This window comes from Leucopleurus acutus (assembly GCF_964270905.1).
Source record: "Leucopleurus acutus genome assembly, chromosome: 11".
Lineage (NCBI taxonomy): Eukaryota > Metazoa > Chordata > Mammalia > Artiodactyla > Delphinidae > Leucopleurus > Leucopleurus acutus.
Genome location: NC_139152.1, coordinates 78,011,900 through 78,156,078, shown reverse-complemented (window position 1 = coordinate 78,156,078; position 144,179 = coordinate 78,011,900). Strand labels below are relative to the sequence as shown.

The 144,179-nt window shown below is 43.1% G+C and overlaps 1 pseudogene across 1 annotated transcript; it reads right to left on the bottom strand.

Annotated features, from left to right (window-relative positions):
• Positions 1-78,006: 78,006 nt before the first annotated feature.
• On the bottom strand, positions 78,007-143,530 carry LOC309968278 (N-acetyl-D-glucosamine kinase-like; annotated as a pseudogene). Its single transcript has 2 exons — positions 143,470-143,530; positions 78,007-79,036 (listed from the first exon to the last, which is right to left on the bottom strand). The product of its transcript is annotated as an N-acetyl-D-glucosamine kinase-like (transcript).
• Positions 143,531-144,179: the final 649 nt, after the last annotated feature.

Genomic DNA, 144,179 nt, shown 5'->3' with positions numbered 1-144,179 from the left:
AGGGTTTAAATACAATAGAAAAGTATTTAACAAAAATAATTAGTTAATATTTGAGACTCAAGTATTATTTAATCATTTTTCCAGGCTTACCAAGAATATTTTTAAATGTTCACCATTTACCACATAAAGATGGGTTGGAGGAGAGTTAATTAACAGTGGGTTTTGTCTGCTGATTTGATGAATTTCAGCCATAGTGAGAATCACAGAATTGCAGGTTCTTAATTTTGGAAGGGACCTTAAAATTTGGGATACATCCTTTCACCCACCACAGGATCCTTAGATTGCTCTTGCTGGCAGATAACCCTCCTGTTCAGTAGCCTGGCGTGTCCAACGAAAGAGAGCTTATAACTTCTCAAGCCCAGGGGATCAATTCTTGGATGAGTTTGAGTACTGGAAAATAATTTCGTATATGGAGCATAACATTCCCCTGTAATTTTCACCCCTTGGCAACACAAAACAACTTAGTGCCACTCTTTATTGGCAATTCTTCAAATAGTTAAGTGGAGCTACCTTAAACAGGAGGCCCAGATACCTCCCGTCCCATCAACTATTTTGTATTTAATTTGGATTCCCGACCTATAGCCATTCTGGTCACTTTTTGCTAGATGTGCTTTAGATTGTCCGTATCTTTTGTGCCCACGTGAAACCTACACATCAGACATGGCCTGGCTGGTAGAGCTTAGTGAGCCTATCAGTTTCTTTGATGCAGACAGGGGCTGCCTTGTGGTGGTAGTTATTTAGCACCTGCATTGCACTATTGGCACATGTTAGGCTTGTGGTCAACCAAAACCCCAATTTTTTTTCCTCCTATGGATTTTAGGGAAGTCAGTTTTCCATTAGTCATTGCTGCTTTAAACATAAATTCATTGCTGCTTTAAACATAAATTCAGAACTTTACGGTTAATATTATTATTTAATGTTAACACAAATAACTGGCATCTGTTGGGAATTTACCATGTAGATCTTGTTGGGTTTTCTCCAGTATTCGTCTTTTGGAATTGCTTTGAATCTTGTTTCTTCCCTTTTTTATTTCTTTCCCAAGAAACTTCTGTCTGTCTGTTGAGAGAGAAGTTTGCATACCTAGTTCCCATCCATTGGATGTCCTCTCTACCGAGATATGTTTTGGTTTTGGCAGGTTCCTGATGATGCTAGCTCTGTAGGATGCAGCTCCAATGGTAGGGATTCAAGCTACCTGGACTTGTGCACACGTGTTCATGCACTCCTCCATGGCCCTTCCGGTCCTGGGGTAACACGGCTCATTGTTACACGTTTCTGCTCTTTTGTGGATTGAGTCAGGTTCTCCAGATCGTTGCCCCATATGACTTACATAGCGATGATTATGAAGCACTTAGGTCCATTTAGAAATAGTGACAAAGAGGGACTTAAAACAAAATAGAGGAAGAAAAAGATGGGCAGTTTTTTCATTTTAAAGTCTGTGCTTAACCAGCTTAGCCCTGAGTTTTGTTTCCCAGTCTGCTCCGTCTTGCTGCCCTCATGATTACTTTCAACTCATGACTGACCCTTCCATGCTGTGGATTGAGAGGGTTTCTCAACTGCTTCTCATCAGAAAGCGAGATGCTCTTTTAAAAAATGTTGTACTGGGGCTTCCCTGGTGGCGCAGTGGTTGAGAGTCCGCCTGCCGATGCAGGGGACACGGGTTCGTGCCCTGGTCCGGGAAGATCCCACATGCTGTGGAGCGGCTAGGCCCGTGAGCCATGGCCGCTGAGCCTGCGCGTCCGGAGCCTGTGCTCCACAGTGGGAGAGGCCACAACAGTGAGAGGCCCGCGTACCGCAAAAAAAAAAAAAGAAAAAGAAAAAAAAAAGTTGTACTTTATGTTTTCAGATGATATTTTCCTTCCTGAGCAAGGAATGGGGCTGTTTGCTGGAGAACCTGACTTGACTCATAGAAGAGCAGATTCAAAACAGGAGAAGATATTTGCAAATCATGTATCTGACAAGGAAACTGTATCCAGAATATATATGGAACTATTACAACTTCACAGTAAAGTCAACCCATTTTAAAACAGGCAAAAAGGCTTTCAGCAGCTGAGAAGCTGGGGAGATCCTGCTGGACCCGGAGCTCACTGTCCTCCCGGCACTTCGACCCCCACGCACACTGCAACCCGAAGCCCCTCAGTGAAATGGATTGATTTCCCCCCCTACCCCTGGAAAAAATAACAGGCAAAGGATTTGAATAGGCATTTCTTCAGAGAAGATATACAGATGGCCAATAAACACATGAAAAGATATTCAGCATCACTAGTCCTTAGGGAAGTGCAAATTGAACCATAATGAGAGACCATTTCACACCAACAAGAATGGCTAAAATTAAAAAGACAGACAACAACAAGTATTGATGAGGTTTGGGGAAATTTGAGCCTTCATATACTGCTAGTGGGATCGTAAAATGGTGCAGCCACTTTGGAAAACAGATTGGTGTGTCCTCAAAATGCTAAACGTAGAATGACCATATGGCCCAGCATTCCACTCCTAGACCGAAAAGAAATGTAAATGTATGTCCACACAAAAATATGCATGGGTTGTCTTCTTATTGTTGAGTTGTGAGGGTTTTTAAAAAATACAGTTCAGATCCAAGTACCTTGTCATATGTATGATTTGCAAATATTTCCTGCCATCTTGTCTTTTTACTCTGTTGATGATGGCTGTTTTTACTTTGATGCCCAAAGTTTTAAATTTTGATGAAGTCTAACTTGTTTGTTTTTTTCTCTTGTCACTTGTGCTTTTGGTTCTGTATGTTTGTGTGTTTTTAAAAATTTATTTATTTTATTTATTTATTTTTTGCTGCGTTGGGTCTTCGTTGTTGCACGCGTGCTTTCTCTAGTTGCGGCGAGCGGGGGCTACTTTTCGTTGATGTGCACGGGCTTCTCATTGCAGTGGCTTCTCTTGTTGCCGAGTGCAGGCTCTAGGCGCGTGGGCTTCAGGAGTTGTGGCTCGCGGGCTCTGGAGCGCAGGCTCAGTAGTTGTGGCACACAGGCTTAGTTGCTCCGCGGCACATGGAATCTTCCCGGACCAGGGCTTGAACCCGTGTCCCCTGCATTGGCAGGCGCATTCTTAATCACTGCGCCACCAGGGAAGCCCTGGTTCTGCATGTTTTTGAAGTACTAAAAATATTAGCTTATTTTATATTCTGGGCTGATTGGTTGCTGTAATATACAAGAGGAGCTAGCTGTGAGTAATTGAATAATTAATATACCTTGCAGAGAAGAGTAACAAGCTCACAGGACTCTGAGGTTCAGTGTATTGATGGTTTTCCTTGTTTACCTTTGTGTGTGTGTATCACCCCTTCACCCCAGCACTTAGAATGGTGTTGTGTGTGTACTAGATACTCAAAAAATACTTGTTGATTAAATCTAGAAAGGAAAATTTGTTTTTGCTAAAGACCTCAACTGTATTTTTTTGGGAGGGTCTTGAAGTTCAAATCTTAGCTCCACTTACTGTGTGGCATTTCCTAAGCCACTTAACCTCCTTGAACCTATTTCCACATCAGTAGGAGAAAGACAATAATGTGTATTTGGAGGATTGTTGTAAAAATCACGTATGAAACCCTTTGCACGTGTAGAGATTCCACAAATAGCAATTACTGTTTATATCAATTATTTGATCTATGTCTCAGTTTCTCCCTTTAGTAGGAGAAAATTCATGAGATCGTGCACTCGATCCTTCCCTGCTTCCTTTGATAAGTAAAAGAGTCTATTTCCCAGACCCTCAAAAGAACCTTCCTTGGTCCCTGACTATCTGTATTTTTGTGGAATTCATGTTGAAGGAACTTTGAGTATATCAGCTAGTTGCACTATCTAATAAGGTAGCCATAGGCCACACGTAGTTATCTAAGTTAAAATTAAAGTTGAACTTTCAGTTCCTCAGTTGTACGAGCCACATTTCAAGGGCTGAATAGCCATATGTGTCTACTGGCTACCACACTGAACAGTACTTATACAGAATATTTTCTTCATTGCAGAAAGTTCTGTTGGACAGTGCTGGAGCAAAATGGTGGGCAATTTTATGTGACTTTCTGTTCAACTGCAGAGCCTGTGAGATAAGGCTTTTCTATAGACTCATCCAAGTAGCCCCTTCCCCACACCTGTCCTACCCCACTTAGGGGATTCTCAGGCTCAAGGACCTTGAATGCTGTAGAATCTGGGAAACAAAGAGTTACCTAACCAAGGATGGTTCTATTCTTTGTTATTTCAGAAATTTCACATTCGTCTCTGTTGATGCTGTGCCTTTTTAGTAAGTTTGGTCATTAGGGAGGCCAGTAGGGGGCCCTTTTGGACAGTTATGGTTGGGTGAATATCATAGTGACCTGAGGAGGAGGGAAGATGCTTCCCCACATCCCTAATTTTCTGTGAGGTGTTGGGTGCTAGGAAAAAACTATATTGCAAACAGATATTCAAGATTCTGGAAATTTTTTTAAATAAATTTATTTTTGGCTGTGTTGGGTCTTCGTTACAGTGCACGGGCTTTCTCTAGTTGCCGCGAGCAGGGGCTACTCTTCGTCGTGGTGCACGGGCTTCTCATTGTCGTGGCTACTCTTGTTGCAGAGCAGAGGCTCTTGGCGCGCGGGCTTCAGTAGTTGTGGCACGCGGGCTAAGTAGTTGTGGCTCACAGGCTCTAGAGCGCAGGCTTAGTAGTTATGGCACATGGGCTTAGTTGCTCCGTGGCATGGGGGATCCTCCTGGACCAGGGCTTGAACCCATGTCCCCTGCATTGGCAGGCGGATTCTTAACCACTGCACCACCAGGGAAGCCGAAATTTTTTCCAGTTATAGAATTAAGATAATGTTCTAGAGATTGGAGTCTTTGGAGATAGTTTGACAAGGAAGCCCTGAACATTCCTCTCTGCTTGGGACTGATTTAAGCTGACCTCAGTGAATTTCTTCCTAAAGACTTTGGACATGTTCTGGTTAGATTGTAACGCACCTGCATTCTTCTCCTGGACTTAAAAAATAGGAGGAGAATTAAATTCTTTTTGTTGACAGGACTGCTCTTACATTATCTTTCCTGTTACTCTCAGCATCTTCTGAAATCATGCTTTCTGTGAGCCATTCCTAGAATTTATGGGCGCTTTCCTGGATGTGGGACACGCCTCAGATGTATCCTGAGGATAGTTTCTTTTTGACTTGATCCAAGGCATGAAAACATGCATTGAATGAGAGGCCATGGGAATGCGTAGGGTTAACATTCTTTCCCATCTGCTTTTAAATAAGTGTTGACTTTGCCAGGCCAAGCAAATGAGCCTGCAGTCATTCCTAAGTGGGAAGAAGTGGTTAATTTTAGACTGTTTCAGTATTCCCAAAACTGAAATTCTTGTACGTATATTTTGGGAAAAAGCATGTGTGTGGTTGGTTTCTTGTTGACTGAAAGAAAAACGCATAATGTAAATCTGTGAATTAAGTTTTATTTGAGGGCCTTACTGAGGACTGTAGCCTGGGAGACAGCCTTTCAGATAGCTCTGAGGAACAGCTCCAAAGAGGTAAGTGGGGAGTCAGAATATACATGAAATTTTTGCTGGAAAAAAACCCATGTAGTTCAACATAAAAATATTACTGCTAGTCACAAAGAACAGCATCTCAAGTTAAGTGCTTTTCTATTTATGACACAATTTGGGAATCTGGGGTCATTGGAATTTCTCCTTAGATATGTATCTTAAGATCTAGGGGCCAGTAAGTGGGATACACTTCCTGTTTTTCTCCATCCTGAATTCCCCTCAGGCACATTGTCAGTGGGCAACTGCAGTGGCTAATGGATTGATCCTCATAGAACTGGTATGGCAGGCAACATTTATTTCTTTACATTCTCAACCAGTGGAGGAAGCACAACTAAACAGGGTTCTTTCTTGGAAGGAGCTCAGGACCTTTTGATATGTTGGTGGGCACTGTGGCTTTCAGGAAGAGAATGTAGTACGTATTTCCCAAACTTGACCTTGGGACCCTTGTATGGCCCAGCACCTTGGGGACCAGCAGCCTGCAGGACACCCTTTGGGAATTTCTGGTTGAAGGACGGTGTTTGGAGAAACAGGGAAACGCCCACTGTGGGAGAGTGCAAATGGAGCAATTTTGTAAATACTTCTGCTTTCTGTTTCTCATTTGTGTCGCAGTTTTTGCTTCTCAGAGATTATTTTTAACCCAAACTGTAGTCATTTGAAGTCTCATACACTCACAGGCCCTTATCAGATGAAAGTGCCCCACACCTGCCGAATCAGGACCATTGTCTGGCCTGTAGAGAAGGTAAAAATTACTCTCTGAATTGTTTTTTAAAAGGAACCTTTCAGTGAGGCTGCTAACTCACTGCTTTTGGGCACACATCTAGGGTCTGCTAAATATCTATTTCTGCTTCAAGGTACAATCACTTTCTAAGAAACAAATAATTTATAGGCAAATTTTACATGATGAGAATCCATGAATGACTTTTAGGAGATACCTAAAGCTTTGAGGGCAAATTTTGTTGTCACGGGGATAGATTATATGTGCATCTTGCTTCTATTAATACTTTTCTGGGCAGATTAACTAAATGAACTTCTATTTAACTTGGGTAATAGTCTTAGCCAAGACAGTGCCTGATAATAATGACAACAATAATAGTAGCTAACATTTCTTAAGTGGTCACTGTCTGCCAGGTACTGTCCTAAGTATAATACTATACATGTGTTAACTCATTTAATACAAGAATTCAGTGAGGTAGCTGTTATTTTTGGCACTTTATAAATTGGAAAGTATAGGCATTCTATAATAGTGAAGGCCAGAATTAATTATTGGTTCTGTGTTCATACCAATAAATAACAAAGCATATTTTACAGTACATATTTTAAAAATGCGGAGCGGGCTTCCCTGGTGGCGCAGTTGTTGAGAATCTGCCTGCCAATGCAAGGGACACGGGTTCGAGCCCTGGTCTGGGAAGATCCCACATGCTGCGGAGCGACTAGGCCCGTGAGCCACAGCTACTGAGCCTGCGTGTCTGGAGCCTGTGCTCCGCAACAAGAGAGGCTGCGATAGTGAGAGGCCCGCGCACCGTGATGAAGAGTGGCCCCTACTCGCCGCAACTAGAGAAAGCCCTCGCACAGAAATGAAGACCCAACACAGCCAAAAACAATAAATAAAATAAATAAATTTATGGAAAAAAAACCAATTTGGAGCAAGTACTAATTTTCATAAAATTCTGTGTACTATGTAGTACACAACTGATTTTGCAATTAATTTTTTCTTCTTAAGGTATCTATCTTACATCTTATAACTTCTACTTTGGAATTTTTAGATGTCAGTTGATGCTGTAAAAATAGAATTTACTTATGTATTTATTCAACAGCTGGTTTCTGTGTTTGATGCTAGGAACACAAAGATGATTGAGGCACAGTCCCTGTCCTCATAGAGATGTCATCAAAGGGGGAAGAGGAATAATCACCCAAAGCTATCATTTCTGAAGCCATGACAGGGAAAGTGATTTCTTGCATTTTATTTTAAAAAGTCAAAGAGAAAAAGTCTCTAGGCTGCAGTGGGACAGGAAGCTGGGTAGAAACCATAGGTCTTAGTTTTTTTTTTTCTAGCTTTATTGAGATATTATTGACATATAACATATGTAAGTTTAAGGTGTACAATGTGATGATTTGCTATGTATATATGTTATACATATAGTGAAACGATTGCCAAAATAAGGTTAGTTAACACCTCCATCCCCTCTCATAATTACCCTTTTTTATGTGTGGTGATAACATTTAAGATTGACCCTCTTAACAACTTTCAGGTATGTAATACAGTACTGTTAATTATAGTCACCATGCTTTATCTTAGTTCCCCATCTTACAGCTAGAAATTTGTATCCTTTGACCAGCATCTCCCCAGTTTCCCAATCTCTCAGCCTCTGGCAGCCACCATTTTACTCTATTTCTACGAGTTTGGCTTTTTAAGATTCCACCTATAAATGAGAACATGCAGTATTTGTCTTTCCCTGTCTGACTTATTTCACTTAGCATAATGTCCTCGAGGTCCATCAAATGACTCTTGAGGTGTTCTGCAGCCCTGGCATGATTCCACCCAGAGCTGCCAGCCTCTGGTTGAAGCATGTTGCTGCTCCTGAATGCAGGCTTCTGACCGCTGGAGAGACGGGTCATCAGGGAGAGCAAACCGCGTGCTGTGAAAGAATACCAGAGGCCCCTCAATGATCTCCTGAAGCATCCTCTCCGGGGCAGGGTCAGGGGTACTTTTTGTAATACAGATGGAGAGACAAAAGCCGAGGCTGCAGCGGGGAGTTCTCCTGTGACAAGCAGTGAGAAAGGCTGGCAATACACTCGCCCCTGATGGGCTTCCTTTGACACAGGGTTTGGGGTATTCTGCATGGGAAACACTGGGCCAGGGCCCTGTTACCCATGTTAGGCCCTGGCCTCAAAGCCCATGCTTCCTTGGTTGAATCAGCCTTTAAAGGAAAACAAGTGGAAGGGGAAGGGGTAAGGAGGCAGCATCTCCCTTGGAAATTCTGCACAAAGAGCCATTTTATTTGTTTGTTTGTGTTTGTTTTTGTTTTTGTGGTACGCAGGCCTCTCACTGTTGTGGCCTCTCCCGTTGCGGAGCACAGGCTCCGGACGCGCAGGCTCAGCGGCCATGGCTTACGGGCCCAGCCGCTCCGCCGCATGTGGGATCTTCCCGGACCGGGGCACGAACCCGTGTCCCCTGCATCGGCAGGCGTACTCTCAACCACTGCGCCACCAGGGAAGCCCCAGAGAGCCATTTTAAGTTGGTAGGTAGGGCTCCGAGCTCTTGGAAGAGCCAAATCTTGCAGCCAACCCAGGCCCTTACTGTAGCCTGAAACATGCCTCTCCCACCCCACAAATCCAGCTTTCTGCTTTGTGTGCTGTGATAATTAATTATGCATTCATCTGTTGGGTTGTACTTTTCAAAGATAGGATACTCCTTAGATAAAATGAACCACTGAAAGGAATGTTGGGAGGTTCTTGTTTTTCAGTGTGTGTTGAGTGCCTCATATATGCCAGGCATTCTAAGTACTTTTCATGTCCTTAACTCATTTAAGTAGCACCACAGCCCTGTAGGTGTGTGTTACTATCCCCACTTAACAGACGGGGAAACTCAATCTCAGAGAGGTTGAATGACTTGTCCAAACCAAGACTCATATCGGGAAGTCTGGTTTTGGAAGGCAGTGGTTTTGTTTCTGCCTCAGACAGGAATCTAGTTAAATCATTCTGAGAAGATGGAGATCATTTTTTTAAAAAGTCATCTAGGTACACAGCTCTAATTAAACGAAGAAACAAAAAGCTCATCTTTACTAGTGTGGCTCTTATGTGATTATTTGTCTTTGGATATGACCCAGAGAATTGAGTCATTTTTGGCTCCTAGGTCTCTGGCCCGGGTGACTGGGTGATGGTGGTGAGGAGTGACCAGGGACTTAAGGAATTAACTTGCATGGTTTTTACCTCTAGGTCAGGAGTCTGACATGAATACAATGTGATATAATATAGTTCCAAATCAGAGGGGCCTGGAATGACTCAAGATAAGAATAGTAACCCCGTTCCTGCCTCTGCCCAAAACCCCCGAGCTTCAGTGACCCACCACCTTCTCCATCTATGATTACCTATCAGAATGTAAACTTAGGTTTTTGTCTGTAATGTTTATTCCTGTTTCCCCAGTACTTGGCACATTAAAGGTACTCAGTATTTGTTGAACAGATGACTAAATGAATGAATAAATCTCATATGGCTAACCATTTTAGCTTTCTCGGTAGCAACATGGGAGTTTATATCCTGTTATATATCCTGTGGCAACAGCAATGATGGAAAGACACAGACACACTAATTCTGGTTTAGAAGAAAGCTTTAGGAACTAACTGCATTATTACTCTGTCGACTGAAATGAAAATGCACAGCGTGAAAGCTGTGAGTTTCAGTTTTATTTGGGGACTTTCTGAGAACTATAGCCCGGGAGACAACCTCTCAGATAGCTCTCAGGAACCACTGGGAAGAGGTGGGGAGGTTAGTATGTGATTTTGGCGAAGGGGGTACATGCAACCAAGCACACATCCTGGTAGGAGCTTGCCGATAGGAGGAACAGACATCATAGTTTATGGTTTTAGTGCTTTTCCAAGTATGGGAAGATGAAAGAATCCAGGTTTATAAAAAGTTTCTCCTGAAAATATCTATTTGAAGGAGTGTTCTGCCAGTTTTCCCAGAGCACAGAGCGCCTCTTTCCTGATCTCCTCCCTGAACTCCTTTCAGGCTGTGTTAAAGGTCAGCTGCTGCAGTGACCTAATCCTTGTAGAGCTGGATGGCATTCTTTAGTTGGCAACTCTGATGGAAGACTTTAAAAAAAAAAAGAAATACCAAAATATTGATTAGGTTTTATGCTTGTTCTAAATCTTAGATAAGAATTATCTGCATCTGATAGGAAATGGATTGATTTGACTGTGGAATAAGGTAAAGAATATTAAATTTTATTTATTGCTACAGCTGTAGACCTTGCTAGAACCTCAGTTATGCCTCTCAGGACTTTTTTAGATGATTGTATGATTATAAGAAGAGCTAATATTTATTAGACTTTACCTGTGTTCCAGGGTTGGTTCTAAGTGCTTTATATGTATCCACATTTATTCCTCACAACAGCCTCATGAAGTAGGTACTATTATTATTCCCATTTTACAGATAAAGAAACTGAGGTATTGAACGATTGCCCAAAATTACACAGGCAGTATATGATAGATCCAAATTAAAACCTGGGTAGGTTAGCACAAATCTGTTTCTTTATTCTTGTACTCTAGTGTCTTTGATATTCAGAGTACTTTGAAAAATCTTGTTAAGCAAAGGAGAGCCTATTTCTTTGAGGAAAAAGAAAAAAAATATTTTCTGCCACTCTTCTCCTCTCATATTATTCCCTCTGTCTGAAATGCACCCCTCTATAGTCTGACTCTTCTAGAAAATATCTAAATATCTAGAAAATATTAAAAATTTTTTCAGGGACTTCCCTGGTGGTCCAGTGGGTAAGACTCTGTGCTCACAACGCAGGGGGCCCAGGTTCAATCCCTGGTCAGGGAACTACAATAGATTCCCACATGCCACAACTAAGAGTTCACATGCCGCAACTAAAGATCCCACATGCTGCAATGAAGATCCCGCATGCTGCAATGAAGATCCCGCGTGCCACAACTAAGACCCGGCACAACCAAATAAATAAATAAATATTTTAAAAGATTTTTTTTCAACTCAATCAGGATAAAGCTGGTGTGATTTGAGGTGATTTCAACCTTTTTTCTTATTTGATTTAATAATTTTTCCACAGTGACACCATATTTCTTATAAACTTTATTTTAAAATTAGCATTTCAAATTGAAAGAAAATTTACAAGCAGCCACATAGCACAGGGAGATCAGCTCAGTGCTTTGTGACCACCTAGAGAGGTGGGATAGGGAGAGTGGGAGGGAGATGCAAGAAGGAAGAGATATCGGGATATATGTATATGTATAGCTGATTCACTTTGTTTTAAAGCAGAAACTAACACGCCATTGTAAAGCAATTATACTCCAATAAAGATGTTAAAAAATACTAAAAAAAAAAAGAAAGAAAACTTACAATAATCTAGTTTGACTAATACCAACCTAGTTTCAGTAGTATACACTCTGCTCCTCTACATCTCTGTTCCTCCCCCTTTACGTTGTTATTGTCACAGATACCCCTTTATACGTTGTGTGGCCAATAACATAGATTTATCTTGTGTACTTGCCTTATAAGTAATATAGGAAAAAAGAGGAGTTATAAATCAAAAGTACAATAATGCTGGTTTTTATATTTACCTGTGTGGTTACCTTTACCAATGTTCTTTATTTCTTCTTATGGCTTGGAGTTTCTTTTCATTTTAGCCTTTTATCATTTCTCAGGGAAGCTCTTGCTGGTAATGAACTCTCTTTTCTTTTTTTTTTTTTTTGTGGTACGCGGGCCTCTCACTGTTGTGGCCTCTCCCGTTGCGGAGTGCAGGCTCAACGGCCATGGCTCACAGGCCTAGCTGCTCCGCGGCATGTGGGATCTTCCCGGACCGGGGCACGAACCCGTGTCCCCTGCATCGGCAGGTGGACTCTCAACCACTGTGCCACCAGGGAAGCCCAAGTAATGAACTCTTTTATCTTTCATTTATATAGACATAATTTCTCTTTCATTCTTGGAGGATAGTTTTGTCAGACGTAGAATTCTTGGTTGACTGCTTTTTCTTTCAGGACTTTAAATATTATTCCACTGTTTTCTGGCCTCCATGATTTCTGATGACAAATCAGCTGTTAATTTATTGACACTCCCTTGTACATGAAGAGTCACTTCTCTATGCTCTTAAATTTTTCTCTATTTCTTTGGGTTTTGACATTTTGCCTATAATGTGTTTCCATGTGGATCTCTTTGACTCTATCTTTCTTGGAGTTTGTTGTGCTTCTTGCATGTATATATTCAGACTTAGGAAACGTTTTGGCTGTTATTTCTTTAGATACACTTTCTGCTCCTTTCTCTTCTTCTGGGATTTCCACAGTGCATATGTTGGTTTGCCTGATGGTGTCCCATAGCTCCCGTAGGCTCTGTTCACTTTTCTTCCCTCTTCCTGCTGCTCAGATTTGATCATTTCAATTTTTCCAGTCTTCAAGTTTGCTGATTCTTTTTTCTGCTTGTTCAAATCTGCTGTTGAATCCCTCTAGTGAATTTTTCATCTCAGTCATTATACTTTTAACCTCCAGAATTGACTTCCTTTTTATAATTTTTATCTTTTTGTTGATATTCTCATTTTGTTCATACCACATTTTTCTTATTTCTTTTAATGATTTGTTCATAGTTTCTTTTAGTTCATTGAATAGATTTTTAAAAATATATAGTAGTATAACGTGGTAACTCTGGAAATCTCATTCTCCTGCTCCTCAGGGATTGCTGATTTTTTCGTTGGTGTTGTTGAGGGCTGATGCTCTCCATTTGTGACTTTTCCACACTATTTTTTTGCAAATATGCATTTCTTCTTGTGTCTGCTCACTGAATTATCTTGGAGGTCAGTCAGTGGCCTGACAAAGGTATCTTTAAATGTGTAGCTCCAAAAAGGAGGGATTGGGACTTCCTTGGTGGTCCAGTGGTTAACACTCTGTGCTTCCACCGCAGGGGGCATGGGTTTGATCCCCAGTCAGGGAAGTTCCACATGCCACATGGTGTGGCCAAAAAAAAAAAAAAAGAGGGATTTTTTTTTTTGTGTGTATGTGTCTCTTAAAATTTTCCAGTGGATGCCACCAGTAGAAGCTGCTGCCGCTGAGAGGGCTACAACCAAGGCAAGCATCTGTGTCAGTCCCTCAAGCACCACCAGGCCAACCAGAATGCATAACCCCAAATTTTAGAGGATGAGGTCCCCACTGCCCATCCTGGCACCAGCCTGCCATTCTAGCAATGTGAACTGCTCTCCCCACAGCTGTGACGGGCCTGAGGAATGGCTGGTAGCCGGTTTACCCACGGTGCTCACTTATGAAAGCTCAACAGCCTCTCTCTTCGTCAGGCACTCCCTGGGTTGTTGTAAGTGTCCAGTTAGGTTCCAGGCTTCCCACATAGTTGATTCTGATCACTTCTTCCACCTCAGTGTTGCTTGGGTGGAGGGAAGACCCCTAGAGCTTTCTGCTGTGCCATTTTGTATGACATCACTCCTGAAAGCCTTGTTTTAAATGGGGAAAACTTGGTCTTTGTAGCAGAAGGGGCATCTACAAGGAGAAGCACCAGACAGATGCTCCCTTGCTTCCATATCTGTTGGGTACCCAGTGGGGTCCCTGCCCTCAAGGAGCTCACTGGAGGGGACAAAAGGCAGGTAGAATGGAAAACTTACAATTCCACAGAAATGCTAAAAGTGCTGCGGTAGCAAGAGGGAGCAGATAGGGGGATATATGTATACGTACAGCTGATTCATTTTGTTATAAAGCAGAAACTAACACACCATTTTAAAGCAATTATACTCCAAAAAAGATGTTAAAAAAAAAAAAAGTGCTGCAGTAGAAGAAAGGACAAAATGCCCAGAGGACAGAGGAGGGAGGGCTTAGGGCTGTGGTAAAAATAAGGGAAAGCTTTTTTTTCCAGACATACCACAGCATTTTGTTAGCTGTAGGTCCAGACAAAGGGTAGTAAGTGCAGGCCCCCCACTCTCAGCTTCCTTTATTGCATGTCTTCTTTCTGCCCTCTGCTTCCTCACATCCTGTTCACGCCTGGACCTCACTCCTGTCACACTGTCTCCCTCACTGTCATTGAAAGTGCTCTTTTCTGCTTCAGTGTCAGCACTCAGAAGCCTTCCCTCACCAGCCTATTCAAAATGGCACATCTTCCTCTATCCTCTTACTTTGCTTTATTTTCCTTCATAGCTGGGGCGCTCTGTGGCATTATATTTATGAATGGGCAAGTGATATTCATTTATTCAACTGATGCTGATTGAATACTACCACGTGCCAGGCACTGCTCTAGGCTTGGGAGACAAGTGGACAAGACAAAGTCCCTGATTTCATGGGGTCTACGTTCTAGTGTGGAGAGGCACATGGAAACCAAATAAACAAGTAGGGTCATTTCTGGTAGTGGTAAGTGTACAAGGAGAATAAAGTAAGGCATTGAGATAGAGTGACGGTCGGCTGGGGGAGAACCACTTTCAAATGGGTGGTCAGGGAAGGCCTCTCTGTGAAGGTGATACTTGGACTGAGACTTCAATAATGAGAAAAAGCCAGCTCTTATGGGTTGAATTGTACACCCTAAAAAAATCATATATTGAAGTTCTACCCCCCAGTACCTCTGAATGTGACCTTATTTGGGAATAAGGTCATTGCAGCTCTAACTAGTTGAGGTGAGATCATAATGGAGTAGAGTGGACCTCTACTCCAACGTGACTGGTATCCTCATAAAAAGCGGAAATTTGAACACAGACAACACACAGGGAGAAGGCCTTTTGAAGGTGAAGGCAGAGATCTACAAGCCAAGGCATACCTGAGATTGCCAGCAAATTACCAGAAGCTAGGAGGGAAGGATGAGCAGATTCTCCTCTCTCAGACTTCAGAAAGAACCAACCTTGCTGACATCTTGATCTTGAACTTCTAGCCTTCAGAACTATGAGACAATATATTTCTGTTGTTTAAATCACCCAGTTTGTCATACTTTGTTACAACAGCCCTAGGAAACTAATGTACCAGCCTTGGAAAGTTATGGGTCTGGGAATATAGTGTTTCCAGCAGAGGAAACAGCAAGTGCAAAGGCCCTGAGGTAGGGACTATATTAACCAGCTTGCTCACTGTATTGTAAGTATTTGTTTCCTTATGTGCCCTGCTTCCTTAGACTGTGAGTTCCTTTAGAACAAAGGCAGTGTCTTATTTGTCATTATTCCCCTGTGACTAGCACAGTACCTGACACAGGATGGGTGCTCAGAAGATGCATGTCTAATCTATGAACATATATGTTCCTTTAGCTGTAAATCTACCTTATTGTTTAGGATGTAGCTTATATTTCTTCAGTTCATCCTGATGATGTTAAATGCCTAGTTAAATTTATTCCTTGGGATTCTTCTGCTGCAAGTTATAGGGACTAATAGCTTAAATAACAAGGTAGAAATTAATTGACTCATGTATACAGGACTTAGAAAAGCAGGAATTAGCACATGCTTCAGGTACAGGTAGATCCAGGGACTCATACATCCTATTCCATACCTCTTTCTATCTATTCATCTCTCATTTTGGCCCCCGTCCAACGTTGGCCCCTCTGCTCTAAGCACTTTTTTATGCCTCCGTATAGTGAGGTACAAGGGCCCTCACCACTTTGAAGTCATAACCTTGCAGCTCTCAGTCCAAGAGAGGATAAGGACAGTTTCTTCCTAGCTTCAATAGAATAAATCTCAGAGGTGGACTCTGCCTGGTTATTTTGGGTCACATGTGCCCACTTTTGTGGCTGAGGGTAAGGTAGGGGGCAGATTCAACCTGTCCAGAGTCACATAGAGTTGGGGGAGAGGAGCAATTCCCAAAAGAATAACAACACACACCCATCTCTCTGAAATCAGGAAACGTGCATCAGGGAGAGTGTACCATAGTGGTTATGAGCACAGGCTCTGGAACTGCACTGCCTGGGTTCAAACCCTGGCTCTGACACTTGCCAGTTGTTGGACCTTGGGCACGTTACTCTTTGTGCCTCAGTTTCCCCAGCTGTAAAGGGGAATAATGATGGTGCCCGCACAGAAGGTGTTCTGAGGATGAAGTGGGCAATCCACATAAAGCCCTTGGAACAATGTCTGGCACGTGGTAAGTGCAATCTGTGTAAATGTTACTTCTTGTTGTTATAAAGTACTGCATTGGTAAGCATAGAATAATTAGCTTTCTCCTGATTTATCTGTCCAATAACCCTATTTAAGAATGGAATAAAGCTGACACTGTCCTGAATGCGGAAGTCATCCTTTCAGATTCACCCTTTTTTCTAGATAGTGTCTTTTTCTTATCCTTCCTCTTTTCTTCCAGTTGGCTATCTCCCTCTGTGTTATTTTAGATCTGAACAGCTGGTTCATTTACCTATCAGCCAGTTCTTGACCCCTCAAGAATTTTGCCTTTAAAACCGACATTCACATATCTTGTTAGAACATTTAAGGTGGCCTGATTTGTTAGTCTTTACTAGAAAATGGATACATTGTCATTAGGCACAAACTGAAGAAGGGAATATTTTACTGCAGCAGGTAGGACTTGAGTTTGGGATATATAAGCCCTCCAAATTTTGAGACCCAAAGCCTTCAGATAAAGTCTAATAATAATAATAATAGTTAATATATATTGAGTGCTTCCTCTTTGCCAAGCACTGCGCTAAGTGTTTTATGTGGATTATCTCATTGATCCTTACAGAAATCTTACTAGGTGGCTAACTTATCCTTTCACAGATGAGCAAACCAAGGATCCGGGAAGTTAAATAAGTTGGCAAAATCCTTCTAGATAGTAGAGCAGTGGACCTGTGACTTAGACCCTTAGGCTCTTTCATGCTAGTGTCTGAGCTTTGACTTTTTTACTTGGTGACATCATTTGCCATTACAGAATCATGGTGGGTGAAAGACAGATTTCAAATTTGAAAAACCAAAGAAAAAAAGAAAGAAAGAAAAAAAAATCAGACAGTACAACCTGACAAAGATAAAAACAATAACATAGGCTGTTGATACGTAAAGACAGTTTCAAGAGTACCATAGGAATCCTGGCATGATTAGTTCCCCAACTTAAAAAAATATATATGTTAAAAATTAATTTATGTATAATTGAAACAATGTACTAATCCTAATTCAGATACTTTTTAAAAGTTAGTTTAAAGATTTCATATGTCCTCTTTGTTTTTCGGGACTGTGAAGTTTAAATGAGACGCCACAATATATGCTTCCCCTTAAATGCTAAAATGACCCAGATTTTTAGACGAGAGGAAAAGAAACTAGTGTCTGAGACAGTATTTCATCATTTTCTTCCCTCTCACAGAGAAATGGCTACTGTGTGTGCTCCGGTGTACCCAAATGTAGGGGGAGGAAAAAAACTTGTTTCCTCCACCCTCCTATGTTTTCCAGCTGGGCCCTGTAAATTAGACCGACAAAAGACAGATTAATAAGAGAAAAGCAAACAAAAGTGTATTAACATGTGCCTCATGCATACATGGGAGCACTCAGAGATGAGTAACTGAAGGGATTATATAGCATTTTAATAGGAGAACAGTAAATTTCTAGAGAAGTGACAAGACAAAGGAAAAGGACCTTGTGCTTCTAGGGTTGGCAACTTGTGGGAAGGTAAACGTATAAGGAGACTAACGGCAGATAAGGGCTAGTTTTAGCAAGGATAGTTATATAGAGTTCTCCGGTGCCTTCTTGGGCTGATAAGGGTCTAGAGTGCCTCAGTGATTAACTTCTGTCCTTCCTGGTAGGGAGGAGGGGGTGGGGACACCTTTACAAGTTTATGTCTTGCTCTTAGGCAAATAGGGGGAAGGCAGAGGATTTTTCTTGAATCTTCTTCTTCTCATTTGTCTTCAGCTCAAAATAATCCTGATGTTAAAGTAGCTTATTTTGGGGTGGCCTTTTGTGCTACTCTTCACAAGCTATGCATGGCGCATTAAAGATTAAATCATTTTTTTCCACAAAGAATGCCTACTATGTTCTAGGCAGTGTTCTAGGTGTTGGAGATATGTCAATAACTAACACAATAAACCTTCCTCCCTCCCTGGAGCTTAGATTCTGGTTGGGGAATATAGGCAGTAAAGAAATACATGAGTAAAATATAAAATACATCAGATGGTGACGTTTTTTGTTTTTGTTTTTTTTAAATTTTTATTTATTTATTTTTGGCTGCATTGGGTCTTCGTTGCTGTGCATGGGCTTTCTCTAGTAGCGGCGAGCGGGGGCTGCTCTTCGTTACGGTGCGCAGGCTTCTCATTGCGGTGGCTTCTCCCGCTACAGAGCGCGGGTTCTAAGGTGTGCGGGCTTCAGTAGTTGTGGCGGGCAGACTTAGTTGCTCCGCAGCATGTGGGATCTTCCCGGACCAGGGCTCAAACCTGTGTCTCCTGCATTGGCAGGGGGATTCTTAACCACTGCGCCACCAGGGAAGCCCAGATGGTGAAGTTTTATGGAGAGAAATAAAGCAGGGTAGAGGGGAAGAGAGTGCTTTGAGGAGCAGTTTGCAATTTAGAATGCTCAGGGTAAGTGATATTTGAGCAAATATGTAAGAAAGGTGAGGGAGTGAGCCTGTGGGTACCCAGGGAAGTGCTCCAAGTAGAGGGAATAGTAAGCGCCTAAACTGGGCTGGCTAGAGTGGCCGGGAGTCAAGACTAACTAGAGACGAAGGCAGAGAGATCATTGGAAATGAGTGATGATAAGAACCTGGAAGGACTCGTAAGTATTGTAAGGACTTTGCCTTTAACCCTCAGTAAAGTGGGAGTCAGAGAGACCCTGGCCTGAGCACCGAGATGGGTGTAGTGCCCATTTACTGCAGTGGGTCTTTGCTAAGGGCAGAGTTAGGTGGAAAATAAGAGCTCATCTGGGGGGCATGAAATGCCTATTAGACATCCTAGCAGAGATGTTAAGTAGGCAGCTGAATGTAAAAGTCTGGAGTTCCAGGATAGAGATACACTTTTGGGAGTCAGCAGCATGCAGATTGCATTTAAATCCATGAAACCGGGTGAGAGCACCCAGAGAATTAGTGTAGACAGAGAGGTCTGGGACTAAACCCTGAGGCACCGCATGAGTTGGGGAGGCGAGGATGAAGCAGCAAAGCAGACTTGGAAGGAGCCTCACAATGAGGTAGAGGAAAATCTAGAAGAGAGGAGTATCTTGGAAGTCAAGTGAAGAAAAGGTTTCAAAGAGGAGTGTGTTGACTCTGTCAAATGCCACTGATCGCTCAGTCAGTCAGGATGACCAGAAATGGACCTCTGGCTTTAGTAATGGCCACTGGAGGTCATGAGTGCAATCGCATTGGAAGCTGACTGCTGGTTAATGCCATCCGTCAGGACTTTTCTCTGCAAAGTGGACTCAATTGTACACTCTGCAGCTTAGATTTGACTTTTTTCTACTTTACCGAAAATGATTTCTCTACACCCGTGCTCAAAGATGTGCAGTTTTAGAACTGAAGGATATTCTAGTCCAGCCGCCTCGTCTCATGTCTGTGGAGAGCAAGACTTGGACAGGTTAAGTGATGCTAGCAGGTTTGCTCATGGTAGAACCAGGACAAACCTGGGCTTCGAAGCGCCCAGGTTTTGTCTGCCGCACCTGGCCTGCTCTGCCAAAGGTGCTGAAAGTCATAGAAGGTCAAATCTAGTGCATGGAGAGAGTGGCTCCTTCCTTGACCCCCAAATTCTTACCTTTCTCTCTCTGATAAGCCAGGTGAGCATAGTGCTTCAGGACGCCTGGGAGTTCTTCAAAAACTGAAGAATCCCAGTTCTTCCACTCACTAGCTGTGTGACTTTGGGCAAGTTAATTCTCAGTGAGTCTCAGTTTCTTCATCTGCAAAATGTGGATAGTAATAACACCCTATTGAGTTGTGAGAATTAAAATGTTGCTTGCCTATAAAGTGCTTTGCACAGTGCCTGCCAGGACCTAATGAGTCTTCCATACATGGTGGTTCTTAAGATTATTAGGATATTGGAATTTTAGTTTCCAGGGCATTGCTCTTGTTAAAACCATCTCTAAAAAGATATTTAATTGATGGCATTGCCTGGGGTTTATTTATGAAACAGATCGAGTAGAGTTATACCCACAAATGTGTTTGAATTTTCTTAAAGAAGTTACCAGATGTCTTTTTTTCCCCCCCATACTTGCTGCTACTGGGGGAAAAACTCCAACAAAACAACTTAAAACAACGTACTGCGCACTCAGGGCAAATACATAATTTGTTCCCCTTTCATCAGCACTGAAAAAGTAGAACTCTCCGTTTCCAGTTCCCCAGCTTGCCACCACTCATGCAGGAAGGTAGCAGCGAGCGGAGGCAGCTGGACGGGCCAGGGTTACTGAAGGGCTTTCTACCCAGGGGCTTAGTGTTGATAGGCCTTCAGGATGCTTAAGGGTTACTCTCACTATGTAGAACATCTTTGTGGTGTGCTGTTAGGAATAATGCAGATGTTTTCAAATGGATCTGCACCAACTAACTCTTCAAAATATACTCCAAAAATTAATCGACAGAGCCAATTAAGTGGTATTGTGAGGTTATAGATTTGCCTTCCTCAAATCAGCATCTGCTTAAAAAATTATTGACGAGCCTAAACCTTTAGCAATAGCAGCAAAGCATTTCTTAATTCCAAACCTTCCTTTCTGTCTTTCTTTTTTGTCAGTGAACTGTTTTCCTGCCGCAGCGTGTGTGTATGTGTGTGTGTGTGTGTGTGTATAGAGCAGAGCTTGAGATAGAAGAGGGCAGGGAGCATAAAGGAAAAGTGTGAGTTACAGAATATTTTTCAGAATTGTTGCAATTGTATTTCCTTAAGCACATACATGGACTTGAACTCACTCCGAAGTGTTCTGGCCTGTATTACTAGGATGAGACCTGATGTAGTGAATAGAAAAGACTAATGTGTTTAAATGGTAATTAATAGCATTATTTATTTACATTCATGCAATAAATACTGGAATTCCAATTATGTGCCAGACACACCAATAAATAATAATTTATGCTAAGCTCTTTTAATAAGCTTTAATATTATGAAAATGGTAAAAAAAAATTCCATGTTACAAAAGTACAGTAAAAAATGGGTTGCTTTTCCATGCCAGACCATCTCATCTGATTTTCTTGACTTTACTTCCTGAGAATTTCACTGCATATCTACTTATGTATGTAGCTTCTTATTCATCATCTTGTTATTTTTCAAATAAATGGGATACTTTTTTTATTTTATTTTTTTCGGTACGCGGGCCTCTCACTGCTGCGGCCTCTCCCGTTGCGGAGCACAGGCTCTGGACGCGCAGGCCCAGCGGCCATGGCCCACGGGCCCGGCCGCTCCGCGGCACGTGGGATCCTCCTGGACTGGGGCACGAACCCGCGTCCCCTGCATTGGCAGGCGGACTCCCAACCACTGCGCCACCAGGGAAGCCCTGGGATACTTTTAAAGAGGGTTCCACCTCTTGCTTTTTTCATTCAGCAATCGCTCTTGTTAGTATGTTAGCACCAACTGATCTACCCCAGTGGTTTTATTATAGTTGCATAGCATTCCACTGTATGGATGTACCATAATTTAATGTTCCAGTGTTCTAACTTATTTTAAATAGATACATTACTTCTTGCACTGCAGAGTTCTCTTTTAATGAGAATTATACAAAATAATGTCTCTGACTGCTACCCTAGTGCTGGGACATAAATGATTCACAATAAATATTTATAGAATGGATGAATAGATTTTGTTTATTCATGTCTTATGCATATTGTATTCCTTTATAGATAATGAAAAAATAAAATTCAACACTAAGAATTATCACATATTCCAAATGAATGGAGTCCATGTTCATGAGGTTTGTGTCCTGTTATATGCATCCCTAGCACGTAGTTTGCACAGTGACATACTCAGTAAAAGTGTCCGTGGTGATGACAACATGAAGAGTTCTGTTGTCCATCGATGCTAAGGGGGAAATGGTAGCTCTCTACAGATCAACAAACTCTGGGGCACATTTCATTCTGTCTGGCAGGTATTTTAGTTCGAATGAATCACAGAGGCCTTAAACTCAGAGAGTTCAAACTCTAGGAGTGTATGAACATTGGTCAGATTGTTCTCAGAGTTTTTCAAGCCTTTAGGGATCTGACTGAAAACCCAAGAGCTGTATTGGGGTAGGGAGCTTCCATTCCTGTGGCAGAGACCCTCTGTGTCCCACCTTGGTTCAGTAGACAGGTGGTCTGCTTCAAGGTCATTTGACAAAATAGGTGTTTTGGAAATTGATCAGTTGTGTCTTGTCGGCCAATCAGATATCACAGGTGCTTGGAGGGCTCATGGTGGGTAAGGTTCCCTGCTAGCTGCCATGGAGGTCAATGAGATGTATACAGTACAGGCCATGTCCTGAGGAAGCTCTCCAGTTGCTTGGGGAGACGTGACAACTACCCCCAGACAGCAAGCAATATGGTGTATTTTGGCAGAGGTCCTGGTGTCAGACGGCCTGGACTCACGTCTCAAGCTGGACAAGCTGTGTGACCTTCGCACGTTAGTTGATATCTTGTACCTCATTTTCCTCATCTGTAGAATGGAGGTAATAATAGTACTTACATCATTGTGAGAATAAATGCCTTAGTCCATGAAAGGTGTTTGAGCAGTGCCTGACACAGGAGTGCTTAGTAATTGTTAGTTGTTAGTTGTTGTAACCATAACCTACAGCGCTGCAAAATGGAAAAGGAGATGATAATAGCTACTGTTTTATAGAAACTCCCTACTGTTTTATAGTAACTCACCGGGCTTATAAATGCCAGCCTCTGTGCTAAGTGCTTCACATTCAGTATCTCATCCAATCCTTAAAATGCCTTAGGAAGTAAGATATTTTAAAGATGAGCAAACTGAGGCTCAGAGAGGTTAAGTAGCTGCCCAAGATCACATAGCTATTAAGTGATTTGAATCTGTATCTGACTCAAAAATCTATGCTCTTCTCTGTAAACCATCTTTCTAGGGAAGATAGAAGGAAGGAGTCTTCACTTTGTGACTAAAGAATAAGGCTCAGAGCACTTAAACAACTTGCGCAAGATCACAGGGGAATCCAGGTTTTCTTAGACCAAATCCCACAGTGTTTCTAGGCAGTTGTAGGGCTGACATGTGAAGGGGGACAAACTGGAATGTCTTCCTCCAGAGGAGAGGGTCAGGACCATTGCCTTCATATAGGCTGATTTGGGATAAAGGTCAAGGAAAATCTTTTGTATGAAGCTGTCTGATATGAAATGAGATAGAAGTGTATTTCTCTTGAATGTAAGGGAGTTTGGAGGTAGGCAGTCCAGAGTTAGTTATGACGGCTCCACGAGGCCATCAGCGACAGGAACTCAGGGCATGGGCCTCTGTGCCTCTACCCTGAATCCACACTGAGGCCAGACCAGGGCTGTGGCTTTGGGCTTCTGAAGATCTTTCACATGAAGCAGTTTTATCAAATGAACAGGAGCTGTTTATGCCTTTGGGAAAGCAGACTATGGAAGATTTTTTTTTTTTTTTTGCTGATTAGTCTTCTGTCCTCCAGTGTTTTCTTGATTTACTTTTCTTAGATGTCCTGCCATTTTACAGATTCAATGTTATACATCTTTTTAGTCTGTTTAGTACCTATCGGTTCTTTTTGTGTGCACACCGAAGATTGCCCAGTGTGTTCAAGTGCTGGTAAAGAAAAAAAAAAAAAAAAAAAGAATACTTTGCCAGCTAGTGACAATAAAAGTGACAACACATGAACCCTTGCTTAGGACAGGGAATTGAGTGAAGTCTAGATTTGCTTCATTATACTAGGAAGAAAATACCACTTATTAGAATGGTTCCTGTTGCGTTCTGTTATTTTCCTATTTTTTTAACCTTAATTTGCTCTTTCTTGGGGGAAAAGTCATACTTTTAAAATGAAGTCATTCATTCAATTGTTCTGAGAAATATAAGTGCAATCCTGCCTCCATATAATTTACCAAAAAGCAAGAACTACAAATATCAGTACAGTTGAGGATAGTGAACGCTGTGATGGAATAATTACAGGGGCTGTAGGCACGCATTGGGAAGGTACCTAACCCAGTATCTGGAGGGAGGGGAAGGCTTCCTGAGGAAGTAACATTCAGGGTGAGTCCTGAAGGTGACAGAAATTAGAAGAAGAAGATTTTTTCAGGCAAAGGAAGCAAACTACACAAAAACTGATGGACAAAGGGAATGCTTGTACATTTGAGGAACTCAGGGGCATTCTGCTTGGTTGAGAGCCTGGAGGCAGTGGGTGCAGACTGGTCAGTTCTGAGAAGCCTACAAAAAATCCTATAAACCACATAAAGTTTCCTTATGGTCTTGAGATGCCATTGTAGGATTAAAACTGGGGAGTGACATCTGAGATTTGAGTTGTAGAAGGGTCAACCCAGTGAGGAATGGAGAGTGTTTCAGCACGTGCAAATGCCCTGAGGTGGGAAGAGTTGGGTGTGAATGACGAACCTAAAAGATAGCCAGCTTGGTTGGAGTGCAGGGAATGATGGAGAAGGGCCCTGTCGAAGGCTTGAGTCTGCACTTTGAGTCTTGAAGTCATGTTAAAGATTTTTGACTTTAGTCTAAGAAAACCATTACTTGAGCTTCTATGTAGCAAAGGGACTGGGGGCAACAGTAGAACAAAGAAACCAGTTGGGAAGCCTTTGTAGTACAGGAAAGAGATAGGTGGTCATGCCTTGGACTAAGATGGTTGAGTGGAGGGCTTCTCTGGTGGCGCGGTAGTTGAGAGTCCGCCTGCCGATGCAGGGGACATGGGTTCGTGCCCCGGTCCGGGAAGATCCCACATGCCGTGGAGCGGCTGGGCCCGTGAGCCATGGCCGCTGAGCCTGCGCGTCCGGAGCCTGTGCTCTGCAACAGGAGAGGCCACAACAGTGAGAGGCCCACGTACCACAAAAAAATAATAATAATAAAAAAATAAAATAAGATGGTTGAGTGGAAAAAATGGAGAGGAGTGGCCCAATTTGTGTACAATTTAAAGAACTTTCTACAGGGCAAGAGAGAGGGATTAAAAGGTGATGAATTTCAGAGATAGTAACTCATGTGATTGTCCACAGAGTAGACTGGTCTGGGAGGCTAGTAGAGGATGGCCTCAGGATGGAGCTGTGTGGTTGCCCAAAGGTTAACAAATAATTCACTGGACACCTCCAGAGGAGTTCCTTAATGTAGGGCAGGAAGGAAGCCTGAGGTTTACAGTGTGATCATGCAGTGTGCTTGCTTCTTGAGCTAAATCTTCATCCTCCCCTTCTCTCCTCCTTGTACGGTTGATCCACTGGTCTTGGTTTTGACCTCTGGGTCCTAGTAGAGTAAGGGCAATCCCACGTGACAGATGCTCCAAGAAAGCTATCCTGTTGACTAGTTTTCCTCGAGGTACACATCCCCACTCCTTCAGCCGTTCCTCATGAGGCTTGTTGATGGAGCCCTTTGCCAACCTGGCAGTCACCTTCCTTCTGACATCTTCCATTTTGTGGTGGTGTCCTTCCTAAAATATGATGGATTGCAACTGGCTGTCACCTTGACAACACAGATAAAGGCTTTTGGAGAAGGAGACACAAACTATTTGTTTCACATTTATATTTACAGTTATAAAAGGTAACATATACTCATAGAAGAATATTGAAAAAAAACCCAGAAAAGTATGAGGAAGAGAAACATAAATCCCTGTAGTACAATCATCTAGAGATAATTAGCTTAAATTTTGGTTTAATTTCTTCTAATTTTTCTTCTCTGTATATTTATTATTTTTTTAATGGGTACCCATAGGCCTCTTGCTTTTATATTTAACTTTTTCATGTCTTGAAACCTCTCATTGGCATTATTTTATTTACTTATTTCCTGAGGTGATATATTGTTTCAAGTTTTCCACTTTTATAAATAAAATTCATTGCAGCACATAAGAATCTTGTTTGCATGTCTCATCTCCTTAGGATACTAGAATGGAATTACTGGGTGCAAATATTTTTCTGGGCTCTTGGTACATATGGCCAGATTGTCCTCTGGAAGGGATTTACCCATTCCTCTCTATAGCCCCTCAGCAGGGGTAGGTGGACTTGTCTATTTCAGTATGTCCTCACTCAGTCCAGAGGAGATGATAAATGGAGATACAAGTCCCAAATATGAGGAAGGCAGGTATAGATAGGATACCACTAATTCAAACAGCTAACATTTTTGAGTACCTACTTGTGTGCCAAGCACTTGCTAAGCATATCTCATATGTTTGTATCACATACTTCTCATGTAGACTCATACATCAGGTACTATTACAGATAAACAAATAGATACACAGAGTTAAATGACTTGCCCAAGGTCACACAGATAGTTTAAGAGTGAAGATAATTTTGGTACAAGTAACAGAGTACTTGACTAAAAGGCTTTAGTTTTAGGTTTTTTAAAAGTAAAGCTTTTTCTAAGTGTAACATACATACAGAAAAGTGCATACGCCTTCAATGGTATTACTTGATGAATTAGCGTAGTTACCACCTCTGTGACCAAAATCCAGATGAAGAAATGGAATATTATCAACCTAATCAGTATCCTTCACCTCCTCCTCATTTCTAACATTGTAGGTTATTCTTACCCATTTTTGAACCTTATATAAATGAAAGCATAGTATGTAAAACTCCTCCCTTTTTTTTTCTTCTTTCCCTCAACATTTTGATTGTGAGATTAATTTATTGTGTGTAGCAGTAATTTGTGCATTTTTATTGCTGGAAAGCATTCCTATTGTATGACTGTACCACAATTTATCATCTTACTCTTGTTGGACATTTGTGTTGTTTCCGAATAATGTGGATGTGAACATTTTTGTGTAGCAAAGGCACACGTGTTCCTCAGGGGATACTGTTCCGTAGTTCTCTATTTTTCCATGCCTAAAACATTAAAAAAAACACTCTTCCCTGGGCAGGGCAGCCCTTTAGGAGCTCCTTAGTAAAGGACTTATTAAAATGGTTTCACAGGACAGAGCTCAAGTAATTTACACCAGAAAAACCAAGGGTGGAGATGCCCCGGCTGCTGGTGAAGATGCAGAAACAGGTCCCACCAACTGTACATTTTATTAAATTAAAAAAAAAAAAGCAACGTATGTGTGTGTGAGAGCCAGAGATAAATATGGAGTGAGAAAGCACACATATACATACATACGCAGAAAGGAGCAAATGCTGGGGGTCTCAGTGGACCTGCTGAAGGAAAGGGCTTCAGATCCTCCAGTCAGAGAATGTGGTTGCAACCTCTCTGAGTTATGATTGCTCCACTGAATGGGACGTTAACTCTGCTGCTGGCAGCTCCAGGCAGAATGTTTTGGGAGGAGGAATGTTGCTCTAATTTAATTATGAATCTCAGGGAAGCAAATGTTGACCCTCTCCAACCTGCTGTGCTGGATGGAAGGATGCTTCTGGGTTGTCTCTCAGGTCTTCCAGGTGTACTGAAGAGGAACAGGGGAGGGATTCTGTGTATCCTTCCAGGGAGGTGCATCTCTACCCAAAAGGAGTGTGAACACCAGAGATTAGGGTCCAAAATCTGGTCAGTCCCCCAAGTTAATTGTATCTGAACTTGGAAGATTATGAGACTAGATGGGAAAGTTAGAACTAGAGCAATCCCGTGTCATGGTGCCATTTACACCTGCTTTCCTGGCACAGTTGTTAATAGCACCCCCCTTCTCACTCCCAGAAATGTCCTGATTTGTGCAGTAAATTATATGGTCAACCACTGAGAAACAATCTTTGAGGCTCTGCCGCTTACATGCACTGTGACCTTAGACAAGTTACTCCACCCCTCTGAGCTTCATACCTGCCACCCACGGATGTAGTAAAGCTTAAATGAGGCAGTAGATGCTGGGCCTTTAGCCTCACACTGGCTCAGAAAAAGGATTTGGATTTTAAGGCATCTCAAATGTTATCTTTGTTGTTGTTATCACGGTAGCTGGAATTTTCTTTAAGCAATGATAATTAAACTGTGAATGTCTGAGACAGCAGAGGCTGGGAAGCTGTGCCTTTTCTCCATCTTACCTCTTAAAGAATTTGCTTTTCTTCTTCCCAGGTTAGAGGAAATAATTAGCTGTTAGGGCTCTCCGTCAGGGTTATACTTCCAGATGCAGATGCTAACAGCTTTTGAAATGTGAACCATCAGGATTGACTTAAATGCCTCGGTCTTCACCTTGGGGGGCTGATTAAGAAATCCTTCGATAGGGCTTCCCTGGTGGCGCATTGGTTGGGAGTCCGCCTGCCGATGCAGGGGACATGGGTTCGTGCCCCGGTCTGGGAAGATCCCACATGCCGCGGAGCGGCTGGGCCCGTGAGCCATGGCCGCTGAGCCTGCGCGTCCGGAGCCTGTGCTCTGCAACGGGAGAGGCCACAACAGTGAGAGGCCCGTGTACTGCAAAAAAAAAAAAAAAAAAAAGAAATCCTTTGATAATATTCAGTATTTATAGGGTGACACACAAAATAGTTTATGCGTCTTGTCCTACTATAATTATTAATAGCATTTCCTTTCACTCTCAAGTGTGTCTCAGTTTGGACAACAAATTATATGGTTATCCTGAATATTTGGGAACTGTGTAAGCCTATCTTGAGGTTAGGAGCTTTAGACTAGAACCAGGGCAAATATCCATAAACAGGAGAATGTGTAAGTTAATTGTGTTATATTCCTACAACGGATTATTATTAATAGCAATGCAAATGAAGGAAGTATAGTTATGTGTATAAACATGGATAAAACTCAAAAAATAAATATTGAATGAAAAAGCAAGTTGCAGAAGAATACCTACTGTATAATATCATTTACATGAAGTTTAATAAAGCAAAATTAAGTGATTTATTGCTTAGGGATAGATAGATAGATAGATAGATGGTGAAACTATAAAGAAAAGCAAAGGAATGATTCATTCAAACTTCAGATTGGTGTTTGCCTGTGCTGGGTGGGAGCAGGTGGGGTGGGGGGAGGCAAGGAAGGGCTGGGAATCATAGAAGGACAAAAAGGGCTTCAAAGATCCTGATTTTTATTCTATTTCTTAAACTGTGGGATGGGTACGGGGGTGTTTCTTATTTTTTTTACTTTCAATGCAGTACCTGTTATGTACATTCTCTTGATTCCTTGGGATATATCCCCCCCACACACACAAAACAAATATACAAGAAAAACATATACACAGCATAAAATAAAAGTAAAACGAGATGTGTGCTATCAAATTTCATACTTTCTGTGTGTGTGGTTTTGGGTGATTGTTGATAGTTGAGTGACTTTAGGGAGACGGTAAGCTCTGGGCTGAGTGGACAGCGAGGCAGTTTGGTAGCACTTTGCATCTTTAAAACCCTGGTGGTACAATAAATGCTGGAGAGGGTGTGGAGAAAAGGGAACCCTCTTGCACTGCTGGTGGGAATGTAAATTGGTACAGCCACTATGGAGAACAGTATGGAGGTTCCTTAAAAAACTAAAAATAGAACTACCATATGACCCAGCAATCCCACTACTGGGCATATACCCTGAGAAAACCATAATTCAAAAAGAGTCATGTACCAAAATGTTTATTGCAGCTCTATTTACAATAGCCTGGAGATGGAAACAACCTAAGTGTCCATCATTGGATGAATGGATAAAGAAGATGTGGCACATATATACAATGGAATATTACTCAGCCATAAAAAGAAACGAAATTGAGTTATTTGTAATGAGGTGGATAGACCTAGAGTCTGTCATACAGAGTGAAGTAAGTCAGAAAGAGAAAGACAAATACCGTATGCTAACACATATATATGGAATTTAAGAAAAAAAAATGTCATGAAGAACCTAGGGGTGAGACAGGAATAAAGACACAGACCTACTAGAGAATGGACTTGAGGAAATGGGGAGGGGGAAGGGTAAGCTGTGACAAAGCGAGAGAGAGGCATGGACATATATACACTACCAAACGTAAAATAGATAGCTAGTGGGAAGCAGCCGCATAGCACAGGGAGATCAGCTTGGTGCTTTGTGACCGCGTGGAGGGGTGGGAGGGAGGGAGACGCAAGAGGGAAGAGATATGGGAACATATGTATATGTATAACTGATTCACTGTGTTATAAAGCAGAAACTAACACACCATTGTAAAGCAATTATGCTCCAATAAAGATGTTAAAAAAACAAAACAAAACAAAAAACCCTGGTGGTAACAGGACAAGCACTTTGGTTCTGTTTCTTTCTCCTACTGATGCCGCTGCCGCCACTCCTGCTAAAGCACTGGCGTTCATCGAGTGAGCAGTTTGTTAATCCCTTCACATATATTATGTCTTATAATTCTCAAAACGTGCTGGGAGATAGAGTCCGTTGTCATCTCCATTGTACAGTTAAGGACAGTGGCGCACAGAGGGTTAGGAAATCTACGCGGGCGGGAAGTGCCCGCCCTGGGAATCTGCCCTCCCTCCTCTGCTGCCTCCAGGGCCAGTTGCGGTGAAGGCTAAATCCACCCAACCTGGGACTGACGTGGAGGCACAGGCCTGACGTTTTCAGGTTTACGAAAGGCTTTTTCTCGCCCCTTTGTGTTTTTGAGGGTGACATCTTTGTCAGGCTCTGCTTGCCCCACGTCTCAGTGGCTCCATTAACAGGATGGAGGCTCTCCTGGTGATCCTGGGGAGAGCAAGTCGCCAGCCCCTGATACAGGATAATTAGGGAGTGGCTGTTTTCTGCAGAGCAGACACTGTACCTCAGGGGCTCTGGACCTGTCGGATTTGAACTAAGTTCTTACAAATGTGTGGCAAGGGGCTGACCTCAACAGTCCTGGGTGAAATTTGAATTCAGAGACCCAGTATGGTTATTGTAAGAAAAAATATGTAGAATGAAAGAAAAAAAGGAGGGGAGCACTCTAGACAGAGGGAATTAGGTCCCAGCAGGAGGGACTGTTGCAGTCAGAGGTTGCTCAGGGGATTAGAAAACAGCCTGATCCCCAGTTTTGAATCCTTGTTCTGCCCCTTACTACTGGCTGTGACCTTTGGCAGGTTATATTGCCTCACTGAGATCCAGTCTCCTCAGTTGTAGTTTAGAGGTGGTAGTACTGTGTCAGATTGTTTGTTGCTTGCCCCAAAGCCATCACTCTTTTCCTTCCTTGTTAACAAAAGCAGGCAGAGGTCACTTAAACTCAGGAAGGATGGGGCTTGCCCCTGGCTTTAGGGCCAGACAGGTGAGCTTCTGGTCTATGAAATGTAAGGGAAAGTCTTCTGGGAGAAGATTTTTTTCCCTGGGTAAAAGGGAGGTAGAGGAGGAGGACCTCTGCCCATGCTACTCTCTGCTTCCTGCTTTGAATGCAACTGTGCTAGGATGTGATGATTGGAACTGCTGCAGCCATTTTGTGACTGTGAGGCAGAAGACCAGGAAAGTCAGAGATGTCAACCCCAAGTCCTACCATTACTGAGCCCCCTAAGCATCTGTGGAACTGTTTATAGCCATATTTCTTGTTATGCAAGGAAAATAGGCCCCTATTTATGTAAGTTCCCGTTAGCCATGTTTTCTATTACTTGCAATCAAAAAGTGATTTTAAAAGCATTTATTCCTTATTGAGCTCTTATGAGAATTAGAGAGACTATATTTTTAACACGTCTGGAACAGAGTAGATACATAGTGGTAGTCACTGTCATCATTACCCCCACCATCACCATCACCCTCAGGGTATCTCCAGGGGCTGGTCAGATTACAGGGGTGGCAGAAGAGAAGAACTGTTGAAGGATTTTGTCAGTTCCCTTCCTCAGTATATACCCTGCCTCTTATAAAAGGTTGTACAAGGCATGGTGGAGTGCCTGATATTGAGGAAGGAGTGTTAGGAGTGGAAAGGAAAAGAGAAGTAGAAAAAAAAGTGGCATTAGAGGGAAGTCAGGTGATCAGACTAGGCTTATGGTTTGAATTTATTTCTCTCACATCTTATTTACCTGAAATGGGATTCAGTCATCCTGGGCCCCTGATCAGAATAGAATTTTTAAAAATAAATGCAAAGGTATTTATTTTTTATAGGCTTTTTAGCATTCATAGCTTAAAAACACTGTAAATGGTAACCCCCTGAAAATCTTTAATGGCTATTCCTTTCAACAGGTGCCCAGAGAACAGTGCTTTTTTACAAAGCAAACATTTCTGGTAAAGGATTATTATAATGAGGCAAATTCTCTATTTTCAGCTCCCAATTACCTTTCAATCCAGTTGCTGTCTGTAAACTACGCTTGAATTTAGTGTGATGGAAGTTGGAGAAACGAGTGCCTCTCCATCAAAGCGTGAAAGGCCAGTGATGTTTTGCATAATCATCGAGGGAACCGTTCCTCAGATTTTGCATCTGTCACTCTTGCCCTCCAGTGCCTTAGTTTGGGATTCTGCCCAAGCAAAGATCTAGTTACTGTTTTTAATCATTTTCAAACCCTGGTGTGGATTGTCTAGTCACCCACAGTTACTTTTTTTTTTCCTGGCACATTTTTGTTTTAAGCAGAGTCCCTGTGACGATTTCAAATTTGTCAAAATAATAAGAGAAAACCTGCTTGATACCACTGACAAAGAAGGCACTTTGAACATCCCTTGGGGGAAAGGTTGAAAGCCCCAGATTGTCTTACTCACTTATAGTCAAATGGAGAAACAGAGACTCTGATCCCCTTGAGAGGTGAAGAGGAAAAGTCTTTGATCTCCTGAAGATGTGCTGTGTCCAGGAGAGGGGAAGAGGTGGCATGAGAAGATGGGAAGCAATGGGTGAGGTGGGTGAATGAGGCTGCAGTGCTGCATCTGTGGGTCAAGCGGAAATAAGGAGAAGCAAAACTGGGGCTGTGTTAAAAGTATTTATCAAGTGATACAAAACAGGTACTAGTCCATAACTACTGGAGTAGTGCCCTAGGCACTGTGTGTGCCAGTGTGAGTTCACAGAGGAGATCTGGGTGCTGAAGAAGAGACCAGTTGGCAGGGGGACACAGAAGACACTTGAGGTACAAGAAAACGTGAAAAAGAACTGGCACAACCATACTGCAGTGTGCAAGCAGAACATCAACTCTGAACAAAACCCTTTGTGTTGCCCAAAATGATACTCTTAGAAAAGGGCAAACAGGGTCTATGCCTTGTCTAGGGCCTGGCACATAGTAGGTTCTTCATGAATATTTACTGAAAGAGTTAATAAGTGAATGTGCCACCAAATGATGTATTTTGCTTGGTTTGGGATTGTTTGTATTTTATATGGTTTTCAAAACGTGATACAATGGCATGGATAGAAAAGAAACAAAATCATCATTTGGTGGAGGGAAGAGAATTTTTCCTTTAAATAAAACCAGAGAGAGTGATTGAATCTCCTGGTATTTTTCCCTTTGTACTCTGTGTTGTAAAATAATTTGTACAGGATAAAAATCTATAGTCTTTACAAAGGCAGCTAGTTCAGTGTTATAAAGGGCATGCATTAGATGGTTTGAAATATCTGTGATGAAGAATTAGAATAGAATGTACTTGTTTTTTCTAATGAGAAAACATGAATAGAAAATGATAGCAATCACTTTCTAACCACAGGCCCTACATCAGGATGAAGCATGGTGTTTGTGTTTTTTGGGGTTTTTTTTGGGTGTTTGTGTTTTAAGACCAGATGTCTCCTTGGGGAGATCATGAAGGTGTCAGCTGGCACGGCGGAGTCAAGCAGAGTCTGTCATAAGAGCTTTGAGCAGTGGTTACTTCTGATGAGCTCACATAGGAGGAGCTAGACAATATGGTATTTTTGGTGGAATATAAAAGATTCCAGGGAGTCTGTTTATTTTACTTACCCTGCTCCTTCCTATAAAGAACTTGAAGTGACTCTCAACAGATGTGTAATAATGAAGCTAGTAAAGTGCATCTAGAAATTGAATATCAGAACCAAGGAAAAGAACGGAATGCTAAAATGCTAGCCGTAAGTGTTAAAATAGGCCATTTTACAATGGAGCCTCCTGGCAGCCATGGCAAAAGATGGAACATGATAAGGCACATAACTCACACTTCGGGAAAGAAGAGCACAAACAAGTGTCTCAGAGGAGGCAAACCTTTTCTAAAAGATTGCAGTTTTAACTGTTGTTGTTCTGGAGCTGATGATTTAATTTTGATCAGTTTGCTTCTTTCCCCTGTTTTTTTCTTTAACTGTTAGAGTTTCTCCTTTGCCTCATAGTCTCCACGTTGTCAGTGATCTATTCATTTTTAGTGTCATTAAGGGATACAGGGAAAGGAAAGGAGGTAAATTCAGAAGAGTTAGCTTTGTACCTTATTACAGTTCTGGTTAAAGTCATACATGATATGTCATTTTAGCTAGGTTGGTGCTATATGTTGATTTAAATTTCTTTTTTATTCTTCAAAACCACAGAGCAGAGAATTATTTATATTTTTAAAAACTTGACTTTACGTAAAGCTTATCTAGCTTTCTACTGAGCTGGGGGTTGGAGCCCCAAACCCAGTTGGTCAGTGTTACAAAGTTAAATTCATGGCCTCATTATGTACATTTAATGTATATCTAATTATAATCAATAAAAAAATTTCTGTTCGTTTCATAGGATAAAGTTTGTGGTTTTATTTTATTTATTTTTTAAAAATTTTATTTATTTATTTATTTTTTGGCTGTGTTGGGTCTTTGTTGCTGTGCGCATGCTTTCTCTAGTTGCGGCGAGCGGGGGCTACTCTTCATTGCGGTGCGCGGGCTTCTCATTGCTGTGGCTTCTCTTGTTGTGGAGCACGGGCTCTAGGTGTGCGGGCTTCAGCAGTTGTGGTGTGTGGGCTCAGTAGTTGTGGCTCACGGGCTCTAGAGCGCAGGCTCAGTAGTTGCGGTGCGCAGGCTTCTCATTGCAGTGGCTTCTCTTGTTGTGGAGCATGGGCTCTAGGTGTGCGGGCTTCAGCAGTTGTGGCGTGCGTGCTCAGTAGTTGTGGCTCACGGGCTCTAGAGCGCAGGTTCAGTAGTTGCAGTGCACAGGCTTAGTTGCTCCCCGGCATGTGGGATCTTCCTGGGCCAGGGATCGAACCTGTGTTCCCTGCATTGGCAGACGGATTCTTAACCACTGCGCCACCAGGGAAGTCCCTATGTGGTTTTATTTTTAATGGCTATATAATATAGTACTATGTTTTGTTTAGAATTCAATTCAGCTGTACAGTTATTTATTTTCTCTTACTGAATATTCTTCAACAAACATATTTGTGCATGTATTTTACTTCACTGTTGAAGACAATGCAGGAAATGGGTCTATTGGATCAAAAAATAGGACCATTTTTACCACTGCATTACTTTCTGAAGTATCAATGATCTTTCTTTCGTGTCCTCGTCCACAAAGGAGATGAAAAGAACTGTTGATGAACTAGTTATCTCCAAGCAGTTTATCAACAGCTTTTCATCTCCTTTGTGACTCACCTCTGAGTACTAGTTCTTCCACTGTTTTTGTAACTCTTTACAGCTGAGTTCTGCAAAATTCTCATAATTAGCACTTAGTGATGTCAGTGATACCCTCCTTTTAAAATACCCATTTATTATACTTTGAGTTTCTAGCGTATTGCGTGTTGTGGCAGAGACTGCTAGTTACACCTAATATTCATTCTCTTCTTATCAGAACTCACAGCTCTTAGTTGGGCACAGGCCATCCAGAATAAAGTCTACGTCTCCCAGCCTCCCATGCAACCAGAGGAGGCCAGGTGGCTAGTTCTGGATGATAGAATGTGAGTAGAAGCGTTGTTTGGTAGCTTGCAGGATGCTTTTGGAAACTGGTGTGTGCTCTTTGCCTTCTCTTTCTTGTTTATCCCTTCTCCCACCCTTGTCCCTGGACCACAGTTATGATGACTCGAGCTCTAGCCACCATGCTGAATCCTGAGAACAAGGCCAATACCCAAAGGGTGTACAAATGGTGACCTAGAAGATTTTTGAGTCTGTGAGGACTTTATGGACCGGAGCTAGCATGCTCGGCACTGTGCCGCCTGCCTCTGGACTTTTCCATACAAGACAAATGCATTTTTATTTTACTTAAATCATTGTTTCAGGTCTCTGTTACTCACAGCTGAATCTAACCCTAACTGATAACACGTGTTCATATAAAAGAGGCTACATTAACAATTTAAGTGTTTCAGACACTATCATTTATTAGACATGAATATTTCATGGTTAGGCTGAAAGTTGAGACCAAAGTAAAAGCAAACGGCAAGGATCAAATGATTTTCTCAATTCTTTTCTTACTCTACTCCTTTCTATTAAAAAAGTCATCTTGATGGTAATAGCTGTGTTTCTTGAGCTCTTCTTACGTACTTATTTCACTTAATTCCCTATGAGGAGGTATAGTTGCCAGGGGACGGGGAGAGTAGAGAGTCACTACTGATGGGTTTAAGATTTTGTTTTGGGATGAAAATGTCTAAAATTAGATCATGGTGATGGTTGCAGTATAATAACCATACTAAACCCCACTGAACTGTGTACTTTACATGGGTAAACTTTATGGTATATAAGTAATATCCCAATGAAGCTGTTAAAAAAAACCTTTAGCAGCAGTATCCCAGCATTCCAAACAAGATGAGGATGGCATATCATGAAAGCAGTCTTTTTTTTACCCTCCATAAAGTAGAATGCTGTACTCCTTTTGGAGAAGAAATTAGGGAATTTGCCATTGAAAATAAAGGAAACAAGAAAATTAAAATATTTTGTTTCCCAAGGTTGTAAGAAATAAAACAAATTTTGGCAATATTTATCCATTTCCTAAACTGTAGCATTTTGTCCTTTCACAAGTGAGGACAGAGTTCATAAAACTGAGCTTTGCATCAGAGGACTTTAACAAACCTGAAAGGTATTTTTGTTCTGTCTTTCCCTTGGTTCGTAAGTCTTTCTGTCTGAGATTTTGTACACCAGGCAATGCGCACCCGTATCGCTATATGTCTGTCCTATACTATAAGCACCAGAAACTTCCGACCTAAAGTTATTTCCTTTTTGCATATCATTCTCTTCTCCCTCAGTTGGTGTATGGTCTCTGCCGCTCTGCTGACCTTTGATAGGACCTGTAGTCCTTCTTTCCTCTAAGAAGCCAGTCTTAGGTACCAGTAGGTGTGTTTAAGGCTAATTAAGAGAGATTTACCTGTTAATCTTTTGAAAGCTTTGACCTGTTTAATTAATTTAAATTGGGGGTTGTCTGTGGGTTTTATTTATCCATGCCGTTCCTGGCTTTGGTTACCATGTGGTCAAACATTGACTGGGCTCTCCTTTAACTCTCCCGTGGTCTTTGTGGTCCCTCTCACACAGGGCCTTGTGCCTGGGTGCCTGGCTCATTTTCTTCATCAGACTGTAGGATCCTGGGAGGACCAAGGACAGCTTTCAACTTCTCATGGTGCCTTGCACTGTGTAGATGCTTATTGATCATTTGTTGAACAAATAATTCTGGGTAGACAGAACTTCAGGACATGAGCCACAGGAAAGCAGCTCCTACGTGGTAGTTTGTCTTGTTATTTCATGTCTGCTGAGAGGATGTTGCACAACTAGCTGAGAGAAGTGCATACTGCTTCTTACTGTCTGATTGATCATGACATCGGTTTACAAGCATGCTAACATGGCACTGAAGCACGTGAATTAAACCGCAAGAACGAAAATAATGTTTGGCTTTTCTTCCTGACAATCTGTGCATAAAATTGTCAGTCCGGAATCTACCAGCAGCACCTCCAGAATGTGAGCTCTGGATGTCTTTTTGCTTTTTCTTAGCAAGGTTAATCAAAGCCATCAACCTGTCAGGTGGCTTGACCCAGAGGAAGATAAACCTAATTCAGCACCAAGCACAGACTTTGAAAACAAATGTCGTGTTTTGCACTATAACTTGATTTGGCCGTGAAGAATCCTGTGTTTTTAAACTTTTTGTTAGAACTAGGTTATGGACTACCATAACAGAATAGAAGACAAAATTTCTATTTCAGCAAGATGAGTTTTAGAGATTAAAGACCTAAGGATGGAAGTGAGTGTAACAGACGTAAATGTCTGTTTTCTCAGTACCGGTGGCCAATGTCAGAAGGACAAGAAGCTGCAGGCCTGACCTCACTGAAGTTCAGCCTTCCCATTCATAGCTCTGGTGATCTGTGTCCTCTACTCCGGCCGCGTCCCACCTTTTCAAGGAGGATGAACCTTGTTCCAAAAGTCTGGAGACCTGAGTTGGAGACCTGGCCCTACCTTTGACTTTGGATGGGTCTTAGCCTAGGGCATCCTATCCCCTAGACAGCGCTTTGTATATTTGTGGGGGCAGTTTTAGTTGTCACAGTTATGGGTGTTACATTATTTATGAGTTTGATTTTATTTCAGGACAATAAAGGTGGCATTGTAAGTGGAGATAGAGACTTACCTATCTCTCAGAATTATTTCGAGGATCAAATGTGGGAATAACATGAATCTGACTCTCTGGGAGTATGTTTCCTCAACTGCAAAGTGGAGATAATGCCAGTTTAGCATAGCCCTTGTAAGGATTAAAAGTAGGGTCACATATGTCAAGCACTGGGTAAAGCAAAATGTAACAATAACATGTCCACCATCAATTACTTAGTTAACCCCGACTTCCTGCCATTAACTCTGCTGCCTGGCCAGCTGTCTTACTGTTGACTGGGTATAGTTGGTGATGTCCCATCTTTACACCCCAGACCTCCCTGTGCTCTCTCTCTGAGCCCTTGCTGAAAATTTCTTTCATCTTCTCTGCCTGTCCCAATCTGCTCTTTCCTAAAAAATTTCTCTCATCTAACCTGACACAGGGCCCAGCAGGAAGTGTCTTCTCCTTCTGTTAGTCTCCTTTTCAGTCATTTACTTCTTGGAACAGTTGGTTCTCCTTCCACGCACTTGTGTTTTACTGCTCCCTGGGAGGGAAGTCCCTTGGCCTTAGCACGGGACTGTGCACTGGAAGATACTCAGTGGTAGTTCATTGATTTTCCACACCCAAGAGACATGCTTGAGAACGAAGCAAACCTAAACCTTTGCTTCCTTGAAGATGTATAACCACCCAAGCAATAAAGCTACATAGTCAGAGACCTTTACAACAGGAAAAAGTCTTAGGGAATTACTCTTTATTGCATATAATAGGTGCTCTATATACTTTATATCCTTCGTTTCTCATAATAAGACTCAGAGATATTAAATAACTTGCCCAAGTTTACTCATCTAGAAGTAGCAGAAGGGCAGTTGGAACCTCTCTCTCTGTCTTCAAAAACCATGTTCCACCATTTTATTCTGCTTCTTAAGGGAAATGAACTTACATCATCACTAGAAAATAGCATTTGGGATAAGAAATCTGAAAGAGTCAATGTTAAGTTTTCTTAAGGCATGAAACAGCTGTCTTCTCCAGTGTAAAAGCAACTGAGGGTAGACACTGACCAATAAGTGTGAGAAGGCCACCATCTAAGTCCACCCGGTGTTTTGCTAGGATTCCAAAGAAGGGGAGAGGGGCTTCATCCTCACATGTCATGAAAAACACCAGGAACACCTATAGAACGCAGCAAGCAAGTGTGCATGACGTAGTGAAGCGTACAGCCTGAGACCAGACTGTGGCTTTGGATCCCAGCTCCACAGCTTTTCCACCTGGGGGCCCTTGGACAACTTCCTTATTTCACCTCCCTGTGCCTCACTTTCTGCATTTGTAGAATATGGCGATAGTGATAGAACCTACCCCTCAGGGTAGCTGTGAAAGGAAAGAGATAATTCATATCAGAACAGTACCGGCCACGTCACAAGTGCTCAGTAAGCGTTGGCTGTTGTTGTTGTTATTATACTTGAGGCTGAGGAAAGTATTGCACAGAGAACTTTAAAAATTCCTACTGCTCGGGAAGGGCCAGAGCTGCCGGCCTGGCGTCGGTCTTGGAAGCCTCCTGGGTGTGCGCTCACGGCTTACCACACTCCTGAGAGGGTGCATCTAAGGTGCCCCGTGCACATATATCTGGCAGCCCTTAGGGCCAGGCCTTCGCCTGTAACAACAATCACAATTTTCTTTGACTGAGAGACAGGCTTAAAGTGCTGGGCAGTTTTGTTATTAAAAGTAAATAGCAACACACTCTATTCTTCCTCCAAGAATCCAGAATAAATTGACTTCCCAGGCAGTTGTCACTCAGCGCCGGCCTTCCCTGAGCTCTCGGGAAGTCCCAGCTAAGCCCCAGGGAGGCATGAATCGTTTTATGAAGGGTTTTGTATTTGCTGATTGGATCCTTAATAAAGCCGGGCTTGCCTGCTTTTAGGAAAGTGCTTCAGTCATTAACGGGGTAAGGCTGCGTGGGCCTGAAGTTTCCTGTTTGCCTGGCAAGGTATTGAGGAGGTCTAGGGGTGTTTCCCTGATGAGACATGGGAAACGATAAAGGCCGGGGGCCTGGAAAGGGAATTTCAGCCTGTTTCTGCCCTTAGCGTTCTGCCAGCCTTGGGCAGGAGCTCATCGCCTTCCCCACTGGAAAATGGGAGCGAGGGACCAAGATGGCCAGCTGACCTGTTGTCGCTCAATCATGTAATGTGGGAAATGGCAATTATCCTTTCATCAGCTTTTTTTTTAATTGAAGTATATTTGATTTACAATGCTGTGCCAATCTCTGCTGTACAGCAAGGTGACTCAGTTATACACATATATACATTCTTTTTTATTAAAAAAATTTTTTTTTAATTTAATTAAAATTTTTTTTTTTTTGGCTGAGCCACACAGCTTGTGGGAATCTTAGTTCTCCGACCAGGGATTGAACCCGCAGTCTCAGCAGTGAAAGCGCAGAGTCCTAACCACTGGACTGCCAGGGAATTCCCTATACATTCTTTTTTTTTTTTTTTTAACATCTTTTTTGGAGTATAATTGCTTTACAATGGTGTGTTAGTTTCTGCTTTATAACAAAGTGAATCAGCTATACATATACATATGTTCCCATATCTCTTCCCTCTTGTGTCTCCCTCCCACCCTCCCTATCCCACCCCTCCAGGCGGTCACAAAGCACAGAGCTGATCTCCCTGTGCTATGCGGCTGCTTCCCACTAGCTATCTATTTTACGTTTGGTAGTGTATATATGTCCATGCCACTCTCTCACTTTGTCACAGCTTACCCTTCCCCCTCCCCATATATACATTCTTTTCTAAATATTCTTTTCCGTTATGGTTTATCCCTGGAGATTGGCTATAGTTCCCTGTGCTGTACCGTAGGACCTTGCTGTTTATCCATTCTAAATGTGATAGTTTGCATCTCACCAACCGCAAATTCCTAGTCCATCCCTCTCTCTCTCCCCGTCTTGGCAACCACAAGTCTGATCTCTGTGTCTGTGAGTCTGTTTCTGTTTTGTAGATAAGTTCATTTGTGCCATACTTTAGATTCCACGTATAAGTTATGTCATAATGGTCTTTGTCTTTCTCTCTCTGATTTACTTCACTAAGTATGATACTCTCTAGTTGCATCCATGTTGTCATCAGCTTTTTAAAATGTACTTGTAACACCTGTGTAATTGTTTTCTTTTCTATAAAGGCCTTAAAACTGTGCTGCTAGACATAGGCACGCAGCCCTGCTGGTCATGAGCTTATATTGGTCTGTGGCTTGTGACCTGAGGCTGAAGTAATAATAACCCCGTAGGGATGATTTCCCACCCTGCGCTCCAGAGAGGGTCCTCACCTACCCTTAAACCTGTCCCAGCGTCCCTTTCCCTAGAATTCCAGGAGGCCCATAGTGCCGCCTGGTGCCTAATTTCTGGGATGTGAAAAAGCTGCTGTTGAATAGAGCTGTTGCTGTGCAAAAACGCCATGGTTTCAGAAATATGGGAGTGAGGGAACCACGGGAATTCACTGTTCCAGCTCCTTCCCAGAACTTACCGCTTCCGGAAATGCTGCTGGTGTTCCGGGGACAGCAGCTCTTTGTGTTTCTCCTTCCAGCCAGGGTGGTGGGGCCGTCCCCTTGCCCTGGAGCAAAGTGATGGGAGGTCAGGGAGGCGGGGAGAGGGAGAGGAGGTGCCTGACTCACCATCTGTTCTCTGAACAGTGCTCTAGAGGATTTCTCATAAACCATACACCCAGATGCAGAAAATGAGCAAATGTTTATTTTTATTCCTAAAGGTCAACTTCATATCTTAGCCCCTGTCATGCATTAATAAGGTGACCTTCGTTGAATGCTTACATCTCTCATTAAACTCTCACTGCCCTGTCAGGAAATTACTAGTACTCCCCGTCTTTACAATAAGGAGATCAAATTTGAGAAAGATTAGCTTTCCCACCATGTCACAGCTGGTACGAGACACCACTCGAATTTGAACCCGGGTCCAGCTGAACATCATTCATTTAGCCACGATGCTAGGCTTTCTCTTGGCTTTGCAGCCTCTGTTTTTCTCTAACTCAGTGCAGACGCTGTCTGTAATATGTTAAGACCCTTTCATGGTCTGTATTTTACATTGGCAAGGTCATGTAAATTGATTTTTTTACATTCAGCTTTCTGTGCTAGGAGGTTCACTTCCATCCAGTTTCTTCATGCTCTGAAAAGGAGGAGCCTCTCTCTCCCTTTTGAGCAGAGCACAAAATGTTCACAAGTCTGCAACATGCCCAGGAGAGCCCTGAAGGAGACTCTTTGCGGGGGAGCAACGTACCCAGGGGACCCTGCTCTTCCTCCTCAGCCCTCCTGGTCTCCCTCCCTTTGATTCCTGCTGCCACTCTCCTCCCAATACGAGATCCTAATTCCCTTGTTTCTCTCCAGCCCAAATACCTTTCTTGGGGCACATCTAAGAAGTAAGTTAACATTTTCAAAAGCACTTTTGCTCAACGGCAGGGAAAACCAAAAGAAATTAATACCAGTAAAGAAGTATTTTTTTAACTGCATGTTTCTATTTCTAAAACTATGAATTTTACCATGCCCCTAACCCCTTCCCCTAAAATAATTACACTTCAGCACTTAATAGATGTGAGCAACCTCCTAGCCCTTTGCTGGCCTATAAGTGCCACCTTACCTTCCCAGCACCTGGGATCTGGTTTATTTGCCACCCCCCTTCTTTCTGAAATGCAAACCTTTTTCTCTGGATAGGGTCCTAGCAATCAATTCTGGTTTCCAGTCTGAGGTCTAATGGTGGTTTTAAAATATGTCCACCAATTCTGTGCTTATGGGCTGTGCTTAACAACTCACTTCTAATTAATAGAAAGTTGAGGAAGTGATGGTGTTAGACGTTGGAGACCAAGTCATAAAAGGCATGGTGGCTTCTATGTTGCTCTCCTTTAGATTACTAGTTCTAGGGGGAAGCCAACTCCCATGTCATGAGGATGTTGAATCCTGTGGAGAGGCTCACATAGCAAGAAAATGGAGGCTTCCTGCCAGCCGCCATCTTGGAAGTGGATCTTCCAGCCCCCGTCAGGCTTTCAGATGAACAGAGCCCCATTTGCCATCTCTACTGCAAATTCCTGAGAGATCTTGAGCCAGAACAGCCTAGCTAAGCTGCTCCTGAATTCTTGACCCACAGAAACTATAAGGTAGTAAATGTTTGTTGTTTTTTGCCACTAAGTTTTGAGAGTAACTTGTTACGTAGCAGCAGATAATCAACAGGTGTGCACCTAATTTTCAAGTGATATTTGGGGCCATGATTGTTATACATCTTTACTTCCGGTTTCTTCTTCTCATGTTTAGGTACTTACTAGCGGGGTAAATTATTTAAACTAAGCTTCAGTTTCCTCCTCTCTAAGATAGGGATAATAATAGATTCTACCTCAATGAGCTCTTACGGGGACTTGGTTCATAGTAGGGCACTCCATAAATGGGTAACTGCTAGTATTATTAATATATTCTCAACTAATATAGTTCTTGGTTCTTCTTGCTTTCTAACAGTCCATTCTTTTTCCTTATTGCCATAACTTCTCACTTCCTTGAGAAACCTGGTCAGGAACTTCCTGTAACATAGGCATGGGCCTCTTTTTGCTTTTTCCATGTTGTACTATGATAGATTGCTTATAGAGCTCCCCAACTGACAATCATGAGGGTAGGGAGGAACATACTATCTTTGTTTCCATGGTGCCTAATGCCAAATAAATGAATGGATAAGTTATACAGCTCCCTCTGCTATGTTTGCACATAACTTGTTATTGGCACTTGATGTCATTACAGTGATTAACTCTTATCTCCAGCCAAAGAGGGTACATATTAAAAAAAACAAAAGCAAGTTGGAGAGTATATTGTTCATTTTGCTTTCTGGGTAGACAGTAGTTCTTGCTTCCATATCTTTTTAACATACTGGGGTTATTTGAAGCAGGGAGAATGTTGCTGTGAGAACCTCTTCATAGTAGCCAAAATATGGTTGATTATTCGAGGCATTTAAAATTTGAAACTGCGATTCAGATCATTTACTGCAACACAAATTTTCAGATAGAGGGCATTAAACATTGTTCATTAATGAGGGAAGGCAGCATAGAACAGAGAAAGTGAATGGGGTTGTTTCTGACCTAGGTCCAAATCTGGTTTATTTGCCACCCCCAGAATTTATGAGCTATATAGCCCACTCACTATAACCAGGCTTCCATGAATCTTCTTATCCCATATTCCCTCTCTTTGGTGTCTGCTTATTCACTAGACATTTAACAGATATTTACTATATATCAAACAATGCTGGACACAGGCGCTACACCAACAAACAAGACTCTGGTCCCACCCCTTAGTGATTCCTGAGGAGTGACAAGTTGGGGTCTACACGTGGGGTGAATGGATACCAGGCAGCTCCTCATCATGGCATTATTGGGTTAAATTTCTCTTAGCACAATTTCTGGGTCACCTTCAGCCCCTGGTGCTTGTATTTTTCCAGTTGGTAGGTTTGGATGCCATGAAGCAGTCCATTACAGTGTTTACTTTCAGTTTTGCTTCGCTAAGGGAAATCTGGGACTTGTTATTCTGCTGTTAAAACATTAATTAGTTATACTTGAGACAGTAAACATGTAAGCCCAAATTAGTCATTTTAATACCTCTTCTGCTGAAGCCAAAAGGGAGGGAGAGCCAGATCTGCTGGGATGTGAACCTAATGCTTCATAATCAAAAGCAGAGGGATGCTCAGTGGAATTTAACCAGGGAGGAGGGACTGTCCCCGTGATAAATACACAAATCAGTCAGGAGCGTCCTGGAAACTGGAAAAAGACAACTTATTCACGTGGCTCAGTGTCTTTCTTGGTACTCCGTGACAGAATTCATCTATCTGATCTATCCAGTCCATCCATCCAATCCAATCCATCCATCCAGTCCATCCAGTCCACCTCCATCCATCCAATACAATTCATCCAGTCCATCCACCCATCCGTCCATCCACCAACAGTTGCCTGCTATGTATCAGAAGTAAACAGAAGTAAAAGACATAGTTCTCATTCTCAAGAAATCTGTGATCTAATAGAGTTAGAAAAGCAACAAGACTGTTTCAACATGGTATTATATATTTTTTAGAAAATATTAACACCCAGTATTAGCAAAGGAAAAAGGAGACAAATTAAACACTGACGCTGGGAGTATTAATTGATGCCGTTGTTCTGGAGAGCAATTTAGTAATACTTACAAATGCTCTAATTTGTATTTCTGTTTGTCAAGCAGTGTCACTTATAGGAATCCATCTATAGCATATAATAATGGAAATGTACATTGATGTGAAAGAATGTTTATTATTGGTTTTTTATGATAGCCAGAAAAAGGGAAACAAATGAAATGTGCAGAAATAGGGGATTAGTGACAACCTCGTCTGGACATTCAGTGAAATACAGTGCAGTCTTGAAACAGTATGTTTTGGAAGAGAATTTAATGCCACATTGTTAAATGAAAATAGTAGGTCACAAAATCATAATAGTATTCCAATTTTGTATACTAAATATATGCATTAAAAACTATGCTGGCAGTGGCTATCTGTGAATTATTTTATTCTACAGATTTTTGTTCTTTTGTGGATTCCAGAATTTTCTACGGTGAACATGAATCACCTTTGTAGTTATGAAAAACCGTTAACAACAGGCATAATAAAAGTGCAGCTTAGCTGAGGTGAGAACTCACGAATAGAGCTCAGCTGAAACAAAGCGTTTCTGTTTCCCATGCTTGCATGTGTACATTAATTCATTCAACATACACCCGTGTTCGCATGTGGGAATCGGGCAATAAGGTTAGAGAGTGAGGCAGTTGCCAGATCCTAAAGGCTGCTCAGGCCATGATAGGACTTGGACTTTATTCTAAATGAGATGGAAGCTGTTGGAGGATTTTGAACCGAGTTGTGGCATGCATGCTCTGATCACTTCAGCTGCTCACTGTCTACCATTGTCAGAGGTAGCTGTGGAGAGAGGGCTGCCCATTGAATATTTGGAGAGCTGGAGTCCTTGGCATTGCCAAATACTTGTCCGCTTAAGCCATGGCTCAGTACAGTCAACAAGGTGGCTGTGAGCCCCTGTGTGCCTGACAGCTTCCATTGGCGGCCCCAGATCTCCCTTCCCCATCTTGCTCTGAGGCCTGGGAGGTTGACTTCTGTGAACCAGTTACCAGGCTCCCTCATCCTCTGGTCTCCCGTTGGTTTCAGCCACTGCGGGGAGGCCAGCAAGAGTGGTCGGGAGAGAAGGGTCATATTGGAGTAAGTTTCCCCAACTTCCTCCCTCTTACATCACCCCTGGCTCCTGAGTCCCTTAACCACAGGTTTCAGCCCCAGTCAAGGAGCTTCTCTCCACGTTCCTCTCTCCTTCTGGGGCCGTCAACAGCCCCTCTATTTACCCGGTCAAGCCTGGGGTGGTGACAGTCCCTAAGGTCATGAGTTCTGGCCCAATACCCTACCCACACCTTTGTAAACAAGCCCTTTAGTAATCTCACTTAGATCATATGGTCTGAATTTGCCATCTATTTGTAGTGGGAACACTTGTCTGATAATCCACCTTCCTCCTGGTGGGACTGGGGATGTTCTGACTGAACAGGGGATCAGGGTCCACAGCCCAGAGTGGCCTTGCTGGTTAGAGGGACTTTCCCGAATAGGTACTGGTAACCATGGTTCCATGGTGGGGTCTGAGGAAGGCTGATGCACTTGAGGGCATGTTTGTAGTTGTTTTCTGGGTCCCTGCCTGCCTCAGGGACACCCCCAGACCTTGGGGAGGAGAGTTATTTATGTCCTTTTCCATCTACCCCCCCCCCACTCCCAACACACACTAAATTCAGAAGGACTTTAACTTTTACCTGTACTTTGTAACCAATGAACATGTCAGAAGGAGGCGGTAGGATGGTAGCACGGTGCTGCAGTTAAGGGCTTGGACTGCAGAGTCAGCTAGACCTGGGATCAAATCCTGCCTCTGCTACGTGCTGCTGGGCAACCTTTTTTTTTAATCTTTATTGGAGTATAATTGCTTTACATTGTTGTGTTGGTTTCTGCTGTTTAACAAAGTGAATCAGCTATACACATACATATATCCCCATATCCCCTCCCTCTTGCGTCTCCCTCCCACCCTCCCTATCCCACCTCTCTAGGTGGTCACAAAGCACCGAGCTGATCTCCCTGTGCTATGCGGCTGCTTCCCCCTAGCCATCTATTTTACATTTGGTAGTGTATATATATGTCCATGCTACTCTCTCACTTCGTCCCACTGCTGGGCAACCTTGAACAAGTTACTTCACCTCTCTAGTCTTTCTCTTTTGTGTGTTTGAAATTTTTATAATAAAAAGTTTGGGGCTTCCCTGGTGGCGCAGTGGTTGGGAGTCCGCCTGCCGATGCAGGGGACACGGGTTCGTGCCCCAGTCCGGGAAGATCCCACATGCCGCAGAACGGCTGTGCCCATGAGCCATGGCTGCTGAGCCTGCGCATCCGGAGACTGTGCTCCGCAACGGGAGAGGCCACAACAGTGAGAGGCCCGCGTAACGCAAAAAAAAAAAAAAAAAGTTTGCACTTCATGTACCAATAAGAGTTCGGTGGAAGATGAGGCCCCAGAAAATTTCTCGTAAGTCTTCTTACTACTTGAGAAGCAAACTAATGCATAATAAACCCTCCTGTTCACTATTCAACTGCTCACAGATGTTAAGCTTCCTTTCAGAGGCTGTTTTGAGATCATCTGTCAGCAAGGAGTGGAGAAGTGTTTTGCTATAAAAACAGCAAAGGGTGTTATATTTAAACTATACTCCACTTTGTACTTTCTAAAATAATGTTTTCTAAGGGAATAAGTTCACTGGGTGGCATAGTTTGTTTTTAGATTGGGTTGGAGACTTAAAAAAAAAACATGAGATTAGAGCCTCACCAAAACAGCGTCTTTTCAGGGAAGACAATGGTGTAGTGAGAGAAAGGGCACTGGGCTGAGAAGAGTGAGTGAGCTCACCTCCGTTTTATTTCAGCTTTCTCACTGACAAGCTGTGCGCCTTTGGGCAGGTCATTTAGCTTCTCAATTTCCATAGGTAAGTAATAAGAGAATTGGGCTAATTTCTCCGGTCCCTTCCAATTCCAAACATTTTCTTTTTAATGATAACTTTCTGACTAAGTATATTCGTGTTCATTAGAGAAAATCAGGAGTGTGTAGAAAAGGCAAAAACAGAAATAAAATTCATTGTAGTTCTACCACCCAAAAGATAACTCTTAATGTTTTTCAATGCCTGTATGTGTTATTAGTCTTAAAAATCAAATGCGTGTAACATATTTTGTTGAACAACTAATCCGTAGGTTGTGTCAACCACTGAAGTAGCATAAAGATGAATAAACGTGGTCTCTGCCCTGTAGGAGTTGATAGTTTCATGGGAACACTGTTCCCTACAGCTTTACATGTTGGGTGCTTCCCATGAGACAGAGAAGCCCTTTCATCTGTCACTTAAATCTGCTGAGTTTTCATGCCATTTGTGATATAATTTTACTCATATGTGAAGACTTTTTTCGTGAATGTTACTTCTTCTGATTATGTGCAGAAGCAGAGCTCTAATAGGCAGGCTAATGAGGAGAGGACAGACATTGTCCATGCTATTCAGTTTCTTTGACTACCTACCCCAAAGGTATTAGAACTGATAGGGAGAGACAACTTGTCTGCTTTGAATCTCTCCTGCTCTTCCTGAGGCCACACTGCCACGCCTCATGAAGACATAATGGGCAATATGGCAGCCACAGAGTGGAGGAAGCTTTAGGAATAACAGATCCCCTGGAAGCCAACCCTTCTTCCCTGGGACGATTCACCTTGCAGCAGGAAGCAGCTAGAAATCTGACCTAATGTGATAAAAGAGGGGAGAGGGCAGGGAGGAAGTGGGTAGGAATATTGAGAGACTTCAGCTTATTTGGATAAAATGTGTTAATAAAGGCCACTTAACTTGCATCCAGCGTGCCAAGGATGCTATGTTTATTCATGAAAGTTTTAGTATATTTTTCCACTCCAGTTGTGAAGTGGAGGTACGTGATCCCTGCTTGGCTGAATGCCCTGCTTACACAACACCATCCCTTGTACCTTTGCCCTAGTTTCAGGGGAATCTGGGTCTGTAGCTGAAGCGGTGAAGAGCAGTTTTCTTGCATTATATGCACCTTCCCTGAGCCTCCCAAATAAATGGTTGGGCAGTTTGAACAGTAATTACTGTGTGTTTTTTCTGCCACAAACTTTGAATATGGTATCTTTGAATTTAGCTTAGATAAATATCTACTACCACTTCATTATTTGGAAAAGATCCTTAGCCCACCCTCACAAATGCAGTTTGTCTTCCAAGATGTGGGAAAGAGACATGAAAGAAGAAATAGATATTACTGATGGCATGCATTTGAGATTTCCTTGTTCTTAAGAAATTCAGGCCTGACCATAACTTATTTTGGGTGTTATCCAGAAAGAGCAAAATAAAACAATATCCAAGGCTGAAAATCAACATTGGATTATATGTGGAGAAGGAAATTCTAATGCCATGAGAGAAACAGGCCTTGGAAAATCTACCTTCCATGTAAGAGTGGCGCAGACCGCACGCAGCATGGAAAGTTGGGTTTTGTTCAGCTTGAAAGAGAAAGTTCAGGAGTAACATGCTAGCTGTCTGCAGATATATAAAGGGCTATCATGTTGAAGGGGGATTGCATTGTTTCTGTGTGTGATGCAAAGGGGATGAACTGCTATATTAATGTGTAAACCCGAGAGAGAGACAGGTTTCTCTTTAGCATAAGGAGACATTTCCAGGGAGCGGTGCAGAGGTGGGAAGACATCTTTGCGGAGAGCGGTAGAAAGGTTCTCGTCACTAGGCAGAGGCTGGGAGACTGCTCATCGTCTTTTCTCATCCCACTCTTTCTCTTACTTGCTATACTCCAGCCATGCTTCTTTTTTCCAGCTCCCCAAAGGAGCCAAGCTCTTTTCCACAGTTGTCACCTCTGCCCGACACTTCAGCCTGCTAAATCTTTTTCTTCCTATAGGTCTCAGCCTAATTGTTATATCCTCATATAGGTCTTTCCTGACCCCCTTATTTAAAGAGGGTCTTACTATTAAAATTATACCATAACACCTTGTATTTTTCCTTTATAGCACTTACCAAGTTTAGGCATGTGTGTGTGTGTGTGTATATACATGCACAACTTACCACATGTATATCATATACATTTCACATGTATATAGACACATGTTTATGTAAAACAACACAAATTAATTTGTGTCACCATTTGTTTGACGTATGTTTCACCACTAGAAGGTGACCTTTTTGCAAAATGTACCATGTCTGTTTTGTTCATTCTATTGTGTACAGTGCTTGGAACATAGTAGGTGCTCAATAGGTGTGTTAAATGAATGAATGAATGAATTAGATTCAGCCATCAAAGTGTGTTGATTAGTATGACTCTAAGAGTGGGACATGAACTGCTAGAGATGATTTTAGATGGGGCCTGGATCCAGCACTAAATAATATTGCATCATCGTGTGTGAAAGTAATTTCTTTGCAACTTAATTTCAATCCTGATTTTGTCAAAGAGAAAAGTTTGGCTTAGTCTTTAATAACTGCTCTAACACTTGCCAGTCTCCCTTGGCAATGCAGAGAGAGATCAGGCAACACTATCTAGCTGGAATTTAATAACATGCTTTGTTTTTATTGCATTCATTCATGGTTGCTTTCATTTGTGGCAAGGGATATTGATTTTTCCTTTATGGACCTGATCCAAAGTTTTCTTTTAAAATAAAACTGTATAAGTAGAAATGTGTGTTTATTTAATGGAAAATAGTAAGGAAATAAGGTACAGTTATGATATGGTGGTGATTCTTGAATGTCTGAAATTTTGGTTCTTGGAGGATCTGAAATTTTGGAATAGTCTAGAAGGTCACTGGTTCCCCAGAGTCCATCCCCAAACCAGTTCAGGTCCATGACAGAGTGAATGAAGTCAGTCTCATAAAGCTAAATTTAATCATTATCATTCTGATAGCATGTCCTCTTTTGGTATTAAAGTATCCTTTTCCAAAATAGATGGTGATTTTAAAAAGTCCTCAACTTGGCAAAATAAAGCGTTGGCAGCTCCGTCTTATTCCTTCCCTTTTAATTATGTGGGGATGATGGTGGGTGGAGGAGGCAGTTTCACCTGCCTTGGAATCCGAAAGTCTGGGCCCCACTGAAATTAGAGGACCTTCGTGGTCCTTTCCAGCGTGGAGAGTGGATTTAATAGGTGCAGGTAAAATCTTGTGTGCCCTGTGTGAATAGCCATTGTGTGTGTGTGTGTGTGTGTGTGTGTGTGTGTGTGTGTGTGTGTGTGTGTGTGCGCGCGCACGCGCGCACGTGCGTGCACAGTGGTCCCCTGGTCCCCATCCTTTCTGTTAAAAGGATTTGTGTGTTTTCCATTTATTTCAAGTAGGGATTCCAAGTACCATATTTATAACGAAAGAGGATGTGTAAATAATTTATAGAAATGATCAGTAGCGCACGAGGGGTGTAATGGGAGAGAGAGACGGTGGAGGTGGGGGTGGGATGTTCCTGTAGCATCTTCAGTTGGAGGGAAGAAAGGGTTGGGAGGGGTCTGAGGCTGGTGGCTCTGAGGTGGCAGAACGGACATTCTGAGGGCAGCAGCTTTCCTTCCTGTTGCCTGAGGTGAGGTGCTTGGGGCCGGGTAAGGAAGAGAGCAGAGGTTGGCAGGGGAGAGACAGGACGGTCATCTGTGGAAGGATCCACAAGTCAAGGGCTGCTGAGCACCAGGAGGCCTCTGTCACCCAGGCAACGGCCCAAGAAAAAGTTGTCCTGTGGCAGCGTTGCTGTAGCTGCTGCCTTTTCCTTCCATTTGTGTCTGTGCCGAATTTGCTTTGCTTATAAAACCCAAACCCTGAGGCTAAGACTCTTACATTCCTGTTAGAAATTCAGCAGAGATATTAAGACTGGAGAGATTATAGCTTACTGATTGAGTCAGTTTTGGCAAGTACCTGATTAAAAACATCCAAAGAGGAGCTTCCCTGGTGGCGCAGTGGTTGAGAGTCCGCCTGCCGATGCAGGGGACACGGGTTCGTGCCCCGGTCCGGGAAGATCCCACATGCCACGGAGCGGCTGGGCCCGTGAGCCATGGCTGCTGGGCCTGCGCGTCCAGAGCCTGTGCTCCACAACAGGAGAGGCCACAATAGTGAGAGTCCCGCGTACTGCAAAAAAAAAAAAATCCAAAGAACCAGACCCTTAAAATGATTTAAACTGGATGTAACCCATGGTCATTGTTTGCATTTGAAGCTGTTGCCCTTGACGACATTCTTACTGTGTGGTTGGTATCATCTCTCACCGTCCGAGCTGGTTATATCCATGTGTGTTTGTGCACATGTCCAAGTCAGTGGCTGTTTAAATCCGAGCCATGTAATCAAAGGTCCACACTTTCAACTCAGCAAATACTCAGTGGATATTTATGGAGCCCCTGTCAAGCATCACGGTGGGAGGGGTGCTCCGTGAATGGTGTGTGTCCATGTCTGCTCATTCATACAACTCACGTTTGCAACAATGTCGTGTATGTTAGGGTGAAACAAGTACTGCTAGAAAGGGATCAACACGATATTCTAGGACTGCAGAGCAAGAAACATTTACTTCTCGGTGGAGAAATTAAACAAGGCTTTGTTGACATTTGATATGGGCCCTGAGAAGATGGTGTGGGGTGGCGGGTAGATGGTAAGGATATGTGATCCTGTGGTAAGAAAAGCATGAATGAAGATATAGGAGAACATTTGTTTGGGAAATGGTGCGCTGAGAAGTAAACCTCCAGATTATCACACAGCATATGGGTAGTAGTATTGGTAAGGGCTATCTTTATCCTTTCTGTTCAGACCGTGTCGCACAGTAGTGGCAATAGATGGTGCTGATGGAGACATGGGAATGCCATAGAGCAATGGGAAAAAGTCAGGAGGCAATGCAGATTGACAACTAGTAGGGGAATATAGACCTAACTTATGGCCATCAATTAATAGATGTTTTTGTGAAGAAGGTTCCAGTAGACATATATTTTACTCTAGATATTGATATTTGGGAGGAATGCATTTAAGAACATATAGACTATTAGATGACCAAATGAATAATGTTACATCCAGCAGAGTATGATTTTCTTTATAGTTAAACCACAGTCAACAGAACTATATTTTTCTTTGGAAAGTCAGAATTCTTTTAATGTAATATGCTTAAAGAGAGCTTCCTACTTTAAAGTATGTTGTCCATGACAAGAGATGATCTTTTCCCCAAATAACCCAAATGTTACACTTCTGAGTTAAAAGCAGCTTGAAACCAATGAGTAGAACTACAAATCTGCTGTTTACTGTTACTGAGTCTGCATTTAACTGAGTGGTCTTTCTAAGTGTTTGCCAGCAGGTGGTGACAGTGCTGTCTCTGCAGTTTGTTTCCTTTTATTATTATTTAGAAAACATATACTACCTGTTCATTACAGGAAAAGTTAGAAAGCTCATTAGAGGAGCGTGGGTGGGAGTCACATGGTCCCACCATCCACAGGTAATCACTGCTGAAGTTCTGGCATATGACGCATTGGTTGCACACTGACCAAAGCCAGCTCAGTAGTTCACAATTAATAAGCTCATGCTTGGAAGATATCAGTTGCCTCCAATGATTACAGATCCTTGGAGGTGAGGACCATGGGTCTCCACTCCCACAGCCTCCCTAAGAGGTAGAAGGGTAAATCAGAAGCCGTTCTCTGAACCAAATCCTGCTACAGAGACAAACACACGTCACCAAACGGGCACACAGCCCATTCTGGGAATTGCTGGTGAGCCCCTGACTCCTGGCCTTGTAGGCACTCAGAGCAGCACCTTGAGTGAAAAAGCCTGTGGGATGAACAGTGTCAGCACTGCGGCTGTAGCATTCAGCCAGCCTCCCGGGCTGCTCAGGTCACAGAACCCACCGTCACATGTGCTGCAGGGATGTAGGCAGCTGGACTTGCCTAATTCTCATACCCTGGTCATGGCCTAGTTGCCTGTATTGCATTTCAGGCGGATCCATGTGTTTTCAACACCTGTCTTTTTATCAATAAAAACCGTTTCCAATATCCATTATAGTTATTATCAAACCCTCTGATATTGATCAAAGATACAGGTAGTTGAAGCCTTTTAATAGCCACCTCTGGAGTGTCAACTTTAGAGTCTTTCAAATGCTAACTAACTGCTTACTCCTAGGATATCAATTAAAACTCACACATATATATCACACTGTTTATGCCAGAGTATTTTGAAGAGAATTACAGATAGTTTTTCAATTTATATGATGGGGTATGGGTGTGTGTATATAAATTGCTTAACACTTTTCAATTTATTTATTTATTTATTTATTATTATTTTTTTTTTTGCTGTACGCGGGCCTCTCACTGTTGTGGCCTCTCCCGTTGCGGAGCACAGGCTCCGGACATGCAGGCTCAGCGGCCATGGCTCACGGGCCCAGCCCCTCTGCGGCATGTGGGCTCCTACCGGACCAGGGCACGAACCCACCCCACCCCACCAGCTCTAATATGCCTAATATGGCTTGTTGTGTATCTTTTCAGACTTTCCCTATTCATATACAAACAAAATATATATAAAATTATTTCTACAAAAATAAGATCACACTGTTCTATAACTTGCCTTTTAAAACTTAATATGCTATTTGTAAGTTTTATTTCATTTTTTTCACGATTATATTCTGGTGTGCATCATACTTTATTTAAACAGTCCCCTCTTGGTGGACATTTAAGTCATTTCCAGTGTCATCTTATACAGTGATGCAGTAAATGTCTGTTTACACAGACCTTTGTGTATGTTTCCTGGAATTCTTCTCAGTAGAAGAGGAACTTCTGGGTCAAGCGGTCTAAACATTTTAAATACCGTAAATATTTAGAGATTGCTCTCTAAAGAGGCTATACTTACGCTAATTTACACTCTCATCACCATCATTAAGTCTTTGTCTCACCTTCAGTGTCACTATCTTAGGGAAGCCTGACTTGTCACCTTTACCTCAGGCAGCGTGGGTGCCCCTCCTTTCTTCTCAAGGGTCCCACCAAAGTTCTGGTTCGTTCCCAAATTTTGGCACTCACGCCAGTATCTGAATGTTTGTTAGGTAATCAGTCTCACCACTACATCACTGAGCTCTTTATTTTTCCTATAAGGTGTTTTTTTTTTTTCTGATTTCACAAGTAACCCACGTTCACTATATAAAATACCAACATTATGGAAATACCTTACATTAAGGAAATACAAAAGATCGATCTTTGTTTATTTTAGAAAGTCTGTTCACATTTGCCTCTCTCATTAGCAGTGACAGCATGACTATACTAACTGATGCATGCGTCTGTCTCACCTGCAGGCCTGAGTTCCTAAAGGGGGAAGGGACCATATCTTTTCATCTTTGTGCCCCAGCACTTAATATGGTGCATAGTGCATCTCAGTGAATGTTTGTCACCTGACAGGATGGGTAGAGTAAGATAAGCCTCAGAAAACATGCCAAGTTACAGAAGTGCCTCTAGTCGATTCCAGTGTGACCTGTGTATTGTTTGGCTTGGCCTCCTTTAAAAGGGTTGGCTTTGAATGGACTCTCTCACAGTACCAGGCCCTTAACAGAAACTCTGATTCTGATGAAATTCACACTCTTCTAGAAGATTTGGTTTCATAGCCTTCAGGACCTATTTAGTTCCTGGAACAAAGCAAATGCAGGAGCCTGGGAAGCAGTTATTAGCGGAGGGAGATTGGTTTACTAATGTGATTTGTTGCGCTGTGTGTTTATTATCCACTGGCTCTGTGCTCACAAAGTCAATATCCCCTGCATTCTGCTGAGCCAGGCAATCTGGTGAAATCAGAGGTGAAGCCAGGCCCTGTTCAAGTTCCAGAATCTAATTGCAACCCCAGTAATAGCTACTATATATTGGATGTTTTACATGTCATTTAATCCTCATAAAAACCCTATGAGGAACGTACTGTTTTCCTCAAGGTTCTAGATGATATTTGGCCTCAGGGAGGTAAACTTTCCAAGGTCACACAGCTATTAAGTGACAGTGTGTGGCTTTGAATCCAAGTCTTTTTGTTAATAAACCATCTTTACTCCCTTTTTTGATCCTCTTTCCTGTCCCCAGGCGCCCAAAAACGGTCCTTCCGCTATGGAACAGGAAAAGTAGATCATCCGATAGAAAAGCTCAGAGTTCCTTTGTTCATTGAAAACACTCTTCACATCCTCAAGAAAACACCTCATCTTTTACTTTGTTTTATTCTCCTCTTTTAAAATCATAGACCCTTAGAGATGAAAGGAATTAAGTCCCCAGTTCACTTGCTTTTGGGGGAGGAGCAGGCAATGGCCGACTTGTTATCCATTCTTACCATCGAGGTAGAAAGGCTTCTAGATTTCGCTACATGCATGGAAAGCCTGGTGTTGCTCTGGATTTATATGGGTGCAGAGCTAGAGTCTAACAGAATTAAACGTCATAGGTAAACTCCGAACTAGGACCAGAAACATAAGGATAGGCTTGTCCATGGACCCTATGAGGACCCACAAATTGCCCCAAAGCCATGTTCCTACCAAGAGTCTAAACAAGATCTTGCAGGTTTCTTTTTGATTATATTCATCCCATCCCAAATGGTCAAACATTTCTTTCATTTCTACTGATGTGTAGAAAAGGAGATATATGTCCATAATCACTTTAATCACTTATCTGAAATCTGTAAGGAAATGCTTTGCTCATTACATCTTATGTTGCATCAGACCCCCAGTGGGACTGTGGTCGTGCTCTGCAATCAGACATGTTAATATATCTGTGGTTCGACTTAACTGTTATTAAGGAAAGACTATAAATATGTGTCACTTGGGGTCAGATTTTTGTTACCAGATGAGTTGCACACATTTAGGAAAAAGCTTTCATAATTCAGAACTTTCTGGGTTTCAGAATTACAGGTAAGGAATTTGGGGCCTATAATTTCCTCCCTCTTTGCACTGGTAGAAGTTGAACTTGTGGACCACTAACATTATGTTTGATAGAGGACCCTCATGCCCTTTGTTAAAAGCAAAATAAACTTTGTTTCCAAGGAGGGGTCTGCCTCCTTGACATTTAGGGGGCTGCACTCTCGTGTGTGTGTGTGCACGCGTGTGCGCGCGTATTTCCTTTGTAGCTTAGTTCCACACCTGACAGTTCCCGGGGTGGGGAACTCCCTCAGGCTGCTCTCCCTAACCCTAACCCCAACCAGTTCCTCAGCCACATTCCCTTTGCTCTCTCTTCTGAGTGGATCTGAACAGCCAGTTTCCACCGTTGTCTTTGTGAGGACTGTCACACTTCACACTACCCAGCAGGCTGCTTTTCTCTAAGCCACATACTCCCTAAGCCTTTGTTCCTTGGTTCTGGGAGCCTTCACCATGGCAACCATTTTGGCTCATCTCAGTCCATTTCCCAGGTGGCCTTTGAGGCTTTGCCCACACGGTGCCACGCTGAAAAATGCAGTCTGGCCCACGAGTTTGCTTTCACATTTTAATTGCTTATTTTGACTTTGCGGCACAGTCCCAAGGATTTTTCTGCAGAGGGATGGGTTTCGCCATGCCTGGTGACCGGGCTGCTGTCTCTCACCCTCCTCGGTGTGAGACGCATGCACTTCTTACACCCACGGTGATGCCTCACCGTTTCCAAAGCCTTTCTGAGATGAGGACAGGCCGAAGCCAGATGGTTCGACAAACTCTTGTTTCTGTTCCCACTTTGGTTCCTTGCAGCCTCTTATGTTCTGATAGCAGTTGCTTTTCCAGTTTGTGGACTCCATCAAGCAGTGAGTGTCTTCAGAAACTATTTGCACCCTGAAGGGTCTGGCCGTTGCTGCCGGTGGCTGGAGTTTGATAGCGGGTACCATCACCTTCCCTCAGCACCCGATTTATCAGAGTGCAATATTCATGCCATGTGGCTTTTGGGCCAAGAGTATTCAATCATCCAGTGACTTAAATTGCCAAGGAAACAATGTCTGCTGGGACTTCAGGATTTACCACCTGTTCCCAGGCTCTAGAATTCTTGCTGACACAGTTTATTCTCATAACCACCCAGATCTGTGAAGTGTGTAAATCTTTGAACTTTTCTGCAAAATTCACTTTTCTGCATGCAGGGCCTTGAACAGGGGCCCAGAGAACATGGGCTTTAGGGGATCCGTGAACTTCTGGAAGTTGTATGCACTATTTTGTATGGATGTGGGTAGGGGCATTTTTTGAGGAGAGGCTTGCACTGAGTCCTTAGCATCCTATTCCAAAGCAGTGTGTCCCCAGGAAAATAATTTAGTCTTCTGAGCCTCTGGAAAATGAGAATAATAAGAGAGCTTACCCCATTCATTCGCATGAGGATACAATGAGAAAATGCATGTAAACTGCCTGGTACAGTGTCCATAAACATTCAGTAAATGTTAGCTATCACTCTTCATCTGCGATCCTCGAAAAGTTAAAATTATGCGACGGCTTTCTATGCCGTAGAATTAGGTTTCAGATATATCATCAGTAATATTTATCAACATTGTTACAGCCCTTTATGCTGCACCAAGAATCTTTGCCATACTGCCTCATGTGATCTTCACAGCATCCTTGTTGGTAGGTGGGAGAGACTGCATAACTCTCTTCTCCCACAGATGAGAAAACTGAGGCTCAAGGGAGACAAGACCACCCAGCTAACAAGGCTCAGAAAAATGGCTTCTGCTCGCGTTCTAGTGACCTGACAGATCATAAGACAGTTACAACATACAGAGTGTGATGGGTGCCTTGACCCTTGAAGTCCAGGAAGTTACGGCAGTCAGGAGGGTCAAGGAAGGCTTCCTGGAATAAATGACTCTTAATCTGAGCCCTGACATGGAGGTAGGAATAGGCCAGGTGGAGAGTGGGCTGTGGCAGTGTTACCTGCAGAGACATTAGCACGTGCCAGTTCCTAGAGCAGGGGGACCTCAGTGGTCAGGCGCCTCTTGGCAAGAGGGGATGGAGATAAGGCAAAAAGAGCAGTTTTCAGGACTCCTCCCCTAAAAAAAAAGATGAATAACTGAAGAAAGAGGAAAGGAGTAGAGCAGAGAATTACGTTTGGATTTATACGCATACCTACAGCCATTTAAAAGAATTCTGGGGATGTGTTTGATATGTTAAGTGAGGAAGAGCACGTATAAAATCGCCCGTATGCAGTGATTTCAGCTGTGTAGAAATGAATCTACCGAGGACCGAGACTTAGAAATTCAGTGGAAGAAGGAAAGTAACTCTTGTATTGAGGTGATACTTTTTTTCTTAACATGTAAGTCCAAACTTTATTTAAAACTACATTTTAAATTTAACATCACCAAACATCACAATGGGGGAAAAAATAAATGACAGAAAGAAAAAACCCCACAGTGGAGGTGATACATTTTAGAAACTCATTTTAATGTGTTGTTTTTGAGGTTTTGTTTTAGTTGCTTGGTGCTCCCATTACCTGGCCTGGGTGGTCCAGGCTCCAGCGTTCATTTCACCGGGCTTCCAGCCTCTTTAGTTCCTACTCATTCACTCATTAGTTCATTTCATGCTTGCAGGCAGTGGGCTTGAGCAAGTCTCAGTTATGTCTGTGTGTCCGTCCCTGACTGGGTCAGCATTCAGAGAGCCCAGAGCCCCTTGCCTCTGTGTCTAGACGAGATCACGTGTTCTCTCACTTGCTTTCAGGACACCTGTAATTAACACTCCCCTTTTGTTCACCTGAGGAAAAAGACAAGGCAGTGCCGGTTAGTGAGCAAGGCTCCTTCCACAATCCGTATGGAATGAAGCAGGGAAGTTAAGTAACCGGAGAGGTGACAACTGGAGTAACTGGGTATCAGGCAGAAATGTCCACTTGACCTGGCTTATTTGGAGCGTGATGCTTTTGGAAAATTGCCGCATTCCTTCTAAGTTTTCCACAGGGATCAAAGGCTTTGTTTGCTCTGAATGTGTTTTTAAGCAGTTAATTGGAAGCTTTCCCTTTCGTGCAGGTCAATGAGAAAAAAGCACTGTGCTCCTGTGAGAGTGGGCATCCACAAGCAACCTTTACCCCCGGTGCTCTTTATACGTTCTGTGCACTTCTGAGGTTCTGTCCCTTCCGAAGGCAGCCTCAGCACACAGGGACAGTTAAAAACTGTGTTTAAGATACGATACATAGTATCTGCTTTAAAATGCTCCAACACACACACCATGTGTGGGAGGGTATGCAATAAGATGGGCAAGGAGTATATGGGGTTCTTTACACTATTGCCTTCACCTTGTTTATCTTTGAAATTTTTCACAAGAAAAAAAGACTTGAATAACATTTAAAAGACTGGTAACAAAATACTTACTGGAAATAAATATGAGAAGCCCTGCGTGACAGTATACCCTCTGGTACCTCTGGGGACAGCCAACTCCAGATGCCTCCTTGGGCCCTAGAGTGAATGGGAGCTGATGGGGCAGGGGAAGTAGAGGTACCCAGAGGTGGCAGCTGTCCATGGACATGGGGCTCATTAGAATATGTAACACAAAAAGGGTAATTATATTAATTTTAGAAAACCAGAAAGAAATACTCCAAAATTCTACTCCTGAATAGTTCATTTTCTTATTTTATATTTTCAAAGTTTTCTACAATACAGAGTTAAAAGAACTCTCTTTAACTCTCTGTCATCACCTTAAGAACCCTGAAGCTCTGATGATGGGATTACATGTAACTCAAGTAAGTGATGAGGAACTTGCCCCAAGTCCCACATCCAGTTAGAGGTAGAACTTGGCCAGGTGCCAGGTGTGGCATCTATGAAGATATACTATACTTTAAAAAAAAAAAAAAAACATTGCTTTAGCTCTGGACCCTTTTCAAAATGAGCATAGTCTTTTAAAAACTCCTAACCAGGACTTCCCTGGTGGCACAGTGGTTAAGAATCCGCCTGCCAATGCAGGGGACACGGGTTCGAGCCCTAGTCCGGGAAGATCCCACATGCCGTGGAGCAACTAAGCCCGTGCGCCACAGCTACTAAGCCTGCGCTCTAGAGCCCACGAGCCACTACTACTGAGCCCACGTGCCACAACTACTGAAGCCCGCACGCCTAGAGCTCGTGCTCCACAACAAGAGAAGCCACCACAATGAGAGGCCCCCACACCGCAACAAAGACCCAACACAGCCAAAAATAAATAAATTAATTAAATTAATTAATAAAATAAAATAAAACCTCCTAACCAACCACATCCCAGCTTCCTCATCTTCCTTCTGTATTGTGCTTGGCATTCCCTGACAGACAGTTGTCTTCCCACATTCAAATTGTTGATACCTAAGGTGGTACATATTCCTTGCAGGGACATCAGTGAGTCACTTGTCAATTGATATATTTTTTAATTGGTCAATAATTACATTTATTTGTTTACTTTTATCGACGTATAGTTGATATGCAATGCTGTGCCAATCTCTGCTGCACAGCAAAGTGACTCAGTTTTACACACATATAGACATTCTTTTTCTGTATTCTTTTCCATTACGGTTTATCACAGTACAATGAGTATAATTCCCTGTGCTGTCAGGACCTTGTTGTTTACCTGTTCTAAATGTAATCGTTTGCATCTACCAACCCCAAACTCCCAGTCTATCCCTCTCCCTCCCGCCCCCCCTTGGCAACCACAAGTCTGTTCTCTGTGTCTGTGAGTCCAGATAGGTTCATTTGTGCCATATTTCCGATTCCACGTCTAAGTGATATCTTATGGTAGTTGTCTCTGTCTGACTTACTTCACTTCATATGATAATCTCTAGTTGCATCCATGTTGCTGCAAAATGGCATCCATTGGTATTGAACATACATTTATTGTCAGACACTGTGTTAGGCACCAAGAATATAATGGTGAACAAGACACAGTCCTTGACTTGAAAAGTTTACACAGGCTGGGGAGGCAAACGAATAAACAAGCACTTACAGCACAGGGGGATCCCTGCTTTGATAAGGGCAGGCTTGGGAACGTGGCTGTATGGGGAGAGGCGTGTGAGCACTGACCTGGCCTTGGGGATGGGGGTGTATTCCAAGGGAGGTTTCCCTCAGGAAGTCATGCCAAGCCAGCATCTGAAAAGGCTGTTATCTAGGAAGAGGGGTGCAGAAAGATGGGGGGAAGCTGCCCAGGCAGAGGAAAGTAATTACAGTCTTTCCCAAAGCACGTGTCTGAGGGCTGCAGGGTACTAATATTGGATTTATTCACACCGCCTGTGTTTGCAAAGAAAACTTATTTTTCTAGAGAGAACTCAGTCTTCACTTGAGCTCCTTCTTCTCACCCACACTGGGTAACAGAGGACAACCACGTCTTATTGCAGTTGGATGACTTGGTCTCATCCAGCAGCTGAAATGGGCTCTTTAGGTAACTTGGTTTTGTCTGGAGGCCTCCGTCTTTCAGAGCCCTGTCCTCACTCCAGCTCCTCCTTAAGGGGGCACCTGAGACTAGCAGGGAAGAGTGGGTTCACGGCTGCACAGTGGCCTGGATAAGGGGCCGCATACTGAGCCTTCGGAGTCCCTGTCTGTGCCCGGGCCGGCCTACTCCCTGGAGGGTAGTGGCAGAAATGCCTCTGGTGCTGCCTGGCTTCTCAGGATGGTGTGTTGGCAACAACCATGGGGGGCCCTGGGCTGGCCATTCGCCACTAGCTTCCAGGTCCCTCCCTGCACGCTGGCAGTCCACCAGCCCTCAAATGCAAAAGGGGGAAAAAAGCACAGGGATAGATTTTAACATTACTCCTATATGTTATCTTGGTTAAGTTTCTGGCCACAGAAGTTTGGCACCTCAGTTAACATATGTTAGCTCCTCGTCCTCTTCCTGCTGGTCCAGTTTCTCCCCTCTTCCCTCAAAGAGAGGACAGAAGGGAAGAAGATCCTTATGGGCTCAAAGTGGCATTTGGGAGATGAGACCCTTGGTACTCAAACAGTATGGGATTTTAGACTTTTAAAATAAGAATAAAGTGCGCAAAAAAAGCCAAAAACGGGCTTCCCTGGTGGCGCAGTGGTTGAGAGTCCGCCTGCCGATGCAGGGGATGCGGGTTCGTGCCCCGGTCCGGGAAGATCCCACATGCCGCGGAGCGGCTGGGCCCGTGAGCCATGGCCGCTGAGCCTGCGCGTCCGGAGCCTGTGCTCCGCAACAGGAGAGGCCACAACAGTGAGAGGCCCACGTACCGCAAAAAAAAAAAAAAAAGAATAAAGTAGAAGAAACCTGCCCACATTCTCTAAACTTATTGAAGCCCTTTGAATTGTCAGTAAAGAACAACAATAATAAAGTTGTTATTACAACTAATGTTTGTAAAGTCCCTTACAGTAATTTTTCCACAGAAGGGTGCCTGACTCATTGTGAGCGCTCAGTGAATTGTTGCTGCTATTACAGTTCTTATTTTATTTAATCTCTGCACTGTCCCTCCTTCGTAGATAAAGTTATGATCCCTTTTCACAGATGAGGAAACTGAGGCTCAGATAAAGCAACTTGCCCTAGAGCACCATGTAGTAAGTGGGTGGCAGGTTGTCAATCTAGGTCTTCCTGCTCCAGCTCCCAGGCTCCTTCTTCAGTCTCCTTGGTTCCTCCACACCTGTCCCCCAGCCACTCCAGTTTACTTACAGAGTCTTAAGGTGAGACAGGATTTCCACCTTTAAACCAGCCCCAAGGGAAATCCTTGAATTCTAAGACATAATCTTCCTTAGCTCTTAAGCACAGCTGAGCCACATGGGGTCAAACTAATTAGCTTTTGATTCTGTCCTGCAGGTAAATTTAGAGGCAAATGAAAAGTACGAGTATGTTTTAAGGACTGTCTCCAGCTTTTAAGGTTAGATCCTATGTATGCGCGTTCACACCACACACACACACAGCACCTGATAAATTATTTTAGTAGGTATTGATGAGAACAGAATGCATGAGGCTCATTTTCTTTAGGCTCACTGAGAGCTTTTTACATTGATTTAGAAAGTAATGAATGCACAGCTTGAACCATTTCCAATTCCAGCAAACTAACCAACTGAAGAAACCTTACATCTCTTGGCAGCTTGCAAATAGGTCATTAGGGTTGACCATTACTGTGCAGAAAACAAAAGTGAGCAAACCTTCTGACCTGAGAATGGAAAGCAAGACCTCTCTCCAGATGTCCAGTAGTAAGAGAGCCGGCCCAGGAGCCGAGGACTCAGGCAGGAGGAGGATTAATCATTTAACACTTTCTGCCCTGACTCTACTGTGCTGCCTACTCAGGTGGACTGCAAAGAAGTGTGCAGATGAATAATTCACGCTGGCAATGGCTTTGACCTCTCTGAGCTGTCTCCCTCCTGAGCAGGGAGCAGGGAGCATACGACCATAGAAAGACACACCCTGGCCTAAGGTTAAATCCTTGTTGTCTCCACCCTACTGCATTGGCTATTTCCTGTTCTGATTGCTAATCCTTAGTGAAGTGCTCAAACCACCCACCTCCGGGCACAGAAAAGGAAGGCCCGCTGGTATGGGGTGTGGGTTGGGATAATGGCCTTCAACAGTCCAGTTTTGGAAGCAGCCTCCCTGGAGTGTGTGAGAGGGTTAGCCGAGCCTGGCACTTCGTGGGGCATGGGGCCCTGTGATCCCTTGAAGCCGAGGCTTGGGCGAATCATTTAACTTTCCTGAGCCCTAGCTTCCCCAGCCTCCAAAACCGGAGCCACGGTCCTTGCCCTGCCCGCCTCAGGAGGAGGAAGCGATAACAGTTGGTAAATGTTTACAGTTTAAAGCACATTTAAACGTAAATTGTTTCTAAAAGGTTTATTACTGTAGGATTCCACTTCCTGAGGTGCCTAGAATAATAAACTTGATGGAGACAGAAAGTGGCGTGGTGGGTACAGGTAGGTGGGGGGAGGCGGGAATGGGAGTTAGTGTATAATGGGTACAGAATTGCAGTTTGCGAAGATGAAAAGTTCTGGGGATCCATGGTGGTGATGTTTGCACAAACAGTAGAAATGCACTTAATGCCACTGAACTGGACACTTAAAATGGTTACATGTTTTGTTTTGTTTTTTTACATCTTTTTTGGAGTATAATTGCTTTACAATGGTGTGTTAGTTTCTGCTTTATAACAAAGTGAATCAGTTATACATATACATATGTTCCCATCTCTCTTCCCTCTTGCGTCTCCCTCCCTCCCACCCTCCCGATCCCACCCCTCCACGCGGTCACAAAGCACCGAGTTGATCTCCCTATGCTATGTGGCTGCTTCCCACTAGCTATCTATTTTATGTTTGGTAGTGTATATATGTCCATGCCACTCTCTCGCTTTGTCACAGCTTACCCTTCCCCCTCCCCATTTCCTCAAGTCCATTCTCTAGTAGGTCTGTGTCTTTATTCCTATCTTACCCCTAGGTTCTTCATGACATTTTTTTTCTTAAATTCCATATATATGTGTTAGCATACGGTATTTGTCTTTCTCTTTCTGACTTACTTCACTCTGTATGACAGACTCTAGGTCCATCCACCTCACTACAAATAACTCAATTTCGTTTCTTTTTATGGCTGAGTAATATTCCATTGTATATATTTGCCACATCTTCTTTATCCATTCATCTGTCGATGGACACTTAGGTTGCTTCCGTGTCCTGGCTATTGTAAATAGAGCTGCAATGAACATTTTGGTACATGACTTTTTTTTTTTTTTGCGGTACGCGGGCCTCTCACTGTTGTGGCCTCTCCCATTGCGGAGCACAGGCCCCGGACGCGCAGGCTCAGCGGCCATGGCTCACGGGCCCAGCCGCCCTGCGGCATGTGGGATCTTCCCGGACCGGGGCACGAACCCGTGTCCCCTGCATCGGCAGGCGGACTCTCAACCACTGCACCACCAGGGAAGCCCCAGATTGGGATTTTTTTTTTTTTTTTGCGGTACGCGGGCCTCTCACTGCTGTGGCCCCTCCCGTTGCGGAGCACAGGCTCCGGACGCGCAGGCTCAGCGGCCATGGCTCACGGGCCCAGCCGCTCCGCGGCATGTGGGATCCTCCCGGACCGGGGCACGAACCCGCGTCCCCTGCATCGGCAGGCGGACTCTCAACCACTGCGCCACCAGGGAATCCCCAGATTGGGATTTTTATAGTTGCAAGTAAGAGAAACCAGCCGGAACCAGCATTAACATAACAGTCATTTATCAGGACAGGAGGAGCTGTCTTCCCAGACCAGGGCACGCTGTTCCGGCTCCCCATCCTCAGCCTGCTGGCTTCCCAGTCCACGTGGCAGGGGCGGGGGGCACTCCAGGCTCCCAGCGCTGGTTTCTGTGCTTGGGTCAGCAATCACCTCCTGAGCAGTGAGCCGTGGCAGGGGAGCAGGGTCACACGCACACTTGGGGCGGGTCAAAGCCCACATATGCTGGGGAAGAGCAGCCTTGAGCCGTCTCTGTGGGCTCTGCTCTCTCTGGTGGTGGACGCTGCAGACCACTCAGGCCTCCCAGCTTCCTCCCCGGGCTTCCCATCACGCTCCCCACCCCGCCTCCTCCGTGATTCTTTCTCGGCCCCGCTGGCCGTTCCCTTCTTTGTGGACGCTGCTGCTTTCGTCCTCCACCCCTGCTATTAGTGTGCTTTGTGATTTCACTGATGCATCTTCCCATTTTGCTCATTTTCTTTAGATAATCTCAGTGAGTCCCATGACTTCAGTTGTTATCCGTTTGCATTCAGATTCAGTTACTGTTCAGGTCTGAGTGCCTGACCCATGTATTCTGCTGCCAAGCAGTATATCTCCAAGAGATGTCCCACTGTGCACGAAACTGCATGGGCCATTGCCTGTCTCCCCTGAGGCACCCCCATTCACCAGACCCCCCCCCCCCCCCGCATGCTCTATCTCTGTGAATGATATCAACAACTACTCCCTGTTAAATCTGCGAGCCGCCTTATTGCTTTCCTGTCCCGTACCAAATAAATCTAATCGGGCATGAAACGCTTTCCCTTAATGCCTCTCGAATTTGTCCATTGCCATGGCCTTAATTCAGGCCTGCACCGTTTCTTACTAATTTGTAACTGGCCTCTTGTGCCACCTTGCAATTTGCTTCCCTATAGTGCAATCCATGTGATCTTTCTAAATAAAAAATCTGGTTATTTCAGTTCCTTGATTAAACTCCTTCAGTGGCTCCTCAGTGCCATTGGAATAAAAGTCAGACCTCAGTGTGTGAGGCACAGAACTCTCCCACACCTACCTGCCGGTCTAAGAAACCTCAGCTCTTAGTTCTCTCCAGCCTTAGAATTTCTGAGTATGCCTTGTTCTTCAAGACTCCCCTCCATGCCTTCTTTTTAAGAAAAAAATAAATAAATAAGGTTTTATTACTTACAAACAAAGCGTTAACACAGAGTGAGTAAAAAAACGTGAACTGCTTCTTAAATTCAAAAGGGGGAAAGGTGAGGTCATTAGGTTCAGGGGAAATGTATCTACCTCTGTGGTGTCTACTTAAAAAGCTGCCATTGAGTCCAAAAATAGTAATAACCTTGTATCAAATATACCAGACACCTAGAAACCTACTTCTACCAAAAAAAAAGAAAAGAAAAAGAAAAAGGCCTGAAGGTTCTGACAGTGCAATTGGACATGCCCTGAAGTAAACCAGGTTAAGTCTGCATCCCATATCGAAATCTCTTGTGTCTAAGGTGGAGGCTGGAAGAAGCTTAACTGTCTACACAGTTGGCAGAGCACAGCCCCTGAACTATCAATAACTTTCCGGTCCTATTACGCTTTAACCAGGTGACTGAAATGGGACTTGCCCTGGGGCTGGGAAAGGGCATGTTGGTGAGAAAGAAGACAGGGACATACATTGAGTAACAACCAACAGCCTCTGCTACCACCTGACTTGGTGTCCCACGATGATCAGTATTTTATGCTGCTCCACACCAGACTGGTTATTTCCTGCTCTCTGCACTGAGTCACTAATTACACAGAATTCTGGGTCTTGGTAGCTACAGTTACCCAAGGTTCACACTTTTAAGGACAACCTTCCGTCTTGTTCTATTCTATTAGTAATGTTTGGTTGCAAAGAACAGAAATATCGAAGAACAGTGGTTAAAACAAATAAGAGTGTGTTTTTTCTTCACATAATATGAAGGCTAGAGGTAGGCTGGTTCAACTCCTCATCAGAGCCACTTGGCATGTTGGCTTTCGCCCTCATGGTGACAGCATGGTGGCTACAGCTCCGGCATTACGTCTACATCTAGGTGAGAAGACGGGTTGGAAAAGGGTTCCTCTTGCCAACTGTCTCCTTTTATTAGGAACCAGAAACAGACTTTTACTTAGGTTTTATTCACCAGAACCATGATCTATGGACATCTGTGACTTCAAGGGCGGCCGGGAAAGAGTATATTTAGCACGGTATGGTAGAGTACTGAACAAAATTGGGGTTATGTTTACAAGAAAGAAAGGAATAAGAGTAAGCGCATTCACAGCTAACAGGGTCTGTCATATGTTACATCAAATGTGTTTCTGTTGCCGCAGCTACTCAATCATATTTACTCTTGCCATAAACGCTTTAGTGTTGTTCTTTTTTCTCTTGAAACTCAGAAGTATTCTAATACTTTTGCAAAGTGCTTTCTGCAGAATTCAGTTTTACACTGCAGATAACCCTGACTCTAAATGGACAAAAGATATTGGCTGGACTAAGTGTTTTCTGGAAACCATACTCCCAAATTGTACTAGTTTTTCCACGATTGAGCTATTTAATCAAACATTCACAATATATATGCAAATCTTGTTAATCTTCTGTTAATGATAACAGTCAGTCTGGATGGTCTGTGCTTGACGCGGGAGCATTAGAATGACTCAGTGCACATATCTACTGCTTGCATCAGTAATTCTTCACAATCGTTTAGTTTTATAATCTAAATTTGTTGGAATTAAACTTGAAGAGCTCATAAATAGTATAATTAATTTTTGTTCCACTTCAGATCCAATTACAAATTGATTTAAATCTACTGCTGTGTATCCTCTCTGCTCCCCACATATTCCCTGGATCGTGATACTCACACTGTTGCTATTTGACTTTTCACTGTAGTCGCGTGACCTGGGAGGGCGTGCACCGCACCCGTCTTGTTTATCATCTGCTTAGTAGAATACCTGGCCCACAGTAGGTGCACAGTAAGCCTTGGTTGAATAATTTAATGGCCAATGACTCAACAGTCATTAGTTAAGTATCAGCAGAGGCAGTCCCCACTGGCCTGCTAGTTCCTGTGCGCCAGCCAATGTTTTATTTAAAAAGAAATCACAGGCTACACACTAAAATATGTCGGGCTGGAGTTGGATATTTAGGCTGTCTATGGTGTTTCCTGTTTTCCTCTGAAACACGTTTGTGTTTTATTGTCCAGGCGCCCAGAAGAGAATGACTTTGTGATGCCAGTTCCCAAGTCTCAGGGAATTGTCACGATTGCCCTAATTTGAGTCAGGAGCCTACCCCCCTGCACCAGGCAGGATCTGTGTCCAGGGGGCTGGGCTACTTGTAATGCACTTTCAGTAAGCATTTAAATTGAGGTAGAAGCAATGCCTAGAAAAGAGGTTTGAGGCAGATAACCCTGAGGAACTGACAAGGCCACGTCAGCAGTTTTGCCGCTTAACTGCTCTGCCTTGCTACGTGTAACACATGCACACTCGAGTTTCATTGATTCATTTACTCAGGGATCGCTGAGCACCAGCTGTGGAGCGTGTGTTGGTTTTGTGATCTGCTGCTTACCTTCTGCGCGTTCCTTGTCCTCTCTGTGCCTCAGTTTCCTTATCTAAAAAATAAAGTGATGACACGTTATAGGATGGTTTCGAGCATTAAATGAGATTTTATAGATACAGCCTATATATATTACTTATAACGTATATTAATGTAATATATAGAGAATATATGACATTATATATAATTGTATATAAACTTGGAACAGTGCCTGGAAGATGAGTATTCATGAAATGGAAGCTATCATGAGTCCATAGTCTCTTTTCCACAATTAAAAAAACCCCAAAGCTCTTGACAACCAAAATTTCTTCATAATTTTGGCAGAAAATTCTGACCTGCTCTGAACTCAATGACTTTCAAAGCCTGACCCGAAAGGATGTGAGGATACTTTGAGGCTGTATTTAGCCACTTATGTGAATATTCACACATTTTGCTGCAGAAATATCAGTGTGGCAGATTACAGGATGCTGCCCCAGCTCCACTGGCACTATCGCATCATATTATCATTTTCAAATGAAAAATTCTGAATTCTGAAACGTACCTGGACCCAAGGTTTCAGACGAGGGATCGTGGCCCTCTCGTTGTTTCCCGGCCTCCTCCTCAACAACCACACTGTGCCTGGATGAATGGACCACAGTCTCTGCCTCGAAGGGGCTCAGAGTGCTGAGCGGGTCATGTCAGCGGCGTGTGTCAGAGGCAGCCTGTGGTCCCGGGAGCGCTCGGGATGGCCCTTAACTTCCATGGCTTGGGGATGCTAAAGGAAGCATCTCAAAGGGGTGCCCTGGGAGCCTGTAAGAGGGAGCCAACCTTGTCTCAGAGGTCAGAGGAGGCCTCCCTGCCCGTGTTATGTCCAGACTGAGGCTGAAGAAGGATGAGTAGACGTGGGGCAGGTGAGGAAGCTGCAGATATGTGGAACGGGGAGAGGAAAGTGCTTGTCAGGGGTGAGGAGGTGAGGGAAAACCGGCTCCTTCCGGGAAACTGGAGGAGAAAGCCCGCAGACAGATGGTGAGAGGGAAGAGGGTGGGTCCCAGGGCTAAGTCACCGTATGCCCAGAGTCTGGTCTCTCAGGGGAGACAGTCCTGCTTTACGGCTGTTGGCCCAGCGTTGTTATGAATAGCAGTGTCTTTCACTCTCGAAAGTGCTCCTGTTTGGACCATTAAAGTACATGATCCTCCCTACGTAAAGGCCAACATAGGGAACTGAGAATTTATCCTCAGGGAAGTGGGAATCCACTGGAAGATTTTAAACAATGCACAGTTTTCAAAGTTATCTGGGGCTGATTTGGGGCTTTGCACCATAAAACATTCTTTTTTTCTTCCTCTGCTGATCAGTCTCTTGGTCCCAAGGGTTCCTGGAATAGACGTCAGACCCAGGAAGATAACCCAGAGTGCTGGTGGCAGCCTGGCCTTTGCTGCCATAGGACAGCAGAACCCTTGGCCCGTCTCCGTGTGGACGTGAACATAGAAATAGAGCCGGGTCTGATGATCCTGTGGAGTGTAGATGTGCTCTTTCCTTAGCTGAACTCTCAGGAGTTCCTGTGTTGTCTGGACTACCCTCCGAAACAATTGTAGGCCTGTCTCTGAAAAGTCAGGAAGGGTGGCGGCCTTTTCTTTCCTTTCTCCGCATGTCTGGCGTGTGCGTGTTTGCCTGCTAGCAGGCCCATGCTCAGGCGCCCACCTTTCCCCATCTGATTTTCTTTGCTGGCCAGAGCTGGAAGTTGGCAGACACTGACTTATCAGTCTCATGCTTTCAGCCAAGAGAAGACAGAGGAGAATTCAGGAAACCCAAGATTCATGTTTTACTTTTGTGTAGGATGCTTTCAGTGCCTCGGAGAGACACAGACTCACCCCTCTGGGAATTTCTTTACTCTTAGTTCTTATTTCTGTCACATTTTGAGCTCTCCTGTCTGCTGCTGGGTAGGTGGCAAGATAAAAGCTACACGACAGCTGTAATCCCCTTTAGGCCACACAGTGGGATGTAGTTTAAGGAGGTTTCGCGGTAAGCAGCAGATCAGTCCTCTGTGATTAGAAGGAACTGGAACTGTTCACAGCTGCTGGCAAGTCCTCAACGTGGGCTGGTGTCCTCAACTTGATGGTGGCCATGAGGATGGGGCAGTTGTAGGTGGGAAGTGGTTAACAGAGCTCCCCAGGGGCAAGCTGCCTGGGGCCCCATCAGCTGGCTCTTCCCTGGTTGAATTCACCTCAGCTGCTAAACCTGGGAGGACGGTACTTGAGCGAATGGATGATCCGTCTCTCAGGGGCGGACTGATGTAAACGCGCGCACACACACACGCACACACACACACACACACAACACACACCTACATGCACCTACACATGCAGGCACACACAGTATTAAAATACCAATTTATTCACTCTCAAATCAAATACTTGCATTTTTTTCCCCAAAGGCCAGCTAAGCTACAAATTAGGAGCCTGCTTAGTCATTTTATCCCCAAAAAACCATGGTCTGAAGTCCAGTGCATCTGGGGCAAACTCCACAGGTAGTCAGACTGTGAGAACATTGTCATTTTAGACTGTCTCTACTACAGCCCCTCAAGGTACACTCACCTCCTATAGCTGAGTCTTTTAAACTTGGGATCCCTCGCCAGGCACTCAGAGCCTGAAAGCCCCATGAATGTGTGTGTGTGTGTGGGGGGGGGGAACATGTGTGTTTTTCTGGGGAAAGAATCCATAGGTTTCCTGAGATACTCATCAACCACCCCCCACCCAGAAAACAAACAGAAACATGTGGCCATCCACAGCTGGCTAATCAATTGATACCCTTTGAAGTAATCATTTGTAACAGTGGTGCAGCATGTACTTAAAGGGATGGCATGAGAAGATGGCGTCAGCTTTTCCACTGTCGTCCCAGAAATTGTACTCTGATCCCTACTTGTGCTTGCCACTCAGCATAACAAAGCCCTGCAGATATTCCGATCTATCCTTCCCCCCAAACCCCCATCCCTTCTAGAGTAGCGAAGTGGTTCTTAATTAGAGAAGAAATCATTCAGTGAAAAAGGGAAGTATTTCCATTAAAGAAGGCTGAGGTAGTTGGGCAAAACTTGAAGAGATGGGCTTCTAGAGTTGGAGTTATTGACCAAAGCCGTATACTTCAAGGGTATCTCCAGATGGTGTTATTCCTAAAAGCATAATGTAAGTGCTACCAATGTTCCCAGCAGAAGAATAGCATTGCACTTTATTAGCTAAGAGGGAGCATACTTTGCATTCTAGGATAAGATCCACGCTGTTTCTAAGGCAGCCATGCACAACTCTAATTTGGGAAACTCCAGCCAGCACAGTGTGTGGTGGCTCAGGTCCCCGTCTGGGACCGCTGCTTTTTTCCGTGGATGCCTGATGTGCCCACGGACTTGTGAGTCTAGCCTGGCTGGAATTGGGCATTTAATGCAGTGTGACTCTGGGGATCTGACTCCTTCCTGTCTTTCCTTGTAGTTCACAGGGGAGATGTTGGCACTCACCCTACCTCTTCCATCTGATTTTGGCCTGTTCCTATTTACAGCTGCGCTGCTTCCGTTTCAGTAACAACAGATCTTAGCGATGCCAACCCTCGTGTGAAAATGATACAGGACAGTAACGATTACACATTAGTTGTAACTTAGCTTTAGTTTTCTTTGAAATCTTAGAGTGTTCTCCCTGAGAGCTGGGCTTCTGAGAGGTTCTCACTTTCCACACTGTGTATTTTGACAGTGTTTATACGTTTCATGAACATGTATGATTTGTATGTGTGATTTGAATGAACGCAATTAAAACAGCACTCAGAACACCTGGTTTTCAACTCTGGCTTCAGCACTTGGGTCCACACGTGTGATGGAGAGAGAGAGAGAGAGAGAGAGAGAGAGAGAGAGAGAGAGAGAGAGAGAGAGGCAAGTTCCCTAGGGATGGGCAGACATTGTCTGTGATGGGCCCGGTAGTAAATACTTCAGGCTTTTGGGGCATATGTTCTCAGTCTCAGCTCCTCAACTCTGCAGCTGTAGTGCAGAAGCAGCCATAGATATGTAAATAAATGGAGCTGGCCGCGTGCCAGTCAAACCTAATCATACGCACTGAAATTTGAAGTTCGTAAAATTTTCACATGTCACAAAGTATTATTCCTCTTTTGATATTTTTTAAACTGTTTAAAAATGTAAAAACCATTCTTAGCTCATGGGTCATACAAAAATGGGCCGTGGGCTGGATTTGGCTAATCCCTGGTCCTTATCAACTTACCACAAAACTAGGCTGCAATGATAGAAGTCTTAAAACTAAGCTATGATGATAGAGTAAATCAGTGTTTGCTTTTGGGCGTGAGGTGGGGATTGACTCAGAAGGACCAGCAGGTCGCTTTCTGGGCTTATGGCAGGGTTCTGTGTCTTGCCAGGGGTGTGAGTTACACAGGTGAATACCTTTGTCAAAACCAATTGAAGATGTATTTAAGGTCTAAACATTTCATCGTATACAAGGAAAAGGAACAGCTGTTGCATAACAACCACAAAATCTCAGCGCCAGGTAATAGACAATAAGCATTTATTGCTCCCTCGCGTGTCTGTGGATCAGCCGGGGCAATTCTGCTCCGTTCATGTGCTTATTCTGAGCCTAGGTTGGACTGGGGTCGTTCTTCTCTTGGCTGCGGCAGAAACACAAGGCAGCAAAGTGAGCAGAGCAGCACATGTCAAGCCCCCTCCAACCCCGCCTCCCGTTGTTATATTGTTCAGATGCAGTCTGACTGCGAGTGGCTACATATCCTAATTTAAGAAAATGTGACTAAAATGACCAAAGAAAAAAAGCTGCATCCCTTACGCATGAAACCTGACAAGTCTCTACCTTTGAACGGATGGCAAATGTTACAGGGCAGCAGGACATACATATATGAAATGATAGAGGCACACAACAGAACTGAATATAGCCAAGTGCCAAAATATGTCTCCAGGTAAAACTAGGTTTCTGGAGAGCCCTCTACTGTCCATGCAATCGATGATAGTGACAACAGAGATGGTGCTTCCTCTGCCTGTCCCTCAAGGTAGTGATGCTCTCACCCAGCGCAGCGAACTCATCCTGTGCATGGCATCAACAGCCCCCTTTTGCTGCAGCCTGACTTCTCTCTTGAGCTCTAGACCCTCAGTTCCATCTGTCTGTTCTATCTCCCAGATGCCATGAATGCATCCCTGGCTGAACTTGTGAACTGGTGCTTCATATTCTGATCTCAGTGAAACAACACCAGTATCAAGCCAGGCAGGCAGGAGTCATCCCAGACTCTTCACTCTCTTTCATCCCCAAATCCAAGCGCTGCTATCTCTAAATGACCCATGCCCCATGTATCTCACAGATTCTTCAGGTTGCCGTGGTCCTATTTCATGATCTCATCATTAGCCACCAGAACCATTGAAGTAGCCTCCATGCTCACCTCTTGGTGTTTAGCCTCACCCGCCCTAATCCTCCCTCCACTATATCCAGAGTGACCCGCATCTGATCCTGTCGTTCCCTTTCCCATTTGTGTGTGTTTTTATCAGTAACAGTTGTCTCCAGAAAAGGGCACCTGGGGTCTAGAATGGGAGGCAGACTTACTTTTTATTATCTATCTTTGTATAGCATTCGACTGTCTTACCATGAGTAGGTATTTTTCTTTTGCAATACAATAATTATAAAAAGAAAAATTAGAAGAATTGATAGCTGGACTTTATGACTCATTAGAGATGAGGATGAAGAGTGAGATGATGTTTGAAATGTGGAGCCTGAATTACTGGTGTAATTAGTGTATTAGTAAGTAGTAAGTAGTGGTGTTTGGGGAGCTAATGAACACGTGGATATTCTACAGTTATAAATTAAGGGCTTCATCTTCCGGTTTATGGGTCATAAGCTTCACCAGGCTGCACAGGCCCAGCTGCTGAGATCGCTGAATCCCACAGCTTCTTAAGAGCAGGTGGTGCTTTCTTACCAACCCTTCGCTGGGTCCAGGATAATCAATAAAAGCTGGTGCAGTAGTGAATTAAGTTTAAAAACCAGGCTTTGGACTCGTGAATCCTGACTCTAACACATACTAATTCTGTAAATTTGGGCAAGTTACCTGACTCCTTTGAACTGTATTTCTCTCGTCTATGGAATGAGAAGTATTAACAGTGCCTCTAACATAACAGTATTTTGAAGATTAAATGAGATATTTCATGTAAAGCTTTCACTACAGTGCCTAGTTCATATTATACCCTTGGTAAATGCTAGCCATTTTTTCTTGTATTTACTATTTATTCTTCCCATTTTCTAGATGGTAAAATTGAGGCACAGAGAGGTTAAGTAATTTTCCCAAGGTCGAACAAGTGATGGTGCCAGAATTCAAACCAAGCAAGTATGATTTCAGAGTCAGTACTTCTGAATTACTAAACTTTAAGGGAAAATACTGAGAGATTCGAATACATGATTTAAAAGCCGTATAGAGAAACATCACATAGAGTAAAAGATAAATGATAATGGAGAAAAATCATGCCACATGTGTAACAGATAAAGCTTTATTATCCTTTACAGAACAGTTTCTCAAATGTTCATTTTGAGAAATGCTAGCTATTTTTGTTAATAAAGTATGTCCAAGAAGTAGTTTTCCCCTTTTTGCTTGAAAACCTCCATGGCACAGAAGGTCATGTTTTCGGTAGCTGCATTCTTGCAACCAGTCATATTGAGTTAAAAGTCATTTATAATTACTCCCTCTAAATCTACTTTAAATATTATGTTACTCGTATTTTTTTCAGCCCTATCCCCTCACTACACCTCCCATTTCCCCCACCCCCCAATATTTTGTAGGCTTCACAGTTGTTTTTATTACATTTCATCTCGTTTAGTCTTATCCCGCCAGCTGATATAGGATGAAAATGTGGATGGGTTTAAAAAGCATTTGTATAAACCTATGGATTATAAAACCAGAATGGGTTATGAAGTCGTGTTATGGGGAAATCAACGACATTTTGAAGTCATAGAGTTCATTCCTTCAACAAATATTAAGTTGCTACATGTGTCAGTCACTGTTCCAGGTGGTACAGTGAGCAAAACAGAGGCTCTCCCCTTGGAGTTGACTTATTGACAGGGAGAATATAAGTCAAGGAGGTGATCTCGGATGGTGATAAGTGAGAAAATCACAACTGAGCTCTCAAGAATGAACCAGCTGTGTGAACTTCTGGGGAAAGAATGCCCCAGGTGGAGGCAACAGCAAGAGTGATGACTCTAGGGTGAGAGAAAGCCTGGCACGTTGAAGGAGCAGACAGGAGGCCTGAGTAGGAGAATGTAAGTGAGAGACAAGGCTGAGAGAGTTGGTCACGGCTGGGTTACATTGGGCTGGTAAACCATGGTAAGGAGGTATTCTGGGTTTTTTTTAAACGTTAAATCTTGTATTTTTATTTAACTTCTCAGGAATTTATGTTGTTTCCCAAAGTAGAATGAGGAAGGAATGTGGGATAAAGGGAAACACTCAGACTTAGAAAGTCCCAGGTTCTGATTGAGATCCTTTCACTGTACGTATGTCTTCTGAGCCTCGGTTTCTTTTTTTTTAAATTTTTATTGGAGTATAGTTACTTTACAATATTGTGTTAGTTTCTACTTTACAGCAAAGTGAATCAACTACGCGTATACATATATCCCCTCGTTTTTGGATTTCCTTCCCATTCAGGACACCACGGAGCATTGAGTAGAGTTCCCTGTGCTATACAGTAGGTTCTCATTAGTTATCTATTTCATACATAGTAGTGTATATATGTCAATCCCAATCTCCCAGTTCCTCCCACCCCCCCTTCCCCCTTGGTATCCATATATTTGTTCTCTACAACTGTGTCTCTATGAGCCTCAGTTTACACAGATGTAAAATGGAGATGAAACCAGCCCTGTTACATGGCAAGAGACCTGCATTTTATTTATTTATTTATGTATTTTGGGGGGTGGGGGTGGGGGTGAGTGGGTAAAGGTGTTTCTTTTTCAAAAAAAACAAGGAAAAGGAGAAAAAGCTCCAGCACCCAATGTCCACTGGGCTTTAGTCCATGGGGAGGAGGTGCCCCACGTGCCTGGCCCCTAGGCTGACCCCGCCCAGGGCGGAGGAATGCCGCAGCTTCAACAGGGTGAAGCTGGAGAAGGAGTTCTGAGCCTGGATCTCTCTCTCCTGGGTCAGCGCCAAAAGGAAACCTTCCCTCAGCAGCTCCCAGCTCTTCCACACAGAGCCCACACACGGGATGGGGAGACCAATCTCCTGTTGGAACAAGACCGGGTCAATCTCAGGCAACACTGCCACAACATGTCTGCCCAGCATCTCCCCAGCCTTCCTGAAGATATAACAGGAAAGGGGATCTCCCTGCTGAGCACCTTCTGCAACTTTCCTGCAAAACCCAGCAAACCTGCATTTATCAAAGTCCCTGTACAGGTGGCTGAGGATTCCTAGCCGATCTGGCACCTGGAAATAGTTGAACATGGCCTGTTGGACACAGCCCCTGTCATGAGGAGCCGCCTCTATGTTGTCGGTGGAGTCAAACACTATTTTCACTGCTTGGTGTGCAGTCCAGTAGGCTGAGCCCTCATCTCCCATCATGTGGCCCCAGCCACCGCGGCCCTCTCAGACCCATCGGGGTTGATGAGCCTGCAGTTGGAGCTTGTCCCAGAGATGAGCACGATCCCACCACCCGGCGTTAACAGTGGCGATGGAGCCGGCGGCGTCGGTGGTGATTAAGTAGCTTTCACTCAGGTAGGGAAATCGGTCCCTCAGCTCCTCCATCAGGATCCGCACGACGTCCTCCTGATCCCCACCGCTCAGGAGGGATAAGCCCAGGCTTCGTAGAGGCACCAGAGATCCACCCCTGCTTTCCGTTTGGCCCCGTTCACCGTCTCGTTGATCCTCTCCACACACTTGTCTGTCCCGGTCAGCCAGTGGTTTGTGCTGAGTCCTTCCACTTCTGGCAGGATCTGCACATCCTCTGAGAGTAAAAGGACCTTGGATCGTGTGCCTCCCCCCTCTACACCCCCGTAGACCGCGGCCGTGCTGCCGCTATCGCCGCCGCGGATCCCGCCGTTTGCTTTGTACCCACATTTTAATTGGTACTTATTTTAATAACCTAATTTAAAAATCTGGGATCGTATTTAAAATATGAAATACACCCAAGCTGTATGAATATATTTCAACAGGATCAGAAGCATTGACTGTGATTTTTTTAATACAGTAAAATAGTGTAAATCATACCCACACATATACACATGCATACACACACCAGATTCCTGTGAAGATTAAATGAGATAATAAATGTGAAATGGAAGGTATTCCGTTTTTTTGTGTTTTTTTAATCCTTAATTTTTTTAAAATAAATTTATTTATTTTATTTATTTTTGGCTGTGTTGGGTCTTCGTTGCTGGATGCGGGCTTTCTCTAGTTGCGGTGAGCGGGGGGCCACCCTCCTCTGCGGCGCAGGGGCTTCTCACTGCGGTGGCCTCTCCCGCTTCAGAGCACAGGCTCTAGGCACGCAGGCTTCGGCAGTTGTGGCACGTGGGCTCAGTAGTTGTGGCACGCGGGCTCCAGAGTGCAGGCTCAGCAGTTGTGGCTCACGGGCTCAGCTGCTCCACGGCATGTGGGATCTTCCCAGACCAGGGTTCGAACCGGTGTTCCCTGCATTGGCAGGTGGACTCCCAACCACTGCGCCACCAAGGAAGCCCTGTGTTGTGTTTTGATTTTTGTTTTTATGATAGGCTGAATAAGTAAGGGCCCTCCTAAATTATCCATGTCCTAGTCCCCGAACCTGTAAATATGTCACCTTACGTGGTAAAAGAAACTTTGTAGATGTGATTAAGTTAAAGATCTTGTGATGGGGCGATCATCCTGGGTGACCTAGGTGGGCCCAGCGTCATCACAAAGGTCCTTATAAGAGGGAGGCAGGAGGATCAGAGAAGGTGAGGGAGGCGCCACAAGCCGAGGAATATAGGAAGCTCTAGAAGCTAAAAAAGGCGAGGAAACAGACTCTCCTCTGACGCCTCCAGAAGGAACACAGCCCTGTTGACACCTTGATTTTACACTTCTAATTTCCAGAACTGTAAGAGCATGCAGTTGTAAGTCACCAAATTATGGTAATTTGTTACAGCTGCAATAGGAAACGCGTATAGGTTTCTAATTCTAAAATGTGGTCGGGGGACTTCCCTGGTGGTCCAGTGGTTAAGACTTCGTCTTGCAATGCAGGGGTTGCGGGTTCGATCGCTGGTCAGGGAGCTAAGATCCCACTATACCTCAGGACCAATAAAACCACAACATAAAATAAAAGAAGCAATATTGTAACAAATTCGCTAAAGACTTTAAAAATGGTCCACATTGGGCTTCCCTGGTGGCGCAGCGGTTGAGAGTCTGCCTGCCGATGCAGGGGACACGGGTTCGTGTCTGGGCCCGGGGGGATCCCACATGCCGTGGAGCGGCTGGGCCCGTGAGCCATGGCCGCTGAGCCTGCGCGTCCGGAGCCTGTGCTCCGCGACGGGAGAGGCCACAGCAGGGAGAGGCCCGCGTACCGCCATAAAAAAAAAAACAAAAAAAAAACCATGCAGTTGGAAGCTATTGAAGGGTTTTAAGCAGGGGAGTGATGGGATTGTATTTTGTTTTTAAAAGAATGGGTTTTGGAGAGGCAGAAAGGGCATCAGGGAAGCCATTTAGGAGGTGGTGGCAGTAATCTCAAAAGAGACGTGACAGAGGCCCAGATTAAGGTGGTGGCATGGGATGGAGAGGACCGATCAGATTTTGGTTGCAGAGTCAGCAAGAATTGCTGATGGCATGGTTGTAGAGGTACAGAAAAAAGGAAATCAAGGGTGATGCTGAATTTGGGCTTATGCAGTTGGGTGCCATTCATTGATATGGGGAAGACAGGACCAGAAATAGACTTGGGGGAAATTATGCATTCTGTTTTGGACATGTCAAAACTTGAGATGCCAATTAGACATCCAAGTCTATGTCGAATAAGCAGATGAATAAATCAGCGGAAGTCTCAGAGGAGAAATCATCTGCGTGTCCCCTCACCCCGGATAGGGCTTGCCCTCTCGCAGAATATCTCCAGTGCCGCCGTCACTAACAGACTACCCGACTGACTGAACTTGACCCAGGGTGGCATTTCATTCCACGTCTTTATTTTTTATCCTGGGCTCATCTTTCATCGCCTACTCCGTGAAAGCTGAATGAGCAATTAGCAGAGTCTAAAATGAGGCCCAGTATGTTTGATAACTAAAGAGCGATGGAAAACAATTTAGATTAATTTGGGCCCCAGATATGGACAGTTATTTAGTGCTTTTTCAGAGAGCTAAATGGATTTCATGAATTTTAATTGATGTTTAACTTTTAATTGTGTTCATGTGGGGTGGCCAGTTGGAACCATGCCTAATAAGGCTGATGAGTGTACAGACATTTGCATGCAGCTTGCCTTCCAAGGGCCAGCCAGGGAGAGAAAGGCTTAAAGTAACAGGAGGAAAACTGCACGGAATGGATAATCTTGAAACACATTTATTTTGAGAAAAATGAAAAACTGTCACATATTTTGGTTTTCTATTCATCTTAAATAATGTGAGGTTTACTATTATTTCCTCTTGGTGTTACCGTTATTGATTTTTCCAAGAAAAGTGAACTTGTATTTTAAAAGGAGCTAGGTTGTTATTTACAATGGCAAGGATTCTGATTTGCATAAGCTTATGGTTCAGTTTGTGAGCCAGATCAACAAAATGTTCACTGAACATCTTTCCTCTGTGAAGTACTTTGCTAAGCACTGAAGGGGGTATAGTAATTAGGATGCTTTTTGGCCAACTCATTGACTTAAGCAATAAAGAAATGTGTTGTCTTACATAAGAAGAAGTAGGGCAGCTTCCAGGCACAGTATGACCAATTTCTGCTGTCCTCTGTGATTCTCATGCCTCTGCCCTCCTATTTTGGCTTCATCTTTAGGTCAGGAGCAAGATGACTGCAGTGATTCCAGGCATCACATCCAGATCTGCTAATATCCAAAGGAAATAGGAGGGTTGTCTCTTCCTTGAGTGTCTGAACTGTGAGACAGTCTTTCCTAGATGCCCCTCAGCAAACTTTCCTCACATCGCATGCACCAGGATTGGGTCCCATTGTCCATTTGTAAGCTAGTCACTGGCTGAGGAAATGGGGTTACCATAATTGGCTCAGGCCACGGGTTGGCAAACTGCTGCTCCCCACCTGTTTTTTTTTATAACTGAAATGTAATTGGCATAAGCCATGCCCAGTCATTTACAAAATTGTTTCACAGTACAGAAGAAGAATTGAGTAGTTGCAACAGAGATCTTCTGGCAAAGTCTAAAATATTTACTGTCTGCCCTTTACCGGAAAACGGCTGACCCTTGGCTTTGACTAATCATCTGGGATGTATGGGTGTTGGAGAGTCAAGGACAGCAGTCACTCTAAACACAAAAGAAGTGTAGGATGTGGTCCTATTCCTCAAAGAGATTACTGGGGAAAATGATACTGTAATATGTTAAGATTATCTACAGTTGCTGGTTACAGTTTACTACTCAAATGAAATGTCTCATAAATGCTTATAATTGGAAGGCATCTTCCCTTCCACTACAAAGTAGGGTGAAAAAAGCCTCTGCATCCATTTATCATGCTTCATTCCAAAGAAATTATAAAAATGAATCTCAGATAAAGAACACCTAAGGACTTAAAAGCATTTTTTTTAATCTAGGAAGGTATAGTAGTAGTATTAAAAAAGCAAGTTTATGCAGTTTTAAGAAATCATGCACGAAAGGAGGAAGAAGCAGTAATGTTAACAAATAGCCCAGTGAAGGCACTTCTCAACTCTTACTTTGCATCCTTTATTTCCTTTATCGCAATTGATCTAAAGACCGAAAAGAGCAGAGCAAGCATGTTTCAAAGATTAATGGATAGGCGACACGAGGGACCCTTGTGGTGTTAGAACTGTTCGTTCTGTATCTTGACTGGATACATGATTCTACACAGGTAACGATGTACAGAAGTTCACACACACACACACACACACACACACACACACACACAATGAGTACAAGTAAAACTGAGGAAGTCTGAGGAAGACAGGGTGATTTATCGATGTCAGTATCCTGGTTGTGATATTATACTACAGTTTTGGAAAAACCATTGGGGGAAACTGGGCAAAGTGTACAGGGATCTCTATCATTTCTTACAACTGTATGTGAAGCTACAATTATCTCAATAAAATTTTCAATTAAATAAAAGATAAATGAGTTAAAAGGACACTGAAACCCTGGATAGGTGGAGAGATGGTAAGAAAGCCCAGTCCGATTACATCCCAGATGTAAGGGAGCTGACCTTAGGGCAACTATTAGTAAATTTTGAGAAGTTGTGGAGAATAGGAGCATTGCCAAAAAATGGGAAAATCCTGTTCCATTTTTCACAGATGGTCTTTCACATTTCTCTTAATGCCTGACAAGTTTAGAATAGATTCTCAAATAGATGACAGTAATTAGAAAAAAAGAAAGAGATCACTAGGAGGGCTTCCCTGGTGGCGCAGTGGTTGAGAGTCCGCCTGTCGATGCAGCGGACACGGGTTCGTGCCCCGGTCTGGAAGATCCCACATGCCGTGGAGTGGCTGGGCCCGTCAGCCATGGCCGCTGAGCCTGCGCGTCCGGAGCCTGTGCTCCGCAACGGGAGAGGCCACAATAGTGAGAGGCCCGCGTACCGCAAAAAAAAAAAAAAAAAACAACATTCACTGTGATAACTTGACTCAGAGAATAATATAGAGTTACTGAATCTTAATTTCAACAAAGCACTCACAAAATCCCATTTCGAATTTTTGAAAATAAGATTGTACAATTAGCTGGAGATAGCCCAGTGAGTGATTTTTGCTAGAGAATGTTGATTCTGTTGGTTTTAGGCCACACAAAAGGAAGGGTAATAGCAAAGAACCATTTTTATTAGGAACTTGGGAAAAAACATAGAGCCCATGGTCAAGAGACTCTCCTTTTGATTAAAAGGAGACTTCATTATGATAAATGGTAATTTAGTTTCAGAATTATATGGAAGTGCTGGAATAATGGGCCCAAACTAGTAAAACTAAAAATATTTTTTAAATTAAATAGCAACAATTAGTCCTATATTTATGTTTAAGGGAATAATCATAAACATGCAAGATGAAAGAAGAACAGCTTCATGGCAGTTCATGTGAAAAAAAAAAAAACAAAAGAAAAACCCAGAGGGATTTAATTGACGCTGTCATTGGCATAGCATGCAGACAGCTGGGAGTCACCCAGGACTGACTATGGGCAGGGTCTGGGAGACAGTGATAGGTTGGATTTGGGTGGAGTGGGCAGGGGAGGTCAATGGCCGACGGAGTTGTATCCAAGGGAATGACCTATGACTGGATTTTGAAGTATCCAATCTATAATGGACAGAGTTCCTTTAAGATGAAGAAAATGGTATCAGAAGCGATAGACGAGAAGGGCTGGTAGGAATTAGGTGGAGGTTCAGGATGGGACTCCAGGCCCAACTCTCAGGGCTGCAGGGAGAAGTGAAACATTTCAATAAGGCCAAGGGATGGAGCTGCACTGGGGAAAGTATACCAGGGTTAGGGGCACATCTTTGGAATCTGCAGAAATCTTCTGTATCCCCTGCCCCCCTTTCTTCCTTTGCGTGCCTGGGACAGGTTACTTGACATTTCTGAGGCTTGGATTTTGCGTCTGTTCAATGGGAATGGTAATAAAATCTGCTTCCCAGAATTGTTGGGAGAATTGAATGTGGTTTACTAAATACTTAGTGCAGTTACTGAATTGTTTTGTAGAAGTCCTGTCAGGCGCTTTAGGCTCTATTTACAGATAGGGGAGCTGCAGACAAATTCCAGAACGTATTTACCTATTAAGAGGGATTTCCTATTGCAGTGACTTTGAATCCTGTCTGTACATTAGAATCATGGGAGCTTTTTAAAAAATACTGATTTTTAAAAGATACTCAGATCAATTGAACCGGAATCTCTGGAGTTTTTAAAGCTCTCCAGATGATTCTAATGTGCAGCCAGCATTGACAGCCATTGTCTTACTGTATCATCAATCCTGGTTGTCACTGACTCAGAGCCTCACTTAATCCGGAGGTGGCCACCCCGCTGGAGACAACTGGGTGGGGCTGTGGCCAGTGGCCAGTGACAATCAAATCTAATCTTGAGATAATGTGACAGAGAAGGGAAGCTGCTAAAAATCAAACCCATAAGCACATTGACTAATATCATCCATCCTGAAAAGCACTGCATAGAGCAGGGAAAGCACAGGCCCCCTGAACTCTGAGCTGATCAAGGCACATGTAGAATGTTGATTCCATTTCAGGAGGACTCAGATGAGAGCAAACAGTCTTTTCCAGGCCTTTGGAGTGAGCTGGGAAGGGTAGCAGTGTCAAGACAGGCAGCCTATGCCCAGGCACTACTGTCTGCGGGAGCAGATCACAGGCACAAACATTTGCTGTGAATTAGCAGTTTGGGAAGAACACAGTGGATGGAGGGGAGAAGATACTTCAAGTCCAGAGAGAAGAGCAAAGGGTCAAGAGCTGAGTTTGGATGAGCATTTGTCATGCTGCTGAGATATGAACATCAAAAGGTAGAAACAGAGTTGCCTGACAGAGATAGAACATGCATGTGTTGTTAAAAGTCAGTTGAGAAATAAATTCCGAAGACACTGAGCAATTGGCGCACTTCCCTGGGTCCAGGGCATATTCTCAAAGCTGCAGCAGAACACGCAGTAGGAGGTGAGCAGTGTGATGAAAAGAACAGAGACCGTGTCCAGTGAGCAGTAGTTAAAGACCTGAGGATGTTGAGCCTGAAGAAGGCAGGATGGCTGAGCGGTACTTGTAATGTCAGCTTGTGAAAGGGTGTTTTGGCCCATGGAGTAGACATTACAGGGAATCAGACTTTTGTCCAGTAGTAAGAAACTGTTTTGGCATCAGGAATCGAAATTAGAATAAGAGTATGCTTTGTGAGATGGTGAACTCCCTGTTACTTAGATGTATTTGAGCTGACACGGTAGAAGAGTTACTAGTATGAAGTGGGGAGGGGGGGGAAGTACGTGGGCTTCAAGTCCCCCACTCTTATTTCAGCAGGTCTAACCCAACTTGCATTTGATTAAGGTATGTGGTGCATCGTAGGATGTTATTTTTTAAAGGGTTATTGCCCCTCTCCCCAAGTATGAGAAACTTGGGTTGTTATGGTTCTTTGATTTCTATTATAAGGAAAGAAACCATGACAAATATTTGGACAACTGAGGGATACTTGTTTGTATAACCAACCAAGAGATTCAAACATTTATGTAAATAAGGACTATGTTTGTTTGTTTTTTTTTAATTTGGTTGCACCAGGTCTTAGTTGCAGCAGGCAAGCTCCTTAGTTGCGGCTTGCTGGCTTCTTAGTTGCGGCACGTGGGCTCCTTAGTTGTGGCAGGTGAGCTTCTTAGTTGTGGCATGTGAACTCTTAGTTGTGGCATGCATGTGGGATCTAGTTCCCTGACCAGGGATTGAACCTGGGCCCCCTGCATTGGGAGTGCGGAGTCAACCACTGCGCCACCAGGGAAGTCCCAGGACTATGTTTTTTAGTGCCGTGGAGAGCCTGTAAGTTTGCTCTTCTTGGTCTCATACTTTGGGAAGCATCGTTGGGTATTCTGTCTTTAAGCCTTTTTAAGCTATTTCAATTCAACAAATGATTTTACTACCTAACAAATGTGAGGCCATCATCCTGTGTTTTATCTATTGAAAACCTTCTCTTCCCTAAACTTCTACATATTGGAAATTAATCTCAGCATCGGCAGCATCTTCCACATTTAAAAACAGAGTCACAGCACAGCAAATATAAACAGTGATGGCAGTGGACATCTATGGGTTGAACCCCAACATGATTTCTGCTTTCTATCTTCTTTCTATCTAGCCCCCATTGCCATTTAGGGAATCTATGAGTTTCTGGGGAAGCTGACTGTACCTTGATTAGGCGGTAGAGTGTGTGTGTTAGGCTAAGCTAGTTTGTATATTATATCCCCCTTGCCGCTGTGAGGGCAACATCACATGACCTGATCTAGACTGATCAGAGCGCATTTCTGGATTGTCACTGAGAAGGCTGGGGTAAAGGAGTATTCTTCTTGTTCGACTTGAGCAAGAAATTTGAGGTCCTGGGAGCTGTAAGTGGTAGCTATCATGCAACTATGATAAGACTAGTTTCAGAATGAGCTGACACTAAGAATGACAGTGGAGAAATAGAGAAAGTTGGGTCTCTGGTGACGTCACCTAGCTGCTAGATTAAACTTTGCCTGGAGCCAAAACTACCTCTGGACCTTCCAAATGTATTACTTCCCTTTATATTTAAGCCAGTTTGATTTAGGTCTTCTTTGACTTAGAGCCAAAAGATTCCTTAGTGATCAATATGGTGGTTATTTTGGGGTGGTGGGGTTATAGGTTTCATTTTATCAATTATTTAACTGTATTTGCTAAATTGTTTGCATGGGTTACACTTGTAATAAAAAATAACAAAAAATGTCTGCTAACATTTAATCATAGCATCCACATTGTCTGGAAGTTATTTATCTAGGAAAGTAGACATTCTTAATAGGGCTGAACCAAGACCCACAGCTAAGCCAATCTGTCTGTTGCTTCGAATAGATCTCTGATGATACCTTGCACTACTGGTAATATTATACTACTGATAACTCACTGGTTTTTAAATTTACTTTTTAAGCAGTTTTTATATATTGGCCCACTCTTATCTAGTTGTTTTATGGGAGACAGAGAAATATCATCTAATGTAACTGCAGCTTTTACCACTACTTGTTTATTTTTTGAGCAGTGAAGGAACTCAGTGCTGCCATCCATTTAATATTCTCCTCTTCTTGACATGTAAAAAAAAATACATATTTGTGGTCAATTTAAAATGAATAGATATAACAGTGATATAAAATATATATATATAATATATATATATTTATATAAATATATATAAAATAGATAACTAGTCAGGACCTACTGTACAGCACAGGGAACTCTACTCAATATTCTGTAATGGCCTATATGGGAAAAGAATCTAAAAAAAAGAGTGGATATATGTATGTGTGTAACTGATTCACATTGCTGTACACCTGAAACTAACACAACATTGTAAATCCAAAAAAAATTTTTTCAAAAACTAATTTGCTGATAGTCAAAAATAAAATAAAATAAATAGATATATAAAAATTTTAAAGTAACAAGTAAGTTACAATAAAATAATAAGATAGGCGGACCCCTATAGAATGGGAGACTTAAAAGACCTTAAAAGACTTATCAGTCAATCACTATATGTAGACCTTATTTGAATCCTGGTTCAAACAAACTGCTAAAAAAAACCCCAAAAAACCCAAAACTTAATTTATGGGAAATTTAAGCACTGGATATTTGAAGTATTAGGGTGATATTACTGATTTTTTTTTTAGGTATAATAATGGTATGGTCTTTATGTTTTTAAAAAAAGAGTCTTTGTCTATTAGCAATACATAGTGAAATATTTACAGATAAAATAATATGATATCTGGGATTTGCTCCAAAATAATGCAGGACAGAGGAAGTTCAGGGGAAATAGAGATGAAACAAAATTGGACATGAATAGATCATTGGTGAAGCTGAGTAAGGGGTACGTAGGGGTTTATTAACCTATTTATTTTTTCTATCATGAAAAGTTAAATAAGTCTCCCCTTCACTGACCCTCTAGTGTTAATCAGCATTAACAATTAGACATTTTTTTCTCATAAATTTTTCTGTGTATAAATTACAGAGAGAAAGAAGGGTAGTGAAGTTTTTGTTTTGTTTTTAACTAAATAGAGTCACTGCACATGTTGGTCTACAACTTTCTTTTTTGGTGGGGAGGGGAACTTAATATATCATGGACATTTTGCCATTTAGTTTTATATTGGATCAGTTGATGATTTTTTTTCCCTAAAGTTTTTTGCTTCTGTAACAGTGTAGCTTCTACACCGCAGGGGATAATTTTGGCTTTTTGTGGGGACTGCCTGTGTTTGAAGCCTGGAATTTCTGTGGGCTTTGATCAGAGTTTTCATTGCAAGTCTTGGGCAGCTCCCACTCTTCTGATTATGAATCTTTCCTGGCATAGGATCCCCATAAGAAGCATTGGCCCCAACCCTCTCCATAGGATTTTGCTGTCAGACAGCAGTTGTAAAACCTGTTGGAAACTCAGCTCTCTAATGCCTACTGTCTGGGGGCCAAATATTTGTGAGAGCTAGAAAAAGCATTGTTGAATTCCTATTGCTTTTTTTTTGTGATGTTACATAATGTGAATTCTCAGTAACTCATGTACATCGATCCTTAAGAGAGAAGATTTGTGAGACGCTGGTTTGTTTTTTAAAAGAATAGAGTGTTTAAAAAAAAAAAAAAAAAGAATAGAGTGGATGAATAAGTGACCAGCCTCACCTCCACGATGGAGCTGTCTGTTGTTATCATGCTGGGAAGTTGACATAATTTAATTCCACTGCTTCTTGCAATAGCCACTGTTTTTCATTTCCCTTTTATCCCAATGGGAGAAGGACAAACTAAGCTTGGAATAACTTCTTTTTCTCCCTTACCCTTGAGGATCACAGAGTATATCATGCTTTTCATGACATATTTTCAAAGTGCTTTAAAATATTGCTATCATCATTTCATTCTCTTATCAAATATTCTCAGAGTAACTGCTCTGTGCCAGTCATAGCACCCAGCCTTTGGGAGCAGAGAATGCAAGATAAATCAGTTTTCACATCGCTGTCTGGGTGGAAATTCTGAGGTTGGTCATTGAGGAAGGATGGATCTATGATTAGTGTTTTTAAATAGGCATGTTTTGTGTATATATACAGTAATGATAGGTACCATTTACTGATTCATTACCCTGTGCTAAGTACCTTTCTAAGAATTTTATACCAGTTGTCTCATTTAATATTCATAGCAAATCCTATGAAGCATGTGCTCTTATTAGTTGCCTTTTGTAGATTGGGAACTGAAGCACAGAAAGATGAAGTAATTTACTGGGAATCACAGAGCGAAAAAGTGGTACAAATCTGGATTTAAACTCAGATAATCCAATTCCAGAACCTGTGCTCATTATGGAATTATTACTAAGAAATCTGTTGGCTCATTGATATATTGTATTAGCAGCTTCCAGTTTTTAAGAGAGAAAAAGATGGTTAATTATTGTTAACCATCAGTATCCCTGGAGTCCGTTGGATTTTCAAGCTGTGAAACATGTTGAAGAGTTTTTAAGATATAATATCATAGTGCAGTTGGGGATTAGAACTGATTTCCAGACTTACAGAAAATTGATCAAATCTTTATGGTGTGTTGGTACCTTCAGGGGTTGAAATTTTACCTGTAGTGTGTCTAGAGTCGTATCAGAATGAATCTTATTCTGTCACTTGCAGTGTTGTTTGTGCTGAAAGGAAATCCACTGAGCTGTTATTTTTGCTAAGTCAGTTTTACAATTCATCATGAAGTTTGCTATAATGTGTAAAAGTGTATGTTTCCCCAACATGCATAAGTGTGTATGAATATGTTTCAAATGCATGTATACATGCTCTGCTTTAAAAATATGAAAATCTCAGTACATTCCTAGATTCTTGTTTTGTATGGCTTGCACTCAGTGATTCTAAACTCTTTCAATTGGGAATCCAGCCTGAAGCTAAGTACGTGTTACTACAAACTAGGCTGTAAAACCTTCAATTCAAACTCATAGTCCCAGTTTACCTTTTCTTTCCTTCACTTCGTCATAATAATGAAGAGAGCTGTCACTCACTGTTGTTGACAATGTGTTAATCTTTGTATTAAGCACTTTTAACTGTATTCTCATTTAGTCCTCAAAGTAACCCTTTGAGGTAAGTCTTGTTATTCTTATTTTCTAGATGCAGAAGCAAAGCCTTAGAGAGATTACTTGTTCAAAGTCACATAGATATATGTGGGGACAGATCCAGGTTTGTCTGCCTCCAAGGTCAGTTGATTTCCTGTGTGGAAACATTGCTGAAGGAAGATGTTCTGAGTGCCGTGTACTTATATGAGTCTATGTTTATATGTAGTTTAATTTTAAAAGATAAACAATAGTAACTATAGCTTCCTATGCACTAGTGAGGTAGAAAGACATCAGAATTTGTATCCTAGCTCTGTTTAATATAATGACATTAAACAAATCACAACTTCTCTGGGCCTCAGTTTCCCCATATGTAAAATAAGGATAATAATACTTATTTAACCAACATCATAAGGTTGTTGTTAGAATTAAGTGAAATCACGGAAAAGTGCCAAGTAGTTTACACATGTAAGGAAGCATTAGCCAATGCTCTCATCCCCCGCTGCCCGCCATGAGCTCTTAAAACTCACTTCATAGGATTCAGATTAGATGCTGCTGTGGATTTGGCTTAACAGCTTCCTTAAAAATTTAGGATATCGTCTGGTTTTTCACTTCATTCATTCATTCAAAGGACTTTTTACTGGGTCCCTACCAAGCATTGGCATTGTTGCCGGAGGTATAAATTGACTCAGACTCGATCACAGATTATTCAGGACATTTTCTGGTTAGGATTGTAATCCAGTCTAACCCAACTACATGCTAACTGACCCCATGTCATGTGAACGGGGTCAGATTTGTCCGTGGTGGCCCAGACTGCTCTGCATAAAGAAATCTCAGGACAGATGGGGCATCTGGCATGTGTTGTGAGTTTGCATCTTGTCCTGTGGGGTAGGTGAGGGATGGGGGTGGGCTTAGAGTGGAGCCCAGGTGAGGCATTTCCCCAGACACCGAGCACAATGGGTAGCCCTCTTGGGCTTGCGTCACAGTCTGCCCAGACACAGGAGGCCCCTTGCAAGTGTGTTTCAACTGGAACTGCCTGGGTGACTTTTTAAATCCCCCGAAATGAAAAGAACCGCGTTTTCCTCTCAGCTCATCAAACAACAATAATGAATAATAGACTCTAGTCCATTTTGAATAGACTCTAGTCCATTTTGAATAAATTTAAATTGTGTTTCTGCAAAATTTCACACTTGCGCTCTTTTTTTAATGTTTCAACTGAACATACACACAGTTCTATAGGCAGCTGGAGTGGAGACAAAGGTTGCTCAGTTCAATAAGTATTTACTAAGCCTTTCCCCAGATAGGCATTGTGAAAGGTCAAAACACGGTCAACTCCAACCATAATAATCAAAACAACAACAAAACCTAGCTCTTTTAGATGCCACCCCTTCTCTTTGGGTGCTTTTGGTCCAGTCTTTGATGGTGCAATGCAAGAAAATCTGAGACCATCCATCTCATTCCCCAGGGAGGGTGGGCAGATGAGAAGTCGTCTGAGGCCTGGAAAGGTATGAAGTGCACAGTTTGAGTGTTCATTAGAGAAAGCACTAAAATCAGTTCTGTGCTCTCTGATAGCAAACATGTGCCACCTTCCCCACTCACCCGCTACCACCCCATACATATACACACACATAGATACACATCAGTTTCCCTGGTGGCGCAGTGGTTAAGAATCTGCCTGCCAGCGCAGGGGACACGGGTTCGAGCCCTGATCAGGGAAGATCCCACATGCCGCAGAGCAGCTAAGCTGGTGCACCACAACTACTGAGCCTGTACTCTAGAGCCCACGAGCCACAACTACTGAGCCCGCATGCCACAATTACTGAAGCCCGCGCGCCTAGAGCCCATGCTCTGCAACAAGAGAAGCCACTGCAATGAGAAGCCCACGCACCACAACGAACAGTAGCCCCCGCTCGCTGCAACAAGAGAAAGCCCGCGCGCAGCAACAAAGACCCAACACAGCCAAAAATAAATAAATAAATAAATCTATTTTTTTTTTAAAAAAAGAAGGCTAACCAGTAAGATATGAAATTTTGGGCAGTGAGGGAGATGCTTTTTGCTGGGAAGAAGGGAGAATGAGTTTCTGTTTCCAAAGGATGGGATCAGAACTATTTCTAAAACATCATTTAACTGAATCAGTGCAGCGAGGTTAATTTGTAGGTGAGTTACAGCTTAATGGAAACAATAGCGTTGTCACGCTTGAGTTGCACATTTTAAAGCAGTAAAGTGATAGCGAACTCCAATGCCAGTCCCCGAGCTTCCCCCACCAACAGCTGTCCCTGTGAGGGTGGACTTGGCCGTGAGTGTCTCAGGTCACCCTGTGTTCCTGTGTTTCACTGTTAACGAACACACGGTGGCCTCTGCAGAACATCCCGGACTCATGCCAGTGACCATCTAACCCTCAGTTCATTAGGAGAGTCAGGGCTTCAGACTCAATGCATAGGTTGCTTACACTTTTCATTTAAATTGTGTTTGAAGTTTTTAATGTTTCTGGGTGTGCATGCATTAGAGGGGAAGGTCTTCAGAAATTAAAGTGGTGTCCTGAAGGAGGGCTCAGGAATTCTGAATGGCCAACAGGACAGGACAGAGGCCAGTGAGGATTCAGGCCACATGAGAGAAAGAAATCACGGATAGGATTGCTTTGATGGTTGGGCAGCTGGGAACCTTTCCTGCCCTGCAGCATGCTAACAGCAAGACAGATGTTCCCAAGGCCCAATCTTTGTACACTTGTGCTCCTGGGGAAAATAACTCTCATTCCATTCAAAATAACTCTCGTGCCGGTCCACCCTTCCTGATTACATTCAGTTCTTTGAGTGATTTTTCAAGAATTTTTGAGTGGCTATGATATGCTCAGCGCCTGGTCTAATTAGAAAGGAAGGAGGTGCAGATCACTCGGTCTCCAGACCTGTTGCCTGGTACATGCATCCTCATCTTCTCCAGGCCCGTAGTTCTTAAAGAAGGAGGAGGGAAACGTTCCAGATATGCCAAGGCAATGAATATATAATTGATGCATATAGTAGTTACAAAATGTAAAGGATATAGAATAGATCTCTTTCTAATCCTGTAACCGCCCCAGAAACAACTACTATTAAGTTTGTCTACTCCTACAAAGATAGTCTATTCATATGTAAAGGCATATACATATTGTACATATTTTTCATATATGTATATACACACATAATACACATACACATATTTAATTATTTATCCTCGTTATTTATATAAATAGTAGCATACTCTGGAATAATAGGTATTCCATACCTTACTTTTTCGTTTATCTTGAGAATTTTTCCAGGATAGCACATGTAGAGCTGCCACGTTCTTTTTAATAGCTACGGAATGTTTGTTCCATCGTTCAAATGGACCGTCTAGACCATTAACTTCAGCCTTTTATTGTTGCATAGTTTGGCTGTATAATCTTTTGCCATCCCGATAATACTTAATTGAATATCCTTGAATATATATCTTTGAGCACATGTGCTAATTTATCTCTAGAATCAGTTTGCAGAAGTAGAATTACTAGGCCAAATGGTATATCCTTTTTGTTTTGTTCTATTTATTAGACATTTGTATGTCTCCCTTTTTTTGTTTCAGGTGTACAACAAAATGATTTGATATTTGTATATATTTGCAAAATGATCACCACAATGTCTAGTTAATATCTGTCGCCATACATAGTTATAGAATTTTTTTTCTTGTAATGAGAACTTTTAAATCTATTCTCTTAGTAACTTTCAGTTGCTGTGCTGTATATTACATCCCATGACTTATTTATTTTGTAGGGCTTATCCCTTTTAATACTAACAGAAATTGCCAAATTGCCCTTCTAAACAGGATTTATTTATTTATTTATTTTTTTAACATCTTTATTGGAGTATAATTGCTTTACAATGGTATGTTAGTTTCAGCTTCACAACAAAATGAATCAGTTATATATATACATATATTCCCATATCTCTTCCCGCTTGCGTCTCCCTCCCTCCCACCCTCCCTATCCCACCCCTCCAGGCAGTCACAAAGCACCGAGCTGATCTCCCTGTGCTATGCGGCTGCTTCCCACTAGCTATCTACCTTACGTTTGGTAGTGTATATATGTCCATGCCTCTTTATCGCTTTGTCACCGTCTAAACAGGATTTATGCACTTACACCTGCCCAGGAATGCACAAGAATGCGCACTCTGTGTGTCTTCCCCTAATCCCCACCCCTGCCTAGGCCATATCAGTCTGTCTGTCGTAGGGGAGAAAGTTTTGTGCTGGATATGAGCCTGAGTATGTTTGAAACTCACCCCATGGGTGTTAGCCATCTTTTAGTTGGTTATAGGTCATAGAAAATCTACCTCAAACAAAATTTTTTTTTTAAGTGGAGAAATTTATTGACACATAACAGGATTCCAGAGTGAACGTGTGGATGAGGCATAACTGCATCCACGAAGGGCTGCCATGTTGTTGCACAACTCCAGGGGGCGCATTCAGGTTGTATCAGAAAACAGCGTGATGTGGCCCTGGAATTACTGGCCTATGCTTGGGGGCACAGTTGAAGTCATGGGGACTTGGTCTCTCTCCACTTCTTAGCCCTGTTTTCTTGGGGTTTACGTCGTTGTCAGGCAGGCCTTCTCTAAGCGGTCACCCTGGTAGCTCTAGGTTTCTATTTTAATCACCTTTGTAACCTCAGAACAAAGAGCTTCTCCTTTTCGGTAGATACAACAAAGGTCCCACAAATGAGCCTCATTGACCTGGCTTGGGTCAGGTGCTCTTCCCTAACAACTGGTCACTTAAAGGAATATCTTTTGATTTGCTTGCCCATCATTCATTCCCTGTTCTCATAATAGCGCCTTGATCGATTTTCTTCCTCAACAGTCAGTCCACATGGTCTGACTCCCTGCCTTCCTCCAGGGGTAAGCATGGTACCCAGGCACCCATCCTACCAATGGGCAAAGCAATTCCGATTCTCAGACACCACCACTAAACTGTCTGCAGGCTAGATGAGTGCTTCTCAAACTCAAGAGAGTTACAGCTGAAGAAGAGAGGTTACAAGTGTGCATTCAAACCACCTGGGGATCTTGTAATAAAGCAGATTCTAACTCATTAGATCTGGGATGGGGCCCAAGCTTCTGCATTTCTAACAGGCTGTAGGATAATGCTGTTGCCACTGGTCCAAGGGCCACACGTTGAAATAAGGGGATATACTGTGGATCCAATGAGCTCTCCAAGTTCCTTGTAGTCCAGTAATTTTGAGATTTCATAGCATATACAGGATATTAAATAAACAAAATCTCCACAAGCAGTCAATTTCAGTGTGCCTTCATTTCACAAAGCAAAGAGAAATCACTTTTATGATCACATTTATCAAAAAAATATAAGTATTATTAAAACATTCATTCATTTTAGAAATAAAATTCTATTGCCTGCCTGGGTGGGGAGGGGAGAGGAATCCTTTGCTGAACTGTTTCTAAAGAATTGTACTTTTTTTTTTGCGGTACGCGGGCCTCTCACTGTCGTGGCCTCTCCCGTTGCGGAGGCTCCGGACGCGCAGGCTCAGCGGCCATGGCTCACGGGCCCAGCCACTCCGCGGCATGTGGGATCTTCCCGGACCGGGGCACGAACCCGCGTCCCCCGCATCGGCAGGCGGACTCTCAACCACCGCGCCACCAGGGAAGCCCAAGAATTGTGCTTTTGACCAGAGTTGGCAAGAAAGTAACTTCTCCCTCTGGGGACTATGAGCTGTCTGTTGTCGTAGTAAAAAACTGCTGCTGTTTCCACCATCCAGCCAGTGACTTATTAGTGCTTTGCCTGAGGAACCAGTTTGCCCTTGGCAGACACTAGGTTTTATATATCCACTTATCCCATCATGACTGGGTGGCCTGTAGCAAATTCTGGGGACAATATACTGGTTTCTTGGGAATAACACAATCACTCTCTCTCGTGACCAAGGGCTCCTAGGTTTTCTTTTCTCATCATCTCCCAGAACCATTATCTCAGTCCAGGATTAACTTGAAAAGCATTAAAGATTTTCGTTACTCTCCCTAATTCAGACCAGTTATTGAATGGAACTTTTCACCACCCACCACATCACTTACTGAATCAGAAAAATGATTTCTTTTGCAAAGCAATTTCATGTCTTGTTATTCCCTATATGTCTCTAAAATACAAAGTTAGGTGGCACTGCCAGAAGTCTCTATTCATTCCAGAGATTGAAAGGGGAAAGTTTTAAAAGGGGCTCGGCAAACCTGTGACACTGTCTACTCGGTATCCTCCTGCCTTATGTAGCATCGTGGTGGTATTTGCTTTCAAACCATGCCTCCTACAAGGAAAATTGTAGCCTCAAATACTTGCATCATTATGTAAATAGGGGTTAATGAGTCAGTTGCACAAAATATAAAGCGACTGAGAATTTGGCCGCTTTTATGAGAAAATAACACAAAGACAGCTGGATTTTTCTTCTGCTTTTTTTGTGCATCCTCATACTCTTTGGTTTTACAGATATGGCTTTTTTTTTTTTTTCGGTATGCGGGCCTCTCACTGTTGTGGCCTCTCCCGCTGTGGAGCACAGGCTCCGGACGCGCAGGCTTAGCGGCCATGGCTCACAGGCCCAGCCGCTCCGCGGCATGTGGGATCCTCCCAGACTGGGGCACGAACTCGTGTCCCCTGCATCGGCAGGCAGACTCTTAACTACTGCGCCACCAGGGAAGCCCTACAGATATGGCTTTTACAAGAAGGCTAGGCTAGAGAATTCTGCAGAATTCTTATTTTGCATTTCGTTTTCTTATCGCTAAACTGTTAAGTAAAGGCAGTCCCATCTGTAGGCTTGGAAAACAGCTTTAAGACTTCATTATTAAAAGGTAACTTCTCCTCTCTAAATACTGATCCTCTATAAATACTGTGTTGTCCACATTTGCCTTTTGAGATTAAAATAATCCACCCACTGATTTGGAATTAACTTAAAATGCTTAGGAAATGGGATGTCGAGTCCCTGTCCTGGTTCTCTGTATCTACTGCTGACTCTCTAGTGACAGAGCTGCCCTTAGGTGATGCCCAAGCTGGGAAGTCATGAATCAACACATTGCACTTTAAAGGTAGAATAGAAGGGGAAGGGCCATTTATTGCAGCAAGGGATCTTCTTCATCCATGAGCAGTGTGAAGAGCTGGAGACACAAGATTTGGGGATTGGTCAACTGGCCAATCGACATTTTCCCAACAGCTGTTTATTGAATACTTGCTATGTCCCAGGGCATGAAGGTAGCTTCTGTGTATATAGTGATGAATCCAACATTCTGAGCCCTGACCTCATGGAGATAACTTAAATGAACCGTTTCACTTCTCTGGGATTTACTTGAAAAACAAGGCTAATTCTTAACCTCAAAGGATTGCTATGCTAAACATATTTAGAAAAGTATAAAGTGTTGAACAGTTGTAGAGTTCTTTAGGTCAACATGGTTACACAGCCTCAGCAGTGCCCTTAACTTGAACTTTCTGAGGTCAGCTGTGTTGCTTATTACCTCCTTTCATAAAGTCATCCTCAAATGACCCTCCCTTTGCCCTTTGTCTTTTTGCGACAGTTGCATCTTCTTCCCCAAAGATGATCCCATTTTCCTGATTCTTGAACAGTGCCAGCTTCTTATCTGCTTTGTAAAAAACTCTTCAGGGCTTCCCTGGTGGTGCAGTGGTTGAGAGTCCGCCTGCCGATGCGGGGGACACGGGTTCGTGCCCTGGTCTGGGAGGATCCCATATGCCGCGGAGCGGCTGGGTCCGTGAGCCATGGCCGCTGCGCCTGTGTGTCCGGAGCCTGTGCTCCGCAATGGGAGAGGCCACAACAGTGAGAGGCCTGTGTACCGCAAAAAAAACCAAAAACAAAACTCTTCAAAGATGCAAGAGGGAGGGGATATGGGGCTATATGTATACGTATAGCTGATTCACTTTGTTATACAGCAGAAACTAACACAACAATATAAAGCAATCATACTCCAATAAAGATGTTAAAAAAAAAACAAAACAGCTCTTCAAAAGGAGGGGCCTCCTAACTCAGAAATTTCATAAGCATTTGATATGAACTTAGAAAGAAAATAAAGGACTATTCATAAGAGATTGAGAAAAAAATCAAAAATAATTTTCTGTATTGGATACACAATAAAAATTAGATTCTAAAAATAATGCCCCAGAATACAGTTATCATGAGACATGTCTGTCCTTTCCTAGAGTTAGAAATAGAGAACAGTTTTAGAGTTGGGCAAGTAGCCAGCCTTGTCATTTATAGGTAGGAATGATGGGGGTCACGGTCCTAGCAAGGGAGCAGGCTGGGAGGGGCCTTCTCTGGAATATACTAGAGCAGCTGAGGCTGGGAAACATGCAGGGAACGTTTCTAAGAATGCCTTTGCTGTACATGTAGGAGGAGGATCTCGATGCTTGCATTGAAAGACCCCTGGCCTGTCACACAGTCTCCCATGGTACAGATTTTTGACTCATTGCACTAATTTTATGTACCATCTGTTCATTGAGGGATCCTCCCCACCCACGTCCCAACATCCATAATAATGTATGTTTCCTGTCTTTTTCTGCTCTGTGTCCCTATCTCCTCATCTCTGTCTCATTCCCACCCAACCCCTCACCCCACATATGTGAGTTCATCACTAGGAGTGGGAAAGCACAGCAAACCTAAAGAAAGGTTTCAGAGGGTCTTGTTTTACACTTTGTAAATTGCACAATTAACAAACCTTCTTAGGGATAAAGGGCCTCTTCTTTTCTCCATCCCCTGACAAAAATGAGGTTGCTTGGTGGGCAGTTAGCATCATGGTATAGTGCAGGTTGTCAGATGTTTTCTAAAAATGGCCATATAGTAAGTATTTAAAGTTTTGTGGGTCATATGATCTCAGTCACAACTATTCAACTCAGTTGAGATATCGTTAAAGTGCCTATGGGCAAATATAAAAACAAGTGAGGGGCTTCCCTGGTGGCGCAGTGGTTGAGAGTCCGCCTGCCGATGCAGGGGACACGGGTTCGTGCCCCGGTCCGGGAAGATCCCACATGCCGCGGGGCAGCTGCGCCCGTGAGCTATGGCCGCTGAGCCTGCGCGTCCGGAGCCTGTTGCCCCGCAGCGGGGGAGGCCACAACAGTGAGAGGCCCGAGTACCGCAAAAAAAAAAAAAAAAAAAAAAAAAACAAGTGAGCATAGCTGTGTTCCAGTAACCTAGATTTATGGACACTGAAATTTGAGTTTCATGGAAGTTTTACATATTAGAAAATATTCTTCTTTTGATTGTTTTAACCATTTGAAATACAAAAGCCATGCTTAGCTTGTAGGCTTTATAAAAACAGTCAGTGGGTAGGATTCGACCCACGTATCTTCATAGTTTACCAACCCCTGGTATTGTGGAAGAAATGCAGAACTAGGAGTGAGAAGCTTTATGTTGCAATTTCAGTTGTACTACTTTCTAACCTTGATGTTTGTAGTCATTTGACTTCTAACTTCAGTTTCCTCATCTGTAAAATGAGTGTGGAAAGTGGGAGTGGGGGAAAAGTAACGCTAGAGAGGAGAGACCTGGTGAACATTGTCTCTGCCAGGTGATCAAGGTTCACATCATCAAAGATAAGTCATGTTGATAGCATGTACCCTTGATATGCGATGAAAACGGCACTTTACCTCTGTGGTCATCCTCCAAGAAAGTCATAACCGCAGCCAAACATGAAAAAACATCAGACCAACCTAAATTGAGGGATGTTCTACAAAATACCTGACTAGTATTCCTCAAAGCTGTCCAAGTCATCAAAACAAGGCCAATCTGAGCAACTGTCACAGACCAGAGTAGACTAAGGAGACGTGATGGCTAAATGTACTGTATCCTGGAGATGGGGTCCTGGCACAGAAGAAGGACATGAGGGGGAAACTAGTGACGTCTGAATGAAGTGTGGAGTTTAATTAACAGCCCTGGATCATGTTGTTTCCTTAGTTGTGACAGATGTCCCATGGTAACGTAAGATGTGAACATTAGGGGGATCTAGGTCAGGAGAATATGGGAACACTGTACTAGCTTTGCAACTTTGTTGTAAATCTACAACTATTCTAAAATAAACAGTTATTTATATTAAAAAAAACTAAGAAAGAACAATCCCCAGGATTTGGCAATTGATTGGATACAGAGGGTAAAGGAGGAAGAGAAATAAAGATTATGTCATAGTGTTCAGCCTGAGTACCTGGGAAGGTAGCCCTGCCATTGGACAGAAATAATGAATATGAGGCAAATTAGGCTTGGAATAGGAAATAATGAACTTGGAGTACCAGGTCACATGCATGAATATGAGGTACTGTTTCATATTTAAAGTGATAAAATACTTGGGGAGAGGGCTTTTGGATTTCAGATGTTTTGCTTAAAGTGATCTCCAGCCAGTATTTGACAGATAAGTCCTAATTTAAGAAAGATTAACTAGATTAAATAATAAAATAGTTATTGGACTTTATATAAATAGCTGGCCTCCTGCCCATATATATATATACACACACATACATATATGTCCCTTTGTGGATATGTTTTTCCTGTTGTCATTAACGTATTGCTTGGAACTTGGAGTAGCTATAAGCATCTCTTTATTTGCAAAAGGAAATAAAGTCGTGTTGCCAAGTGGAACATGATCTAAGTGACTCTCAGCAGCCAGAAGCAGCCCTTTTTCTTTAGTCAAGAAGTGCTAGTTGGGCTTCCCTGGTGGCGCAGTGGTTGAGAGTCCACCTGCCGATGTAGGGGACACGGGTTCATGCCCCGGTCCGGGAAGATCCCACATGCTGCGGAGCGGCTGGGCCCGTGAGCCATGGCCGCTGAGCCTGCGTGTCCGGAGCCTGTGTTCTGCAATGGGAGAGGCCATAACAGTGAGAGGCCCGCATACCGCAAAAAAAAAAAAAAGAAAAAAAAGTTATAGCTCATCCTAAATCTTTTTTAAAGTAATTAATTAATTTATTTTTGGCTGTGTTGGGTCTTTGTTGCTGCACGCGGGCTTTCTCTAGTTGCACCAAGCGGGGGCTACTCTTTGTTGTTGCGCGTGGCCTTCTCATTGAGGTGGCTTCTCTTGTTGTGGAGCACGTCTAGGCGCACAGGCTTCAGTAGTTGTGGCGTGCGGGCTTAGTAGTTGTGGCTCATGGGCTCTAGAGCGCAGGCTCAGTAGTTGCGGCGCACGGGCTTAGTTGCTCCGTGGCATGTGGGATCTTCCCAGACCAGGGCTCAAACCCGTGTCCCCTTGCATTGGCAGGCGGATTCTTAACCACTGTACCACCAGGAAAGTCCTCCATCCTAAATTATTGAGTAAAGATTTGTATTCAGTGTGAAGAATCTAGTGCTGTCTTAACCAAAGAGAAACCAATAAATGGTTATCATTCTTTAGCTTTATTTTATGCTACAGTAATTTAAAATACCCCAGGGAATTCCCTGGCTGTCCAGTGGTTAGGACTCCATGCTTTCACTGCCAAGGGCCTGGGTTCGATCCCTGGTTGGGGAACTAAGATCCCACAAGCCACGTGGCGTGACCAAAAAAAAAAAAAAAACCCCAGACAGTGCTTACTAAAAAGCACTATAACTAAGGATATAGGGTGAAAAAAAAGACACTTTAAGTAAACTTTTGTTCTTCAATTTGATTTCATTAATTTATGTCTTGCCTCTTTCCAAATGTATTTAAAGTACCTGAATTTCTCAGTAGAATGCATGCTGAGCACAAAAATGTGTACACACAGATGAACAAATCAGCTGTATCATACTGCCTCCAAGATAATGATGATTTATAAATGACAGAATGTATATCCAGAAACACTCAAGATCTCTGAACTAGACACTTCACCTTTAACGAATGAAGCGATTCAAAGTCATCTTTCTTCCTACTCAGTGGAAAACCAATGTGGTCATGTCGTTCAGATCAGTCAGGGCATAGAGCTTGAGAAAAAGAGCTGACTATAACTAGCTGGATTCTTGAGTAGATAAAGCTTCATGTAGCCACATACGGCCTGATAGAGAAATGGAAGAGAGGAAGAGGGATGGGGAGAAGGGAAGGGTTTACAGGTCACCTGCTCTTTGCCCAGCACTGAGCTTAAATGCTTACTGCGTGCACGGTCTCGTTTAGTAAGCTGCAGACATGGGTATCATGTTCAGATGGCAGTTTGATCTAAATATTTCTGGGTAAGTCAGTCCTCTTCCTGATGTTGCTCTCACCAGCTGCATCCCATGGGCAACCATTCCCTAGATCTGCCAGTTATACAGTTAGTTGTTAGTGATCCTAGATGTCGCCTCCTCCCACCAAGCTCAGTATTCCATCAGCCACTGCTTAAACCACGCACCACAGCCAGAGTGCAGAGGACTCGCGATTGTTTGAACAGGTCTACCAGGTGCCTCAGATTTCATAGACAGAACAGTGAGTAGGACTTTGTCTTCATTTCACTGATATGTGTCTGCCTCTTTCCAAAAAGGATTTGATCTTCCAATAGGATGTGTGCCACGAGACATTTCATAAGAGGGAGAACCTTAGGACCTCCACGCAGAAGGGCAACATGTAAGAAAGCAAGACAAGACAGTGAGGAAAGGAGAGAACATCAGAGTCTCCCTTTGTGTGGAAAGGAGCAAGATTGAGGACAGTTTCATGGGAGTGGAGCTTCTGAAGGGGCTTTAGTGATTAAAATAGGTGGCGCGTATGAAGGGTGAGCATTTGGCTGGTTTGTCTCTGAGTCTTTCCCAGCCTTCCTGTGTTAGGACAAGTTCAAGCCAAGGTTCCTTTCAGAACCTTGTGCCCAGTTAATTCCATACCCGTTATCCCTGCCATGCTTGGCTACGCCTAAAATGTCAACCTTTCTAATGCTCACATCCCTTGTTCTGCCCACTTTGATCTTCTCATCCCCTTACCTCTGTCCCAAAACCTCCTGCAAAGTCCCAGACAGGGGCCCTGGGCGAAGTCTGGCCCTCTACCATGTTTTATTCAGCCTGCACACTCCACCTTTATCTCCACGTGGCAACCACTGGCAAAAGCCAAGAGTCTCCCTGAGAGGGGACAGATGCTTTCTTGTTTGCCAAAGTCCCTACCACTACTGTATTGTTCCCCAATCCTGGTGGTGGTCAGATGAGTGTGTTTAGTTTGTGAAAATGCATCGATTACTTTTTTATTTTGTATTTTCTGTGCATTTGTTATATTTCAGCTTTAGAAGTTTTTTTAATGAATCAGAAAGCAGAATCTTGGTTTCCCTGTGCAAACCCGATGCAGTAGACATCATTATTTTCCCCCATTTTGTAGATGAGGCTGTGAGGACATGGAAAGGTCAAGCAAGTTACTCATGGTCCTATAGCTGGTACATGAGCTGGGAATCACACCCAGGTGGCCTGTACGCCTGACTGCTATGATTTATTTCCTCCCAGGAGAGTTGGTTCAGTCATGAGATACTCTAATTCTGTTCTTGGCTTCTCTTTGCTGCCAGTCCGATATCCAAAACGTGATTTTCAGAGACACATTTACACTGTTTCTTTTATGTGCTATGGTAGATTAAAGATGGCCATAAATTCCTTGCAACTCCTTTTACTGAGATATGGGATCAAATTCCCCTCCCCTTGAATTTGAGCTGGTTTTAAATGGTTTGCTTAATTGGTAGAGTGAAGTGGAAATAACACTGTGTGACATACGAGGTGAACTATTAGAAGACTTGCAGCATCTGCCTTGGCTTCTTCGGACACTGAGTCTTAGAAACCATGCCATGAGGAAGCCCAAGGCACCCCACCAAGAGGCCCCCATGGAAAGGAAAAAAGGACGCTTGTTACAGTCAGCACCAACACACCAACCATGTGAGTGAGTCGTCTTGCAAGTGGATCCTCCAGCCTCCGCTGAGTGACCCCAGTTAGTGCCACATGGAACACAGATGAGATGTCTCCACTGAACACTGCCCAAATTGCAGAATTCATGAGCAAAATAAATGACTATCTTTGTTTTAAGCCACTAAATTTTGGCGTGGTATGTTGTGCAGCAGTAGGTAACTGGAGCACCTGCCAACTTTGCTTAACCAACGTAAACTAGAATCAAATGTAAGGTCAACAAAGTATCATCTTCTTTAATGTGTTATTACAGGGAGTCTCCTCTAGAAAAAACTTAACTCTTAATTCAAACCATCCCTGAAAATAATCCCAGAAATTATTTTTGCATTAATTGCACAGATTTACTGACTAAATTGGAATCTTGTAAGAAAAAGCACATTTGCTAATTGAATGTCAACAAAGTGCCATCAGACTAATTGTGGAACCTGAGTCAATGTAAAGTCAGATTCTAAGTGAATCTGTGAGTTGCTGGGAATTAGGTATAAGGACTACACAGTCCAAAGTTAGTTACTCACTTTAGCTAAAAGGGCAGAAGAATAAAATCTAACATTTTTGTTCAGGGCTCCCCACTCACTCAAGACATTTGTTTGGCAAATATTTTCCCAACCAGACAGCACAATTACGTAGGGTGTGTTCCACCAGAACTGGCCAGCCCAGTTGGAGAGTGATTGATTACCAGGGTGGTGTGTTTACTTTAAAGGGAAATCACAGGATTATTGCTCCCATTTCTCCTGAACTCTTTCCAGTTGGTACTTCCTGTGCTTAGTATGCAAGATAAGCGAGGAGGGGAAGAAATGCCCTTGAACGCATGGCTGGTGGTAAAATGCCTGTGAGACACTTAAGGGCTTTAGCCAGTGGTGAAATACCTATTAGAAAGTCGGTGGGTCTATGAAACCTTAGGATGGCCAATATATACAGTTGAATGGAAAAAAGCTGGTGGGCAGACAAATAGAAGGTAATGTGTCAAGCATTTTGTTTGATATAGAGATGGATGAATAAAAGATAGTGAGTTAGAAAAAGAGGTGTTTTTAGAAAGGCTGATAGGATCTGTTCTGTTAGACCAGGGATGCTCCTCAGCTCTGCAACTCTGGTGAAAAAATAGCCACAGACAGCACACAAACAAATGGATGTCGCTGTGTGCCAGTGGAACTTTATTTATGGAGATTGCAAACTGAATTACATGGGATTTTCATGTGCCACTAAATATTCTTCTTCTTTTGACGTTTTTTCAACTATTAAAAAATGTAAAAACCGTTGTTTTAGCTCACAGGCTGTGTGTAAACAAGTGGCGGGCTGGATTTGGCCCTTGGGCCATAGTTTGCTACCTCTGTTGTGGTTTGGGTGGGGGAGGAGTTGGATGACGAGGGAGGGGGCAGGGGTGGGTAGGAGAGGAAGTGGCTTGCTTTCTGCCTTCTACTTTTTTCCTAAAATTTATTTATTTATTTATTTACTTATGGCTGCGTCGGGTCTTTGTTGCTGCACACGGGCTTTCTCTAGTTGTGGCAAGCGGAGGCTACTCTTCGTTGCGGTGCCTGGGCTTCTCATTGCAGTGGCTTTTCTTGCTGCAGAGCACGGGCTCTAGGCACATGGGCTTCAGTAGTTGTGGCACACGGGCTCAGTAGTTGTGGCTCGTGGGCTCAGTAGTTGTAGCACATGGGCTTAGTTGCTCCACGGCATATGGGATCTTCCCGGACCATGGCTCGAACCCACTTCCCCTGCATTAGCAGGCAGATTCTTAACCACTGCGCCACCAGGGAAGTCCTCTGCCTTCTACTTTCTAAACTTTTGTATTTTGAGAACTTTTACGGACAGATATGTATATATGGCTTTTATAATAAAAATTATAAAATTAAAGATATGTCCATGTTAGGGTCTAAGGAAAAAAAAACTGTACAAGGGCACTGTAGGTTTCAGTGGGAAAAGGACAAGTGATAGCCCCTGGGGCTCATGTTCAAATAGTTTAAAATCTCATTCATTCAGATTTACCCACACAGAAATTGGGTTGAAGGTCCCATTTGCTTACTCCAAAAAGAAGATTTATTTATCAACTTTAACTGTAAACACTTTAAGACAAATGGTGTTACTAATTATAAATGATTTTTATCTGCTTCTTAAAGCAATTTCATTAGAATGTCTGCCTCAGAAGGCTGTGGGCCTAGAGTAAGATACTTGAAAGCTATGCCATATGTCTTTTTAAATGCTGTGTTACTCAGACTAATTCAGACTACTCTCTTTTCTCGTTTTACCCACAGTTTGCTGCGCTTTTCTGATATCTATCTTAGGCTAATCTGCATTAGGGTTGTTTATATTCTTCTTTTTGTCCATCTTCATTCTCTGTAAACTCCCGGAAGGCATGATACTCGCTCTTATAGATCACAGCTTTCATTCATTCATTCATTCAACAAACATTTACTGAGTGCCTCCTATGTACCAGGCATCATTCTAGGCCCTGGAGAAACCAGAGTGAAAAAAGCCAAGTTCCTGATCTGTGGAATGAACATTCTTTTTGAATCTGATTTTGTCCTGTTCATCTGAATTGATGTTTTCCTTCAGAGGTAGCAGATGAGGTTTCTGTCACAGCTCAACTCTGATTGACTGTTAGTGGCTGTTTAGGGTAGTATGTTAGGAGGAATTCTGAGAGTCAGCTAGAAAGAGGACCCTCTTTCATTACTCATTCGGGGAGTAGAGTGTGAGAGCAGTGGGTCACATGTGTTATCCCTTATGTAGACCGTGAATTGTGGCACATGGGAGGTGGAATAGATACAGATTTGGTATCAACAGGATTCGAATTAATTTCTCTCCTTTCGTAAAAAAATTAATTAATTTTTATTTAAAGCAAGATAACGGAAGGTGTAGAAAGAAGGTACCTATAAAATGACAGGAGATTTTAAGATCCTAAATATATGTTGTGTATTATTTTTGAAACATGAGAGTAATAAAACTTCTTTAGGATTAATTAAATGTTGTATGAACAATGAGAAGATGTTGATCAATTTTAAAGAATGTCATCACTTTTACATAAGTGTTTTTTCCATCTTTATATGGTTTTAAAATTATAGATTCCCTATAACTCCCTGAGGAAACCTTTATCTTCAGATGAAGGTCTGAGACCTCTGGTGCCATAGCTCTTCACAGGCTCTTTTGAGAAAGCATCGGCCACTTCTTTTTGCACAAGTGAATTCAGTAATTGGATTCAGTGAGCATAAGATATTTTGTTAATAATCGAAGGCGCAAAAAAAATCAGTGGTACTTGGTTAAAAAATATCATGGTTTTATTTTAGTTTTCCGTATGTGTTGTGTATATATATACACGTATGTACAATTGACCCTTGAACAACACAGGTTTGAACTGTACAAACCTGAGAATAGTTCTGGATAATTTGAATAGTTTGCCTATTTGTATGGGGATTTTTTTCAATAAATATACAGTTGGCTCTCCAGTATCCTCGGGTTTCACATCTGTGAATACGGAGGGCTGACTATACTAAGCCATTTTCTTTCTTTTTTTTTTTTCCCCACGTCTTTATTGGAGTATAAATGCTTTACAGTGTTGTGTTAGTTTCTGCTCTACAACAGAGTGAATGAGCTACATGTATACATATGTCCCCGTATCCCCTCCCTCTTGCGTCTCCCTCCCACCCTCCCTATCCCACCCCTCCAGGCGGTCACAAAGCACGGAGCTGATCTCCCTGTGCTATGCGGCTGCTTCCCACTCGCTATCTGTTTTACGTTTGGTAGTGTATATATGTCAGTGCTACTCTCTCACTTCATCCCAACTTCCCCTTCCCACCCCGTGTCCTCAAGTCCGTTCTCTGCATCTGCGTCTTTAGTCCTGCCCTGCCGCTAGGTTCATCGGTGCCGCTTTTTAAAATTCCATATGTATTAAGCCGTTTCCTGTAAGGGGCTTGAGCATCCTTGGATTTTGGTATATGCAGGGCTCCTGGAACCAATCCCGGGTGATACTGAGGGGCGACGGTATTTATATTTTAGTTGACTAACAGGTTATTTGTCTTTTGGGCTCATTAAGGAATTCACTCTCACATAGAAAGTATAGTCAGCAGGTCACTGTGGTCTTTTCTATCCCCACTATCAAGAAGCAGCCCCCAGGTTAATTTCTCTTCTGCCTCTTCTTTGTGGTGTAGCTCATGAGGCCTGAGTTTACTGTCTTTAAAATGAGGGAAATGATATCTACCTCAGAAGATTGTTTTAAGAGTTGTTTATTCTTCTTATCGTAACTATTGTCTCATCTAAATCATTGCTATTAATAGCTAACATTTACTGAACGTGTATTATGTCCTGTCTTGGGCACGTTACATGTATTATCTCATTTAGTTCTCTCAATAACACTACAAGGTAGGTCCTATTATTTTTCTTATTTTACAGATGAAAAACTGGGATGCAGAGAGGTTGCAAGTCTGCTCAAGACTACACAGCACATGATGACATGACGTACGTGAAAGTCCCTGCACTAGGCCTACCGCATAATAGGTGCTACTACATGTTGAGGGAACCACCAGCTCTTTGTGGGAAGTTTGTTTATGGGTTGATTGGGAAAGCCCATTCATTCTTGTTCCTCCTCCAGGCTTCCTAAGATTATATATGTCCCTTTTTTTTTTTTTTTTTTTTTGCGGTACGTGGGCCTCTCAGTGTTGTGGCTTCTCCCGTTGCGGAGCACAGGCTCCAGACGCGCAGGCTCAGCGGCTCCGCAGCATGTGGGATCCTCCCAGACGGGGGCACGAACCCGTGTCTCCTGCATCGGCAGGCGGACTCTACCACTGCGCCACCAGGGAAGCCCTAGTGGTGTCCTTCTTTTCATTTACTGTGAAGGCTTCAGCTTGGGCCTTTGACAAGACTACAGTATCAACTAGAGTCCAAACAGGAAATAGATGACACACACACATCTGTGAAGAGACACACACACATAATTTCAAGAGAATTAATAAAGAAACTCCTTACAGAGGTGGACAGGAAATGCAGGAGATGTGCAGGGCTACTTCAGGCTGGTAACGGAAGGGCTGATACCAGCCCTAGAGCTGAAGAGGAAGGTAGTGGCCCCCAGTACCCAGGCACAAGAGGCTGTGTGAGGGGCTGCCTGACCAGAGCTGTGACTTTTGGTTAAAGGATGCAGCCAGCTTACAGTGAGCCATGGAAACCGGGGGAATGAATACCCCAGCCTCACTCTTTCCCCTCTCCTGCTGGTGCTCCCCAGCGGTGAGCCCACCTGGAGGCTGTTGCTGCAGCCCATGTAGATTGGGCTCCCAGGGAAGGTAGAGTAGATCCTGAGGGGCAGCTGGAAGGTATTCGGCACTACTTCTGACCCTGGGCGTGACTGGGAGATGGTGAGGAGGATTGCAGACGATTTCTCACGCTTCTTGGCATTTGTGCAGGATCTGACATTCTTGGCTCCAGCTGTTCAACAGATGGCTAGATCCACCAGGTAGACAGTTACACATCACTTTTATAAGTGCACATGTGGAAGGGTCTCTGGCAATCATTTAGTTGGGAGGACAAAGAATTGGCGTTGGTACTTCCACAGAGCCTTTGAAGCTGATTCACTGTCTCAGCCAGAACTCTTAAAAGTCTCAGTTCAGGGCTTCCCTGGTGGTGCAGTGGTTGAGAGTCCGCCTGCCGAGGCAGGGGACACGGGTTCGTGCCCCGGTCTGGGAAGATCCCCCATGCCGCGGAGCGGCTGGGCCTGTGAGCCATGGCTGCTGAGCCTGGGCATCCGGAGCCTGTTGCTCCGCAACGGGAGAGGCCACAACAGTGAGAGGCCCGCGTACCGGAAAAAAAAAAAAAGTCTCAGTTCACTTATTTATAAACTGAACATAGTAAGATATTCTTCTCAGAGAAGTGTGAGGCTTCAACTAGTCAAAATCAGTACATTTTTTTTTATACTCCAGTAAAGATGTTAAAAAACAAAACAAAACCTTAGGAATAAGCACACCTTTGACTGTTACTGACCCAAACTAGTATCTGCTAGCCTGACTTGCAGCAAAGCCAATCTGTTGACACTGGGTTGTGGTGAAGGAAAGTACAGTGTTTATGGTAGGGCACCAAGCAAGGAGAATGGGCAGCTCATGCTCAAAAGACCCAAACTCCCCAGTGGCTTTCAGGGAGGGGTTTTTAAAGAAAGTGTGAGGGAGAGGGTCATGGGGTGTGTGATCAGATTGTGTTCAGTTCTCTGATTGGTTGATAGTGAGGTAACAGGGTGATGTTTTGGGAATCTCAATCATCAACTTTCTGATTTTAACCAGTCTGGGGTCTATGTGCTGTTGGTTAGCATGCAGTTAACTTCTTCCACCTGATGGGGGTTTTAGTATCTATAAAACAACTCAAAGATATGGCTTAGGATATTACCTATGGCCCTTGAGGAGGAACTAAAGATCCTTAACTTTGTTTTATGGTTAAACTGTCTTGTTTGACTTTGTTTGGTTTATTTCTGATTTTGTAACTTTTCTGATTAAATTTGCTCTTTGGAACTTGGGGAAGGCCTGGGAGGCTAAAGCTTTTTTACAAGGAAGAGGCTGGAGACACAGGGAGGCGGGGATGGGTGGGGGGCGCCTGTCTCAGAAGACCCCATAGGGTCCCCTTCAGTTTTATGACCTAGCAATATCCTATAGACATCATTAAGAACATATGCACAGGCTTATCCTTAAGGATGTTTATTTCAATGTCCTTTGTAATATTGAGCATTTGGAAACAATCCAGTGTTCAGTTCTGAGAATTGGTAAATATGTTTTGTAATAATATGCAGCTGTTTGAACAACATGATGGGGAAAGGAGCTATGTTTGTAGTCGTGTGTTTCTACTAAGGAAACAAGGTAGACATAGTAAAGACTGCAGGAAACTATTAGTTGACTCAAGTAGCTGTAGTGATGAAGACGACATTTGAAATATGTGTATTGAATCAAATTGATAAATGTTAATAGATATTGATTACATATTATTCACCTCCCTAGAAGAGAAATATTATAGGTCTTACATTCCTTCCTAAAATCTATTTATTCTCATATTCTTTGGTTTAGGCTTAGATTTACTTTCTATGTTTCTGACTCAGATTCAGCAAAGAAATCTTGTCTGTGGCCTGAAACAACAGTTTTCCTTTTTAGCAATTGCTGGTTAAAAAAACCCTAGGCCTGCAAGAGAGGGTGTTAATGTAAGTACAGAGACTGAGAGTTAAACAGTAAGGCAGTTTAGAAGGGAAAGCTGTTGGATAAAGTTGAAGGCTGAAAACCTTCCCATAATAAAATCCGACTCTGTTTTTAGTAACCATTAAACACCTTTTTAGAATTGTCTCTAAGAAACCCACTTGGAGACATCCAGATTTTCTAAAATTTAATAGTATCTCCAATGCAAATAACATTACCTGTCAATTAATTGTCGTGGGGTAACATTATTCAAATTGGTAACTATAGCTCCCCAAGGTTATATAAAGTTTTGATTATCTTTTCAAGAAAGGGATCCTCAAACTTTATTTCTGTCTTTTCTTCTTCTGGCCAAAAGAAGAATTAAGTAAGTGACTCTGGTGGGTTCCTTATTTTGAATAGTGCATATAAGAGATTTTGTACTGTCGTTTCTAAAAGCTTTCTTATTCAAGTTAGCCAAGAATCTTTGGAAGAGGGTAATTTTTTCATTGGGGAAAGGAAGAATCACCTTATTGTCAAGGTTGCCTTATATTCAGCCTTTTTTTAAACTTCTTGGCCTCTATTTCTATGTCTGAAAAATGGAAACAATAATGCTACAACATCTTAGTGGTATTAGAAGAATTAACCGGAGTCTGACATGAGGCAAGTGATGATAAATAGTAACTGTATATTTCTATATACACATACATAATAACACATAGATATAGCTCTGTGTATAAGAGTCATATCTTAGTTTTTCATCTCCTGCCTAGCACCGTATTTGGCCCATACTAAGCCCTATAGTTTTTGATTGAGGCCCCCTTTTTTGGTTTGTCATATATGGCAAAAAAAAAAAGCTTTGGTGACTCATTTTATTCTCCAGGCCACAGCAACCTGGGGTTTCAGTAGCGTTACAAACATTTTCTAGTAAAACTTAACATGGCAACAGCATATTTAACACCTTCCAAAACTGCCCTTTTTATTCAAGAGGATTCTCGTGGTGCCCTGTCCTTCTACCTGATTCATTCATTCATTCCATAAATATTTATTGAACAGTAATTATTACTTGTGCACATAATTAGGTGCTGGAGACATTGTGAACAAAACAAGAAGAGGCCTCTGCCTTCATTCATGGAGATTATATTCTGCTGGGGGTGCCCTCCTCACGTCACTTTTTTTGCTGCTCCAGTGTTTACCAAGCAGTTCCCAAGCCCCCCTCCCCCTTTTGCTTGGGGAGAGCAGCCTCTTGCTTCAGTGGGCATAGCTGTTCTCTGAGGAATGGGCTTCCCAGCCTTCCAAGCAAAGAGACCCTCCATCTCTTTAACTCTGCTGGACTTCTGAATAGGTCAGTGGTTACGTAGTCCAGACTGATCTGGAACGCTCTCTCCAGGAACTCCATTGAAACGAACTTATTGTTGCACAGTCTTGGCTGAAGACTTGAAAAGTATCCCATAAACAAACACCAGGTTATCTGAGGCTTGTCCACACAATTTACCAGCACCCTTTCGCATTACAAAGATGTGAAAGGAACACTAGGGAAATGTGTCAACCCCTATTGGCAGGAACCAGAGATATTTTCAGGGAAGGGCAAGGGATTCCAATCCAGAATCTCTTTAGATTCTTGAGACTGAAAGGATTATGCAAAGATAAAAAGCAAAAGTAAACACTGAAACTGTGAACCAAGAATGAGCACAAAGGGGGGAAATCCTTCTATGGAAATAAGCTTTCCTCCAGAGGAGAAAAACAATAACTTGATGAAAAATCTGTCAGCCTGGAGTAATAAGTGGAGGAGCCCAGGGTGCAGTGCCTCCTGAGTCCCATTTCTCTGCTAAAACACTTTGTTTTTAAATGGAAATTAATGTTTGGTGAGAGACTGATGTCTCCAACGCCAGCTCCATTGTGGAGTGGAGACACAAACAACAAATGGGAAGATGATTTCAGGAGTGGATTAAGGAGACGGGTGAGAGGGTGCAGTGAAGTGAGGAAAAAAAAAACAGAAACAAGCAAATTCTGTGAAGTCTGGTGCAAAGGTAGAGGCAGCTCGATTTGAGAAGTTCCTTCTCCTGGGTTATGAATTTGTGCACTAAAGTGTTATTTGTTCGGCATCCGCTCAGTGTCTTACAGCCCATGCTGGGCTCTGGGGACACAGTGGGGGGTTGGGGTGGGGGAGGAGCTAACATCCGCGCAGCCCCTCCCGTTTCCCAGGCAGCGCTTAGAACTACCTCCCAGCGCTGGGAAGTGGGGGGACCAGCCTCAGACTGAGGTCTTTCCAGCTTCAGAGCTCGCTGTCTCCCTGTTGTTTTGGAATCTCTGTTGTGGGTTTGTTTTTATTTTTACTTTTAATCATGGCTAAAATCTTTATTTCTATTGTGGAATGCCACTTTTCCTTTGATCTTGGAAGCTGCTTTGGGCCACATTGTTCTTCTGACCCAGAGAACCATATTCTCAGGTGGTATGTGACTGATTCCACCTTCTCTTTCCAGTGACTATTTTTTTTCCCCTTACTCTCTGAACAGGTTTCTTTCTAAGCTCTGAGTGATGCTTTCTGTTGCCAGGTATTCTTTCTTAAATCCTCCCACGGTCTTCTCTACTCCCCAAGACAAAGGCTTCCTCCCTCCAAACCAAACTCAGTATAAACCAAAATTAAAGCAGGGAAAGAGACTCGGTGAATTACTGAAGGTGCTCCAAGATTTTCACTTTTCCCATTCTGAAATCAATTTCTATTTGAAAGACAAGGACATGTTTACAGTAGAACATGATAAAACGAAGGTCCTTGTGTTTGATTCAGAGAACTCTAATGCAGATGCTGTAGGAGAATTGTAAATAAACATGATTGTGAAAACTTTAAAATTATAAGACATTATGCCGGTGTCTTTAATTTTAACCATTCATTCATTCAACTGATAGTTATTGAGCACCTACTACGTGCCAAGCACTGCAGTGCTGAGGATGCATTGGCAGTAAACAAAGTAGACAAAAAATTCTTGCTCTTACAGGGTTTATATTCCAGCTCTGTGGATATTGACTGGGGAAAACAGTCAATAAACCTAGCAAGTAAGTACATTATATGTTAGAAAGCGGTAAGTGCAAAGAAGGAAAATAAAGCAGGGAACGGAGTATCGAGAGTGTGGTCGCATTGCAGTTTTACACAGGGAGGCCAAGGAAAGCCTCACTGAGATGACACATTTGGTTAAAGGTGTGAAGTGAGGGAATGGGTGTTCAGCCTGAGGGAACAGCAAGTACAAAGGCCCCAATAAAGCATGCTGGGCATGTGTGCTTGGAAAACTGAAGAGCCGAGGCACAGAGGGTGAAGGAGTAGGTGAGGTCCAGCTGTGGAGATCTTTGGTGGATTTGGGCCTTTTTCTGAGTGGGATGGGAGCTATGTCAGGGGTTTTAAGCCGGATGGACAAGATTTGACTTAGTTTTAATGGAGGTTAATGAGGTCAAGAGAGGGATTTTTAAGAATGGGAAGATAACAACATGTTTGTGTGCTGTTGTAAACAATCCATGAGGGAGAAAATAAGATGATGCAAGAAAGAGAGGGGAGAATCGCTGGCGAGACGCCCTTGAGTAGGGAAGGGGGTTTGGGATGTAGAGCAGGAAGAGAGGGTTGGCCTCAGGATCACAGACAATTCATCTGCGACAGGAGGGAAAGTACAGTGTGTGTATGGGCACCGATGCACATGGTGGGTCGATGTGGCAGTGGGAACTTGTGGAAGTTCTCTCCTGGTTGCTACATTTTTTTTTTTTTTTTCAGAGAAGTGGAAAGCAAAATCATGAGCCAAGGGTGAGGACGGGGGAGGAGGAGGTATTGGAGGTTTGAAGAGAGAGGAGCATGGATTAACCGTCTAGGAGAGAGGAAGAGCAGAGGGACCAGGGAAATGCAGGATTACCAGGTGGCAATCCTGGTTTCTGGTCATGGATCTAAGATGAGAGCAGCCACATGGGTATGTTCTTTTCCAGCCATGCTGAGCTACACTCGTGCAGGCACAGAGTAAGGGGAGAGTCAGATTTAACCAAGGCAATGGTTTTGCTGGGTGAATACTATGAAGGGAAGGAGAGGCAAGGGAGTTGGGGATATAAGTAAGTGAATGATAAGCTGCTTTAAGAAGCTAAGTGGAGATATGGAGGATATTAATGATAGTGAACAGATGGTAGGATCAGTGCATCATAGGTCTCCGTGGATTGGGAGGGTACTGAAGGGAGTGAGCTGGAAATCAAGGAAGTGGTGGCTGGGATGCTTGAAATGGATGAGAGAGGCAGCGGGGTTTTGGCAATGACACGGTCTAGAGCATGACTGTGGGGGAAGCTGAGGTAGGGTGGAGGACAAGATATTTGATGGAAAAGTGGTCAAGGAGTCTAGAGGCAGGGCTATTGGGAGGCTCCCCTGTGGATTTGGAAATCACGAAGTATTTTATAACATAAGTAATGTTGGCAAAGGTAACAGTGAGTCAGGGGCTAAAATCTTTAAGGAATGAGAGGAGATGGGGAGTTCCCCGGCAGTCCGGTTATTAGGACTCCATGCTCTCACTGCCAAGGGCCCGGGTTGGGGAACTAGGATCCCCCAAGCCCGTGCAGCATGGCCAAAAAAAAAAAGAATGAGAGGAGAGTGATAGGGGGTGACTTTCTCTTGGTAACTGCAGCGAGGAGAAGCAGCCTGTGGTCGAGTCTAATGACAACTCTTAAAAGGTGGTGAGTATAGGGCTTCCCTGGTGGCGCAGTGGTTGAGAGTCCGCCTGCCGATGCAGGGGACACGGGTTCGTGCCCCGGTCGGGGAAGATCCCACATGCCACGGAGCAGCTGGGCCCGTGAGCCATGGCCGCTGAGCCTGCGCGTCCGGAGCCTGTGCTCCGCAACAGGAGAGGCCACAGCAGTGAGAGGCCCGTGTACCGCCCAAAAATAAATAAATAAATTAAAAACCTGGTGAGTATAGAGAGAAAGGAAGATGTTTGACACAGAGGAGCAAGGAGGCCAACTTTGGAGGTGGACTCGGGGCAGTAGCATGATGAGAGTGGGGGCGAAAACAGCAGAGGAAGCAGTGACCGAAGGTTTCAATTAGAATAAGAAAGTGAAGAAAATGTTCAAAGTTTGAGGATAGAGAGGAATTTGCTGATGAAGTACTAGGGTTCTGAGGACAGAGTGGAGAGGTTTGGGGTACTGGGCTGTCAGAACTGTATGGGGGTGACAGCCTGGTGATGATGCTTATTTGCCTGCATCCCTGGGAATCCTGGGCTTGTATTAACCACCTTAGCTGAGGTGATGGGATGGGGCTTGTTGGTTTTGAAGGCTGAGAATATATGTGCTGGGAAGGAAGATAGTTCGGTAAAGGCAGGTCTCGCCAGGACATCTTAGAGCTTTTTCTCCTCTCAATTGCAAGTGTATACAGTGACTACTTAGGAGAAAAGTAAACGAAAATGCATCAAAGCCCTCATAATAGTTGTGTCAGGCTGGTGGAATTATGGACAATTTTTCCTTTCTTTTTCACTATTTTCCCCTTGAAGCCCATACAAAGATCTCACCACTGAACTCCGTGTAAAAATTCTACTACCTCTTGCTTGTAACTTAAATAAAACATCCAGTATACTCTTTTACAGGGTTCAACTAATTTTATCTAGAGTCACAGAGGAAAAATCATGCATTAAAAATGATGACTAAGATGGGAATAAAGACACAGACCTACTAGAGAATGGACTTGAGGACACGGGGAGGGGGAAGTGTAAGCTGTGACAAAGTGAGAGAGTAGCATGGACATATATACACTACCAACTGTGAAATAGCTAGCTAGTGGGAAGCAGCCGCATAGCACAGGGAAATCAGCTCTGTGCTTTGTGACCACCTAGAGGGGTGGGATAGGGAGGGTGGGAGGGAGGGAGACGCAAGAGGGAAGAGATATGGGAACATATGTATATGTATAACTGATTCACTATGTTATAAAGCAGAAACTAACACACCATTGTAGAGCAATTATACTCCAATAAAGATGTTAAAAAAAAACAACAAAAAAACGATGACCGCAAATAATACCCCTGCTGATGATATTTCCCTGGGTGTTCTTAATGTGTTTTCACAGGATATCCCAGGTAAAGCAAATACCTTTCTGTCCCTGAATATGGCTAAGTACGATGCATCCTGCCCCAGACTGCATTACGTTTTGTTGGCCAGATCCAAACTCTCAGGTTCTTCCAGGAAGTGTGTTTCTAAAACTTTCAAAAGCCTGTACAGAGAGTTCTTTTGTGCCCAGATGGACAGATTTGTAATTATTAACAACTAAAGGGTTCTTTATGCCTTTGCTAACTCATCTAAAGGCCCTCGGGCTGTTAGAGCTGAAATTATTCTAAATTTTCAGTTTGGTTATCAAATCTCTTTCTTTTTATTAGATGAAGAGTGCAGTTATTCCCTTAACCATCATCCATCCTTATCCCCAGCAGGACTTTTTTTGTAATTAAACCTCCTGGTTCTGCAAACCAAGATTATTGCACAAACGTGTGTAGAAACTTGCCAGTCCATGATCTACTTAACATACTAAACACCATAGAATATTTTTACCATTAACTATCATATCCTGCTTTAAAGAAAGTATATTAATTTTCCTCTTGGTTATAGGTAGAACACTATCTTATCTAAAGAGCGACAACACTGAAATTGAACATAAGTTTGGGGAATACCCTTAATCGCAGTGTATTTCTAGAATGAATGAATAAATATTTGATTAGTATTTCAAAGACTCTCTTAACCTCCAAGCATTTCAAGGGATTGACCTGGATCTTGAGTTATGAAATCCTGCAGAAAAAGTAAGAACTTCTTGAAACTAGCAACAGAGAAAACTGAACTGTATTCTTGAATGTGTCTAACAGTAAATCCCTCTGTCAGTTTGGGCAGTTGGCTTAACCTGTCTGGTCCTCAGTTTTATCATGAAAAATGACAGGATTTGACTAAAACTATAAAATTATGTGGAGTATGAAGGGATCATAGGGATTTGATAATTTGCTTCAAAAGAAACTAGGGGTTCTAATTTCCAGTTCACTTCTTTTCCATTATACTGTCCTGAGCTGTAAGCCACTTCCAAATCAAAAAGTTGGTTGATTCCAACTTTAAAAATAGTTTCAAAATTGTGGCGACTTTGAAAGCAGATTTGTACATGTCCGTCTCCACCACCATTCACACCTCATGCCTACTGAGCCATCTCTGAGGAGTTTTGGATCAAAACTCCTACACCATAGTGATGGTTGCACAACTCTGTGAACGTACTAAAAACCATTGAATTGTATACTTTAAATGGGGGGATTGTATAGCATGTGGATTATGTCTCAATAAAGCTAGGTCAGAATTCTTTTGTTTGCAGCTAATTGGAACCAACTCAAACCAACTTAAAAAAAAGGGGGAGTTAATAGCCCATGTCATTGAAAAGTCCCACACTAGATGTCCAGGCATGACTAGGTTCTGGTCTCAAACAATAACATTAAACCCCAGATGCCTGCTCTGTCTCTCAGCTCTCCTCTGTGGGAGCTTCAGTCTCAGGAAGACTTTCTCCACAGGTGGCCCCTGGCGGTTCTCAGCTTATATTTTCACCAATTTAGCAACTCTAGCAGAAGTATCTCCAGCAAAAGTCCTCGGACTGAATGTCATTGGCCTGGTTTGGGTCACATGACCATCGAGAATAGCATCTAATAATGATAACACTTACTATGAACCAACTCTATTTTTACAACATCCCATTTTATAGATGAAGAAATCAAGGCACAGAGAGGTTATGTAACTTGCCCAGGATCACACAGTAGTGAGTAGAGGAGCTGGATTTGAAACTCAGGCAGTCTACCCCTAGAGTTTGTGGTCTTATTGGTCTTAAGTACTATGCTGCCCCCAGTCATTGGAGTCAAGGGAAAGGAATGAATGCTCTGATTGGTTGGTCCTGGAGCAGATCTAGTATTTGCAACTGCATTCTCTCCTGATGTCCTCTGTTCCAGATCTCTGGGGATTGATTTTATATATATATATGTATGTATGTATATGTATATATATATATGTATGTATATCTGTCAGATGGTTATATATCAGATGTTACTGAATTTTAGGTTTGTGAGCACTCTGCTTCAGAGACTGCAGCCATCTCTTTATATCATGTTCTCTGTAATCACCATCACCACCCTGACTGTAGCCATTTGGAAGGGAAGCCACAGTTTGTTAGTAATAGTAAACTCAGGTCCCCTGTCCCAGACTCAGAAGAACCATGTTAAGATCTTGGCCTGTCTTAAAATAATACACCAGTCTACAACCTTGGGAAGGAACAATAGAGTAACTGTTCAGTGTTTCATCAGCAACAAGAAGTTAAGGGAGACTTTAAAAATTACTCACCAGAATAAGTCATAGCTAATAGACACACCCACTTATTTATTTATTTTTGGCTGCGTTGGGTCTTCATTGCTGCATGTGGGCTTTCTCTAGCTGCAGTTTGTGGGCTTCTCATTGCAGTGGCTTCTCTTGTTGCGGAGCATGGGCTCTAGGCACGTGGGCTCAGTAGTTGTGGCTCGCAGGCGCTAGAGCACAGGCTCCGTAGTTGTGGCGCACGGGCTTAGTTGCTCTGAGGCATGTGGGATCTTCCCGGACCAGGGATGAAACCCGTGTCCCCTGCATTGGCAGGAGGATTATTAACCACTGTGCCACCAGGGAAGCCCCAACATTCTTTTTTTTTTTAAATGTAGATAGTTAGAAAATTAAAAGAAGTTTTTCCGTCTTTTTCTAATGCAGGAAATAAACTTACCCATGTTAAGTATTTCAGTTACTTCGCACCACTGTTATTGGAATCACCTGGGATGCTCTTTATTAAATCATAATGCTTGGGCTTCCCTGGTGGCGCAGTGGTTGAGAGTCCGCCTGCCGATGCAGGGGACACGGGTTCATGTCCCAGTCTGGGAAGATCCCACATGCCGCAGAGCAGCTGGGCCCGTGAGCCATGGCCGCTGAGCCTGCGCGTCCGGAGCCGGTGCTCCGCAATGGGAGAGGCCACAGCAGTGAGAGGCCCGAATACCGCAAAAAAAAAAAAAAAAAAAATCATAATGCTTTGTGTTGGGCCTGGGAATATGCATTTGTTAAACACCCTAAGTGATTCTTATGGCCTCTAAAGTTTGAGAATCACCATTGTAAGTAGCTGGGGAAAGTGGCTAGGCTCTTAAAAGTAGGACCTTAGGGGGCTGAAGTTGAACCAAAGGCAACATCCATATGAGGCATCTTCCCTTGGGTACAGAAAGGGGGGCTGCTGACAGTCTCAGATTTCAAGCAGCTTTAATTGTTAGATGGTCCTGCTACAGTTTATCTCTCCTCATTCTTTATGTTCAGAGGTGTGGGTGTCTATATTCACTGTTAGCTCTGTAGAGCAGAAAAAAATAACACTAACCAATAAACTTCAGTGAGGAATTTTTCAGATGAAAAAAGTGTTCCTGTGAGCTATAAACCATGACTTCCAACAGTAGCCATTTAATATTAATAATAGTAATTGCTAAATAATAAGAGCTAACGTTTCCTGACTATACAGTGCTGGGTGTTTTATAGGCATTATCCCATTCTGTCCTCCAGTCACCTTACGGATGAATAGGTGCTGATGTTACCTCCGTTATCAGACAGGGAGACCCAGGCACAAATGTTAAGTCGCAAAAGTGGGGCAGAGTTGGGACTGATGGGGTTCATGACACGCTACCCCAAAGTATGGCACTTGGCATATTGAATATTTTTAGCTGAAGGAATTTGAGAAAACAGCACAAGCAGGAGGGTCACCCTGACCTTTCCTCTGTGTTCTCCCCTGACACAGGTTCTAAAACCCTCAGGGGAGAGGTGTCTTCCCTACACCTGGAGGAAAGGAGCATCCTTATCTCCAAAGACAAAGGGACCTCGGAGAGAACCTGAACAAACAGGATTTGCCAGGTTTCCCCCAGTTTATTGCAGTTACCTCACACTCCTTAACCTATCATCTTCCTCCACCACTGTACAATCTCCACCAAACCTGGCGTAAGCATGCTCAGGCTTAATTGTTCTGTGGGGCCTTCATTTCCATATGAAGGCTCTCGTGTCATGTAAAACTTATGTTAAATAAACATGTATGCTTTTCTCCTGTCAGTTTACTTTGCAGGCCCAGCCAGGGACCCTAAGAGGGTCGAGGAAGACTTTTTCCTTCTCCACAGAACATTCAGACCAAGTCCACTTAACATGAAAGCCCATCTGCTGTTTGAGCCATATCGGCTTGTGCTCCCAACAAGAATTGATCTTTCTCCACGAGACTGAAAACAGAGAATATGAAGAAACATCGACTGCAACACACATACATTTATAATAAACTTACCTGCAAAGAAAGACCGTCCTAGGACTCGCCATTCTAAGAGTTCTTATATGTCTCAGATACCTGGTCACTAAAATTAGGAAACAGTGGTACCCATGTCCTGTGGGCCCCTTTGACGCTGCTTGAAAGTTTCAAGGGTCATATTTCTCCTACTTCCCTAGGTCTTGGATTCTTGACTTTGGACGGCCAGTTATAATTGCTGCTCTTGACTTGTCCTAAAGCCTTTATGCTGGATGCAGTCGAGAGGGATCATATGCCTGGGAAAATCAGGCACAGCGATCTATCTAGAGATGCATGAAACCACACCAAATTACTTTTGCTCAAATTCAGGCACCCACTTTGAGCCAGGCCCTGAGTTAATATAATGGGCTATCCAAAGATATATGACCTCAGAAATTCATAGAGCAGTTGGGACACGTGCACAAGTCATTACAATACAAGGCAAGATGCAGTAGAACATGTGAGCTCTGGAGTCAAACCTGCCCCAATCCAGTGCCCCCACTGCCCTTTTAAAGTACCTAACCTTTCTCTGCCTCAGTTTTCTCATCTACAAAAGGGAACAATAATAATAACGGTGTGTCCTCATGGAGGTCATTGTGAGTGACCTCATGGAGGTCACTATACATTTTAAAGGAAATAAAATGTATAAAGTGCGTTGCATGATTCTTGTCCCATAGTGTGTGCTCAGTAAGTAAGCTTATTACCAACTTTACTTACTGATGTAGGCAAAATGTTATTTGGGGTGAGAGGAAGAAGTTATTGCTTCTAATAATTGAGGAAGACTTCTTTGGGGAGGAGCATTTGATCTGGGCCCAGAGGGTGGGGTTTCTGTGAGAGAGGAGGGGTTATCCCATCAGCGGGAGTGCAAAGCGCGGAGATGGGGCAGGTTAGCACGTGTAGGGAATGGTGAGCGATGCAGGGTGGCTGAGGCACGGAGGGTGGGCCAGCTGCAGAAGGGGAGGAGGGAAAGTCTGGTCAGAGGTAGTTTGTGGAAGTTCACCGATGGTGGTAATCATCATGTGACCGAGCAAAGGGCTTGTGTGCCCGCAGCGCGGAAAGCCAAACTGACAGCAGGAGTTTGCAGCAAAGTAAGGACTTCTTGCAGAGCGCCAAGCCAGGGAGTGGGAGACAAGCCTCAGATACACTCCAGCTTGGTCTTTGAGGTAGGGGTCATTTTAAGGAGAAGAACAAAGAACCTGGTCATCATCGTCTTGTGACATTTCTTAATGGTGCTTTCGGAAGTCAGTGTGTCTCTGGTTTACCATTCTCTGTCCGGGTGGTCCATGGCTTGGGGGTCTGTGAGCTCATCTTGCCCTAGAGAAACAACCTGAGTTTGTACGTTAAAGATGACATCTAGAATAGCAATTTTAGTACATTAACAATGTTATTGACAACAGCAATCTTAGTCGTCTGACTGGTTGATTAGTGTTCAGTTAGCACAGAATTGAGGTCAGAGGGGACAAGAATGGGACTACAGTTTTGGAGAGAGTGTTTAATCATCAACTTGGTAAGGGAACTTAGTTTTAGGGGGACTTGGTTTCAAGTATATTTATTTCCTAGTCCAACTTCAGTCTCGGGTGCCAAACACCCAGTAAAGCAGAATTGTACTGCCTTCTTTTTCCTCTCCCACCCGACTCCTCCCTTTTTTTTTTTTTTTTTTTTGCGGTACGCGGGCCTCTCACTGTCATGGCCTCTCCCGTTGCGGAGCACAGGCTCCGGACGCGCAGGCTCAGCGGCCATGGCTCACGGGCCCAGCCGCTCCGTGGCATGTGGGATCCTCCCGGACCGGGGCACGAACCCGTGTCCCCTGCATCGGCAGGCGGACTCTCAACCACTGCGCCACCAGGGAAGCCCTCCTCCCTTTTTTAACGTTGAAAATACTCAATATCCTAGTCAGGGCCGATTTGGAGGCAAGGAGAATTCCCTGGCAGCCTTAGAAGGCAACTCTTTTAGAAGTCACCAGTGCATCACCGAAGTTCCACTCTCCCCAGCCCCACCTTGGCTGTTGCTAGCTACAGCCTCAGGAGCCCAGATGGTGCAATTTGAGTGTTATTATCATTGGGCAGCAGAGGACCCCAGGCTCTGGGGGTCAGGGAAAGGAAGGAGAACCAATCTTGTTTTGCAGAGAGAGGGGAGGATGCCGGGAAGAATTGTGTGGAAAGGGTGACTTAGCTGGTATCTGCTTGAATGTGGGATTGATTCACTCCTACTCAGAGGTTCTTGGAGCCCAGAATGTTACATAAGTGAAACGCCTGATGCATTTGGTCTCTGTAACACTTAATCCACCGTCTCCGCCCCCCCACCCCGTTCAACATTTTCAATGTTTGTAACATACAGTGATAGCTAAAGGGCAGGACTTGATGTTTCACATTTTAAAAATTAAAAGTAAAGCCCTAACCGTTCTCTTCTTTGTCCCTCTAATTGGAGGTGGCCATGTCCATGTCTCCATAAGAAATGAACGCATTCAGGGAGTTGGTACAGGGCTGGAGTCATGTGTGATCTTGCCCTAAGTAAGGCCTCAACTGGGAAGTGTTTAGGAGAGAGGCTGGAAGCTTGTTTAGTCTATAATTAGACTGGCTGTACTGGTTTTTCTTTGGTTAGTAAATGCACAAGCATTTAGATGTGCCAGGATTTGGGTACAGAATTGCTACATTGTCAGATTCAGAGCAAACTGAAAGTATGTCACAGTCAGCATTTTCAGAGAGCAGACAGCACTTCAAGCTTAGGCCTGGTTTAACCTGATTCACAGTCAGTCAGCTTCCACAGCACCAGTTGTAGGAATGAAAAGTAAATATGCAGGTCTAAATAAATGACCTTGTGGAATTGTTAAGAAACCGCTGAATTTTTTTTTTTGTTCCCTTGAATCAGTTGGTGAATGTTTGTACACATATCCAAACAGGTTGCTTCCAGGCTGCATACATTATAGTAAGTATCATTTGATGCTTACTTACCTTCAATCGCAGGAAATACTGGCAATACCTTGCATTTGTTTAAAGCCCTTTTACTGGCTCCCCTCATCTGATTCTGCCCAGAGCCAAGAGAGCCATAATAAACATTATCCTGACACTGAAGTTGGGCAGATTGCGCAGGGTGACAAAGTTCAACGGCAGTGAATAAAATTAAGTTGCTGGCTTCGTGGAGTTACATTTGGAGCTGGGAAATTATAAAAATTAATATATACTATACCAGATGATTGACATATAGTAAATATAAATATAGTATATAGCATATACTACTATGTTATATAATACTATATTATATATAATGAACTATATGTCAAGTGGTTATATATCAGATATTAATAAGCTTTAGAAAGCAGGGAAAGGGGAATGGATGAATGCTTCAATTTAGGATAGGCCGCTCAGGGAAGTCCTCACTGGTTGGCTTATATTTAACTAGAGATCTCAGGAAGTGGGAAGTAATACACGCAGAATATCTAGAAGACCATTCAGGCAAAGGGAACAGCAAGTGCAAAGGCCCTGAGGCGGGAAGTACTTGGTACATTTGAGGAACAGCAAGAAATCGGTGAGGCTGGAGCAGAGTGAGGCCAGCAGGAGAGGGGTAGACACGGAGATGAAGTCGGAGAAGCAGCCTGGGGTGAAGAGAGGGGCAGAGCAGATCCTGAGGCATTTTTCAGGCATTGTAAGGACTTCGCTTTACTTCGAGTGAACTTAGAGGCCATTGGAGGGTTTTGAGCAAAAGAATGACTTTAGTTTTAAAATAATCACCCTGGATTCTGTTTGGAGAATAGACTATTGGGGGCAAGGGTGGAGGCAGGGAGCTGGTTAGGAGGCTATCAAGATAGTCCAGCATCTCTCTGGGTCTGTTGCAGACACTTCCCCTCTCATCTTGCTCTCTCTTCTAGACCACGCTTGGCTTCAAAGAGCATCGAAGTGCCTACAGCTCCCGCACTCAACTCTCTTGTTCCTCCCTTTCTTCTGACCTCCAGTCTTACTTATCCATCTGTTTACTTCCATCTGCACTCGATGGCCACTCAGTCTGTCCAAATGTACCTACACTCCTGCATGTCCCCTCTGGCTCCTCTGGGGTTGCACCTGTCACCCAACCAATTGCTCAGGAGTCCTCCTCCAACCCTTTAGAACACCATATCTGGGGAATCAGTAAGTCTTATTCTTTCTATCCCACAGCATTTCTCAGCTGAATTCTCCACTCTATTCCAAGCCTAGTAGAGAGCAGTAGCCTCCTAGCTGGTAACTGAATCTACTCAGCCCCTCCCGCTACCACTGGCTTGTTAAATGATATTTTCCACAAAAATGTAGAACTCTATGAGAAGCAGTAGAAATTTTTTTTTCTGTAAAGATGTGCCTTTCTCACAGTGGAACAGCCTTTTCAGTTAGTAAAGGGGACACAATAACATCTGAAGCGTTTGCTTTTGGATTATGTTACTGGCTTGGAGAGCTACCCAAGGACAGTAGGTATCCCACTAACATTTGCATGACTGGAATGCTACTTCTCAGAATAAAGAATGCTTTTCTTTATTATCATACCTGGGCAAACCCCAGATATGAATTGTAACGTTTTCCCTTGACCACAGGAAGCTTATTAACATCTGGTTTTGAGTAATAGTTTTGTACCTACATCCTGCTACTCAGAGGACCCTGCTACGTAATTAGAGATTTTTTTAATTAAAAAAAGGAGGTGGAGTGGGTGTGGTACCTACGCATGTTCTCTTCTTTATTTAGTTTTATCAGAAGAAAGAAACTAGATTCTCTACTTCCACCCCAACTGTAGCAGGAGTGACCTAAAATGACCACAAACAATAATAACAATCAGATCATATGACTTCTCTGCTTAGAATGGATCAGTGGTTTCTAATTGCCCTGGCAATCAATTCTAGATTCCCTCCTCTGGCCCACCAGGCTCTATATGATCTGGTACTTGCCTTCTCTCCAGCTTTATCCCTTACTTTTTCCAGCTGCGATAGATTTATCTCCATTTCTCAAATATACACCACTCTCCCCTCAGCTGTCTTTCTCTATTCCTTGTGCACCCCCTTGAAAGCTGTTCTTTCTTTAAGCTTCGACTTAAATGTCTCTTTATCTGGGAATCCTTCTCAGCTGCTAGATCTGGTTAGGTCTCCTGGTCATAGGCCCCCGTCACAGCTCTGTTTCTTGCCTGGAGCCCACAGCATACTGTACTTACTTGCTTAGCGTCGTTCTGCCCCATCAGTGCTTTGCTCTTCTCGTCCAGGTGCTGTTGGTGGTCTCATTCTGCTGCTGTCTCCCTACAGCCAGGCCAAAGCCTGACACACAGTGGGCCCTCAAAAAATATCAACTGGCTGGTTTGCTTGGCATGTCAGGGTGTTTCATAAAACCAAGTGTTTTCCAAGTGAGGATTGCAATTGCCACTCTCATTAATTTGGTGGTTCATTTTATTCACAGGAGAAAGGTGCAGTAGTTGTTTCAAGTGTACCTCTTAAAAAAATGGAAACAAACAAACAAAAAAAAATGGAAACAGATTTTCCAAGGGGGATGGTGAACTAAGAGAGCAGGAAAGCTGGGATAATCCTGTGGCCGTTTATCCGCCTTGTTTTGGGTTTCATTTCACTTGGTTCTGTTTCATAAACTGTAATGACTTTCTATGCCTAATCCAGTAAAATAAGATTCCTCACACTCTAGATTTGAATTGATAAATGGAATATTTATAAATGGAATATTTCCTGCCATATCAATAAACAAAGGATTTCATAGTCACCAAAGATTGCAGCCCTCCAACATGAGCTGGTGAGCTCTGAGGAAACTCAGGGCTGAAAAGAATACCTGCCATCTAGCAGCCATCAGACTGCAGCCACTCTGGGTGGTGAGCCCTGAGGAAACTCAGGACGCGTCAGGATACTGGCCCCGGATAGCTGCGGTGCATATCAAAGGAAGGATTTCAGTGAGCCCAGACTCTTGCATCTTCCCATACGTAGAAAGGCGCTAAATTCCTTAACTTGAGATATCTGGTTTTCTTTGACTAACAGTAATCCTTAGACGTTCCCGACTACCTGTCCTTTGTTGCAAAACTCCTATATATCCGGGCTCCTCCCCTCCCCTCCTGGGAGCAGTTTCTCAGAGTTATCTGAAACGCTGTCTCCTGGACCGCAGTCCGCATTTTGCCCCAAATAAAACTTAACTGGCAACTCTCATGTTGTGCATTTTTTTAAGTCAACTGAATGAATATGCATAATGTGCTCTCCCTGAGTTGAAGGTCTAGGGAAGTCTGGGATAGTGAAGATAGAAAGTATCCTCACAAACGCCCAAATCCAAAATTGTTACTTTTGGAGTGGGAAGGGGGGAGGGGCAATTTAGGGGTAGGGAAATAAGAGGTACAAACTATTATGTATGAAATAAGCTACAAGGGTATATTGTACAACACAGGGAATATAGCCAATATTTTACAATAACATAAATGGAATATAACCTTTAACAGTTGTGAATCACTGTACTGTATACCTGTAACTGATATAATATCCTACATCAACTATACTTTCATTGAAAAAACAAGTTACTTTTCCCTCCCCCTGCCCAGGTTGCTATCAGAAACTGCAGATACACTCTGTGGAGTTCATTGCTGTGGTACCAGTATGTTTTATAATTTGTATAGTAATGTCCATGAAATAAGGGATGCTTTCCCCATTTCCATTGGTGTAGGAGGCGCTCAAATCCTGCCTGGATTTTTGGAAAAGTTTTTTCCATTTTTAATAGAGTTAACCCAAGCTTAAAGACTTCAGCTTCCTTTTTAAAACGTTGGCCCTTTTCTTCAGGAAATGTGTGTTTCTACCGGGATGCAAATGGGATTTCAAATACTGAAGGAAGTAGATTTGATTTACTGAATATACTCTTGGCAACTGAGAGAAGGCTATCTGAGATTTAAAAAGAATAATTACCAGGTTTGTCAGTATACCACTTTGGGTTACAAAACTGCACAAGGTTACAAGGGTATCGTGCCTGGAACTTATTGATTCTTTTCTTTTTTAAAATACCACCTAATTATGGATGTGGTGACATAAAAACAAAAGCAATCATTCCCTTCCCAATTTCCATTCTAGTGAGGCTGACCCAAGGGCAGATTTAGATTTTCAAAGTGTTCTGAAAGAAAATTGAGTATTTTAAGGAAAAACAGCTTTAACCTTAGGCTGTAACCTCATGCATTAAATGTGAGCAGAAGGACACAAAAAGTCTGCTAATGAATATTACTTGCCATCTGTTGAAAAATAATATTACGCCACGGGGCTCCTACAGTAGTAAAAGTACATGCTCTTTGAGTCGTTTTTTATTACAGTAATAGGTAATGGGTCACACTCTTACCTAATCACTCATGCAATTCAGATTTACCAAACGGAGATTTAAGGATGACCTTCGTGCTCACAGCACTTTGAGTCAACAGGTGTGAAGCATCAGGTCTCATTAGCCCTGGGGTTCAAGAGTGTTGTGTTGTAGGTACATAGTTACCAAACTATTTTAAATAAATATAAATTATTTATTCTGTCTGCCAAATAAAACTGTTTCCAATTAACAGGACCACAGAAATTGAGCACCAGTACTCAGTTTGATGAAACGTTTCCCAACAAGACTATAAGTTCTGTGAAACAAATACAAAGTTCTAAGAAGCTTTCACATTTAAATATGCTTGGTATATTTTAAATGTACATTCTGCCCTCCTTGGCTTGGTTTCTGGTGCCAGGTAGTCTTGAGTTTACATCAGTTACTAGCTAATTCTTGTACCTTTTTGTGTCTCTCACCATGAACATCAGGTGATGGGTATGTAAGATGTACTCAGTAAATTTCCCATTCAGGTAAGACATGCTGAAGTGTCTGCATTGCATTTCTTTCGAATAATTCAAGTAATACTTCAAAGGATTATGGAATTTTTCATCACTGACTAATTAAGGTCAGACAGCCAGGATTTCACTTGATTTATACCTAGAGATTTTTTGTTTTTGTTTTTTTGGCTGTGTTGGGTCTTCGTGGCTTTCTCTAGTTGTGGCGAGTGGGGGCTACTCTTCTTCGTTACGGTGCGCGGGCTTCTCATTGCGGTTGTTGCGGAGCACAGGCTCTACGCACGCGGGCTTCAGCAGTTGTCGCACACAGGCTCTGTAATTTTGGCTCGCAGGCTTTAGAGCGCAGGCTCAGTAGTTGTGGAGCATGGGCTTAGTGGCTCTGCGGCATATGAGATCTTCTCGGACCAGGTCTCGAACCCGTGTTCCCAACATTGGCAGGCGGATTCTTTTTTTTTTTTTTTTTTTTTTGCGGTATGCGGACCTCTCCCTGTTGTGGCCTCTTCTGTTGCGGAGCACAGGCTCCGGACGCGCAGGCTCAGCGGCCATGGCTCACGGGCCCAGCCGCTCCGCGACATGTGGGATCTTCCCGGATCGGGGCACGAACCCGTGTCCCCTGCATCGGCAGGTGGACTCTCAACCACTGCGCCACCAGGGAAGTCCAGCAGGCGGATTCTTAACCACTACACTACCAGGGAAGTCCTATACCTAGAGATGTATTAATTCGTACTTTCTTAAGTAAATGTCAATTATGCTGCCAAAACAGAAACCAGTAACAATCCAGAGATTTGAATAGTAGGAAATAAACCCAAGGTTTTGAGAAGCTCTTGAATCTAATTTTATATAATGCCATTATAAGTATCAGTTTTGAACTAAATATAACTTGGTCTGTTTATTTTCTTTGAAAGTGTAGGGAAATGGGGAAGCATTGGTGTGTGGTATCAGACAGACTTGGGTTTAAATCAGTCACTTCACGTGACAGTGGGCATCTCTCAGTCTCAAGCCCCCGTCCCAGGACTGTGACAAGGATGCTGTGAGGTATGTGTGTAAAAGTGTGTGGACATTGACCTGACCAGTGCCCACAGTAACTGCAGTCTCTCTTCTCTCTCTTCTCCCACTTCTTCCTCCAGCCCCCTCACTGATTTAGCGAGTCATTTTACACATCTGTGCCTCAGTTTCCTCATCAAAAAAAAAAAAAGGCTAGACCATACACTCTTGAAGATTCTGAAAAGTTCTACAATTCTAGGCTTTAAATGTATAAATACTTTAAAAAAGTGTTCCTACCTGGAAAAAAAATATTGGTACCGTACTGAGAATTATGACTGATCTGTAAATGAAAGAATCTACAGACCATGAACTGTATTTACGCTAAAAGTAAATTCTTCTGAGAGGAAGTTAATTGGAAAATCCAGAAAGCATCAATAATTTCTTGCATTCACCTTAAAAGAGCAATGAAATTCCATATTCTGCAGTCTTGAAATGAGTAAAATGGAAGGATATAAATATTTATTGGAATGCGAGTGGAGCAAGAGAAGATCTGCTTTGTCTGCTGGTGGGTGGTGACACATCTATGGGTCATTGTTTGCACTAAGTATTTAATAATCCCATCTGTTGAAAATGTATATTCGGAGGTACTTTGAAATTGCTATAAGCTACCTAGAAATTGGCAGGGAAGTACTCCTGGAGAGATTCCAAACTCTGCAGCAGACCAAGAAGTCCAATATAAATCAGTATGTAATTATAAAATCCCATCTTTGGCCACAGCTCTTTAAATATATTTACTTAGGCCTGGTATAGACTTTTAACACCAGAATCTGGGACTGTAGAGTCCTTTGCTAACCTCAGATTCAGTTCTGTTTATTTGACCTGAAAAACCCACTCGTCATTTGACCCAGCAATGGCAGAACTTCCTCCTGCCCCACCCCCCCGTGGTTGCTGTGGCATCATCTTCTCTGATACCTCCATGCTCTCCTTATCTCCCGGGTCCTTTTAAGTAGATCATGTCTCATTTCGAAAGTGAATTCCTGAGTTTTATAACAACTTTATATTTCTTTTTCTTTCCCGTTACCTCTTTTTCACACCTGAAATTCACTTGGTCCATCCTGACCTAGCTTTTCATTCAGAGAAGCGCCATTGCCGTACATTCTTACCTCTCAATAGTGTATTTTATTTTTCTTACTGTACTTCTTTCTTTAAAAATCTCAATTCACCGGTTTCCCTTTTCTCCCATCTCTTCTGTTTCTCACCCCACACTCTTGCTTTCTGCCCATTTATCGCTAGGCCCTACACATATGTCTTACACAGAGGGATGGCATATTGAGAATTGGGCTGGCTCAGAAGGAGAAAAGGCTGGATACTTTGCAGGAGCTGCTAAAGGCATTTAATGGACCGTTACCTCTTTGGGTGAAATCCTTTATGTGACTCTCTCTCTATGCGAAGTAGGAGTTTAAGAGAGTACCTAACGAGAATGAGCAGTTTTCTACAAAAGAAATCAGGGTTTTATTTCCCAGGCTGTGGAGTTTCTCTGTGGGTTTAGAGATCCCTTCTCTTTCACTTCCCAGCTGCTGTTGCTCCTGGCCTCACAGCACAGCTGCTTACATATATTTACCAAATTAATCATACCGTAAGTGGTGTTTGGGGCTGCATTGTGTCCCCCTAAAATTCACGTGTTGAAGCCCTGAACTTTTGAACTTCAGGATGTGACTGTGTTGGGGAATTCCCTGGTGGTCCAGTGGTTAGGACTCTGCGCTCTCACTGCCAAGGGTCTGGGTTCGATCCCTGGTCAGGGAACTAAAATCCCACAAGCTGCACAGCCAAAGAAAAAAAAAAAGAATGTGACTGTGTTGGAAGGTAGGGTCTTCAATGAGGTGATTAAGTTGAGGCCGTTAGGTTGGGCCCTGTTCCAATCTGACTGGTGTCCTTCTAAGAAGAGGAAGTTTGAACACACCGAGACACCAGGGGTGCGAGTGCACAGGGGAATGACCGTGGGGAAAGGCAAAGCAGCAAGGGGGCTGCCATCTGGAGGCCAAGGAGATTGGCCTCAGAGGAAACCAGCCCTGTTGGTCCCTTGCTCTTGGACTTCGAGCCTCCAGAACTGGGAGAAAATAAGTTTCTATTATTGAAGCCACTCTATCATTGAAGGTATTGTGTCATGACAGCCCCACAAACTACTATAAATGGTTATAGTAACACCACATCTGTATTATGAGGTCGCTGCAGGATCAAACAGGAGAATCCAAGATATAAGATCTAGAAAACAGGGTGAAACACCTCTCCAGCAGGAAATAAACTCACTGGAGAGGGGATCTGGAGCATATGTGATACTGATATGAAACGTGTTTGGAAGATTCTTTTTCTTTCCAAGCCCAGTTTTGGGGTTTGGGCCTCCCTGGAAGTCAGGGAAGAAATTCCACGCCAGGCTCAGAACTACAGAAGTGTAAGCAAACCTAGCAGCATCCAAAGAGTGCTACCTCCACACTGATGCTCTGAATGTCTGCTGCGTGGAGTTACTCTGAGAGTAACCGGCTTAGATCTGGGTGAGAGTGAGGGTCACACTGAGCTTGCCTCAGTGAACCAACCCAGATGGGGGTGAGTCAAGAGGTGCTGTTCAAGAGCGTGGCGCACTGTCACTGTGCAGCTGGATTTTGGTTCCAGCTTTATGGAGTTAGCTTCAAACAAGTCTTTAGAAGTACTTCATACAGTCACTGAGTCCCTCCATGGATTTACTGGCCTCCACCTCAGTTCTGCAGTTTTGACTTGCATAAAGCCACAGTGACTGCTGGCTTGATTCAGTATATTAAAGAAGAAAAAAATGTGTTTTACGTACCCTGTTTTGTGGGCGTCTTTAAAATATGTCCTTACAAAACCTTCATTTTGGGCTTCCCTGGTGGCGCAGTGGTTGAGAGTCCGCCTGCCGATGCAGGGGACACGGGTTCGTGCCCCGGTCCGGGAAGATCCCACATGCCGCGGAGCGGCTGGGCCCGTGAGCCATGGCCGCTGAGCCTGTGTGTCCGGAGCCTGTGCTCCGCGACGGGAGAGGCCACAACAGTGAGAGGCCCGCGTACCACAAAAAATAAATAAATAAATAAATAAATAAATAAGGGAAAATATTTAAAGCACAGTAATTTAAATAGGTGTTTCTGGGCTGGAATTTTATGAATAATATACATTCTAATTGATAACCTGTATTCTAATGGGTTATATCTAAAACATTCTGCTATTTTTGGATTGAAGAAAATGCAATTCTGTTTGTAAAAGGATCAGATGGAGCTAATCAATAATGGGAAAAGCCTCATCTCAGTAGGGCTTTGTCTAGAGAATAGTTTTGCAATTAGGAGTGTCAGGAGGCTACAGTGAAATTTATGGATTTTTTCCTTCTTTGGGTGGAGCAGAAATTCTAAATCAACCTTTATAAGCTCGTTGGTCTCTTCTCATAGTTTTATTTGTTTGTTTTTCCTCTTATTACCTGCAAGAGTCCCGTTCTACAGTTGAAAGGATTATTGTTTTTAACTCCAAATGACCAAACCCTGAAAAACCGACATGTTGCATTTTTGGTAACTTCTGATAGTTCCTATATATGCGTGTGTTAAGTGCATGCTCATGCCTGTAAGCGGGGGTGCCTGCCTGCTGGGTACCTGCATGATGTTATTATATATTTTATATATATATATATATATATATATATATTTTGTGTGTGTGTGTGTGTGTGTGTGTGTGTGTGTGTGTGTGTGTGTGTGTGGTACGCGGGCTTCTCACTGTTGTGGCCTCTCCCGTTGCAGAGCACAGGCTCCAGACGCACAGGCCCAGCGGCCATGGCTCACGGGTCCAGCCGCTCTGTGGCATGTGGGATCTTCCTGGACCGGGGCATGAACCCGTGTCCCCTGCATCAGCAGGCGGACTCTCAACCACTGCGCCACCAGGGAAGCCCCATATTAGATATTTTAAATCTTGTGCCTGGGGTAGCAGTTTCTTCCTTTAGTCAAAGACATTCCTTCAATGGAATGTCAGAAATATTAACTAGAAGTACATCAGCCCCAGCTGATCTGGCAAGGAGCAATGAGAAATAATAGAACTATAGGATACCTTTCAAAACTGTCAGCTAGAATGGTGAGTACTTCAAAATACTGGTAGGAAATTTAACCTTTATTCCACAGTGATATGAGAATTGAGTTCTCATTTTGTGAAACTTGAAATGCAAAACTGGAAATCTAGAAGTGCTTGGAAATTATTAAAAAAAAAAAAGAGGAAGATTCACAGGAGCCTTCAGATAAAGTAAAAATGATGTAATTTTGAATTTCAAAAGCCCTGTTCATTTTCTTTCATCAAGGAAAGAACAGGAAACATGAAGAATATAGAAATCATCTTCATGGGGCTCTTAGGAATGCTGCTGTTCATTAAACTGTTTGGGAGAAGCAGGAAAAGGTCAAGCAGGGAGTGGGGGCAGGTCAAGTTCATATGAGCTAAGTGTTAAGTGAGGGGCCATGCAGCAGTGGAGTTTCCAGATGCACTGAGGTTCTTCCCTGTTCCCAGTCTCAGTGATGCCAGCATAATAAGCCTTTGGTTAAGAGACAGTTATTGTTTAATGGGTGCAATTATCCCCTTTCTACAGGTGAGGAAACTGAGGCCCATAAAGGTTAAATAAATTGTTCAAGGACGTATACTTAGTAAGTGAGCTTTGGCATCAAATGGGCCTGGAATTTGGACTCCACTTTTGCAATTTACTAGCTGAGTACCCTTGGTCAAATAACTTAATGTAATCAGAGACCCTATTGCTACTCAGTAAAATGAAAAACTAATAGCACCTACTATCACAGAGGTGGGGCAGGAAAGGGGTTTGGCATAACTCGGAGTTGATGTACTTAAAGTTCTGGTGCAGATGGAGTAGGCTAAATAAATAACTGTTGTCCTTTGCTGACTCTGTACAGAGTATGAGAGAGATGCTGCAGGAAGACACAAAAGAAATGGAGGAAGATTGTTTTCTTACTCTTCAGTAGCAAAATATTTTGGGGCTTCTGCTGACCATTTTGCTCTGAACATTTGAGGCGTGGAGTGGGGGTGGTGGGTCAGGGAGTGTTAGCATTTGTGATACTTTATACCAGGCATTTTGTTAGGCTCTGGGTCAGTCAGTATTAGGTTCGGCTACATATAACAGAAAAATCTAACATTGTAAAATGAGTTAAGACAATGGGAAATAGGCTCTAGTTAGCATGTTCATGCATTTGATTTTCAGAAACAGATGACTGACATTAACTGGAAAATAAATACAATTTCCAAATTCAAGTGCCACAGTTTATCCATTTGTTGATGACAGCTGGGTTGTTTCCCCATGGGGACTCTTACCACCATGAACATCCTTGTCTCTGCGTCCTGGTTGACTTGTGTCCTCTAGGACAGTGGTCCCCAACCTTTTGGGCACCAGGAACCGGTTTTGTAGAAGACTATTCTTCCCCGAACGGGGGTCGGGGTGGGTGAGCAGGGATGGTTTAGGCAGCAATGCGAGTGATGGGAGGGACGGTTCAGGAGGAAATGCGAACGTTGGGGAGCGGCAGATGAAGCCTTGCTCGCTCGCTCGCCCGCCCGCTGTTCACCGCCTGCTGTGCGGCCCGTTCCTAACGGGACAGTACTGGTCCTCGGACCGGGGGTTGGGGACCTCTGCTCTAGGATATATACCGAGGAGTGGAGAGTTTGGGTGATAGGGTAGGAATGGCTTCAGCTTTATGAGATGATGCCCGATCGTGCTTCAGAGGGGTCGTACCTGTTTATGTTCCCACCACCTCCAATGTGTGAGAGTTCCTGCTGCTTCAGATCTTTGCCAGCACTAAATACTATAATACTTCATAATTTCTGTCATTCTGGTAGGGTTATCCTGATTTTTTTGGTATAGTATTATTAAGTAAACATTTCCCCATATGATTACACATTCTTCCTAAGTATAATTTGCAATAGGTATACTGTATTTTTTGTATGACTATCATAATTTACATAATTAACCCTTTATTTTTTATAAACAATAAACAACTGTTTCATAAACAATCCTTTAGATTGCTTCAAACTTTTCAGAATGATAAAACACTGTGATGGGCAATCTTCATCTGTAAAACCTTTCCTGTATTTAATTTTTTTTTTAGGATAGAGTCCTAGACTTGGAATTATTTAGTCAAAGTGTACAAGCAAAAAGCAACTGTTTTAAGTGGGCATAGGTGCCTTGAGGACAAAGGGAATCAAAGATTAGTGTAAAGGGAAGAAGTTTGCCTTTCTTGGTCCAGAGCTTAGCCAGAGGCTCCTAGTTTCTTCTTAGTTCTGTTACTGAAATTTGTGAAGGTGAGGTGTGACATTGGAATGCACCCTCTTCCTTAATAGGACACTTTCCAGGAAAACAGCAATCCTTGAAGTCTTACTGATAAGGAGAAAAATATATCACGTGAAGACAGATTTTAGGTTTTATTTTGTTTTCTGTAGGCGTTTATTGAGCTGTTATTTGGAAATGCTTTACATATATTATCTGTTAATCCTCAGCAACAATGAGGTGGATTCTCTTATTATTCTCAGCTTACGAATGAGAGGACCAAAGATTTATAGCTAAGTAGGTAGCAACGTCAAGATTTGAATCCAGGCAATGTGTCTCCAGTGTACCATACTGTCTCCCTGCAACAGTATAAGAGCACTTCTACTTAATGTTTATGTGACTAATAGAAGCAATAGATACCGTCAGAATTCAGAGAAGGGATAGATGAGTGTGGACCGGAGTGCACGAGGAAGGCTTCAGCAAGCAGCATCTTCCCTTTTGGTTGGACTGTGACTTGGAGTGTTTTTTAGACATCACATCAGATTTCTCTGGCAGTATCATCTCTCAGCATCCTTATCTTGCAAAGTGAATTGATCAAATGCAAAGTGAATTCACAGACACTGCGTTCCTTCTGAAGTGCAGCTAGCTCATCCTTCAGGCTCGGTATGTGTTTGATGAGAAAGAAGTCTCCTTGGCTGGTCACGCATAGGGTGGAATCAGCTAGAAATCTCCAGAACACTGCTGCCTCTGTGGTGGAGGACAGTAGGAACCTTCAGCATCACAGCTCCAGTTAAAGACTCAACCTAACGGAACACTCTGTGCCGAGTACAAAGTGAGGCATTTTCCTCTATGTTTGTTTTCTGTCATTGTTGTGACTTCTGGGAAACTGCAGGAGCAGACAGCCAAGAGTCATACACAATGATCACACAGTGCAACCCTTTCCTAGTAAATGGTAGGGTCAAGAGGTTAGAAATAACATAGCGCTCATGTTATCATCTGTGTGTTACATGATGCAATACAAAGACTCAAGCCAATATGGGAACCCCACTGCAGAACAGGGTATTTGTGGAATTCTCTATTCAATGTAGAGAATGTAAATGTTTGCATTTTACTAACAATGTACATTTTTACTAAACAACTCAGTATGTAATGAGTCTTTTTGAACGTGAACCAAATCTATGAACTTTGATATATACTCTTCCAACCAAATCAGGACTTGTCAGTCATTTATTCAACAAAAACCTTATAGAATGACAGCTCTGTGCCAGGTGTGATGCTCAGCACTGGCTGGCCCAGGATAAAGGACTCTGCCCTTGGCCTCAAAGTCTTCACGGTTGACTAGAGCTTTCAGATACGGTATCGCTGCAGCCAGGTGCTGATATTGGTGGTCGCATAATGAGCACCACCCACAGTCTTGCCCTTGCCCCTCGATTTCTACAGCTGGTCCCCTCTTCTGGTGCAGCGAGGGGCCAGAACCTGAAAGAACTCTGCTCTGTGGACCATTTCTCCAGAGAAAAAATTCCCTGTACCACCCACTCCTACTTGCTGTGTTTTCTCCCCCTCCCCAAACCCAAAGATTTTCCTGTGAAAATTATCCCAATTGCACCTACATTTAAAATTAAATTTTTAGTTAAATTTTAATTAAAATTTTTTTAAATTTTTAATTGTACAGTCACATGCAGTTGTGGGAATAATACAGAGAGATCCCATGTATATTTTACCTAGTTTCCCCAAAGGTAACATCTTGCAAAACTAGTAGTACAGATAACATGTTAACATTGACACAGTTCACAGTCTTACTCAGATTTTTTCAGAGTTGCTTGTATAGTTGATCATTGAACAACACGGGTTTGAACTGCATGGGTCCACTTATATGCAGATTTTTTTTCAATGAACACATTCAGTACTACACAACCTGCAGTTGGTTGAATCCAAGGATGTGGAACTGCAGATACTAGGGGCTGACTGGGACTTGAGCATCTCTGGATTTTGGTATCTGCAGCGGGTCCTGGAAGCAATGCCCTGTGGATACGGAGGGATGACTGTGTGTGTGTGTGTGTGTGTGTGTGTGTGTGTGTGTGTGTGTGTGTAGTTCCCTGCAGTTTTATCATATGGGTGAGTACTGTCCACCACTGCACTCAAGATACAGAAGACTTCCATCACCACAGGATCTCTGGTGGCGTTGCCCTTTTATCACCATATCCACCTCCTCCTGCAACCCCCTCCCTCCAGGCCCAGTTCCTAATCCTTGGCAATCACCAATCTCGTCTCCATTTCTATCATTTTGTCATTTCAAGAATGCTAAATGAATGAAATCACATGGTATATAACCTTTGGAGTGTAGCTTTTCTCACACAGCATAATTCTCTCAGCACTCACCCAAGTTGTTGTATATCAGTAGTGTGTACCTTTTTATGGCTGAATAGTATTCCATAGCATGGACGGCCAACAGTTTGTTGAACTGTTCACCTGCTGAAGGCCATCTGGGCCATTTCTAGTTTTTGGCTTTTATGAATAAAGCTACTATGAACATTTTTCTGCAGGTTTTGTTTTTGTTTTTTGGGTTTTTTTGCGGTACGCAGGCCTCTCACTCTTGTGGCCTCTCCCGTTGCGGAGCACAGGCTCCGGACGCGCAGGGTCAGCGGCCATGGCTCACGGGCCCAGCTGCTCCGCGGCGTGTGGGATCTTCCCGGACGGGGGCACGAACCCGTGTCCCCTGCATCGGCAGGTGGACTCTCAACCACTGCGCCACCAGGGAAGTCCTGCAGGTTTTTATGTGAACATAAGTATTCTTTTCTCTGGGATAAATGCCCACGAGTGCAATTGCTGAGTCAAATGGTATTTGCGTGTTTAGTTTTATAGGAAAATGCCAAAGTATTTTCCAGAGAGGCTGTACCATTTTGCAATGCTGCCAGAACTGTATGAATTATCTAGTTTTTCCATATCCTTGCCAGCGTTTAGTGCTATCACTATTTTTTATTTTAACCATTCTGATAAGTTCTGACAAGTATGTAGTGATGTCTCATTGAGGTTTTAATTTGCATTTCTGTAATGGTTAATGACATTGAACATCTTTTCATGTGTTGCTTGCCATCTGTTATCTTCTTTGATGAAACGTGTTTTCATGTCTTTTTGCCCATTTTTCAGTTGGATTGTTTATTTTTTTACTACTGAGATTTGGGAGTTCTTTATATATTCTGGATACTAATCCAACTAATTTGTTGGATTGTGGTTTTGCAAATATTTTTCCCCATCTGTATCTTGTCTTTTCATCCTCTTAACAAGGTCTTCACAAAGTAAAAGTTTTTCATTTTGATGAGATAAAATACATTTTTGTACTTCTTTTTTTTTTGCAGTACGTGGGCCTCTCACTGTCGTGGCCTCTCCCGTTGCGGAGCACAGGCTCCGGACGCGCAGGCTCAGCAGCCATGGCTCACGGGCCCAGCCGCTCCGCGGCATGTGGGGTCTTCCTAGACCGGGACACGAACCCGTGTCCCCTGCATCGGCAGGCGGAGTCTCAACCACTGCGCCACCAGGGAAGCCCCATTTTTGTACTTCTTAATGTAGTTTCATGTCTACAGGGAAGATAAATGTTAGAGACCAGTTTCCTGAACACTTGAAGTCTCCCTGTCGAATCCTCTTTAAGATTCATTGCTCTTGAGAAATCAATTGCATGAAATTGTTGCGTTTGCTAAAGAAGGAATTTTAGAAGGCAAGTTCACTAGCCTGCAGAGTTTGAGTCTTTCTACTTTCCTGTTTTCATCAAAATCTTGGCAAGTGGAAGTTTTGAGCTTCTGTGCCAGATGATTGCTAATGCTAAATAAATAGCAGTGATTGTTTTCTTACAGTCATATAGAACATGTTATCTTAAAAATTAAATATAAACATCAGGAGTGCTCATTTCCAGTTGGCTGTAAATCAGGCAGTTAAAATTAGAAATTTATATTCGCCTCAGCCCTGGAAGCTTCTGACCTGCAGTATAAACAAATTTTTATATAGATATAAATTTTAAATTAATTAATTAATTAACTTTTGGCTGTGTTGGGTCTTTGTTGCTGTGCGCGGGCTTTCTCTAGTTGCTGAGAGCGGGGGCTACTCTTTGTTGCGGTGCCCGACCTTCTCATTGCAGTGGCTTATCTTGTTGAGGAGTGTGGGCTCTAGGCGTACGGGCTTCAGTAGTTGTGGCATGCAGGCTCAGCACTTGTTGCACACGGGCTTAGTTGCTCCGCGGCATGTGGGATCTTCCCAGACCCCGGCTTGAACCCGTGTCCCCTGCATTGGCAGGCGGATTCTTAACCACTGCGCCACCAGGGAAGTCCCTGAATAAATGTTTAAAATATGATTTATTCTTCTCTTTCCACACTCTGTCCTTAAATCCTTTGGGGAAAAAAAAAAGCTTGCTGAATTTTTTGTCCTATAAATTTTCTCTGCAGAAGGAACACTTTTCCTATATTATTAAATAAAAATGGAATATGAAAGGAAATTCACTATCCTTTACTTTATAAGAGGCTTACATTTTCATCTTTGAAGTCAGACTTTCCTTTATGTTTATTTCCTTCTCCCTGCTATAATGACATGAAGCCTAACATACCTAAGGAGCTGACTTTCACCAGGAGACCATTTTCTTCCTTTGCCCTACCACTGTACCAAGGATGTAACTATCCTTGCATCTCTAGCAACTTTTTTTTGGCAGTCTGTCTCCCTGTCTAAATGGGATGGCCGTTCAGGATCGGACCATGTCTTATTTGTTTTTATAATCCCCAGCACCAAGAACAGAGCCCATCACATCAAAGGTGCTCACTAAGTAATTTCAGAGTTCACAAACTTCAGTAACAAGTCAGTATCTGAAAAATGGCAGCGTTCATTGTTCAGCAAATTTTCATCCTTACATATTGTTTGCTCCAACCCCTTGAGGGCAAAAGCTATCTTTTGCTTACGTCTTACTCGTTTCTTAAAACCCTATTGCTTGGAAAATAACTAGGCATTTCATAAATATTGAATCTATCCATTCACTCAGCAAGTATGGACTGAATACATGATACTATGTTAGGAACCAGGAATATACACACTTACCTAGAAGGTATCGTCTTTTCCTTCAGGTAACCTACAATCTAGTTGGGGGGAGGGCACCTATAAATTACCACATAAAATATTTAAATAGTATGATAAGATATTATAACTTTTGTGTTAAAATGAGAGGTACAGAATATAATTAGCTAAAGAGTCTGCAGGAGGTCATCTGGCATGGACTGACCAAGGAAGGCTCTCTACCTAGTGGTCTGAGAAAATCCTCTGCCCCCACTAGAATTTTCTGCTCACTTTCCCTCTATTCATGCTTTCCACATTTCCTGCTTTCTCTTGAAATGCCACCCTTTTCATTGTTTTCTTTCTACCCAGACCCAGCATTGAATGTTGTATTAGGATTTTTAAAACTGGTTTAAGTAAAAAGAGGAATGCCTTGCCTCATATAACCAGAAAGGGGGGTCTAGCCACATCTGACGTGGTGGGTCGTCTGCCATGATGGCAGCCAACAATTCTCCCATCCCTGTATGTGCACACTACTCCCTACTCCTTCCATCAAGTGGTAGATACTGTTTCTCTTCCTCTTGAGTGTGGGCTGGACTTTTGACTCATTTTGACCAATAGAATGTGACAGAAGTGGTGTTCCGCCAGCTCCAGGCTAGGCCTTAAAGAGGTTTGGCACCTTTTATTTTTAATCTCTCGGAAACCAGTCACCATGTAACGAAGTCCAACTACCCTGGTAGAGGGGGGGGAGCCCTGGAAGGAGAGACTAGAAAATGTAAAATATTTTGTTTAAATGTATAAACATATACAAATAGAGACAGTGACCTGGCCAGCCCCATGCATTCCAGCCACCCCCATTCCTATAGGTGCTGACATATGAGGGAAGCCATCTTGGATACTCCTGCCCCAGACAGTGTTAGAAGAGCAGAGAAAAGCCATCCCCCTTGGAGGCTTGCTCAGAATGCAGAATCATGAGCAAATGAATGGTGGTCGTTGTAAGGCAGTATGTTTTAGGGTGATTTGTCATGCAGCAATAGATGGTGGAAAAAGCTGAATCTAGTGCTCTCACAATTCAGTAACGAGTCTTTCTCCTTCCATGGCTCTGTTTTCCTCTTGGAGGAGGCTGTCTTTGTGTGTCTACCACATACAGCAGGGCCGCCCACCATAGCAGCAGGCTTATAGTCTACCAGCTTAACCATGCCTACTGGAAGGGCGTGGTTCTTTCCCAGTAGTTACAGCAAAAGTCTCAGGGGAAACTCTGATTGGCTCTGACTGGGTCACATGTCTGTTTCTGCACAACTTACAGTGACTCTGATTGGCCAAGGCTGGATCACATGCCTCTTCCTGGAGCCAGGGGTCGTGCATGGTCAGCCTCACCTAAACCTCTTGGACTGAGGGTGGGGGTGGGATGGGTCCCAAAAGAAAAATCCGGGCAGTATTTTGAGAATAATGGACTGGATGCTAGGCAGACAAAAACAACAAATATGTACTATAAGAGTCAAGTATAATCCTACCTCTTTTTTTTTTTTTAAACATCTTTACTAGAGTATAATTGCTTTACAATGTTGTGTTAGTTTCTGCTGTATAGCAAAGTGAATCAGCTATACGTATACATATATCCCCGTATCTGTTCCCTCTTGTGTCTCCCTCCCACCCTCCCTATCTCATCCCTCTAGGTGGTCACAAAGCACTGAGCTGATCTCCCTGTGCTATGCAGCTGCTTCCCACTAGCTATCTGTTTTACATTTGGTAGTGTATATATGTCCATGCCACTCTCTCACTTCGTCCCAGCTTACCCTTCCCCTCCCCATGTCCTCAAGTCCATTCTCTACATCTGTGTCTTTATTCCTGTCCTGCCCGTAGGTTCTTCAGAACCATTTTCTTTTTTTAGATTCCATATATATGTGTTAGCAAAGGGTATTTGTTTTTCTCTTTCTGACTTACGTCACTCTGTATGACAGGCTCTAGGTCCATCCACTTCACTACAAATAACTCAATTTCGTTTCTTTTTATG